The sequence below is a fragment of the Procambarus clarkii genome, chromosome 13, assembly GCF_040958095.1.
Source record: "Procambarus clarkii isolate CNS0578487 chromosome 13, FALCON_Pclarkii_2.0, whole genome shotgun sequence".
NCBI lineage: Eukaryota > Metazoa > Arthropoda > Malacostraca > Decapoda > Cambaridae > Procambarus > Procambarus clarkii.
In genome coordinates, this window is record NC_091162.1 from 25,681,726 (window position 1) to 25,825,904 (window position 144,179).

The 144,179-nt window shown below is 45.3% G+C and overlaps 5 protein-coding genes across 6 annotated transcripts in view; 1 reads left to right on the forward strand and 4 right to left on the reverse strand.

Annotated features, from left to right (window-relative positions):
- Window positions 1–7,799, reverse strand: part of LOC123761292 (leukocyte receptor cluster member 8 homolog) — a 20,295-nt gene extending 12,496 nt beyond the window's left edge. For both annotated transcript variants that reach the window (XM_045747220.2, XM_045747219.2), the window contains exons 1-4: window positions 7,670–7,799; window positions 3,033–3,264; window positions 724–1,757; window positions 431–548 (exon numbers count right to left, since the gene is read on the reverse strand). In XM_045747220.2, the coding sequence (XP_045603176.1) occupies window positions 431–548; window positions 724–1,757; window positions 3,033–3,242 (1,362 nt within the window). In that variant the 5' untranslated portion in view covers window positions 3,243–3,264; window positions 7,670–7,799. The remainder of the gene's footprint in view (window positions 1–430; window positions 549–723; window positions 1,758–3,032; window positions 3,265–7,669) is intronic.
- A 40,706-nt stretch (window positions 7,800–48,505) lies between these two features.
- LOC138364410 (uncharacterized) lies at window positions 48,506–84,523 on the reverse strand. The gene is made up of 4 exons (XM_069324034.1): window positions 84,422–84,523; window positions 63,125–63,693; window positions 48,662–48,779; window positions 48,506–48,523 (listed from the first exon to the last, which is right to left on the reverse strand). The coding sequence occupies exons 1-4, from the start codon at window positions 84,521–84,523 to the stop codon at window positions 48,506–48,508; spliced, it is 807 nt and encodes a 268-aa protein (XP_069180135.1).
- Window positions 84,524–94,538: 10,015 nt separating this feature from the next.
- On the reverse strand, window positions 94,539–97,470 carry LOC123757098 (adhesive plaque matrix protein-like). Its single transcript, XM_069324035.1, has 2 exons — window positions 96,303–97,470; window positions 94,539–96,211 (listed from the first exon to the last, which is right to left on the reverse strand). Exons 1-2 carry the CDS (start codon window positions 97,468–97,470, stop codon window positions 94,539–94,541), a joined length of 2,841 nt encoding a protein of 946 aa, XP_069180136.1.
- Window positions 97,471–100,279: 2,809 nt separating this feature from the next.
- On the forward strand, window positions 100,280–100,696 carry LOC138364411 (uncharacterized). The gene has a single exon (XM_069324036.1). The coding sequence runs from the start codon at window positions 100,280–100,282 to the stop codon at window positions 100,694–100,696; it is 417 nt and encodes a 138-aa protein (XP_069180137.1).
- Window positions 100,697–104,451: 3,755 nt separating this feature from the next.
- On the reverse strand, window positions 104,452–105,288 carry LOC138364412 (spore coat protein SP65-like). Its single transcript, XM_069324037.1, has one exon. The coding sequence runs from the start codon at window positions 105,286–105,288 to the stop codon at window positions 104,452–104,454; it is 837 nt and encodes a 278-aa protein (XP_069180138.1).
- Window positions 105,289–144,179: the final 38,891 nt, after the last annotated feature.

A 144,179-nucleotide genomic window follows, 5' to 3' on the forward strand; every position in this document is an offset into this window, starting at 1 on the left:
TATATTTCATATAAATTCAGTATAGCTATTGCATCATGTTTTTGCATTTTCAGACACTTCCCATTGAACAGATGGGAAACCCCTGCTTATATAAACATTTTTAGGCAAAATTAAATTTTTCTTTCAAGTATATTTTCCCAATATAAAAGTTGCTTTTCTACAATTATATTAATTTAAACACATTTAATTCTTCAGTAGTGCAGAAGACAAGCCTTTTTAATTTATATCCTAAGTGGTTAATGATGGATGCAATAGACAGTCACAGGTAACACCGTGTCACAACTATAGGTCTACGGTAAACAAACTGAAATGGAGTCCTTTCAAGGTAAATACTCTACCTAATATGAGAATAAGAATAGCCAATTACCAAAACAAAACAAATTTAAATTGTGTATAAATAGTTTTAAAACAATGATCAATGAAAACTTACTTTAGTCCACAGTGTTCCATTATTTGCTGCTTGTGTAAGCTTCCCCTTAAGACATATTTCAACTTGGTCTTTGTCCAATTCTGTGACACAGCGAGCAAAACACCGCCCAACGTAAGCCCTGTGAAGGTAGCATGTTATCTATACAGTAATGATCATAACTTCAAAAAAATCTTTGTTTATTTTTACTTAATGACCAATGATTTAGGATGTAAAATATTGGACACAAAGCAGGTGAAAATAGTATATGACTAAACGATAAATATTATCTAATGACTATACTAAAATTCACTTACTTCAGACTTTCAGGCCAATCCCCACTTGCAACTAATCCAGTCATTCCTTTTATATCTTTGACTGCTTTTGTTTCTTGTGTATTGTTTATTGCATTTTGGCTTTCATTAACTGAGGCGTTATTGGATGGAGGCTGCCCATCTGCATTTTCTTTTCCAGTTAATGAACTAATGGAAGGATGTTGCTGTTGCTGCTGCTGCTGCTGTTGCTGGTTATTCATAAACTGCATCTTGTTCCATGGGTTGTTGGACATGACTATATTAGTTTTATTCTTTTTATTCTTCTTACTCTTATGACTAGTATTATGTTGCTGATAATGCTGCTGTTGCTGATGTTCATGATGTTGTTGCTGCTGCTGCTGCTGCTGTTGTTGTTGTTGTTGCTGCTGCTGCTGCTGCTGCTGCTGCTGTTGTTGTTGTATTTGTTGTTGCTGCTGCTGCTGTTGTTGTATCTGCTGCTGCTGCTGTACTTGTTGTTGTGCCTGCTGTGCTTGCTGTTGTGTTTGCTGTGCCTGTTGTTGTTGCTGCAAGACATTATACCCAAGGCCTTTTTTACTTGGAAGATTAAATTTTACAGGACCACCAGAGGCAACTGGCGAGTTTGCTCGACCCACAGGTGGCTGATTGTAGTTTGATGGCGGCCCTCTTGGAGGCCCAGAGGGGCCATACCATCCACCAGTGTAGCCGCTATAATTATCGTAACTTGGACAATACGGCTGGTTATAGTTGTGATTATAACCCTGACTGTATTCCTGACTAGCATAATGTTGGGGTGGTGGAACATTAGCATTTTGTTGATTACTGCTATCTTGATGTTTTCCTGGAGAATTGTTGCTGGTTGTGTTTAAATTATTCATCTTATCCTGTCCATCACTTTCTGGATTCTGGCCAGCTGGTGGAGGACCAGGTGGAAGAGGAGGGTTATTGCTATTTCCAGAACTATTGTTGTTCTTATTATTGTTACCATTGTCAGATTGTGGTTGTTGTGGAGGTGGGCCAGATAGTCCAGGTGGTACACCATATCCCCAAGAGGCTTGCTGTTGGGGAAAAAATTATTAGGTTCAACTATACATACAAAATAACATCATGTGCACATAACCGTACCCATCCTCCAGTCTTAGCTTCTATATTCCTAGTTTTCCTTTATAATCAGAGGCACAATGGAGGGTAAAGGTTTTACCTTTAACTATTAGTTGAGCAATCTTATAAGATTTTCCTGCAAAAATTTCCACACAATGAATTTGCTAAAATTATAAGTATGAGTCAAGATACTCACAGGCCTCGTGCATATTATAAGATATCTTAAATGTATTAAATGGAAATTTTTTCTAAACATTGTACATTAGCACAAAATTATACTAATCTAGCAAAACTGTAGCTTCTAGCAATGAGTTACATCCTGTTAATATAATAAGATCCAAAATTCTCCCTACAGTACTATAAGCAAATATTTTTTTCAGCAGCTAACCCATGTGCAAAAACTTTTTTGTTTTTATTTTGTGATAGAAAATTATATGAAAAATATAGGAAACAAATTTAAAGGGATTCTCCTGACTACAGTACAGTATAATGCTCATCTGGCACATGCAAAAATTATGCTCAGATGATGAGTTTGCCATTGTGTCCTGGGGCCAGAGTCATGAAGCAGTTATGCAAGCACTTACGAACCTGTACACCTTTTCTCAATCTTTGGCAGCCTAGTTTACAATTATTAAACAGTTAATGACCTCCGAAGCACCAGGAGGCTGTTTATGACAATAACAGTTGATTGTGAAGTTTTCATGCTTGTAAACTGTTTAATAAATGTAACCAAAGCCGTCAAAGATTGAGGAGAGATGTACGTACACGTTCGTAAGTACGTACATACTTTTGCAATTACTTGCATAACTGTTTTGTGAATCTGGCCCCTGGAGTACATTTACTGTACAGTATACGTATGACGTGAAACTATTTACAGTACTGTACTCTCATTATTGCACAGAATTTAATGCATATTATCAATCGATATATATATTCTCAAATATTAGAATATATAGTATGTCCCACTCTACAAGTGAATAAATACTGTACTGCATTTCACTGCTAATCCATTTCTCTGGTCAATAAAATAATTAATTAAAAATTCATATAAATTATAAGACAACTACAGATCAAACAAAAATCATAGCTTCTATATTTATCTAATTCTAACACTTGAAAATATTGTACAGAACTACTATTGAACAGGGACATTACAGCACAACTACTGAACAGGACAATTACAATTTATACAAAATATGCCAAATACAACTACAGGAAAGTACAGTACTTACATATGCACCATATCCTCCATAATTGCCGCCACCATTGCCACCTCCACCAGGTCCGTAACCATTCCAGCCAGGTGGAGGGGGTCCTGGTGGACCATTATACGAGCCTCCGTAACCTCCATAGTGTCCAGGTGGACCAGCATACCACCCTCCCCCTTGTGCATGTCCACTGCCTCCATGCCATGGGGCCATCCCATGTGGACTGTTGTTCATATTGAAGCCAATCTTGTGCACACTGTTAAAAATAAATGAACTACATATTTTCTTATTTTCATCCAACGGAAGGTGGTAATCCCCCAGCCTCTTATCCAGGCATCCCTCACAATATAAACATATTATATCCCATACTTACTCTATATTTCTAATATTTCTATTACCCTGTGGAAGGAGGTTAAAACTTTCACAAAAATATAATTCACCATTACTGGTACTGCATTTACAACAATTACCACCACCACACTTCAGCAGTTACCCATTGGAATACCTCACCGCTACGTACTGGCAAGTCCTGGTATACAGTGCTTCTTATAAATTATCTGTACAGTACACACAATTATGTTTACTGCTTTCACCTAACTTGTCCCCCATACCATATTCTGTGTACTGTTCACGCTCAATTTCACTCAAATACAAACAATATAAATCTTAAAAATAGAAAATCCTAACCATCTCACACTAACGTGATGCATCAAATGAATATTGATGTGTAATGATGTAAGGCCGAAGAGGGAGAATGGCCTATTGACATAGCTTGGGTGAAGGGGAGGGGGGGGGTGGGTGTAAAATCCTGGTTTGTGCCTCGGAGAGGCTACGGGATCCATTAAGTTCAGTAGAACTTCGGTTTCAACCCTTTTAACCCTGTCGTAGCTCGGTCGATTCAGGCAGTGTCTGGGATGCTCCCGGACGCAGGTTCGAATCCTCGTCATGGCCCCTGTGGATTTGTTCCAAGCCATCTCATAATAAGCGCAACCCCCCCCCCTCCCCAATGTCTTGTGACATTGTCTGCATTCAGTGAATCATGTCATCCAGGACTATTGGAACAAAGACTGTTGCCCAATCACCTGTTCTGAGAATAGCAAAAACCAGAATACAGATGATAGACTGTGGAAGGTGAGGCAATGCCTCAGTGAACTGATTGGGAAGTTCAAAGATTTCTACACATACGTCAGGTCAGAAGCTGGTGACTGACAAATCACTTGTGCTTTTCAAAAGACATCTTGCCTTCAAGCAGTGTCCCCCCCTCTAAATGCCACAGTTTTGGACTTATATTCTTCATACTCTCTGACTGTGAAACAGGATGGTCACTGACATGGCATTATATTCTGGTACCAACGTAGACATTCTGAATAATGATCCTCATGCAATCCAACTACATGGATGGATGAGAAAATATCCATTTGCACATGGATGAGAAAATACTAAAGGCATTATTCTTGACCTTTGTAAGACCAAAGTTAGAATATGCAGCTGTAGCATGGGTGCCCATATCTCAAGAAGCTCATCAACAAACTGGAAAAAGTGCAAAGACATGCAACCAAATGGCTCCAGGAACTGAAAAACAAGACCTACAAGGAGAGATTTAGAGTTGTTAAATATACCAAATCTAGACGATAAAAGAAAAAGAGGTGATATGATCACTATGTACAAAATAGTAACAGGCATCAACAAAATTTACAAAGAATTTTTGAAAATTGCAACTTCAAAAGCAAGAGGACAAAAGGTTCACACTAAGGAAATAAAGCTGCCAAAAAAACATTAGAAAGTTCACTTTTGCAAACAGAGTGGAAGACAGTTGAACAACTTAAGCGAAAAGTCAAAACCATCAGTAGTTTCAAAACGTCCTATGACAAAGAGTACTGGGAACACAGGACACCACGAGCGTAGCTCTCGTCCTGTAACTACACTTAATTAATTATTGTATTTAAATTTTTTATATTATATTTATTATTTTTTTTATATTTATAAATATTTGTTATTTATTTAATTAATTTAGTTAATTACTAGCTGCAGGAGTGAGCATGAATTGATGACATCAGGAGATTTCTTTGCTTCAAGACAGCCATGGTAAGTCTTTTTTTTTTTCCTGTTATTAGGGAATATATTTTTTGTATTTTTTATTTATATACAATAGTTCTTACGTTCTTATACAGCCACTAGCACGCATAGCATTTTGGGCAAGTCCTTAATCCTAATTTTCCCCGGAATACGACATGCCAAATCGTTTAACAACCAGGTACCCATTCACTGCTGGGTGACCAGAGGCTACAGTTCAGGATTGGTGCCAAGTAAATCCTCCTCGGCCAGGATACGAACCCAGGCCAAAGCGCTTGCGAAGAATCAGGCGAGTGTGTTACCACTGCGCCACAGGGACTGGGCACAATTTTAACAAGGGTCACCTGTGTCTTTGCAAATACTGTACCAGCAAAATTTACTTGCATGCCACCCTGGGCACTAGTGTCTTATGTTCGCTACCCTGGTTGATACCTGGTTTACCTGCTTGATGGAGTTCTGGGAGTTCTTCTACTCCCCAAGTAGAGTGCCTTGGGGATTGATGGGGTTCTGGGAGTTCTTCAACTCCCCAAGCCCGGCCTGAGGCCAGGCTTGACTTGTGAGTTTGGTCCACTAGGCTGTTACTTGGAGTGGCCCCGCAGGCCCACATACCCACCACAGCCCGGTTGGTCTGGCACTCCTTGGTCTTGGGGGCCATGCCAGGTTTCCTGTACTTAACATAACAGGTTTCTCGTTTCCATAGAAACCCAAACTCTGTACAAGATATAGGATGTCATTTGTCATTGGCTTGCTTCTTTTTCCCCTTCTACTCTACCCTCCCGACATCCCTGGAGATATTTTGGGATACGACTCGAATTATAATTCTAATTGTTGAGGACATAAAGCCTGTACTTTGGCTTATCAAGGTCTCCCAAAGCCAACTACTGACCTTCCCCAGGTTGCAACCCACAACAGTTGCCTGACTCCCATGTATCTGTTTACCGCTAGGTGCACAGAGGCAACTGGTAAAAGGAAACGTACCTAACTGTTCCTGTCTTAACACTTTCGCTCGGTGATGATTCAGTATGGCATAAAAAATTTATTAAGACGACGGGAATGACGCAGTATGGCGTCATTGTGGGAATGACGCAGTATGGCGTCATTGTGGGAATGACGCAGTATGGCGTCATTGTGGAAATGACGCAGTATGGCGTCAAAAATTAAAAAATTTGACCCGTTTCTGGCTCGACTGCGGGTGGGGCGCGCTGCAGTTTTGGACATTATATGTATATACTCTTGTAGGGAATTTTATTGCGAACACATTGATATCAAAATGAAAGACCTAGGACAAGAATTGAGGTGACCAAAGTGAAAAGAGTATACACATTATACATATACTCGGCCCCACCTTGCGGTGGTCTGGCGCTCTCTCGCCCAAAGCGCGAAAGTTTTATCTAGAGATTGAACTCTGGCCCCTCGATTGTGTCAAGGACATAGACCTCACGTACGAAAGGAGAAAATAAGAGCCAGTGTAGAGGTGCCAAAAGCACAATCGGAGAGCACTATTTGTACATTATAAGAGGTCCAAGGCTGTTCAATATCCTCCCATCTAGCATAAGAAATACCGCCAGTTCCGGATCAGCCGGGCTGTGGTGGGTATGTGGCCCTGCAAGCCGCTCCAGGCAACAGCCTGGTGGACCAAGCTCTCACAAGTCAAGCCTGGCCTCGGGCCGGGTTTAGGGAGTAGAAGAACTCCTAGAACCCCATCAACCAGGTATCAAGCAGGCCAGAACAAAAGGAAACCAACAAAACATTTCAGTTTCCAGCAAGTGCTGGACCAACAGGGTTATAGTGGATATATGGACTTTGGGCCATTGCAAGCAACAGTCTGTTGCACAAAGTTATCACTAGTTAAAGTCTGGCCTCAGGCCGGGCTTGTAACGTAGGAACTCATAGAGCCCACTTCAGATACAATCTGATTTACCCAAGTGCCACTAACCTTAATGGCCTCGACAAGGACAGGAAGCCAACGGCTTGTCGAAGGCCCCCCCCCCCAGTAGCCTTGTGGCAAATCTAGGTGTACTTACCTATTAATGACTATGGGAGAGCGAGGTCTAGCGATTTATACCCTGCCTACTAGGCCTGGTGTACCCGTTGCGTTATTATTTATTCTGACGTTCGGGATTCTTTGTAACATTTGACCTTAAAGGTGCGCTACCTGGCCTGTCACAAGTGAACTCTTGCCCCCTTAAGATCCTCCAGGGGTCTAGACTGGACCAATCACGTCTACAGTAAGAGTGATAAAGATTACGCCACCCAAAAGGTGGCACGGGCATGAATAGCCCGTAAGTGGTGGCCCTTTTGAGCCATTACCAGTATCAATAGATGATACTGGAGATCTGTGGAGGTGCGACTGCACCCTGCGTGACGGGAGATGTCTCCCGTGTCGTCTACAGCACCCTACTTGGCACTAATATATCAGGACGAAGAAACAGATCTTGAGAGAATCTGAGCCCGTCTAATTTTAGAGACTATATAAAGTATTACTACTCAAGCCTCCCCCCTCACCACCGGCCGAATAGGTCAATAACACTCGCTACACAACCACACCATTCCGTATGGGCACATTATGCCTCGCTAGACCATATTACCTGAAAGGGTTTTGAAGTTAGGAGAAAAATATTGCCCCGAAATTTCTCCTGCGTCTGAACAACAAAAATGGCGACGGTGCTGGCCGACGGTCGCTGGAATAGGCAGCGCTCACAGTTCCCAAGTGTACACTCACCAATAAAAATGTATACTCCTTTGTTATATGCCTTTTTTGCAAATTATTGAACACAAAAATATAAATATTTATAAGTATTTTGTGAAAGTTCATAGTAGAAGTTACTTAATGCAAGGAAGAGGTTCTTGGGTATGATAGTATTTTCAAGTTGCATAATTTGTATACATAAATATACCGCAGGTGTTTACATTATTATTTGTTTACATGATGAACTTAGAGTAATTATCATAGTATATACTTTGTATGAGCACTATGTTTATAAAAATTAATTACAGAAAACCAACTATTTAGAACAATAACTGCAAACAATAATAAATTTTTAGTCTCATTAACCGGACCACTACCGCCCACAAGATGGGTATGGGGTGAATAATAAAAGAACTAATCTAAACTAAACGGTACAGTATATCATTCGTACGTGTACGAATGATATACTTGAGTACTGTAAGATCTCTTATTGATTATGCTGCACCTGTCATTTCTTGTTTTGGTAAAGGTAGGATGGACAAGTTGGAGAAGGTACAAAATTGAAGCCATGAGAATTATCTTAGGATGCCCAAGAAATGCTGTGATTGAGATTGAAATTGAAATAAGTTTATTGAGGTAAAATACACACAAAGGGATGAGGTAGCTCAAGCTATTCTCACCCCGTTCAGTACATCGTGTTAATACATACATATAAACACATCACAAACAATAAACATATTACCAAACATTCTGAGAGATAAACATCTACATTTCCTTTGATTGAGATAATGAGGATGGAGTTGAATCTGAAGAGTATTGGGGATAGAATTTCAGAGATAAATGTAGCCTTTGCCACTAGATTAATGAGAGGTGGGGAGCTAATGAATTAATCCTCTCGGTTCAAAAGGTGGGAAGTAATGAACGATGTATGATAAAGAAGAGAGCATATATGAGTACCTTATGTTCTAATGTTATAAAGTATGATGTTATTACAGAGTGTATTGCTGTGCCTAAGAGGCAATTCACACCACCAGGAGAGGATTGTAATGTAGATGTAGTAATTATTCCGTTGCAAAAGAAAAAAAGTATGTATGAAATAGGAGAGCAGAGGGCAACATATGATTGTATAATTAGAAAATAACCTACAGAAAACACTCTACATGTATATTGAGATGGGTCGGTAGCTAACGATGGGAAGGCAGGATGTGGAGTCTTGATCAGGGAGTACACTGACATCGGCACTGTAGATACTGTTATTGGACGCCGCTTAACTGACAATGTCTCTTCAACGCAGGCTGAACTCCAAGGTGTATTAGCAGAATTACAGGAAGCAGTCAAATGTGGTAAAAATGCCTGCTTCTTTATTTATAGTAAAGGTGCGTTAGAGTCTTTAAATATAATGTATGCCCAGTATACCAGAATATTTTGATAGAGTGTAGAAAGAATGTTAAGAAATTAGAAAAAACTGGGTATAAAGTAAGATTCATGTGGATCCCTTCGCATGTGGGAATACTGTTGAATGACGTAGTTGATGAGATAGCGAAGAGAGCCACGGGAAAAAACTCTTCAAATCAGTGTCTTGTTGATGTTGTATGTCAGATAACCTTGAAACAAATAAAAACAAGAATCAAGATGATCCAAGAGAGTGAAGAAATGGTAATGAGAATGGCAATGGTGGACAGTAGTAACACACTTAAGAATTATTCAATAATAAATACAAATTCGTCCTTCACCTATGGTAGAGGAAAGTCTACTTGGAAGGATTCAATTTACATGAGATTAAGATTAGGATACAAATATATCTGGCAATACGGTGTTGATGTCAATGAAAAAGGTGTAAATTATGTAGTATGCCGCACGCCCACACCTTAGAACATTATGTATTAGACTTAGAGTGTCAACTTATTGATAAATATAAGGAAATAAGTAGTGTACCACATCAAATTGCTTAGATGGGTGATAATGGTATGATAGACAGTATACTTAGGAGCAACAAGAATTTTGCCCCAAGAGTGTAACACTTATATGCTAAGCTTACTATATTAACCTGCAATGTTAAATGGGATTCTTGTATTGTGATTTGTGTAGTTGTACTCACTGGATTTGTGCGCCCCCTTGAGGGACTTGAAGTAGAAGGGGGTAGAAATAGCCTAAGCTACTCTATCTCTTTGAGATGTATTTCTTTCTTGTCTCAATAAACCTACTTGAACTTGAATTGAACGTTTACTGTACAACAATAACAATAATAATAATAATAATAATTTACCTAAGGGCCACTAACACTATTGTTAGTGACACATTCTGAGTGACAGTGATATTGCAGTAATGATGACCAGACCACACACTAGACGGTGAAGGGACGACGACGTTTCGGTCCGTTCTGGACCATTCTTAAGTCGATTGTGATGAGGAAGTAGAGACAGGCGATACATAGGCAAGAGAGAGCTGAGGAGCAAAGTAAGGTGTAGTAGAGGGGATAGTAGTAATAATAAGAACTGCAGAGGGTCTATTGGCCCATACGAGGTAGCTCCTATAGGAATAAGAAGAGGATAGCAAGGGAGCGTAGGAGAAGACAATGAACAGAAAAAGGGAGAAGAGAGAAAGAAAAGGAAAGAGAAAGAAAGATAAATGGAAGGGGTAAGCATATGTTAGGTCACGTTTGTTAGAGCATTTGAATATATACTGTGAAAGGGAAGAGCCCACAGCAACAAAGCCAGGACTCAAGTTCATGTTGGGTACATTGTATATTAGAGCCGATTCAACAATACGGCGTCTGTGTAGAGTAGAGACAGGAAAGATTATTTTGGAGGAAGACCAATTAATGGGATGATTAGAATCCCTCACGTGGCAGAAGAGAGCATTGTTAGTGTCTGCAGACTTAACACTTCTCTTGTGTTCTTTAAGTCTGTCATTCAGTGTACGGCCAGTTTCGCCAAAGTATTGGAGAGGACAAGACGAACAGGAAATTTCAATTTCAATTTCAACAGGAAATAGAGTAGACACCAGCAGCATTAGAAGCAGGAGGAGTCAATTTTAGCCAAATATCCACAGTTTGCTAACTGAAGGTAATAACCGAGTGATTGTAACCTATCCACCGCTGCCCACTGGATAGGGACGGTGTGCAGGACAAACATAGCAATTATGACACCAGCTCTTCACATATGTCAGTTGCTTAATTTGGAAACTGTACATGTGGTCGATCTCGAACCCAATGATGATGTGACGACTTATACTGAATTTTGTAACTAGCTCAACAAGGTTGTAACTTGCTTAGCTAAATGAATTGTAGGGTTCAGTCCCTGAGCCTATTATGTGCCTCTGTAACCCTTTCCACTACTGCCCACAAGATAGGTATGTGGTGCATAATAAATGAACTAAATTAACTAAATACTGCATTCAGGGTTCCTACCCGCCATCTGTAGAGCTGGAGGAACTTGACAACTCGTGACAATCATCTTTCTACCCTATATGTAACTCCTTTTTGTAACAACATTAAATATATATGTATGTATATATACAAAATAAATAGGGGTGGTAGGAGAAGAAAATATTAATGCTCAGTGAGGAAAATATTAGTGTTCAGTGAGGATCTACAAGATCTTCTCTGAGAACTCTTTATTTTCGTTCCTTTCTGTAACATCTTACGGTAGAGAATGAATCTATAAGGTATAACATTGGACTAAATACACATGAGAAAGGAATGAGAGAGTTTGAGGATATTCTTTCATATCTAATGATTGGTGATGGGGACCAATCAAACGCTGGATAGGTGTGATTGTAAACCTTCCAATGCCACCCACTGGATGTGAGCTAAATTATATCCAAATGTAAACTAGGCATAACACGTATTTTGTGATTTCATTGTGCATACACCAGATGCAAATAGCTCAACACAAAGGTAAATTGTTAGGCTAATCGAGATCTCTTTCCCCCTTTCCTATAGCCAACAATTGACTTTCTCCAAGATGAAACCCACAACAGTCAACTAACTCACCGGTATCTATATACTTCTATATGAACATCAAGTCTAATTATTACATTATTCTTGGATTTACGACTAAAATTTAAAATTATAACTGCTCACTTCTGTCCATTAAAATGATAGAAATCCCGTTATTTTGCTAATTTAACTGTTATTGATTTGCCCTCACGAATTAATTTACTAAATATATAGTTTTGATTACAATGGTATAGCGAATTGTTAAGTAAAAACTATAATGATGTGTTAAATTTAATGAACAGCCTAGGTATCAACATTTGAGGTTACACAGCTCTATGATTACTTGTATACGATGTTCCTTTGCAGAAAGTGTATTGAAAGTTTTTAAATTTATAAATGTCTGTTAAATGAATGTATTAAATTTATCAATATCTGTTATTCACTTCAAAACTGCGGCTTAAAGTTTGAGAATACCGTCTTGTTGAGATTGAAATTCGCTATTCCATTAAAAGCATCCTGTGAGTTAACACATAAATATTTTGAATCATGAATTATATCTAATTGCAATAAACACTCTTACAATATTACCATGCATAGCGTTCACATAATCTTAAAAATTTATTGTATAGAGAAAAAGAGAATCCGCGAGAGTATGGGAGGAGGAGGAGGAGGCCAGCCACGTGTCGCGCGTGAGACCACTGCGTGTTGGGGTGGACTTTTCGACCAGTAACTGGCGATGAAGGCCATACTGAGGTTCGTAGAGCTGGAGAACTTCAAGTCCTACAGTGGCTTCCATCGCATTGGGCCGCTGGAATCCTTCGCGGCTGTCATCGGCCCCAATGGCTCAGGTAAATGAGAACCTTTTGAGATTTTCCGGAGGAAGCCGCAGCAACCCACCGGAAATCTTTTTCTTTTCTAACTGGAGCCGTTAGGGAAATGTTAGCGCTCCAGACTAATTGTTTCAATTAGTTCTCCGGAGGTAATGCTATTAGCTCTATGTCATTGAAGCTTGAAAGTTACGCTAAGTGTTAATAAGCTGGCGTAATTAAGCAAGGAGCCGGAGAAGCCGTCATTAAGAAACTAACACTCACTGCGGCGTGAATTTTCCAGTCTGGTGGATTGATACCTAAATTATCAATTAGTGTAAAGATTCCTTGGTTGATTTTGAGCTAAGCCAAATTAAGGGCACCTACGTAAGTTGAAGATGAAGGAGACCCCATAAGTGTCTTCTGACGACCTCCAAGCCTCTTAAATCTCCACTGATGCCTATGTCCAGGGAGTCTATATGGAAGGTTTTCCACCCTGCCCATACGTGTAATACTGTAAAAAAATGTAATTAATATTTGATTAATATTATATATCTGACAAGATATCGGGTGATATGTGATTGTTATAAACATTAGGCTAGGCAGTACAATAAAAAAATAAAATATATATATTATATATATATGTTGTACCTAGTAGCCAGAACGCATTACTCTGCCTACTATGCAAGGCCCGAATTGCCTAATAAGCCATATTTTCCAGAATTTATATATTATTCTACTTTTTTTTTCTTATGAAATGATAGTTATCCATTTCATTATGTATGAGTTAATTTTTTTTTAATTTGAGTTAAAACTAACGTAGATATATGACCAAACCTAACCAACCCTACCTAACCTATCTTTACCTAACCTAACCAATCTTAACCTAACCTAAACTAACACAACTAAGTCAATAATTTATGTTCTTAATATAATAATAATAATTCAAATAAACTAATTGAAAACAATTTATTGAAAATATAAAAAATCACTCGGCCTATTAGGCAAATCGTGCCTTGCATAGTAGGCCGAGAAGTGCGTTCTGGCTACGACATATAATATATATATATATATATATATATATATATATATATATATATAATATATATATATATATATATATATATATATATATATATATATATATATATATGTCGTACCTAGTAGCCAGAACGCACTTATCAGCCTACAATGCAAGGCCCGATTTGCCTAATAAGCCAAGTTTTCATGAATTAATTGTTTTTCGACTACCTAACCTACCTAACCTAACCTAACTTTTTCTGCTACCTAACCTATAAAGATAGATTAGGTTAGGTTAGGGAGGGTTGGTTAGGTTTGGTCATATATCTACGTTAATTTTAACTCCAATAAAAAAAATTGATCTCATATATAATGAAATGGGTAGCTTTATCATTTCATAAGAAAAAAATTAGAGAAAATATATTAATTCAGGAAAACTTGGCTTATTAGGCAAATCGGGCCTTGCATAGTAGGCTGAGAAGTGCGTTCTGGCTACTAGGTACGACATATATATATATATACATATATATATATATATATATATATATGTCGTACCTAATAGCCAGAACGCACTTCTCAGCCTACTATGCAAGGCCCGATTTGCCTAATAAGCCAAGTTTTCATGAATTAATTGTTTTTTCGACTACCTAACCTACCTAACCTAACCTAACCTAACTTTTTCGGCTACCTAACCAAACCTAACCTATAAAGATAGGTTAGGTTAGGTTAGGTAGGGTTGGTTAGGTTCGGTCATATATCTACGTTAATTTTAACTCCAATAAAAAAAAAAATGACCTCATACATAATGAAATGGGTAGCTTTATCATTTCATAAGAAAAAAATTAGAAAAAATATATTAATTCAGGAAAACTTGGCTTATTAGGCAAATCGGGCCTTGAATAGTAGGCCAAAAAGTGAGTTCTGGCTACTAGGTACGACATATATATATATATATATATATATATATATATATATATATATATATATATATATATATATATATATATGCGAACAAGCCTGAATATATATTCATATATATATATATTCATATATATTCATATATATATTCATATATATTCATATATATATATTATATATATATATATATATATATATATATATATATGTCGTACCTAATAGCCAGAACGCACTTCTCAGCCTACTATTCAAGGCCCGATTTGCCTAATAAGCCAAGTTTTCATGAATTAATGTTTTTTTCGTCTACCTAACCTACCTAACCTAACCTAACCTAGCTTTTTTTGGCTACCTAACCTAACCTTACCTATAAATATAGGTTAGGTTAGGTTAGGTAGGGTTGGTTAGGTTCGGTCATATATCTACGTTAATTTTAACTCCAATAAAAAAAAATTGACCTCATACATAGAGAAAAGGGCTGCTTTATCATTTCATAAGAAAAAAATTATAGTAAATATATTAATTCAGGAAAACTTGGCTTATTAGGCAAATCGGGCCTTGAATAGTAGGCTGAGAAGTGAGTTATACTTTAGCCACGTTATTGTGACTCGTTGACCAGACCACACACTAGAAGTTGAAGGGACGAGGCTGTTTGTGTGGTCTTCTAGTGTGTGGTCTGGTCAACATACTTCAGCCACGTTATTGTGACTCATCGCCTGCACTAAACATTAGATTCTGTCTCTGCATTGGCTCGGGGTCTTGAAGTGGGCATGATGTAATTATGTGTTAACTGGCTGTTGATCGCAATCAACAGTCGTAGGCTGTTGATTGGAATCGTAGTTGTCTATAGTGTAGACAGCTACACTGTAGACAGCTACGATAGAGAAAACTACACTGTAGACAGCTACAGTGTAGACAGCTACGATAGAGAAAATTGCGTTCCTCTTAGTCAGTCTGGTGTTGACAAAGGCTTTAACAAAGCCGAAACGTTCACCTCATTTCATATTTCTCTGTGGATTTTCCGCATATATATATATATATATATATATATATATATATATATATATATATATATATATATATATATATATATATATATATATATATATATATATATATATATATATATATATATATATATATATATATATATATATATATATATATATATACATAAGAAGAGACGCAGGTGATCAAGAGTGTGAACTTACAACTTACAAGTGACGCAGGTGAGGAACCTTGAATACTTTATCAGCAGGTGAGTCAACTCTGAGGTTCCGATAACCTTAACAGCAGCTGTGAGCTGCGACTCAACCAACCCTGCCCAGATATGTCTAGTTATACACCACAGGGACATCACCTCCACCCCACCTGGCCAGATATGTCTAGTTATACACCACAGGGACATCACCTCCACCCCACCTGGCCAGATATGTCTAGTTATACACCACAGGGACATCACCTCCACCCCACCTGGCCAGATATGTCTAGTTATACACCACAGGGACATCACCTCCACCCCACCTGGCCAGATATGTCTAGTTATACACCACAGGGACACCACCTCCACCCCACCTGGCCAGATATGTCTAGGTATACACCACAGGGACATCACCTCCACCCCACCTGGCCAGATATGTCTAGTTATACACCACAGGGTCATCACCTCCACCCCACCTGGCCAGATATGTCTAGTTATACACCACAGGGTCATCACCTCCACCCCACCTGGCCAGATATGTCTAGTTATACACCACAGGGACACCACCTCCACCCCACCTGGCCAGATATGTCTAGGTATACACCACAGGGACATCACCTCCACCCCACCAGGCCAGATATGTCTAGTTATACACCACAGGGACATCACCTCCACCCCACCTGGCCAGATATGTCTAGTTATACACCACAGGGACATCACCTCCACCCCACCTGGCCAGATATGTCTAGTTATACACCACAGGGACATCACCTCCACCCCACCTGGCCAGATATGTCTAGTTATACACCACAGGGACATCACCTCCACCCCACATATGGACACACGTCTCCTCTACAGACTGTCTTCTAGATAGTACCACTTGAAGTAACGCTACGGCGCTGGTAACTGAGTGGACAGCGCGCGGGACTCGTAATCCTGTGGCCCGGGATCGAGTCCCGGCGCTGGCGAGGAACAATGGGCAAAGTTTCTTTCACCTTGATACCCCTGTTACCTTGCAGTAAGTAGCTACCTGAGAGTTAGACAGCTGTTAGGCTGCTTCCTCGGGGTGTGTGTGTGTGTTTTTTTTTGTGTGTGTGTGTGTGTGTGTGTGTGTGTGTGTGTGTGTGTGTGTGTTTACTAGTTGTGTTTTTACGGGGGTTGAGCTTTGCTCTTTCGGCCCGCCTCTCAACTGTCAATCAATCAACTGTTTACTAACTACTATTATTATTTTTTTTTCCCACACCACACACACACACACACACACACACACCAGGAAGTAGCCCGTGACAGTTGACTAACTCCCAGGTACCTATTTACTGCTAGGTAACAGGGGCATTCAGGGTGAAAGAAACTTTGCCCATTTGTTTCTGCCTCGTGCGGGAATCGAACCCGCGCCACAGAATTACGAATCCTGCGCGCTATCCACCAGGCTACGAGGCCCCTATCCACCAGGCTACGAGGCCCCTATCCACCAGGCTACGAGGCCCCTATCCACCAGGCTACGAGGCCCCTGGATATGTGTGTGGGTGTGTGTGTGCGCGGGTGTGTGTGTGTGTGTGTGTGTGTGTGTGTGTGTGTGTGTGTGTGTGTGTGTGTGTGTGTGTGTGTGTGTGTGTGTGTGTGTGTGTGTGTGTTTGTGTGTGTGTGTGTGTGTGTGCGTGAAAAAAATAGTAGTTAGTAACAGTTGATTGATTGACAGTTGAGAGGCGGGCCGCAAGAAGGGAGCACAACCCCTGCAAGAACAACTAGAGAATACAACTAGGTCAATACTTGCTTACTCGCCATGATGGTAGAAAGTGTTCCTTCACACTGTTGTGGCTTATAACGTGTCTGACTTTCCTGTCATATTACGTCTCCTTAAAGTGCTCCTCAACATCCTGTTTATATTTCATTGATAGTCATGAGTAATTTACATACCTTGGTCATGTCTCCTTCCAACCAGCGTCGTTAGATACAGTGCCCTCTGTCTCTCAGTACTAAGGTTGTCTTAAGGTTGTCCTAAGGTTGTCCTAAGGTTGTCTTAAGGTTGTCCTAAGGTTCTCTTAAGGTTGTCCTAAGGTTGTCTTAAGGTTGTCTTAAGGTTGTCCTAAGGTTGTCTTAAGGTTGTCCTAAGGTTGTCTTAAGTTTGTCCTAAGGTTGTCTTAAGGTTGTCCTAAGGTTGTCTTAAGGTTGTCCTAAGGTTGTCTTAAGGTTGTCCTAAGGTTGTCCTAAGGTTGTCTTAAGGTTGTCCTAAGGTTGTCCTAAGGTTGTCTTAAGGTTGTCCTAAGGTTGTCTTAAGGTTGACCTAAGGTTCTCTTAAGGTTGTCCTAAGGTTGTCTTAAGGTTGTCCTAAGGTTGTCTTAAGGTTGTCCTAAGATTCTCTTAAGGTTGTCCTAAGGTTGTCTTAAGGTTGTCCTAAGGTTGTCCTAAGGTTGTCTTAAGGTTGTCCTAAGGTTGTCTTAAGGTTGTCCTAAGGTTGTCTTAAGGTTGTCCTAAGGTTCTCTTAAGGTTGTCCTAAGGTTGTCTTAAGGTTGTCCTAAGGTTGTCTTAAGGTTGTCCTAAGGTTGTCTTAAGGTTGTCCTAAGGTTGTCTTAAGGTTATCCTAAGGTTGTCTTAAGGTTGTCCTAAGGTTCTCTTAAGGTTGTCCTAAGGATGTCTTAAGGTTGTCCTAAGGTTGTCTTAAGGTTGTCCTAAGGTGGTCTTAAGGTTGTCCTAAGGTTGTCTTAAGGTTGTCCTAAGGTTGTCTTAAGGTTGTCCTAAGGTTGTCTTAAGGTTGTCCTAAGGTTGTCTTAAGGTTGTCCTAAGGTTCTCTTAAGGTTGTCCTAAGGTTCTCTTAAGGTTGTCCTAAGGTTGTCTTAAGGTTGTCCTAAGGTTGTCTTAAGGTTGTCCTAAGGTTGTCTTAAGGTTGTCCTAAGGTTGTCTTAAGGTTGTCCTAAGGTTGTCTTAAGTTTGTCCTAAGGTTGTCTTAAGGTTGTCCTAAGGTTGTCTTAAGGTTGTCCTAAGGTTGTCCTAAGGTTGTACTAAGGTTGTCTTAAGGTTGTCCTAAGGTTCTCTTAAGGTTGTCCTAAGGTTCTCTTAAGGTTGTCCTAAGGTTGTCTTAAGGTTGTCCTAAGGTTGTCTTAAGGTTGTCCTAAGGTTGTCTTAAGGTTGTCCTAAGGTTGTCTTAAGGTTGTCCTAAGGTTGTCTTAAGGTTGTCCTAAGGTTGTCTTAAGGTTGTCCTAAGGTTCTCTTAAGGTTGTCCTAAGGTTGTCTTAAGGTTGTCCTAAGGTTGTCTTAAGATTGTCCTAAGGTTGTCTTAAGGTTGTCCTAAGGTTGTCTTAAGGTTGTCCTAAGGTTCTCTTAAGGTTGTCCTAAGTTTGTCTTAAGGTTGTCCTGAGGTTGTCTTAAGGTTGTCCTAAGGTTGTCTTAAGGTTGTCCTAAGGTTCTCTTAAGGTTGTCCTAAGTTTGTCTTAAGGTTGTCCTGAGGTTGTCTTAAGGTTGTCCTAAGGTTGTCTTAAGGTTGTCCTAAGGTTGTCCTAAGGTTGTTCTATGGTTGTCCTAAGGTTGTCCTAAGGTTGTCCTAAGGTTGTTCTAAGGTTGTCTTAAGGTTGTCCTAAGGTTGTCCTAAGGTTGTCCTAAGGTTGTACTAAGGTTGTGTTAAGGTTGTCCTAAGGTTGTTCTAAGGTTGTCCTAAGGTTGTCCTAAGGTTGTCCTAAGGTTGTACTAAGGTTGTGTTAAGGTTGTGTTAAGGTTGTGTTAAAGTTGTGTTAAGGTTGTGTTAAGGTTGTCCTAAGGTTGTCCTAAGGTTGTCTTAAGGTTGTCTTAAGGTTGTCTTAAGGTTGTCCTAAGGTTGTCCTAAGGTTGTCCTAAGGTTGTCTTAAAGTTATCCTAAGGTTGTCCTAAGGTTGTCTTAAGGTTGGCCAAGATATACTCCGGTTATTCTCCTATTGCGTTCTTCAGGAGAATCATTCACTGTTATGTCTACCTCCGCTTTCATTTCTGAAGATGATCCCTGGTCACTGTCTCCCTGTCTGTAATGATCCTCTCCCTTCCTTTTCATGACCCTATCTTACTTCTTTACCATACCCATACCCATACCCACGCCCATACCCATACCCATACCTATACCCATATCCACACCCATACCCATACCCATATCCACACCCATACCCATACCCATATCCACACCCATACCTATGCCCATGCCCACACCCATACCCATACCCATGCCCACACCCATACCCATACCTATATCCACACCCATACTCATACCCATATCCACACCCATACCCATACCCACACCCATACCCATGCCCACACCCATACCCATACCCACACCCATACCCATACCTATACCCATCCCCACACCCATACCCATGCCCACACCCATACCCATACCCATACCCATACCCACACCTCACTTTACCTTACTCATGACCATATCTTCATGACCCTGCATTTGCCAGGGTTAAATGAGAGAACAATTCGTCTGGTCTCACCTGCGACTCATCTAGATCTTCCAGAAGCCTCCTGCAGTTCTTGCAAGTTGTGATTCTTTTCATCAACTCAGTGTTGCTAGCCAACCGTGACTCAGAAGGCGCCTTGCGCATCAGCAACCTCACTTACAGCATTTGGCATTTGAGCGGAATTCTGTGTTGCGTTTCACTTACAAGATGGAGAAGGATGGGAAGCTGCCCTTTCTAGATGTAACAGTCATGGAAAGGAGCGGAGTTTTCCAAACTGCAGTCTACACTAAGGAAACAAACATAGGAATGTGCCTGAATGCCAACAGTGACTGCCCAGACAGGTACAAGAGGAGTGTTGTTAATGATTATGTCGACCGTGCTCTCAGCCACAGCTCAGAATGGAAGCAAGTCGACGAAGAACTCTGTAGGGTAAGGCAGGTCCTAGTCAACAACGGCTTCTCCAATGGTTTCGTGGAAGACATCATAAGAAGGAAGGTGAAACGCCATGCAACCTCTGAAGAGACAACTAACACAACACTATTAGACTATTTTACAGGAACTTCTTTTCCACAGCCCATAAAACGGAGGAAAGGGTCCTGAAAGATATTGTTAGTAGAAACGTTATCCCTACAGACAAAAATCAGAAGATACAACTGACAATTTACTTTAAAACCAAAAAAACGGCCAGCCTACTCATGAGAAACTCTCCAGACACAAAACAGAACGCTTTAAAAGAGACCAACGTCGTCTATGCCTTCAAATGCTCTCTTGGGGACTGTAAGCCTCAAAAAACTCAGTATATACGCAAGACAACAACATCTCTTTCCAGGCGTTTAACGATGCATAAGCAACAGGGCTCCATTAAGGAACATATAGTCTCTTCCCACAACCAAACCATCACCAGAGAAATCCTAGTAAACAACACAGAAATCATCGATAGATACAGCGATAGCAGGCGGCTTGACGTCTGCGAGGCACTACACATCAAGAAGTCAACACCAGCAATCAACAGCCAATTAAAGCACAACTATATTCTACCCACTTCAAGACTCCGCTCCAATATAGAAGCATCAAAAATATAGGCCAATAAAAATAGGCCTTCTGCAGTTACCTACCTTTAATACCCATTGTTTCGTGTCCTGTCTTGTGTTAAAAGTTTATTTTCACCTCATCCAAAACTATTGTAACATGTCACCTCACCCAAATGTAGGTATAAAAACTCGAAGATGTTTAAGCTCTATTCAGTTAAAGTTGTGTGTGTGTGTGTAAACTAAAGTCTTTGAAAATGTAATAAGTTTTACGAAACGCGCTCAAGTGTCGTGTCAGACTAGAAATAAAAATGAATTTTGGAGAATTGATTTTTGAATTACCATCAACAGTGAAAAGAAACGTAAGAAAGATCGAGAAAATTCGTGTTAGAATTATTAATCTTACTTTTTCGGTCATATTTAATAATATATGTCTACAGGAAAGACTGCTACCAAAATATACTAATATATATATATATATATATATATATATATATATATATATATATATATATATATATATATATATATATATATATATATATATATATATATATATATATATATGTCGTACCTAGTAGCCAGAACGCACTTCTCAGCCTACTATGCATGGCCCGATTTGCCTAATAAGCCAAGTTTTCCTGAATTAATATATTTTCTCTAAATTTTTTCTTGTGAAATGATAAAGCTTCACATTTCATTATGTATGAGGTCAATTTTTTTTTATTGGAGTTAAAATTAACGTAGATATATGACCGAACCTAACCAACCCTACCTAACCTAACCTAACCTATCTTTATAGGTTAGGTAGCAGAAAAAATTAGGTTAGGTTAGGTTAGGTAGGTTAGGTAGTCGAAAAACCATTATTTCATGAAAACTTGGCTTATTAGGCAAATCGGGCCTTGCATAGTAGGCTGAGAAGTGCGTTCTGGCTACTAGGTACGACATATATATATATATATATATATATATATATATATATATGTCGTACATATATATATATATATATATATATATATATATATATATATATATATATATATATATATATATATATATATATATATATATATATATATATATATATATATATATATATATATATGTCGTACCTAGTAGCCAGAACGCACGTCTCAGCCTACTATGCAAGGCCCGATTTGTCTAATAAGCCAAGTTTTACTGAATTAATATATTTTCTCTAATTTTTTTCTTATGAAATAATAAAGCTACCCATTTCATTATGTATGAGGTCATTTTTTTTTATTGGAGTTAAAATTAACGTAGATATATGACCGAACCTAACCAACCCTACCTAACCTAACCTAACCTATCTTTATAGGTTAGGTTAGGTTAAGTAGGCGAAAAAAGTTAGGTTAGGTTAGGTTAGGTAGGTTAGGTAGTCGAAAAAACATTAATTCATGAAAACTTGGCTTATTAGGCAAATCGCGCCTTGCATAGTAGGCTGAGAAGTGCGTTCTGGCTACTAGGTACGACATATATATATATATATATATATATATATATATATATATATATATATATATATATATATGTCGTACCTAATAGCCAGAACGCACTTCTCAGCCTACTATTCAAGGCCCGATTTGCCTAATAAGCCAAGTTTTCATGAATTAAAGTTTTTTCGTCTACCTAACCTACCTAACCTAACCTAACCTAGCTTTTTTTGGCTACCTAACCTAACCTTACCTATAAATATAGGTTAGGTTAGGTTAGGTAGGGTTGGTTAGGTTCGATCATATATCTACGTTAATTTTAACTCCAATAAAAAAAAATTGACCTCATACATAGAGAAAAGGGTTGCTCTATCATTTCATAAGAAAAAAATTATAGTAAATATATTAATTCAGGAAAACTTGGCTTATTAGGCAAATCGGGCCTTGAATAGTAGGCTGAGAAGTGAGTTCTGGCTACTAGGTACGACATATATATATATATATATATATATATATATATATATATATATATATATATATATATATATATATATATATATATATATATATAGACATATGTCGTACCTAATAGCCAGAACGCACTTCTATGCCTACTATTCAACGCCCGATTTGCCTAATAAGCCAAGTTTTCATGAATTAATATATTTTCTCTAATTTTTTTCTTATGAAATGATAAAGCTACCCATTTCATTATGTATGAGGTCAATTTTTTTTTATTGGAGTTAAAATAACGTAGATATATGACCGAACCTAACCAACCCTACCTAACCTAACCTAACCTATCTTTATAGGTTAGGTTAGGTTAGGTAGCCGAAAAAGTTAGGTTAGGTTAGGTTAGGTAGGTTAGGTAGTCGAAAAACAATTAATTCATGAAAACTTGGCTTATTAGGCAAATCGGGCCTTGAATAGTAGGCATAGAAGTGCGTTCTGGCTATTAGGTACGACATATATATATATATATATATATATATATATATATATATATATATATATATATATATGTCGTACCTAGTAGCCAGAACGCATTTCTCGGCCTACTATGCAAGGCCCGATTTGCCTAATAAGCCAAATTTTCCTGAATTAGTATATTTTCTCTAATTTTTTTCTTATGAAATGATAAAGCTAATCATTTCATTATGTATGAGGTCATTTTTTTTTATTGGAGTTAAAATTAACGTAGATATATGACCGAACCTAACCAACCCTACCTAACCTAACCTAACCTATCTTTATAGGTTAGGTTAGGTTAGGTAGCAGAAAAAGTTAGGTTAGGTTAGGTAGGTTAGGTTGTCGAAAAACAATTAATTCATGAAAACTTGGCTTATTTGGCAAATCGGGCCTTGCATAGTAGGCTGAGAAATGCGTTCTGGCTACTAGGTACGACATATATATATATATATATATATATATATATATATATATATATATATATATATATATATATATATATATATATATATATATATGTATTATATATATATATATATATATATATATATATATATATATATATATATATATATATATATATATATATATATATATATATATATATATATATAAAGCTTCATTGAAGGTTGTAACAGAACCCATGAGCACCACACCAGAAACAAATACAGTTTTGATATTCCAAGAGTACGACTTAATCAAACTAGAAATGCTTTACAAATCAAGGGACCCAGAATGTGGAATGACCTTCCCAACCATGTTAAAGACTGTACCTCTCTCAACCAGTTTAAGATAAAAACTAAAGTACTACCTTATTAACTCCCTGTAACCTACCTCACCCCTATAATGTCAACCCATGTCTGATATTTATTTAAACAATGCTGTTTGTTGACCAAATTGTATTTTTTGCTGTTTTTCTGCCATGTTCCCCCCTTTTTTATTTTTATGTTTTCTCAACACATTTTATACTTAAATCTCAATTAGTATTAAGTTTTAGTCTTTAGTGTTTATCCTGCCCGAAACGCTTTGCGTAATAGTGGCTTTAGGCATTGTATGTACTAGCTCTATCTATAAATCCATCAATATTTGTATCACACCTTGTATGTATGTACTTTACCTGAATAAACATTTGAATTTGAATTTGAATATAACCCAGCAAACACGGTTATACTTGTTACATTAGTTAGTCATGAAATGATTATAGAGAACGAGAAATCTGTGACATCATCAAAACATTCACTTAACACAACACTAATCCTTTCAATTAACAGTCTAGTGATTAAACTTGATAGAAAAGTGTTCTCTATGCTTGGATCTAATATAATTATCAATAAAACTAAAGTCTACCTCACTAAGTCAATAATGACGAAATTTAGATCTGGGCGGGACGCGTCCGCCCAGAGTTAGTACGGGAGGCAGGCTGAGGCTCAGACACTGTAAACAAGATGATATTGTGTGCATGGTCACACAGACATGAGAAGCCAGCTTCTCTCAGTCATGGCAGCATGATAAGAACATTGAAAGCCATCTCTAACATCCTAGGAACTAAACAACACTCATATAACCAGATAAAACTCTCCAAGGATGGTTATATACCTGCAACAGATTTAGAAACAACTGAATTTAATAGCTTCTTTTCATCGGTTGGTGCTAACCTTGCCAGTAAAATCCCTCAGACTTAGACACATGTTACCACATATCTCTCAGGCAGCTATCCAAACTCTCTTCACCTTTCACCAGTCAGCTCTACAGATGTTGTGTCCATCATTAACTCACTAAAATCCAAAGCTGGGAACATTAGTGAACTACCATCCATTGTATACAAGTGTGCCTCTTATGCCCTTGCGCCATCCATAGCTCTGATGTTCAACAAATCTCTAGAGTGTCATATCTTCCCTGATATCCTTAAAAAATCAAGAGTAACGCCAGTTCATAAAGGAGGCGATCCGGCAGAAAAAAACAATTACAGACCAATATCAAACCTACCCATGTTTTCAAAAATATTTGAAAAAATTGTTTACAAACAGCTCTATTCCTGCCTCGTAAAATTCGACATACTCAGCCCCTGTCAGTTTGGCTTCCGCTCCCAAAAAGAGTCCCAACGATGCAGTTATTAATCTGTTTGATATAATCTACTCAGCCCTTGACAAAAATGAGTTTCCGATTAAACTCTTCATTGACCTGAGAAAGACCTTTGATACTGTTAACCACAACTACCTCTTACTTAAACTCCACCACTATGGAATCCGAAGCCTTGCCCTGAACTATATCCGATCCTATCTTAGTGATTGACACCAATATGTAGCCATCAATGATATAACCTCTCCCATTCTACCATTAATCGTAGGAGTGCCATAGGGCAGCATCCTAGGATCTCTCCTATTTCTTGTATTTCTCAATGATCTGCCTAATTAATATCTCTAACATTCTTAAACCTATATTGTTTGCTGATGATACTACCCTCATCTACTCAGACCCCAACCCACACATATTAAATAATGTTAGGAATAATGAATTTAAAAAAGTTCACCTATGCATGTCTACCAACAAACTCACGCTAAAAATAAAAAAGACCTATATATATCTTATTTGGAAGCAAATCAACAAATGCAATTCAGCTTCAGATAAACAATGTAAACATTAGCAATAAAAGTGATGGAAAGGTTCTTGGCCTATTCCTAGACAAAAAACTCAACTTCAGCACCCACATACAATACATAACTAAGAAAGTCTCTAAAACAGTTGGTATACTCTCCAAAATCAGATATTACTAACTCTGCTCTTCTCTCACTATATTATGCACTAATCTATCCCTATCTTATGGTATCTGTGCATGGGGTTCAACCACTGCAAACTACCTCAAGTCCATCATCACCCACCAAAAATTTGCTATCAGAACAGTAACAAACTTTGCTTTCAAACAACACTCAGCCCCCTTGTTTAAATCCCTAAACATGCTAAATATAAACTCACTCCACGCATTCTCTTGTACCATCTGCATTTACAAAACCCTGTTCTTAAATGCAAACCATGCTCTAAAAACTCTCAGTGGACAGATGTAATAGGACCCATTATCACCACACCAGAAATAAATATATCTTTGATATCCCCAGAGTCAAACTTAATCTGTGTAAACACTCTATGCAAATAAAGGGACCTAGTCTATGGAACTCACTTCCTAATGAATTGAAATATTGTCCAACTGATGCCTTATTCAAAAACAAAAACAAAAATTACCTAATTTCATCTTCATAGTTTCTTACCTAGTGCTTTAAACTCACACTGTATCTAGTGCTACCCAATCCCCTAATATGTATGTACCAAAGCCATACAACTTTACCATTGTGATCATGGTTGTGCTATATAACTGTTATCATTTTTATAAATTTTGCAAGTATTTACCTACTTAGAATTTTCTTAGATTAAGGACCTGCCCGAAGCGCTGCACGTACTAGTGGCTTTACAAGAATGTAAATACTATGCTATGTATCCTCACAATCCCATTGTACCTTCTTGTATATATATATATAAATAAATAAATAAATAAAATAAAATAAATTTGTTCATTGCTGTCATCTTATATATGCTTTCAATTGGCTTTATTGTGCCTACTAATCTTTATCAAATTATAAATCAAGCTATCAATGTGCTTTAATATAATAATCTCTGTCAAATTTTTCCTACAATGTACCTGTTAACATTTTATAAATTTTGCAAGAATTTACCGTCTAAATATTATCTGTTAGATTAAGGACCTGCTCGAAACGCTGTGCGTAATAGTGGCTTTACAAGAATGTAAACACATCATGCTATGTACTCTCACAAACCCAATGTACCCTCTTGTATATATATAAATAAATAAATAAATGTCACCGATTTCCCATTCTCTATAATCCTTTTTTGACTATCTAATGTAACAAGTATAACCGTGTTAGCTGGGTTATAGTGGGTGTTAGTAAGCTAGTGTTGGAATTTCCGACATAATTCGGGGGGGGGGGAGAACACAGTCCAATAATTAGGACTACCGAACACTTCATTGCTCGTCGTGAGAATTATGACGTTGTCAGGAGCTACCCACTCCTGGAGTTGCAGGAGTGGGTAGTCTTCGGGCGAATTCATATCCTGCTAGCTGCAAAGGAACAAATTTATCTAGTGTCTTGAGACTAATGGTGCCTCTGCATTTTATTTCATTATTTTCAAGATGCCGCTGGCTGTCTGGATGGACAAAGACTATATGGCCTAGAGACCACGCTTAACGTGGTAACTGTATACTATTGTAGGGGTTATTTGCCCAGTAGTGATACTCCCTCAGCGCAGTTAGGTATTCTCGAGTCCATACCTCATTCCACCGACATATTACTCATGACAGATGTTTAAAGCACTGTACCAAGTCACTCCCTCTGACATATGAAGGATCTTCTGGTCCCTCGTCCGTGAGAGACGCTAGAGGGCTAAGAAGTCCCTCCATACATCAGATGAGATGGGCTCATGTTGTGAGCGATCGTCAGAGAGGTAGGTCAAAGGTCTGTTATTGACCCGAGATTCTATTTCAGTGACAACGGTTTGTAGCTCCGGTAAGTCAATCCTTTGATGGTGGAGGGCTTTTTTTTAGACAGCGTTTCAATGTACTTACCATTCGTTCATCGAAACCTCTGTGCCATGGCGCTGGGGGGGGTATAAACTTCCAGTGGCACTGTCGTTGATTCAAGATAGTGTGTACTGCTGGGTGGTTCCAGACTTCTTCCAGACATGCTTTCCCTGCCACCAAGTTGGACCCATTGTCTGAGATCATGAACTTGGGGCAGGATCTATGGGCAGCAAACCTGTGGAAAGGATGTATGAATGAATGTTTTGGCTTGCTTGACCCAGTACTTTAAGAGACTAAGGAATTGATATTTGATTCCTATTTTGTTTAAGAACTCAAACACCACTTGTGCGACACCTAGTAGTTTGTTCAGTTCAGAGTACCAATTAGGATCAATTACCAAAGTCCGAGGTGGTTCTGGTTCCTCAGTGGGAGCAGTGACATTGGTCACAATGACTTGTGACTTTTGTTCAGGCCACTGGTCACTGACTAGCCACTGATGTCTATTGAACCACATCTCTGCTTTAGATAATTGCTGTAAAGTCAGGCCTCGGGAGAGATAGTCAGCTGGATTTTTTTTGGTGGGTAAATATCTGAGTTTGTACCCTGCAGACAACTCTCTAATTTCCTTAACACGGTTACTCACGTAAGAAGTTTTACTGGTGTTATTTCTCACCTACTGTAGTACTGCCTCATTATCTGACCATACCACTGTTTCTTCAAAGTGGATGTTACTTAAGGTTTTGAGCAGATAATGAGCCAAATTTACTCCTAGCAGTAGAGCTGTTAATTCTAGCTGTGGCAATGACTGTTTATTCAATGACTGTTTCTGTTTCTTCATGAATTAATTGTTTTTCGACAACCTAACCTACCTAACCTAACCTAACCTAACTTTTTCTGCTACCTAACCTAACCTAACCTATAAAGATAGGTTAGGTTAGGTTAGGTAGGGTTGGTTAGGTTCGGTCATATATCTACGTTAATTTTAACTCCAATAAAAAAAATTGACCTCATACATAATGAAATGGTTAGCTTTATCATTTCATAAGAAAGAGAAAGATATATTTTATAAAGATATAAAAGATTCCATATTATAAAGATATATATAAAGAAAGAAAGATTATAAAGATATAAAGATAGAGAAAATATATTAATTCAGGAAAACTTGGCTTATTAGGCAAATCGGGCCTTGCATAGTAGGCCGAGAAATGCGTTCTGGCTACTAGGTACGACATATATATATATATATATATATATATATATATATATATATATATATATATATATATATATATATATATATATATATATATACAATACAATACAATACAATACAATACAATTTTATTTAGGTAAGGTACATACATACAATAAATATTTACAAGGATTGTTTAACTTATAGGTATAGCTAGTACATACAATGCCTAAAGCCACTATTACGCAAAGCGTTTCAGGCATATATATATATATATATATATGTCGTACCTAGTAGCCAGAACGCACTTCTCAGCCTACTATTCAAGGCCCGATTTGCCTAATAAGCCAAGTTTTCTTGAATTAATTTTTTTTCGACTACCTAACCTGACCTAACCTAACTTTTTCTGCTACCTAACCTAACCTAACCTATAAAGATAGGTTAGGTTAGGTTAGGTAGGGTTGGTTAGGTTCGGTGATATATCTACGTTAATTTTGACTCCAATAAAAAAAATTTGACCTCATACATAATGAAATGGGTAGCTTTATCATTTCATAAGAAAAAAATTTGAGAAAATATATTAATTCAGGAAAACTTGGCTTATTAGGCAAATCGGGCCTTGCGTAGTAGACTGAGAAGTGTGTTCTGGCTATTAGGTACGACATATATATATATATATATATATATATATATATATATATATATATATATATATATATATATGTATATATATATATATGTCGTACCTAGTAGCCAGAACGCACTTCTCAGCCTACTATGCAAGGCCCGATTTGCCTAATAAGCCAAGTTTTCCTGAATTAATATATTTTCTCTAATTTTTTTCTTATGAAATAATAAATCTACCCATTTCATTATGTATGAGGTCATTTTTTTTTTATTGGAGTTAAAATTTACGTAGATATATGACCGAACCTAATAAACCCTACCTAACCTAACCTAACCTATCTTTATAGGTTAGGTTAGGTATGGTAGCCGAAAAAGTTAGGTTAGGTTAGGTTAGGTAGGTTAGGTAGTCGAAAAACAATTAATTAATGAAAACTTGGCTTATTAGGCAAATCGGGCCTTGCATAGTAGGCCGAGAAGTGCGTTCTGGCTACTAGGTACGACATATATATATATATATATATATATATATATATATATATATATATATATATATATTAGTATATTTTGGTAGCAGTCTTTCCTGTAGACATATATTATTAAATATGACCGAAAAAGTAAGATTAATAATTCTAACACGAATTTTCTCAATCTTTCGTACATTTCTTTTCACTGTTGGAGGTAAATCAAAAATCAATTCTCCAAAATTCATTTTTATTTCTAGTCTGACGCGACACGAGCGCGTTTCGTAAAACTTATTACATTTTCAAAGACTTTAGTTCACAAATACACAACTGAATAGAACTTATGCATCTCCGATTTTATATCTACATTTGAGTGAGGTGGAAGGGGTGATGTGGCATTAACACAAGACAGAACAAGATGTGGCATTAATAGGGTATTAATTTCATCAACACAAGACAGAACAAGAGTATTAATAGGGTATTAATTTCATCAACACAAGACAGAACACGAAACAATGGATATTGAATAGAAGTGTTTGTAGAAAGCCTATTGGTCCATATTTCTTGATGCTTCTATATTGGAGCGGAGTCTTGAGGTGGGTAGAATATAGTTGTGCAATAATTGGCTGTTGATTGCTGGTGTTGACTTCTTGATGTGTAGTGCCTCGCAAACGTCAAGCCGCCTGCTATCGCTGTATCTATCGATGATTTCTGTGTTGTTTACTAGGATTTCTCTGGCGATGGTTTGGTTGTGGGAAGAGATTATATGTTCCTTAATGGAGCCCTGTTGCTTATGCATCGTTAAACGCCTAGAAAGAGATGTTGTTGTCTTGCCTATATACTGTTTTTTTTGGAGCTTACAGTCCCCAAGAGGGCATTTGAAGGCATAGACGACGTTAGTCTCTTTTAAAGCGTTCTGTTTTGTGTCTGGAGAGTTTCTCATGCAACCCGTTCTCGCAAATTCGTATAGTCAATATTGACTTATTAACTAAGTGCATAGGTGATATACTAAACATAATAGATACCCTTAAAAAGATTCATAGAAAACACCGACCTTACCTAACCTTGTTAGTATCTTAAGATAAGCATCTTATTGCTTCGTAATTACAATTAATACTTAACCTATACCTATTATAGGTTAGGTAATAATTGTAATTACGAAGCAATAAGATGCTTATCTTAACATACTAAGTAGGTTAGGTAAGGTCGGTGTTTTCTATGAATCTTTTTAAGGGTATCTATTATGTTAAGTATGTCACCTATGCACATATTTAATAAGTCAATATTGACTTATTAAATTTGCGAGGACGGGTTGTCTCATGAGTAGGCTGGCCGTTTTTCTGGTTTTATAGTAAATCGTCAGTTGTATCCTCAGATTTTTGTCTGTAGGGATAACGTTTCTATTAACAATATCTTTCAGGACCCTTTCCTCCGTTTTATGAGCTGTGGAAAAGAAGTTCCTGTAAAATAGTCTAATAGGGGGTATAGGTGTTGTGTTAGTTGTCTCTTCAGAGGTTGCATGGCTTTTCACTTTCCTTCTTATGATGTCTCCGACGAAACCATTGGAGAAGCCGTTATTGACTAGGACCTGCCTTACCCTACAGAGTTCTTCGTCGACTTGCTTCCATTCTGAGCTGTGGCTGAGAGCACGGTCGACATATGCGTTAACAATACTCCTCTTGTACCTGTCTGGGCAGTCGCTGTTGGCATTTAGGCACATTCCTATGTTTGTTTCCTTAGTGTAGACTGCAGTGTGGAAACCTCCGCCCTTTTCCATGACTGTTACATCTAGAAAGGGCAGCTTCCCATCCTTTTCCATCTCGTAAGTGAAACGCAGCACGGAACTCTGCTCAAATGCCTCCTTCAGCTCCTGCAGATGTCTGACATCAGGTACCTGTGTAAAAATGTTGTCAACATACCTGCAGTATATGGCCGGTTTCAAGTTCATGTCGACTAAGACTTTTTGCTCGATGGTACCCATGTAGAAGTTTGCAAACAGGACACCTAGGGGAGAACCCATGGCGTCCCCATCTACTTGCTTATACATGTGCCCATCCGGGCTCAAGAAGGGTGCCTCTTTAGTACAAGCTTGGAGTAGTTTCCTCAGAATATTTTCTGGTATGTCAAGAGGAGTACAGGCTGGATCACGATACACTCTGTCGGCTATCATTCCGATTGTCTCGTCCACAGGTACGTTGGTAAACAGCGATTCTACGTCCAACGAGGCTCTTATATCTGTGGCCCGTGTGCCCCGCAGTAAGTCAACAAATTCCTTTGGAGACTTCAGGCTGAAGGCGCAAGGAACATAAGGAGTCAGCAGGCCGTTGAGTCGCTTCGCCAGTCTGTACGTGGGTGTGGGTATCTGGCTAATGATTGGCCGAAGTGGGTTTCCAGGCTTGTGTGTCTTGACATTTCCATACGCATATCCAGGTTTATATTCCCCAATGATCTTTGGCAGGTGGAGTCCGGATTTCTTGGCGTTCACAGTTTCGATCAGTTTGTTGACCTTTGCTTTTAATTCGGCTGTAGTGTCCTTCGTTACCCTTTGGAACTTAGTTTGGTCAGAGAGTATGATGTTCATTTTCGCCAGATATTCGTCTTTTTTAAGAATGACATATATTGGCGACTTGTCACCTCTCCTGACAACTATGTCCTTGTTCTCACGAAGGCTTTTAGCTGCCGCTTTAAGCTCGGGGGACAGTATGGTGCTTCTGTAATTGCCTCGATTCTTTCCTCCTTCTGCAATAAGTTCTGCTTGTAAGGTATCTTTGGTAGTGACCTTCTTTTGTGTCTCGAGGTCGAATATGTCGTCCAACAGAATTTCCAACTCTACTTTCCGGGCCATCTCACTTGGTCTGGACATAACATGACAGTTTATGCCCAGATTTAGGAGAGTGAATTGGTCCTCAGTGAGGTTATTTCCTGCAAGGTTCAGGAAGCCATCTCTTGGTCGTGGAATTGCCATAGGTCCTCCATATAATGTTGTTAGTTTCTTGATAATCCTTGTTTCAGTGCTGAGGTGATGTTGGTCTGTGAGGATGTCGAGGTGTTGTTCAATGCGGGTACGGATACTATCGTCGAAATTCGTGTTAGAATTATTAATCTTACTTTTTCGGTCATATTTAATAATATATATATATATATATATATATATATATATATATATATATATATATATATATATATATACATATATACATATATATATATATATATATATATATATATATATATATATATATATATATATATATATATATATATATATATATATATATATATATATATATATATATATATATATATATATATATTAGTATATTTTGGTAGCAGTCTTTCCTGTAGACATATATTATTAAATATTATTAAATATGACCGAAAAAGTAAGATTAATAATTCTAACACGAATTTTCTCGATCTTTCTTACGTTTCTTTTCACTGTTGATGGTAATTCAAAAATCAATTCTCCAAAATTCATTTTTATTTCTAGTCTGACGCGACACTTCAGCGCGTTTCGTAAAACTTATTTCATTTTCAAAGACTTTAGTTTACACACACACACACAACTTTAAGTGAATAGAGCTTAAACATCTTCGAGTTTTTATACCTACATTTGGGTGAGGTGACATGTTACAATAGTTTTGGATGAGGTGAAAATAAACTTTTAACACAAGACAGGACACGAAACAATGGGTATTAAAGGTAGGAAACTGCAGAAGGCCTATTTTTATTGGCCTATATTTTTGATGCTTCTATATTGGAGCGGAGTCTTGAAGTGGGTAGAATATAGTTGTGCATTAATTGGCTGTTGATTGCTGGTGTTGACTTCTTGATGTGTAGTGCCTCGCAGACGTCAAGCCGCCTGCTATCGCTGTATCTATCGATGATTTCTGTGTTGTTTGCTAAGATTTCTCTGGTGATGGTTTGGTTGTGGGAAGAGACTATATGTTCCTTAATGGAGCCCTGTTGCTTATGCATCGTTAAACGCCTGGAAAGAGATGTTGTTGTCTTGCCTATATACTGAGTTTTTTGAGGCTTACAGTCCCCAAGAGAGCATTTGAAGGCATAGACGATGTTGGTCTCTTTTAAAGCGTTCTGTTTTGTGTCTGGAGAGTTTCTCATGAGTTGGCTGGCCGTTTTTTTGGTTTTATAGTAAATTGTCAGTTGTACCTTCTGATTTTTGTCTGTAGGGATAACGTTTCTACTAACAATATCTTTCAGGACCCTTTCCTCCGTTTTATGGGCTGTGGAAAAGAAGTTCCTGTAAAATAGTCTAATAGTGTTGTGTTAGTTGTCTCTTCAGAGGTTGCATGGCGTTTCACCTTCCTTCTTATGATGTCTTCCACGAAACCATTGGAGAAGCCGTTGTTGACTAGGACCTGCCTTACCCTACAGAGTTCTTCATCGACTTGCTTCCATTCTGAGCTGTGGCTGAGAGCACGGTCGACATAATCGTTAACAACACTCCTCTTGTACCTGTCTGGGCAGTCACTGTTGGCATTCAGGCACATTCCTATGTTTGTTTCCTTAGTGTAGACTGCAGTTTGGAAAACTCCGCTCCTTTTCATGACTGTTACATCTAGAAAGGGCAGCTTCCCATCCTTCTCCATCTCGTAAGTGAAACGCAACACAGAATTCCGCTCAAATGCCAAATGCTGTAAGTGAGGTTGCTGATGCGCAAGGCGCCTTCTGAGTCACGGTTGGCTAGCAACACTGAGTTGATGAAGAGAATCACAACTTGCAAGAACTGCAGGAGGCTTCTGGAAGATCTAGATGAGTCGCAGGTGAGACCAGACGAATTGTTCTCTCATTTAACCCTGGCAAATGCAGGGTCATGAAGATATGGTCATGAGTAAGGTAGAGTGAGGTGTGGGTATGGGTGTGGGTATGGGTATGGGTGTGGGCATGGGTATGGGTGTGGGGATGGGTATGGGTATGGGTGTGGGTGTGGGTATGGGTATGGGTGTGGGCATGGGTATGGGTGTGGGTGTGGATATGGGTATGGGTATGGGTGTGGATATGGGTATGGGTATGGGTGTGGGCATGGGTATGGGTGTGGGCATTGGTATAGGTATGGGTGTGGATATGGGTATGGGTATGGGTGTGGATATGGGTATGGGTATGGGTGTAGATATGGGTATAGGTATGGGTATGGGTATGGGTATGGGCGTGGGTATGGTAAAGAAGTAAGATAGGGTCATGAAAAGGAAGGGAGAGGATCATTACAGACAGGGAGACAGTGACCAGGGGTCATCTTCAGAAATGAAAGCGGAGGTAGACATAACAGTGAATGATTCTCCTGAAGAACGCAATAGGAGAATAACCGGAGTATATCTTGGCCAACCTTAAGACAACCTTAGGACAACCTTAGGATAACCTTAGGACTACCTTAGGACAACCTTAGGACAACCTTAGGACAACCTTAGGACAACCTTAGGACAACCTTAGGACAACCTTAAGACAACCTCAGGACACCCTTAGGATAACCTTAGGACAACCTTAGGACAACCTCAGGACAACCTTAGGACAACCTTAAGACAACCTTAAGACAACCTTAAGACAACCTTAGGACAACCTTAGGACAACCTTAAGACAACCTTAAGACAACCTTAACACAACCTTAACACAACCTTAACACAACCTTAGTACAACCTTAGGACAACCTTAGGACAACCTTAGAACAACCTTAGGACAACCTTAGGACAACCTTAGTACAACCTTAGGACAACCTTAGGACAACCTTAGGACAACCTTAGGACAACCTTAGGACAACCATAGAACAACCTTAGGACAACCTTAGGACAACCTTAAGACAACCTTAGGACAACCTTAAGACAACCTCAGGACAACCTTAAGACAAACTTAGGACAACCTTAAGAGAACCTTAGGACAACCTTAAGACAACCTTAGGACAACCTTAAGACAACCTCAGGACAACCTTAAGACAAACTTAGGACAACCTTAAGAGAACCTTAGGACAACCTTAAGACAACCTTAGGACAACCTTAAGACAATCTTAGGACAACCTTAAGACAACCTTAGGATAACCTTAAGACAACCTTAGGACAACCTTAAGAGAACCTTAGGACAACCTTAAAACAACCTTAGGACACCCTTAAGACAACCTTAGGACAACCTTAAGACAACCTTAGGACAACCTTAAGACAACCTTAGGACAACCTTAAGACAACCTTAGGACAACCTTAAGACAACCTTAGGACAACCTTAAGACAACCTTAGGACAACCTTAAGACAACCTTAGGACAACCTTAAGAGAACCTTAGGACAACCTTAAGACAACCTTAGGACAACCTTAAGACAACCTTAGGACAACCTTAAGACAACCTTAGGACAACCTTAAGACCACCTTAGGACAACCTTAAGACAACCTTAGGACAACCTTAAGACAACCTTAGGACAACCTTAAGACAACCTTAGGACAACCTTAAGACAACCTTAGGACAACCTTAAGACAACCTCAGGACAACCTTAAGACAAACTTAGGACACCCTTAAGAGAACCTTAGGACAACCTTAAGAGAACCTTAGGACAACCTTAAGAGAACCTTAGGACAACCTTAAGAGAACCTTAAGAGAACCTTAGGACAACCTTAAGAGAACCTTAGGACAACCTTAGGACAACCTTAAGACCACCTTAGGACAACCTTAAGACAACCTTAAGACAACCTTAGTACTGAGAGACAGAGGGCACTGTATCTAACGCCGCTGGTTGGAAGGAGACATGACCAAGGTATGTAAATTACTCATGACTATCAATGAAACATAAACAGGATGTTGAGGAGCACTTTAAGGAGACGTAATATGACAGGAAAGTCAGACACGTTATAAGCCACAACAGTGTGAAGGAACACTTTCTACCATCATGGCGAGTAAGCAAGTATTGACCTAGTTGTATTCACTAGTTGTTCTTGCAGGGGTTGTGCTCCCTTCCTTCGGCCCGCCTCTCAACTCTCAATCAATCAACTGTTACTAACTACTATTTTTTTCACACACACACACACACACAAACACACACACACACACACACACACGCACACACACACACACCCGCGCACACACACACACACACACACACACACACACACACACACACACACACACACACACACACACACCCGCGCACACACACACACACCCGCGCACACACACACACACACACACACACACACACACACACACACACACACACACACACATACACATACACACACACACACACACACACACACACACACACACACACACACACACACACACACACACACACACACACACACATACACATACACACACACACACACACACACACACACACACACACATCTTGTGTGTGTGTGTGTGTGTGTGTGTGTGTGTGTGTGTGTGTGTGTGTGTGTGTGTGTGTGTGTGTGTGTGTGTGTGTGTGTGTGTGTGTGTGTGTGTGTGTGTGTGTTTGTGTGTTAGTTAAGAGAACACTTGTGTGTGTGTGTTTAATTCCATCTACTCCATCCCAGCTTCCACTGCACCCCTCTTCCACTCACCCCCAAACCCCACCCAACCCTCACCCCTCCTATGCACCTCCAGCCCACATTTAACCCCCTCACCTTGTGACCCCCTAACACCTTCCCCCATCTCCCTCTTCCCCTCTTCTACCCCAAAACCCCCACCTACCCCCGATTCCCCCCTAACTAATATACCCTCTCTTCCACTCCCAGCACCCATGCTCCATTCTCATCTCAGCTCTCCGCCCTCAGTATCCCTCTCCCCCCCCAACCTCTCAACCTCTATCTGACTCTCAGTCTCACTCTATTTCTCAACCCCCCTATGCTATTCAGACCCCTAACTTTCAGACCCATTATGCCCTTCCTACCCCCCTAGATGCCTAGACCCCATTCGCCTACCAGGCACTCCCAGGCACCCCCCCACTCACCCCCACAGCCCCCCACTTGCCCCCCAGACACCCCCCAGTTCCCCCCAGACCCCTGGTGAAAGGGGGAACTCTGACACCCGAGTTTCCAAGAAGAGTCTCAAGGTTTGGTACACCAATGCTGATGGGGTAGCCAATAAAGCAGAAGAGATAAAAGAAAGAGTTAGTGAGGCAGACCCAGACATAGTGGCAATAGTGGAAACTAAAATAAATGGCATGATCTCGGATGCAATCTTTCCAGAGGGGTACCAGGTGATAAGAAAAGAAAGGACACAGAGACAGGGAGGAGGAGTGGCACTACTAATAAAGCGGAAATGGAAGTTTGATGAGCTGGAAAATTCGGGTACCAATGAAAGCACAAGCTTCATACATGGAACTCTGACAGTGGATGGGAAGAAGATTGTAATCTTGATACTCTACAATCCCCCACCAAACAGTAGAAGGCCAAGGCAGGAGTACGAGGACAGCAACAAGACATGTATGGATGAACTGCAGAGGGCAGCAACTTTAGCGCATAGAATGAGAGCGAAGCTGCTGGTCATGGGGGACCTAAATCACGGAGAGATAGATTGGGAAACGAGGAATCCCCATGGCGGGGAGGAGACCTGGGGAGCGAAGCTGGTAGACGTTATTGACAGGAATTTCCTAACACAGCATGTGAAAGAAGATACTAGGGCAAGAGGAGGGGATACGCCCAGCCTATTAGATCTCATTATCACTCAGAATGTAGAAGACATCGAGCAGTTGGAACATGAAATACCACTAGGAGCTAGTGACCATTGTGTCCTAGTCTTTGACTACATGATGGAGTTTAAAATTGTGACCAAAGGACAAGAGGTCCGGGAAAGGAGACTTGATTACAGAAAAGGGGACTACAGAAGGATAAGGGACTACCTGGGAGAAGTGCAGTGGGAGGAAGAACTTAGAGGAAAAACAGTGCAAGGTATGATGAACCAAGTCATATTGAAATGCAAGGAGGCTGAAGATAGATTTATTCCAACAATAAAGGAAAAAAGCAGGAGGGAATATAATAACCCATGGTTTAATAGACAGTGTCAGGAAGCAAAGGTGAGAAGCAGGAGGGAGTGGAGGAAGTACAGAAGACAAAGGACAGAGGACAACAGGATTAGATGTAACAGAGCTAGGAATGATTACATTAACATAAGACGAGTGTCGGAAAGAAATTATGAGAATGATATTGCAGTCAAAGCGAAAAAGCAACCAAAATTACTACATAGCCATATAAGAAGGAAGATGTCGGTAAATGACCAAGTGACAAGACTGAGGAAAACAGAAGGGCATATACAGAAAGCGACAAGGAAATCTGCGAGGTACTGAATGCAAAATTCCATGGAGTGTTCACAACCGAGCCTGAGCAGCTACCATTGTTAGAAGAGATTACCCAAGATGAAAGACTATCAGATATAGAGGTGACAGCAGAGGATGTAATGAAACAGTTGACAACACTGGATGCAAATAAAGCTGTTGGACCAGACAAAGTATCACCGTGGATACTTAAAGAGGCAGCGCAGGCTCTCAGCGTGCCTCTGGCAATGATCTTTAATGAGTCACTTATGTCGGGAGAATTGCCCAGTTGCTGGAAGGAGGCAAATGTCGTACCGATTTTCAAAAAGGTGATAGGGAGGAGGCACTTAACTACAGACCCGTATCACTGACAAGCATCCCCTGCAAAATACTTGAAAGAATAATTAGGCTAAGACTTGTTGAGCACCTGGAGAGCATTGGGTTTGTAAACAAGCACCAACATGGGTTCTGGACAGGGAAATCATGCCTAACAAACCTTTTAGAATTCTATGATAAAGTAACAAGGATAAGGCAGGACAGAGAAGGCTGGGCAGACTGCATATTTCTTGACTGCCAAAAGGCCTTTGATACAGTACCGCACATGAGACTGCTATACAAACTTGAGAGGCAGGCAGGAGTAAGCGGAAAGGCCCTAGTATGGGTGAAGAACTACCTAACAGGAAGGAGCCAGAGGGTAATGGTAAGGGGCGAAAAGTCGGACTGGCGAACAGTAACAAGTGGAGTACCTCAAGGATCGGTGCTGGGACCAATCCTCTTTCTAATTTACGTAAATGATATGTTTACAGGAGTGGAATCATACATGTCAATGTTGCAGATGACGCAAAATTAATGAGAAGAGTTGTGACAGAGGAGGATTGTAGGATCCTCCAAGAGGACTTAAACAGGCTGCAGAGATGGTCAGGGAAATGGCTACTGGAGTTTAACACCAGTAAATGTAAAGTATGGAAATGGGGTCAGGTGACAGGAGACCAAAGGGACAGTACACAATGAAGGGGAACAGCCTACCTGTAACGATTCGAGAAAGAGACCTGGGAGTGGATGTGACACCTAATCTAACTCCTGAGGCACATATAAATAGGATAACGACAGCAGCGTACTCTACACTGGCGAAAATTAGAACTTCATTCAGAAACCTAAATGAGGAAGCTTTTAGGGCGCTTTACACTGCCTACGTGAGACCCGTCTTAGAGTATGCCGCGCCATCATGGAGCCCCCACCTGAAGAAACACATAAAGAAACTGGAGAAGGTTCAGAGGTTTGCGACGAGGCTTGTCCCAGAGTTTACGAGGGATGGGATATGAAGAGCGGCTGAAGGAACTGAACCTTACGACACTAGAGAAAAGAAGGGAGAGAGGAGATATGATAGGGACATATAAAATACTCAGGGGAATTGACAAAGTGGAAATAGATGAAATGTTCACACGTAATAATAACAGAACGAGGGGACATGAGTGGAAACTGGAAACTCAGATGAGTCACAGAGATGTTAGGAAGTTTTCTTTTAGCGTGAGAGTAGTAGAAAATGGAATGCACTTGGGGAACAGGTTGTGGAAGCAAATACTATTCATACTTTTAAAACTAGGTATGATAGGGAAATGGGACAGGAGTCATTGCTGTAAACAACCGATAGCTAGAAAGGCGGGATCCAAGAGTCAATGCTCGAATCCTGCAAGCACATATAGGTGAGTACACACACACACACACACACACACACACACACACACACACACACACACACACACACACACACACACACACACACACCCCGCACACCCACAAACACACACCCGCACACCCACAAACACACACCCGCACACCCACTAAACACACACCCGCACACCCACAAACACACACCCGCACACCCACAAACACACACCCGCACACCCACAAACACACACCCGCACACCCCCCAAACACACACCCGCACACCCACAAACACACACCCGCACACCCACAAACACACACCCGCACACACACACACACACACACACCCGCACACCCACAAACACACACCCGCACACCCACAAACACACACCCGCACACCCACAAACACACACCCGCACACCCACAAACACACACCCGCACACACACACACACACACCCGCACACCCACAAACACACCCGCACACCCACAAACACACACCCGCACACCCACAAACACACACCCGCACACCCACAAACACACACCCCGAGAAAGCAGCCTAACAGCTGTCTAACTCTCAGGTAGCTATTTACTGCTAGGTAACAGGGGTATCAAGGTGAAAGAAACTTTGCCCATTGTTCCTCGCCAGCGCCGGGACTCGATCCCGGGCCAAAGGATTACGAGTCCCGCGCGCTGTCCACTCAGTTACCAGCGCCGTAGCGTTACTTCAAGTGGTACTATCTAGAAGACAGTCTGTAGAGGAGACGTGTGTCCATATGTATACACGATGTGTCCATATGTGGGGTGGAGGTGATGTCCCTGTGGTGTATAACTAGACATATCTGGCCAGGTGGGGTGGAGGTGATGACCCTGTGGTGTATAACTAGACATATCTGGCCAGGTGGGGTGGAGGTGATGTCCCTGTGGTGTATAACTAGACATATCTGGCCAGGTGGGGTGGAGGTGATGTCCCTGTGGTGTATAACTAGACATATCTGGCCAGGTGGGGTGGAGGTGATGTCCCTGTGGTGTATAACTAGACATATCTGGCCAGGTGGGGTGGAGGTGATGACCCTGTGGTGTATAAACTAGACATATCTGGCCAGGTGGGGTGGAGGTGATGTCCCTGTGGTGTATAACTAGACATATCTGGCCAGGTGGGGTGGAGGTGATGTCTCTGTGGTGTATAACTAGACATATCTGGCCAGGTGGGGTGTAGGTGATGTCCCTGTGGTGTATAACTAGATATATCTGGCCAGGTGGGGTGGAGGTGATGTCCCTGTGGTGTATAACTAGACATATCTGGCCAGGTGGGGTGGAGGTGATGTCCCTGTGGTGTATAACTAGACATATCTGGCCAGGTGGGGTGGAGGTGATGTCCCTGTGGTGTATAACTAGACATATCTGGCCAGGTGGGGTGGAGGTGATGTCCCTGTGGTGTATAACTAGATATATCTGGCCAGGTGGGGTGGAGGTGATGTCCCTGTGGTGTATAACTAGACATATCTGGCCAGGTGGGGTGGAGGTGATGTCCCTGTGGTGTATAACTAGACATATCTGGCCAGGTGGGGTGGAGGTGATGTCCCTGTGGTGTATAATGACTTTAAATAAAGGCCTGACTTTACAGCAATTATCTAAAGCAGAGATGTGGTTCAATAGACATCAGTGGCTAGTCAGTGACCAGTGGCCTGAACAAAAGTCACAAGTCATTGTGACCAATGTCACTGCTCCCACTGAGGAACCAGAACCACCTCGGACTTTGGTAATTGATCCTAATTGGTACTCTGAACTGAACAAACTACTAGGTGTCGCACAAGTGGTGTTTGAGTTCTTAAACAAAATAGGAATCAAATATCAATTCCTTAGTCTCTTAAAGTACTGGTCAAGCAAGCCAAAACATTCATTCATACATCCTTTCCACAGGTTTGCTGCCCATAGATCCTGCCCCAAGTTCATGATCTCAGACAATGGGTCCAACTTGGTGGCAGGGAAAGCATGTCTGGAAGAAGTCTGGAACCACCCAGCAGTACACCACTATCTTGAATCAACGACAGTGCCACTGGAAGTTTATACCCCCCCCAGCGCCATGGCACAGAGGTTTCGATGAACGAATGGTAAGTACATTGAAACGCTGTCTAAAAAAAAGCCCTCCACCATCAAAGGATTGACTTACCGGAGCTACAAACCGTTGTCACTGAAATAGAATCTCGGGTCAATAACAGACCTTTGACCTACTTCTCTGACGATCGCTCACAACATGAGCCCATCTCATCTGATGTATGGAGGGACTTCTTAGCCCTCTAGCGTCTCTCACGGACGAGGGGACCAGAAGATCCTTCATATGTCAGAGGGAGTGACTTGGTACAGTGCTTTAAACATCTGTCATGAGTAATATGTCGGTGGAATGAGGTATGGACTCGAGAATACCTAACTGCGCTGAGGGAGTATCACTACTGGGCAAACAACCCCTACAATAGTATACAGTTACCACGTTAAGCGTGGTCTCTAGGCCATATAGTCTTTGTCCATCCAGACAGCCAGCGGCATCTAGAAAATAATGAAATAAAATGCAGAGGCACCATTAGTCTCAAGACACTAGATAAATTTGTTCCTTTGCAGCTAGCAGGATATGAATTCGCCTAAAGACTACCCACTCCTGCAACTCCAGGAGTGGGTAGCTCCTGACAACGTCATAATTCTGACGACGAGCAATGAAGTGTTCGGTAGTCCTAATTATTGGACTGTGTTCTCCCCCCCCCCCCCCCCCCGAATTATGTCGGAAATTCCAACACTAGCTTACTAACACCCACTATAACCCAGCTAACACGGTTATACTTGTTACATTAGATAGTCAAAAAAGGATTATAGAGAATGGGAAAATCGGTGACATTTATTTATTTATTTATATATATACAAGAGGGTACATTGGGTTTGTGAGAGTACATAGCATGATGTGTTTACATTCTTGTAAAGCCACTATTACGCACAGCGTTTCGAGCAGGTCCTTAATCTAACAGATAATATTTAGACGGTAAATTCTTGCAAAATTTATAAAATGTTAACAGGTACAATGTAGGAAAAATTTGAGAGATTATTATCTACGGACAGAGAACACATCTATGGGTTATACTACCATGCAAGAGGAGCCACATATCTATGGGTTATATTACTGAGGTAAAGGAGAAGCATTGCCAGACATGTGGCTTTATTGAACAAATAACTATACTTATAAAGACTAACAGTGCTTAAGCTATATATAATAAAAAGCAAACTGCACATGACTAACGCTAGAACAAACAGAAAGTAAACTAGGAGTTAACATTCAACTAACCTGTACACAGGCACGACACAGCTGATCTGACAACAACAAAACAGTCAAGCGAGCATCCATCCGGGTACAATAATATAGTAACACTTTTACTACATTCACCCCATCTAGCTTTAAGTAACATAGTCCCGAAGATGAGTAGGGGTACTGCGCGTCCTTCCAGATCGTCGAAGGGACTCCTGCAAAGTTGAAGCCTCTAGTGTTCCAGTCGGTTCCTGCATACCACCTTCTCGAGGAAGTGTTACGTCAGAGAAAGGTTCCCAATTAGGTGTTTCTAGGTTAGGTGGTTCGGAACGAAGTAGTTCAGGATGAGGTAGTTCAGGATGAGGCAGGTTGGGGTTTACCTCAGCTTTCGCAATCGCTGGGTGTTGTTGTTGAATGATGAGATTGGGGTTCAAACTCTCGCAGCCCTCAGTGGTCATGGGTGCGAGGTGTCTTAATGATACAGTGGTAATCCTGCCATCCGGGAACTTGACATGGGCGTATTCCGGATTCACGTCTACGACCTCAACCTCATCAACTAGAGGATCATTTTTGCTTTGCCGCACCTGACGTTTTTAGGAGGACAGGGCCTCTGCAAGCAAGCCACGTAGGTAGTGTTCGCCCTGAAGTAGACCTTCTTGTATGCTGGAAGAATCGTTCATGTGGTGTACAATTTGTAGAGGTACACAACAGTGATCGAATAGTGGAGTGCATCAGGAAGCACAACTTCCCATTGGGATACATCTAAGCCTCTCGTCCTAAGAGCTAGCAACACTGTCTTCCAAATAATCCCATTGTACTTCTCAGCCTGGCCATTTCCTCTAGGGTTGTAAGGAGTCGTACGGCTAGTTGCTACCCCTTTTTTAGTAGAAAATCTTTCAACTCCTCAGACATAAAGGAAGTTCCCCTATCAGAGTGTATATATGCAGGCATACCAAAGACTGCAAACAACTGTACCAGGCACTGAATTACTGTACCAGTAGTCATATCTGAACAAGGAAATGCAAAAGGGAATCTAGAGAATTCATCTACAACAGTAAGGATATATTTATTCCTTAAATGTGATGGAAGTGGTCCTTTAAAATCTATGTTGAGTCTTTCAAATGGCTGAGTAGCTTTAATCAAATGCCCAGAGTCAAACTTGCAAAACCGAGGTTTAAGTTCAGAGCTCGCAGAGCAAGAATTAGTCATCTTCTTCACTTCTTCCACGGAATAAGGCAGACTTCGACATCGGACAAAATGAGCCATACGAGACACTCCAGGGTGACACAGATTGTCATGCAATTCCTTTACATCATCCACACTGGTGGCACCACATACACGTGAGAATGCATCAGCGGGTATGTTCTGTTTACCTGGGCGATATACAATGTCATAGTAGTAACAGGAGAGTTCGACTCGCCATCTACCAATTTTATCATTTTTAATCTTACCAGCTGACTTAGAGTTAAACATAAAAGCAACACTACGCTGGTCAGCCACAAGCCGAAAATGGCGTCCAATGAAATAGTGTCGCCACTTCCTTAGGGCTCCACAATGGCGTAAGCTTCCTTCTCCACCGATGAGTGCCTTTGTTCACTATTTGAAAGTGTTCGGGAGAAGAAAGCTACTGGCTGTTCATTCTGGGTTAGGGTAGCGGCAATAGCATGATCTGAAGCATCGGTTTCCACAGTGAAAGGAGCTGTTGGGTCGATTGCTCAGACCACTGCCTCAGCAATGTCTTGTTTCAATCCTTCAAAAGCTTTCGCAGCGGCAGCAGATAAAGGAAAATCATTGGCATGAGAGAGAGGACGGATCTTCTCAGAAAACCCCAGCACCAACGGGAGTAATGTGCAAGCATTCCCATTGTTCTGCGTAAAGAACCTGTGTTGCTTGGTAGTGGAAGTTTTAACAGTGGCTCGAGGCGTTCCGAGTCAGGTCTAATTTCTCCTTCTTGTATAAGATATCCCAACAGCTTTATAGACCTGAGTCGAAAACTACACTTTTCAAGATTCAGGGTCAGGTTATACCTTCTCGCAACGTCCATAAAATGTTTCAGATTTTTATCATTGTCTTCCTCAGAATCTCCACACACACAGACATCATCTACGTAAGCGAAGGTGCCCTCCACTCCTTCTTTCTCAAGGATGCCATCAATTACTCTTTGAAAACTGGCCACTCCATTAGTGACCCCAAAAGGGATACGATTAAATTCAAAAAGCTTCCCACAAGCTTCAAAGGCTGTAGAGAGCTTCTCTTCCTCTGTTAAACCCACTTGATGGTAAGCACTTCTCAAGACTAGCGTGCTGTATACTTTAAACCTAGCAACATTATTCACAATCTCATCTATATGCGGTAAGGGGTAGGCATCCAGCCCCGTGAATCGATTGATTGTTTGTGAATAATCTACAACCATTCTTTTCTTGTGATGTTCTCCTTTAGTTACTAATACCTGGGCTCTCCATGGAGAATGACTGGGTCTAATTATCTCTTCACGCAGCATCCGAGCGGTCTCAGATTCAATAAACAACTTGTCAGCCTCAGAATAGCGTCTGGATTTTACAGCAATCGGCTTGCAGTCTGGTGCTAATTACTGAAGAGAGATGGAGCCGGAACTTTGACGGCAGCTAATCCACATATTCTAAGGGGAGGTCCAAAGATCCCCTTTTGGAGGGGATCTCCTCCAAAAGCCATCTCGAGCACAGAATGATTTTGTAAAAAGTTATGGCCTAAAATCACATCAGCACACAAATCGGGTAACACTTTGAGATTCACACCATGGTAAGTTTCTCCTTGCAATTCTAAGTCTACAGAACACTGACCCAGGAATTTTGAAGAGAACGATACAGTAGCCATAGAAACTGCCCCATTATCAGGATAGACGTGTAAACCCACTCTGCTCGGCAATATTCTTATGAATAAAGTTCTCAGAGCTACCAGTGTCAATCAGTGCACTGACTGGAATACCATTGATCTTAGAGCTAAGCACTGATTTATTGAGGCATGAGGGCGAAGTCCCAGCTAAAGTAGCGAGCATAGCAGCGGAATGTTGGGTGTTTGAAGCACTGTTAGTCTGTTTCAGAGATCGGCAGACCTTAGCATAATGACCCTTTTACTTGCAATTCATACACAGAGCCTCTCTAGCTGGACATCGACTGCGAGGATGTCGAGTGTAACCACAAAAGAAGCACTTTAAACCACTAGTTGTAGCTGCAGAAACTGTGTCAACCTTTTCTTCTACATTTTCTTGTCCTCCTGAGTCCTCCAGGTCTAATGAGAGTGCCATGGCAGCGTTTGTAGCCCCTGGCTGAGCATAAGAGGCAGAAAGTTTCTGTGCCGTTTCTAGAGTGTGAGCCTGGTCAAAGGCTGACTGTAAGTCTAAAGTTTTATTTTCAAGTAAGCGCTGCCTTATTGTGACAGAACCTTGCCCATTAATGAAAGCATCTCTCACATAGTTATCACAGGCTTCTACAGCAGTCACTGCTTTGAACTGGCAATCTTTAGCTAATAACTTTAATGCCTGAAGAAACTAATCAAGCGACTCACCGGGTTCTTGGCGTCGTGTTGCAAGCACATACCTTGCGAATACTTCATTCTTGGGCTTCACAAACAGTTCTGTTAGGGATTTTTTCAGCCGCATCATACGTAGTGCAGTCAGCTATGTAGTCGAACACACGTGGAGCAACATAGTTTATTAAGAGACGCAGCTTGTCCACGGTGGGAGTATTTTCTTCTACTGCTAGAGTAAAGTTTTGGAACGTCTTGAGCCAGTGACGCCATTCCTGAGCGGCGTTGGTGGCGTTTGGGTCAGTAACAAACCGCTCGGGCCGTAGTAACCGCTCCATGTTCACTGGCTGTATTTATTTGATCAATAAATTGAGGTAAAGGAGAAGCATTGCCAGACATGTGACTTTATTGAACAAATAATTACAGTACAGATACATCCTGCAATAACACAAGCCATATAATATACTATACTTATAAAGACTAACAGTGCTTAAACTATATATAATAATAAGCAAACTGCACATGACTAACGCTAGAACAAATATAAATTAAACAAGGAGTTAACATTCAACTAACCTGTACACAGGCACGACACAGCTGATCTGACAACAACAAAACAGTCAAGCGAGCATCCAAACGAAAGTCAAGTGAGCATCCATCCGGGTACAATAATATAATAATACTTTTACTACAACTGCCATGCAAGAAGAGCCGCATATCTATGGGTTATACTATCATGCAAGAGTAGTCACATTAAAAGAACAAATCCACAAGGGCCGTGACGAGGGTTCGAACCTAAGTCCGAGAGAATCCCAGACGCGCCTTAATCGACTGAGCTACGCCATAGTCAAAAGAATTACAACCGGGAAATCAACTGACCTACCACGAATCCTGCAGTCTTTCCGAGACACAAACTAGGGTTTTACACAATTGCCCCATGCACCCGAGCTCAACTTAATATTCCGAGCATTGTTGATCGTGTTATTGAAATTAACTGTCAAATTGGATTAAAAATTCTTAGACTAACTCATCCTAACTCTTGCACAGAAGCCCTCCAGAATTTCTTTATTGAAGGTCAGCATTGTTCCAGATGGATAACAAAAACTGGAACTGAACTCAAAATGTATCAGGTTCATAATTTGTACCAAGAGAAACAACAACGGCACTTTCCTGCACCGTGGGAGGTTACACCCTTTCCAGTTTTAATCCCTCCCTTTCCACCCAAGAAACAAATTAGAGATCAGCCCAAGCTTCGTCTTGAGGCAAAGCTCAACGCCTTAAGCCATATTGATGCTCTGTCCACAGAGCATTCTCTCTCTAAATCATATACACTGATGGTTCCCTACACCGCACCACGGGTGCAGTTGTCCTGACAATGGGCGATGGCTTGTACTTTGAGTGGGGAGTCCGTATAAACAATTGGGCCTCTACCCTTCAGACCGAACTACTTGCCTTGCTTCTTGCACTGAAATGTGTACAAGTCTACAAACTTGATACATTAATTGTAAGTGACTCCTTATCATCCTTAAATGCTCTCAACTCTTTAAGGCATAACTGTAACATGCTCGTGTTCGAAGCTAGACACAAATGCAACAAAATTATTAATGATGGTAACAGAGTCCATTTCATGTGGTCTCCATCTCATGTTGGCCTCCGAATGCATGATAGAGCTGATACGTTAGTCAAAGAATCTGCCTTTAAAGGAAACGTTGATTGTAAATTTGGATTGTCCATGAGCAATCTGAGAGCAGCAGTACACCGAGAACATTAATAAAATCTTGTAGATCTGAAGCAAAGTGAAATCGACACCAGTAATTCCATGTATCATCATACTATCATGCAAGAGGAGCCACACATCTATGGTTCATCCAATAAAATCAACAGACTTCTAGATGTTACTACTGCTCGGCTTAGACTCGGTTACAAGTATCTCTGGGAATTCTCATTATCTGCTGATGTAGACCTGACCAAATGTAAACTGTGTCAACAAAATTATTCGCACACCCTCCGTCACTATGTGATGGAGTGCGAAAAGGTACGTGAATTCAGACACAATTCTATAACCAATGTTCCAGCGATGTGTCAATATTTCATTCAAAATGATCTGCTACCACAAGTCTTGGCCAAATATCCCCAGTTCACAAACTGTACGTAGTAACCGAGTGATTGTAACCTATCCACCGCTGCCCACTAGATGGGGGCGGTGTGCAGGACAAACATATCAATTGTGACACTAGCTCTCCACATATGTCAGTTGCTTAATTTAGAACCTGTACTTGTGGTCGATCTCGAACCCATTGATGATGTGACGATGTGTATTGAATTTTGTAACTAGCTCATCAAGATTGTAACTTGCTTAGCTAAATGAATTGTGGGGTTCAGTCCCTGAGCCCATTATGTGCCTCTGTAACCCTTTCCACTACCGCCCACAAGATGGGTATGGGGTGCATAATAAATGAACTAAACTAAAAAAAAAAAAAAAACTAACCCGAGCTCTGCCAATTAGCTATTCTACCTCTTCGCCCTTACTTCATTACACACAGAAATCACAATAGCGTGCCACATATCTATGGGTTATTCTACCATGTAAGAGGAGCCACATATCTATGGGTTATTCTACCATGTAAGAGGAGCCACATATCTATTGGTTATACTACCATGCAAGAGGAGCCACATATCTATTGGTTATACTACCATGCAAGAGGAGTGTTATGGAAAGGTATGCGATTAAACTGAGATTGCCAATGGTACAAGATAAAAGAGTTCCTAAAATAGTGAAAATAGGAAGGCCCCAGCCCCCAGGGAAGAATATTCCCAGTAAATACTAAGAGTTAGGTTAGGATATATATCTGCAGTCTAAGGTAATCCCCTATTCCACACTTAAGATATATATCTGCAGTCTAAGTTAATCCCCTATTCCACACTCATCAGGATTAAAGGACACCTCCTATCTTATACCTTATTTATTAAACCCTCTAATAACCCCCCCCCCCCCATATACATTAATGTCAACATAGGCAGGATGCAAGGTTTTACAATTACAAAACTAGGGTAAAGTCTACTTGGATAGGCCACTAGCAAAAGACCATAGGTAGCCTGGAACAACTTGAGCACACGTGGTTTCACTAACACAAATTAGAGTATTCTAGGAATATAAACACTAGCTCAGGCTACACAAACTACTACACACTTTTGCCAGAGACCGGTACACCTTATACAATACTTATCTTGTAGAACTGAGAATCAGGATACGGTAAGGAGAGAGAGAGAAAAGGTAAAGGAATACAGAACCCACGAAGGGGAGTGTGAACCCAACCACAGCCAGCACCAGAGAGCGTGATCCAGAGTCCTCCTGCCTCCTACTCTGATTGCTGTAGAAATCTACAGATATCTAAAGAAATCTACAAGTATCTAAAGAAAGATATCACACGTCTAAGATTACGACCTGTGTAAGTCTCTGGACCCACACTGTCTCCTCACACAGCGGACCACAGCACTGGTCACTCACTCTACTCATATGCTGCAACGACGTAGTAACTTCTCGAGTTAAATATATAATATTATAGGTGGCAACACTATATTAGTAATTAGACAACGTCTAATCACACAAAGCTACCCAAATCTACTCACAGGTAATCAAAGCTTCCCTAGCATTACATAAGTAATGAAAAACTCTCATATATTTACTCACTATAATGTTGGTGCTGAATGTTGAAGATGAAAAAAACATATTTTTGCTCTGAAATAATATAATTTTATAGCGAAATTGGGTCCATCTTCTTACCCAAAGCCGCAACATTGTGGCTTGGATCGTCGACTTCCTGTGGCGTCACCTACCACTTAGTTTCATCTAATTTCGTTATAAAATTATACTTTTTCAGTGTTAAAATATGTTTTTACATGTTCTACATTCAGCACCAACATTAAGTGAGTAAATTTATCATATTTGTTAACTACTTCCGTAATGCTAGGAAGCTTTGGGTATTTTAGAGCAGATTTGGGTAATTAGACGGACCATACATACACGGCACTTGACAAAAATGAGTTCCCAATTGGACTCTTCAGTGGCCTGAGAAAGGCCTCTGATGCTGTAAACCATAGCTTCATCTTACTTAAACTTCACCACTATGGTATCCAAGGCCATGCTCTGAACTATTTTCGTTCCTATCTTAGTGACAGACACCAATAACATAACATCCCCCACTCTACCATTAATAGTAGGAGTGCCACAGGGCAGCATCTTAGGACCACTCCTATTTCTTTTATACATCAATGGTTTGCCAATGTTTCTACCATTTATTAACCTATACTATTTGCTGACGATACTACATTCATCTATTCTGACCCCAACCCACACACACTAAATAATATTGTTAATAATGAATTAAAAAACGTCCACTCATGGATGTCAACAAACAAACTCGCACTCAACATAGGAAAAAAACCTACTACATTTTATTTGGTAGTAAATCATCAAGTCAAATTCAACTTGAGATAGATAATGTAGAGTGCACATCACTCTTTAATAAAACAGCAGCAATAAAAATGATGGAAAGTTCCTTAGTCAATACATAGACAAGAGACTCAACTTCAGCACCCACATACAACACATAGCCAAAAAAAAAGTCTCAAAAACAGTCGGTATACTCTCCAAAATCAGATATTATGTTCTTCATTCTGCTCTACTCTCATTATACTACGGAGTAATCTATCCCAATCTTACATACGGTATCTGTGCATGGGGCTCCAACACTGCAAATACCCACAACCTCATCACCACTCAGCAAAAATCTGCTATCAGAACTATAACAACCTGTTGTCTTCAGACAACACTCAGCCCCTCTGTTTAAGTCCCTTAAATTCTCTTGTGCCATTTCATGTACGAAACCTTGTTCCTAAATGCTAACCTTGGTCTGAAACGTTTCCTTGACAGGTGTAACAAAAATAAATATCTCTTTGATATCCCCAGAAACAAAATAATTCTCTGCAAACACTCCATGCAAGTTAAAGGACCCAGTCTATGGAACTCACTCCCTAAAGAATTAATAAATTGTCCAACCTATTTCTTACTCAAAAATAAAACCAAAAAGTACCTAATATCAGTTTCATCCACAAAGTTTCCTACCTTGTGCTTTAAACTCACACTGTATCTTGTGCTACTCACTTCCCCAATATTAGTACTTAAGACATATTTCTTCACCAGTGTGTGATCACCTCTCATTTTATGTTGTAGTTATTTGTTGATATAAAATCTTTGTACAATGTACCTTTTCGCCTGACGTGATATGTCAGACTAAGGACCTGCCCGGAACGTTACACGTGTCAGTGGCTTTACAAGAACGTTCAAATACCAATCTTATGTAATCTCACCAACCCATTGTACCTTCTTGTGAACAAAAAATATGAGTAATATTTCTGTGCCGCTCGGGATTCGAACCCGTAATTCTCCATTGAGTGTCGAGAAGGAAGCCGACAGTACTACTGGGACCCTGAACTACCTGGGACGGGACGTTTGCCAGCTGTTACGGGCTTACTGAGGTCCACCAAGAGCAACCCTGGGCTTCTGCAGGGTGCAACCCACAATAGTTGTCTAACTCCCAGTTACGCATTTATCCCTGGATGAATAAGCAATTAGGTGTAAGAAAACGTGTCCAAACGTCGCGACTGTCCTGCAGCGGGAATCGAACCCGTGAGCTCTCATTTGTAAACCAACTACTGCGCTGTTGTTGTTGTTGTTTAAGATTCGCTACCTGGAACAAAAAGTTCCAGTAGCACGGGCTATGGTGAGCCCGCAGTTACTGCGCAGACTACTACTAAACCGTTGGCAGCTGCGCTACAGAATGGAGTAGAATTAGTAACTTCTAGAAGTCTGCTGACGTTCGTGGGTGACCCATAGATATGTGACTCCTCTTGCATGGTAGAATAACCCATAGATATGTGGCTCCTCTTGCATGGTAGAATAACCCATAGATATGTGACTCCTCTTGCATGGTAGAATAACCCATAGATATGTGGCTCCTCTTGCATGGTAGAATAACCCATAGATATGTGGCTCCTCTTGCATGGTAGAATAACCCATAGATATGTGGCCCCTCTTGCATGGTAGAATAACCCATAGATATGTGGCTCCTCTTGCATGGTAGAATAACCCATAGATATGTGACTCCTCTTGCATGGTAGAATAACCCATAGATATGTGACTCCTCTTGCATGGTAGAATAACCCATAGATATATGGCTCCTCTTGCATGGTAGAATAACCCATAGATATGTGGCTCCTCTTGCATGGTAGAATAACCCATAGATATGTGACTCCTCTTGCATGGTAGAATAACCCATAGATATGTGGCCCCTCTTGCATGGTAGAATAACCCATAGATATGTGACTCCTCTTGCATGGTAGAATAACCCATAGATATGTGACTCCTCTTGCATGGTAGAATAACCCATAGATATGTGGCTCCTCTTGCATGGTAGAATAACCCATAGATATGTGGCTCCTCTTGCATGGTAGAATAACCCATAGATATGTGGCTCCTCTTGCACGGTAGAATAACCCATAGATATGTGGCCCCTCTTGCATGGTAGAATAACCCATAGATATGTGGCTCCTCTTGCATGGTAGAATAACCCATAGATATGTGGCTCCTCTTGCATGGTAGAATAACCCATAGATATGTGGCTCCTCTTGCATGGTAGAATAACCCATAGATATGTGGCTCCTCTTGCATGGTAGTATAACCCATAGATATGTGGCTCCTCTTGCATGGTAGAATAACCCATAGATATGTGGCTCCTCTTGCATGGTAGTATAACCCATAGATATGTGGCTCCTCTTGCATGGTAGAATAACCCATAGATATGTGGCTCCTCTTACATGGTAGAATAACCCATAGATATGTGGCTCCTCTTGCATGGTAGAATAACCCATAGATATGTGGCTCCTCTTACATGGTAGAATAACCCATAGATATGTGTGGAACGCTATTGTGATTTCTGTGTGTAATGAAGTAAGGGCGAAGAGGTAAAATAGCTAATTGGCAGAATTCGAATTAGTTTTTTTTTTAGTTTAGTTCATTTATTATGCACCCCATACCCATCTTGTGGGCCGTAGTGGAAAGGGTTACAGAGGCACATAATGGGCTCAGGGACTGAACCCCACAATTCATTTAGCTAAGCAAGTTACAGTTTTGATGAGCTAGTTACAAAATTCAGTATAAGTCGTCACATCAACAATGGGTTCGAGATCGACCACAAGTACAGATTCTAAATTAAGCAACTGACATATGATGAGAGATAGTGTCACAATTGATATGTTTGTCCTGCACACCGCCCCCCATCCAGTGGGCAGCGGTGGATAGGTTACAATCACTCAGTTACTACCTACAGTTAGCAAACTGGGGATATTTGGCTAAAATTTCTGGTAGCAGATAATTTTGAATGAAATATTTCACACATCGCTGGAACATTGGTTATAGAATTGTCTCTAAATTCACGTACCTTTTCGCACTCCATCACATAGTGACGGAGGGTGTGCGAATAATTTTGTTGACACAGTTTACATTTGGTCAGGTCTACATCAGCAGATAATGAGAATTCCCAGAGATACTTGTAACCGAGTCTAAGCCGAGCAGTAGTAACATCTAGAAGTCTGCTGATTTTATTTGATGTACCATAGATGTGTGGCTCCTCTTGCATGATAGTATGATGATAGATGGAATTACTGGAACCTAAATGATCTACAAACAGCTCTACTCCTACCTCGTAAAATTCGACATACTCAGCATCTGTCAGTTTGGCTTCCGGTCTCAAAAGAGTACCAACGATGTTGGTACTAGTCTCCTTGATATAATTTACTCAGCCCTTGACAAAAATGAGTTTCCGATTGGACTCTTCATTGACCTGAGAAAGGCCTTTGACACTGTTAATCACAACTACCTCTTACGTAAACTCCATCATTATGGAATCCAAGCCCATCCCCTGGACTATATCCAATCCTATCTTAGTGATAGCCACCAATGTGTAGCCATCAACGATATAAACTCCCCCATTCTATCAAATAACCGTTGGAGTGCCACAGGGCATCATCCTGGGACTTCTTTTATTTCTCATATACATCAATGATCTGCCTAATGTCTCTAACATTCTGAAACCTATATTGTTTGCTGATGATACTACCCTCATCTACTCAAACCCAAACAATCTAACACTTAACATAGAAAAGATCTACTGCATCTTATTTGGAAGCAAATCAACAAATGTAATTCACCTTCAGATAGACAATGTTAACATTAGTAATAGAACTGTTGGAAAGTTTCTCGGCCTATTCCTAGACAAGAGACTCAACTTCAGTATCCACATACAACACATAACTAAGAAAGTCTCTAAAACAGTTGGTATACTCTCCAAAATCAGATATTATGTACCTAACTCTGCTCTTATCTCACTATATAATGCACTAATCTATCCCTATCATAATTATAGTATCTGTGCATGGGGGTCTACCACTGCAAACCACCTCAAGTCCATCATCACCCAGCAAAAATCTGCTATCAGAATAATAACAAATTCTGCTTTCAGACAACATTCAGCTCCCTTGTTTAACTCCCTAAACATGCTAAACATAATCTCACTCCACAAATTCTCTTGTGTCAACTACATTTACAAAACCTTGTTCTTAAATGCAAATCCTGCTCTGAAACTCTCCCTGGACAGATGTAATAGGACCCATTATCACCACACCAGAAATAAATATCTCTTTGATATCCCCAGAGTCAAACTTAATTTGTGTAAACACTATGCAAATAAAGGGACCGAGTCTATGGAACTCACTTCCTATTGAATTGAAAAGCTGTCAAACTTTTGCGTCGTTCAAAAACAAAACTAAAAAATCCCTAATTTCATCTTCATAGTTTTCTATCTTGTTGCTTTAAAATTGCATTGTATTTAGTGCTGCCCAATCCTCCCAATCTTTATGTACCCAATCCAAAAAACTTTACTATTGTGATCATTGCTATCTTCTTATGTGGGCTATCAATTTGCTGTATGGTGCCTATTAATCTTTGTTTAAATTACCAATCAAGCTGTCAATGTAATCAATCAGAGCTTTACTATACCAATGTGCTTTAATATACTTACTAATCTCTCTCATCTCATTTTTTTCTTGCAATGTATCTGTTATCATTTTATTAATTCTGCTAGAATTTACTTACTTAAAATTATCTGGTAGAATAAGGACCTGCCCGAAACGCTGCTAAATAAATAAATAAATAAATAAATAAATAAATAAATAAATAAATACATAAATAAATAAATAAAAATAAATAAACTGGTGTCGATTTCACTCTGCCTTAGATCTACAAGATTTTATTAATGTTCTCGGTGTACTGCTGCTCTCAGATTGCTCATTGACAATCCAAGGTTACACTCAACGGCTCCTTTAAAGACAGATTCTTAGGCTAACTTATCAGCTCTATCATGCATTCGGAGGCCAACATGAGATGGAGACCACATGAAATGGACTCTGTTACCATCCTTAATAATTTTGTTGTATTTGTGTCTAGCTTCGGACACGAGCATGTTACAGTTATGTCTTAAAGAGTTGAGAGCATTTAAGGATGATAAGGAGTCACTTACAATTAATGTATCAAGTTTGTAGACTTGTACACATTTCAGTGCAAGTATCAAGGCAAATAGTTCAGTCTGAAGGGTAGAGGCCCAGTTGTTTATACGGACTCCCCACTCAAAGTACAAGCCATCGCCCATTGTCAGAACAACTGCACTTCCAGCTGCACCCGTGGTGCGGTGTAGGGAACCATCAGTGTATATGATTTGAGAGAGAGAATGCTCTGTGGACAGAGCATCAATATGGCTTAAGGCGTTGAGCTTTGTCTCAAGACGAAGCTTGGGCTGATCTCTAATTTGCTTCTTGGGTGGAAAGGGAGGGATTAAAATTGGAAAGGGTGTAACCTCCCACGGTGCAGGAAAGTGCCGTTGTTGTTTCTCTTGGTACAAATTATGAACCTGATACATTTTGAGTTGAGTTCCAGTTTTTGTTATCCATCTGGAACAATGCTGACCTTCAATAAAGAAATTCTGGAGGGCTTCTGTGCAAGGATTAGGATGAGTTAGCCTAAGCATTTTTATACCAACTTGACAGTTAATTTCAGTAACACGATCAGCGACGCTCGGAATATTAAGTTGAGCTCGGGTGCATGGGGCAATTGTGTACAACCCTAGCTCGGGTGCATGGGGCAATTGTGTACAACCCTAGCTCGGGTGCATGGGGCAAGTGTGTACAACCCTAGCTCGGGTGCATGGGGCAAGTGTGTACAACCCTAGCTCGGGTGCATGGGGCAAGTGTGTACAACCCTAGCTCGGGTGCACGGGGCAATTGTGTACAACCCTAGCTCGGGTGCATGGGGCAATTGTGTACAACCCTAGCTCGGGTGCATGGGGCAAGTGTGTACAACCCTAGCTCGGGTGCATGGGGCAAGTGTGTACAACCCTAGCTCGGGTGCATGGGGCAAGTGTGTACAACCCTAGCTCGGGTGCATGGGGCAAGTGTGTACAACCCTAGCTCGGGTGCATGGGGCAATTGTGTACAACCCTAGCTCGGGTGCATGGGGCAAGTGTGTACAACCCTAGCTCGGGTGCACGGGGCAAGTGTGTACAACCCTAGCTCGGGTGCATGGGGCAAGTGTGTACAACCCTAGCTCGGGTGCATGGGGCAAGTGTGTACAACCCTAGCTCGGGTGCATGGGGCAAGTGTGTACAACCCTAGCTCGGGTGCACGGGGCAAGTGTGTACAACCCTAGCTCGGGTGCATGGGGCAAGTGTGTACAACCCTAGCTCGGGTGCATGGGGCAATTGTGTACAACCCTAGCTCGGGTGCATGGGGCAAGTGTGTACAACCCTAGCTCGGGTGCACGGGGCAAGTGTGTACAACCCTAGCTCGGGTGCATGGGGCAAGTGTGTACAACCCTAGCTCGGGTGCATGGGGCAAGTGTGTACAACCCTAGCTCGGGTGCATGGGGCAATTGTGTACAACCCTAGCTCGGGTGCATGGGGCAAGTGTGTACAACCCTAGCTCGGGTGCACGGGGCAAGTGTGTACAACCCTAGCTCGGGTGCATGGGGCAAGTGTGTACAACCCTAGCTCGGGTGCATGGGGCAAGTGTGTACAACCCTAGCTCGGGTGCACGGGGCAAGTGTGTACAACCCTAGCTCGGGTGCACGGGGCAAGTGTGTACAACCCTAGCTCGGGTGCACGGGGCAAGTGTGTACAACCCTAGCTCGGGTGCATGGGGCAAGTGTGTACAACCCTAGCTCGGGTGCATGGGGCAATTGTGTACAACCCTAGCTCGGGTGCATGGGGCAAGTGTGTACAACCCTAGCTCGGGTGCACGGGGCAAGTGTGTACAACCCTAGCTCGGGTGCATGGGGCAAGTGTGTACAACCCTAGCTCGGGTGCATGGGGCAAGTGTGTACAACCCTAGCTCGGGTGCATGGGGCAATTGTGTACAACCCTAGCTCGGGTGCATGGGGCAAGTGTGTACAACCCTAGCTCGGGTGCATGGGGCAATTGTGTACAACCCTAGCTCGGGTGCACGGGGCAAGTGTGTACAACCCTAGCTCGGGTGCACGGGGCAAGTGTGTACAACCCTAGCTCGGGTGCACGGGGCAAGTGTGTACAACCCTAGCTCGGGTGCATGGGGCAAGTGTGTACAACCCTAGCTCGGGTGCACGGGGCAAGTGTGTACAACCCTAGCTCGGGTGCACGGGGCAAGTGTGTACAACCCTAGCTCGGGTGCATGGGGCAAGTGTGTACAACCCTAGCTCGGGTGCATGGGGCAAGTGTGTACAACCCTAGCTCGGGTGCATGGGGCAAGTGTGTACAACCCTAGCTCGGGTGCACGGGGCAAGTGTGTACAACCCTAGCTCGGGTGCACGGGGCAAGTGTGTACAACCCTAGCTCGGGTGCACGGGGCAAGTGTGTACAACCCTAGCTCGGGTGCACGGGGCAAGTGTGTACAACCCTAGCTCGGGTGCATGGGGCAATTGTGTACAACCCTAGCTCGGGTGCATGGGGCAAGTGTGTACAACCCTAGCTCGGGTGCATGGGGCAAGTGTGTACAACCCTAGCTCGGGTGCATGGGGCAAGTGTGTACAACCCTAGCTCGGGTGCATGGGGCAAGTGTGTACAACCCTAGCTCGGGTGCATGGGGCAAGTGTGTACAACCCTAGCTCGGGTGCACGGGGCAAGTGTGTACAACCCTAGCTCGGGTGCACGGGGCAAGTGTGTACAACCCTAGCTCGGGTGCACGGGGCAAGTGTGTACAACCCTAGCTCGGGTGCACGGGGCAAGTGTGTACAACCCTAGCTCGGGTGCATGGGGCAATTGTGTACAACCCTAGCTCGGGTGCATGGGGCAAGTGTGTACAACCCTAGCTCGGGTGCATGGGGCAATTGTGTACAACCCTAGCTCGGGTGCACGGGGCAAGTGTGTACAACCCTAGCTCGGGTGCACGGGGCAAGTGTGTACAACCCTAGCTCGGGTGCATGGGGCAAGTGTGTACAACCCTAGCTCGGGTGCATGGGGCAAGTGTGTACAACCCTAGCTCGGGTGCATGGGGCAATTGTGTACAACCCTAGCTCGGGTGCACGGGGCAAGTGTGTACAACCCTAGCTCGGGTGCATGGGGCAAGTGTGTACAACCCTAGCTCGGGTGCATGGGGCAAGTGTGTACAACCCTAGCTCGGGTGCATGGGGCAAGTGTGTACAACCCTAGCTCGGGTGCATGGGGCAAGTGTGTACAACCCTAGCTCGGGTGCATGGGGCAAGTGTGTACAACCCTAGCTCGGGTGCATGGGGCAATTGTGTACAACCCTAGCTCGGGTGCATGGGGCAAGTGTGTACAACCCTAGCTCGGGTGCATGGGGCAATTGTGTACAACCCTAGTTTGTGTCTCGGAGAGACTGCAGGATCCGTGGTACTCACCTAACTGCACTTACCTAATTGTGCTTGCGGGGGTTGAGCTTTGTCTCTTTGGTCCCGTCTCTCAACTGCCAATCAACTGGTGTACAGATTCCTGAGCCTACTGGGCTCTATCATATCTACATTTGAAACTGTGTATGGAGTCAGCCTCCACCACATCACTGCCTAATGCATTCCATTTATTAACTACTCTGACACTGAAAAAATTCTTTCTAACGTCTCTGTGGCTCATCTGGGTACTAAGTTTCCACCTGTGTCCCCTTGTTCGTGTCCCACCCGTGCTGAAGAGTTTGTCTTTGTCCACCCTGTCAATTCCCCTGAGAATTTTGTAGGTGGTTATCATGTCTCCCCTTACTCTTCTGTTTTCCAGGGACGTGAGGTTCAGCTCCTTTAGCCTTTCCTCGTAGCTCATACCTCTCAGTTCCGGGACGAGCCTGGTGGCATACCGCTGAATCTTCTCTAACATTGTCTTGTGTTTAACTAGGTATGGACTCCAGGCTGGAGCTGCATATTCCAGGATTGGTCTGACATAAGTGGTATACAGGGTCCTGAACGATTCCTTACACAAGTTTCTAAAGGCAGTTCTTATGTTGGCCAGTCTAGCATATGCCGCTGATGATATCATTTTGATGTGGGCCTCTGGGGTCAGGTTCGGTGTGATATCAACCCCCAGGTCTTTCTCTCTATTTGACTCTTGCAGGATTTCACCTCCCAGATGGTACCTAGTGTTCAGCCTCCTGCTCCCTTCGCCTAATTTCATTACTTTACACTTTCCTGAGTGGAACTTAAGCAGCTACTTTCTAAACCATTCCTCCAGTTTGTCCAGGTCATCCTGTAGTCTTTTCATCTGCCCCTCCATCTGATACCTTCCGTCCTCTGGTAGGTCAGTTGATTTCTCGGTTGCAATTCTTTTGACTATGTCGTATCTCAGTCGATTAAGGCGCGTCTGGGATCCTCTCGGACGTAGGTTGGAACCCTCGTCACGGCCCTTGTCGATTTGTTCTTTTAATGTGGTTCCTCTTGCATGGTAGTATAACCCATAGATATGTTGTTCCTCTTGCATGGTAGTATAACCCATAGATATGTTGTTCCTCTTGCATGGTAGTATAACCCATAGATATGTTGTTCCTCTTGCATGGTAGTATAACCCATAGATATGTTGTTCCTCTTGCATGGTAGTATAACCCATAGATATTCGGCTCTTCTTGCATGGTAGTATAACCCATAGATATGTTGTTCCTCTTGCATGGTAGTATAACCCATAGATATGTGGTTCCTCTTGCATGGTAGTATAACCCATAGATATGTTGTTCCTCTTGCATGGTAGCATAACCCATAGATATGCGGCTCCTCTTGCATGGTAGTATAACCCATAGATATGTTGTTCCTCTTGCATGGTAGTATAACCCATAGATATGTTGTTCCTCTTGCATGGTAGTATAACCCATAGATATTCGGCTCTTCTTGCATGGTAGTATAACCCATAGATATGCGGCTACTCTTGCATGGTAGTATATGATAACAGATGGAATTGTTATTGCAGATTGAACTTTCACCAAATATAATATATGTTTGTAAAGTCCCCACTAAACTACTGAAAGATAAAGAAAACATAAATGTCAGAAATAGTCATAGAAAATGTAATATCGATAATAATATTATAGGGTAGACTTCATCACCGAACATTTCAGCGTGAAATATTTGCACCTGAAATGTTGTAAATATTAAGATCTTGAAGTAATTAAAGATATAAAAAAATAATTATATTAATTAACTCTCTGAATAATAAAGTACAAATGTTACTCTAAAACCAGGAAAATATGCAAATTTTTTATGATATTGTTACGAAGGAATACAAACATTGGATATTTTTTTTTTTAATATGCATTAAAAGTTAACTTCAACTAGAGATCTGTAACAATGGCTTAGTGCCTCTTTTGGTGACCTACATCCAGCTCTCTTGATTGACATCCCCCGTGCCTCTATTGTATATATTCACGCCTCTATTGTATATATATTCCCTCCTCTAATGTATATCTTCCCACCTCTGTTGTATATCTTCCCGCCTCTGTTGTATATCTTCCCGCCTCTGTTGTATATCTTCCCGCCTCAGTTGTATATCTTCCCGCCTCTGTTGTATATCTTCCCGCCTCTGTTGTATATCTTCCCGCCTCTGTTGTATATCTTCCCACCTCAGTTGTATATCTTCCCGCCTCTGTTGTATATCTTCCCGCCTCAGTTGTATATCTTCCCGCCTCTGTTGTATATCTTCCCGCCTCTGTTGTATATCTTCCCGCCTCTGTTGTATATCTTCCCGCCTCTGTTGTATATCTTCCCGCCTCAGTTGTATATCTTCCCACCTCTGTTGTATATCTTCCCGCCTCTGTTGTATATGTTCCCGCCTCTGTTGTATATCTTTCCGCCTCTCTTGTATATATTCCCGCCTTGCTTGTATATCTTCCTGCCTCTGTTGTATATCTTCCCGCCTCTGTTGTATATCTTCCCACCTCTGTTGTATATCTTCCCGCCTCTGTTGTATATGTTCCCGCCTCTGTTGTATATCTTTCCGCCTCTGTTGTATATCTTCCCGCCACTCTTGTATATCTTCCCGCCTCTATAGGGAATATCTTCCCTAAATGTAACTAAATTTATTTATTTATTTACATACAAGAAGGTACAGTGGGTTCATGAGGTTACAGAGACCTGAAGCTCTACCTTCTCGTGCAGCCACCAACACACTCAGCTTTCGGGCAGATCCTTAATCTAACATATAATCTTAAGAAGGTATGTCTAGCAAAATTAAAAAAAAAATTACAGTTACATTGTAAGTACAAAAATACATTGTAAGAAAGTACAAAAACACATCGCAAGATGGTACAAAAAAGCATTGCAAGAAAGTACAAAAAAAATACATTGTATAAGAAATTTGGCAGTAAAAAAGTAGGTACATTAAAGTAAATTTAAGGGGACAATGTAATCCACAGGTACATTTTAGCATAATTTGAGTTTATTGCAAGATATAATGTAGCAAACTATGTGTATAATATGATGCAAGATAGCAGCAATGATTACAATGGTAAGTTGTATGGCATAGGTATACATATTGGGGCATTGGGTAGCACTAGGCAGGAAACTATGAAGATGAAATTAGGTACTTTTTGGTTTTATTTTTTAATAAGGCAAAAGTTGGACAGCTTTTCAAATCATTAGGGAGTGAGTTCCATAGACTGGGTCCCTTTATTTGCATAGAGTGTTTACACAGATTAAGTTTGACTCTGGCGATATCAAAGAGATATTTATGTTTGGTCTGGAAGAGGGTTTTGTAAATGTAATTGACACAAGAGAATGTGTGGAGTGAATTATGTTTAGTATGTTTAGGGATTTGAACAAGGGGGCTGTGTGTTGTCTGAAATCAGAGTTTGTTATTGTTCTGATAGCAGATTTTTGCTGGGTGATGATGGACTTGAGGTGGTTAGCAGTGGTTGAACCCCATGCACAGATACCATAAGTAAGATAGGGATAGATTAGTGCATAACATAGTGAGATGAGAGCAGAGTTAGAAACATAATATATGATCTTAGTGAATATACCAACTGTTTTAGAGACTTTCTTTGTTATGTGTTGTATGTGGGTGCTGAAGGTGAGTCTCTTGTCTAAGTATAGGCCAAGGAACTTTGTATCATTTTTATTGTTGATGATAACATTATCTATCTGAAGCTGAATTGTATTTGTGGATTTGCTTCCAAATAATGATGTAGTAGTCTCGACCGTAGTAAGCGGTAGGAGGACCTGAGTACTTTAGGCGTGACGGGACGGGGCCGCTTACTCTCCATGAGTAACTACGACGAAGCGCCGCCAACGTAACTAAAAAAAAATGACTATGAGAGAGGTGAAGCGACGCTGAGGTCACTAACAATGACGGAGACTGTGACGAAACGTCGTAACAAGCAAAATGCTTTGGTGTAGTCTCCGTTTATACTACTGATGAGTATAGGGTGCACAATAAACTACCACTCACAGGATGAGTATGGGGTGCACAATAAACTACCACTCACAGGATGAGTATGGGGTGCACAATAAACTACCACTCACAGGATGAGTATGGGGTGCACAATAAACTACCGCTCACAGGATGAGTATGGGGTGCACAATAAACTACCACTCACAGGATGAGTATGGGGGGCACAATAAACTACCGCTCACAGGATGAGTATGGGGTGCACAATAAACTACCGCTCACAGGATGAATATGGGGTGCACAATAAACTACCACTCACAGGATGAGTATGGGGGGCACAATAAACTACCGCTCACAGGATGAATATGGGGTGTACAATAAACTACCGCTCACAGGATGAGTATGGGGTGCACAATAAACTACCGCTCACAGGATGAATACGGGGTGTTCACTAAACTACCGCTCACAGGATGAGTATGGGGTGCACAATAAACTACCGCTCACAGGATGAGTATGGGGTGCACAATAAACTACCGCTCACAGGATGAGTATGGGGTGCACAATAAACTACCGCTCACAGGATGAGTATGGGGTGCACAATAAACTACCACTCACAGGATGAGTATGGGGTGCACAATAAACTACCGCTCACAGGATGAGTATGGGGTGCACAATAAACTACCACTCACAGGATGAGTATGGGGTGCACAATAAACTACCGCTCACAGGATGAGTATGGGGGGCACAATAAACTACCGCTCACAGGATGAGTATGGGGTGCACAATAAACTACCGCTCACAGGATGAGTATGGGGTGCACAATAAACTACCACTCACAGGATGAGTATGGGGTGCACAATAAACTACCGCTCACAGGATGAGTATGGGGTGCACAATAAACTACCACTCACAGGATGAGTATGGGGTGCACAATAAACTACCACTCACAGGATGAGTATGGGGTGCACAATAAACTACCACTCACAGGATGAGTATGGGGTGCACAATAAACTACCGCTCACAGGATGAATACGGGGTGTTCAATAAACTACCGCTCACGGGATGAGTATGGGGTGCACAATAAACTACCGCTCACAGGATGAGTATGGGGTGCACAATAAACTACTACTCACAGGATGAGTATGGGGGGCACAATAAACTACCGCTCACAGGATGAGTATGGGGGGCACAATAAACTACCGCTCACAGGATGAGTATGGGGTGCACAATAAACTACCGCTCACAGGATGAGTATGGGGTGCACAATAAACTACCACTCACAGGATGAGTATGGGGGGCACAATAAACTACCGCTCACAGGATGAGTATGGGGGGCACAATAAACTACCGCTCACAGGATGAGTATGGGGGGCACAATAAACTACCACTCACAGGATGAGTATGGGGTGCACAATAAACTACCGCTCACAGGATGAGTATGGGGGGCACAATAAACTACCGCTCACAGGATGAGTATGGGCGGCACAATAAACTACCACTCACAGGATGAGTATGGGGGGCACAATAAACTACCGCTCACAGGATGAGTATGGGGTGCACAATAAACTACCGCTCACAGGATGAGTATGGGGGGCACAATAAACTACCGCTCACAGGATGAGTATGGGCGGCACAATAAACTACCGCTCACAGGATGAGTATGGGGGGCACAATAAACTACCGCTCACAGGATGAGTATGGGGGGCACAATAAACTACCGCTCACAGGATGAGTATGGGGTGCACAATAAACTACCGCTCACAGGATGAGTATGGGGGGCACAATAAACTACCGCTCACAGGATGAGTATGGGCGGCACAATAAACTACCGCTCACAGGATGAGTATGGGGGGCACAATAAACTACCGCTCACAGGATGAGTATGGGGGGCACAATAAACTACCACTCACAGGATGAGTATGGGGTGCACAATAAACTACCGCTCACAGGATGAGTATGGGGTGCACAATAAACTACCGCTCACAGGATGAGTATGGGGGGCACAATAAACTACCGCTCACAGGATGAGTATGGGCGGCACAATAAACTACCACTCACAGGATGAGTATGGGGGGCACAATAAACTACCGCTCACAGGATGAGTATGGGGTGCACAATAAACTACCGCTCACAGGATGAGTATGGGGGGCACAATAAACTACCGCTCACAGGATGAGTATGGGCGGCACAATAAACTACCGCTCACAGGATGAGTATGGGGGGCACAATAAACTACCGCTCACAGGATGAGTATGGGGGGCACAATAAACTACCGCTCACAGGATGAGTATGGGGTGCACAATAAACTACCGCTCACAGGATGAGTATGGGGTGCACAATAAACTACCACTCACAGGATGAGTATGGGGGGCACAATAAACTACCGCTCACAGGATGAGTATGGGGTGCACAATAAACTACCGCTCACAGGATGAGTATGGGGTGCACAATAAACTACCACTCACAGGATGAGTATGGGGTGCACAATAAACTACCGCTCACAGGATGAGTATGGGGGGCACAATAAACTACCGCTCACAGGATGAATATGGGGTGTACAATAAACTACCGCTCACAGGATGAGTATGGGGGGCACAATAAACTACCGCTCACAGGATGAATATGGGGTGTACAATAAACTACCGCTCACAGGATGAGTATGGAGGGCACAATAAACTACCGCTCACAGGATGAGTATGGGGGGCACAATAAACTACCGCTCACAGGATGAGTATGGGGTGTACAATAAACTACCGCTCACAGGATGAGTATGGGGGGCACAATAAACTACCACTCACAGGATGAGTATGGAGGGCACAATAAACTACCGCTCACAGGATGAGTATGGGGGGCACAATAAACTACCGCTCACAGGATGAGTATGGGGGGCACAATAAACTACCGCTCACAGGATGAGTATGGGGGGCACAATAAACTACCGCTCACAGGATGAGTATGGGGGGCACAATAAACTACCGCTCACAGGATGAGTATGGGGGGCACAATAAACTACCGCTCACAGGATGAGTATGGGGGGCACAATAAACTACCACTCACAGGATGAGTATGGGGGGCACAATAAACTACCACTCACAGGATGAGTATGGGGGGCACAATAAACTACCGCTCACAGGATGAGTATGGGGGGCACAATAAACTACCGCTCACAGGATGAGTATGGGGGGCACAATAAACTACCGCTCACAGGATGAGTATGGGGGGCACAATAAACTACCGCTCACAGGATGAGTATGGGGGGCACAATAAACTACCACTCACAGGATGAGTATGGGGGGCACAATAAACTACCGCTCACAGGATGAGTATGGGGGGCACAATAAACTACCGCTCACAGGATGAGTATGGGGGGCACAATAAACTACCACTCACAGGATGAGTATGGGGGGCACAATAAACTACCGCTCACAGGATGAGTATGGGGGGCACAATAAACTACCACTCACAGGATGAGTATGGGGGGCACAATAAACTACCACTCACAGGATGAGTATGGGGGGCACAATAAACTACCACTCACAGGATGAGTATGGGGGGCACAATAAACTACCACTCACAGGATGAGTATGGGGGGCACAATAAACTACCACTCACAGGATGAGTATGGGGGGCACAATAAACTACCACTCACAGGATGAGTATGGGGTGTACAATAAACTACCGCTCACAGGATGAGTATGGGGTGCACAATAAACTACCACTCACAGGATGAGTATGGGGGGCACTGTGAGAGTCAACAACAACAACAAAGGAGGGGTTGACGATGAGAAAGCAGTTATCGAAGAGCAACAAAATAGCATAAAGTTCTGCAGTGAAGATGCTAGTCTCTGGAGGCAGGTGACACATATAGGTGTGGTCAGGAAAAATACCAGAGTAGTCTATCCTGTCTGCAGACTTAGACCCATCGGTGAAGACAGAAATGGAGCGAGAGAGTGAAGAAAAGTGTTCAAGGAAAAGACATTTCAGAACTGTAGGAGGGGTAAAAGAATTAGTCACGTGGATCAAAGTGTTACAAAACTCGGGGAAGGGGACCCTTCACGGGGGCAAGGACAGAACGACACGAGGAGAAGTATTGGAAATACGAACCAAAAGAGAATCTTGTATGCGAGACAACCATACAGAAAGAAGCAAGTGGTGAAGGGGAACAGGGACCACAGGAAGGGTAAAGGTCAAAGTACGACATAAGTAAGAGAGAGGGAGTTGTAACGACCGTACACGGTAGCGAAGACAGTAGTGATCACGGCGGTCCTGTAGAGACAGGACGCCAGTTTCAACATACAGGGTTACGGTAGGAGTTGAACGAAAAGCACTAGAGCTGAGGCACAACCTAGTATGGTGCAGAGCATCCAGACGGTGAAGAGTAGAAGCAGACGAGTAAGCAGGGCAACCATAATCGAGTTTAGACAGTACGAGAGAGGAATGTAAAGAAAGGAGCGCGAGCCTATCCACTCCCCAAGAAGTATGGGACAAGACCGTAAGTAAGTTAAGGGCCTTATAGAGCAGTCAACTCGGAAGTAAGAGATATGGGGCGACCAAGACAAATGGGTCTCAAAGATTAACTCCAAAAGCTTAGCACAATCTTTGTACACAAGGGGATGACCATAAAGCGACAAAGGGGGGCAAAGAACGACGTGTTCCGAGTAAAAGTCATAGCACAAGTTTTAGTTGTAGAGAACTTGAAGCCATGAATGGTGGCCCAAGATGACACGACATCAATCGCAAGTTGAAGCCGTCGTTGAAGGAGAGGTGAGTCATCACCTCGACAGCAGGGAGTACAATCGTCGACATAAAGCGCTGAGAATATTCCAGAGGGAAGGGAGGACAGAAGGCCATTGAAGGTAACCAGAAAAAGAGTAGTGCACAGAACACTACCTTGGGGCACACCTTTGTATTGCCGAAAAGAGGTAGAGAGAGCGATACCAAGCCTCAGTCTAAACAAACGACTAGAGAGGAAGCTTCGGAGGAAGAGAGGGAGATTACCACGAAGGCTAAAAGAAAGGAGTTGGGACAGAATATGGTATCTCCAGGTGGTGTCGAATGACTTTTCCAGGTCAAAATGGACAGCAACAACGGAGGTCTTTGCAGCAAAAGCAGTACGAATACACACCTATAAGTTCACCAAGACATCAGTCATACTGTGCCACTTGCCAAAGCCAAATTGAGAAGGGGAGAGGTGGTGATTGTGTTCTAATAACCACATCATACGGACATTGACCATACGTTCAAAGAGTTTGCAGACATAACTCGAGAAGGCAATGAGGCGGAAGTTTTTAGGGGATGACCCTAGAGACCCTGGGTTCTGAATAAGAAAAACAACCGCTTCGAGCCAGTCCTCAGGGACAGACGACGACTCCCAGATATGGTTATACAGATTCAGTAAATTCTGAAACCCGCATGGAGGGAAATGACGAAGCATCTCATAATGAATGTCATCTGAGCCCGCTGCCGTAGAACCTCAGAGGGCCAGGGCAGACTGAAGTTTGAAGAGAGAGAAGCGATCGTTATAGGGAAGCCGGAGATGAGTGCGAAAATCTAAGGAATAAGATTAAAAAATGGGCTTACGAATAGGGAAAGATGGAGGAAGATGAGAACCAGAGCTGACAGTCGAAAAGTGGGAACCCTGTTCGGTCGTGACCATCACTGGATCCGCCACAAGAGTACCGTGGAGGTGAAGGACTGGCGAGACATCTGGAATAAACTTACCTGTTATCTTGCGGATTTTCTTAAGATCTGGAGCAGAGGAGTATCAAACGTAATGGTGGATACATAAGAGTTCCGAAGAGGATATCAATACGAATCAAAAGAGCAGCAGAATTATGGGCCCCAGCCAAAGGTGGAGGGTGGGGGGGGGGGGAGAGAGAAAGAAATAACAGTGGAAGTGACCAGGACGAGCACCAAGCATCAGCTCCTGGAGACAGACACAAAGTGGTGAAAACTGTGTTATCAGAAGTTGGAGTTCATGGAAGTTGGCATAAAATCCACAAATATTCCATTGAAGAATAGACATTGTCAAAAATAGAGAGAACAGAAACAGAGAAAAGGAAGAAACAAAGGCAAAGAAGAACACAGTATACTACGTAGGATCAGGATCAGGATCAGTGAAATCGGGGTTAGGGGTCATAGGTAAATCTATCAAGGACGATGGCGTCCAGGGAGTGGGAGGACGGAGCAGAGGCAGACGGACAGTCCGGACCGTGGGGGGGGGGGGGGCATTAGAGAGAACATAAGAACATAAGAACAAAGGTAACTGCAGAAGGCCTATTGGCCCATACGAGGCAGCTCCTATTCTATAACCACCCAATCCCACTCATATACTTGTCCAACCCGTGCTTGAAACAATCGAGGGACCCCACCTCCACAATGTTACGCGGCAATTGGTTCCACAAATCAACAACCCTGTTACTGAACCAGTATTTACCCAAGTCTTTCCTAAATCTAAACTTATCCAATTTATATCCATTGTTTCGTGTTCTGTCCTGTGTTGATACTTTTAATACCCTATTAATATCCCCCTTGTTATGTCCATTCACCCACTTGTAAACCTCTATCATGTCACCCCTAACTCTTCGCCTTTCCAGTGAATGCAACTTAAGCTTTGTTAATCTTTCTTCATATGAAAGATTTCTAATTTGGGGAATTAACTTAGTCATCCTACGCTGGACACGTTCAAGTGAATTTATATCCATTCTATAATATGGCGACCAAAACTGGACTGCATAATCTAAATGGGGCCTAACTAGAGCAAGATATAGCTTGAGAACCACACCAGGTGTCTTGTTACTAACGCTGCGATTAATAAATCCAAGTGTCCGATTTGCCTTATTACGAACATTTATGCATTGATCCTTTTGTTTTAAATTCTTACTAATCATAACTCCCAGATCCCTTTCGCAATCCGACTTCGCAATCACAACACCATCTAGCTCGTATCTTGTAACTCTATCATCATTACCTAACCTCAGAACTTTACATTTATCAGCATTAAACTGCATCTGCCAATCCTTTGACCATTTCAAAACCCTATCTAGATCAACTTGAAGTGATAGTGAGTCCTCCTCCGAATTAATTTCCCTACCGATTTTCGTATCATCGGCAAATTTGCAAATGTTGCTACTCAAACCTGAATCTAAATCATTTATATATATTATAAACAACAGAGGTCCCAGGACAGAGCCTTGAGGCACTCCACTTACAACATTTTCCCACTCTGACTTGATTCCATTTATACTAACTCTCTGTTTCCTATGGTATAGCCATGCCCTAATCCAGCTTAATATAGCACCCCCAATACCATGAGACTCTATCTTTTTAATCAGTCTTTCATGTGGCACTGTATCAAAAGCTTTGCTAAAGTCAAGGTATACAACATCGCAATCCTTACCACTATCAACTGCCTCAACAATGCTAGAATAAAAAGATAACAAATTTGTTAAACATGAACGGCCATTTATAAAACCATGTTGCGACTCAATTATTAATTTATGTTTTTCAAGATGAAGACGAATTTTATTTGCTATTATAGATTCGAGTAACTTTCCCACAATAGACGTTAGGCTAATTGGTCGATAGTTAGACGCAAGTGATCTATCTCCTTTCTTAAAAACTGGTATCACATTAGCAACTTTCCAAAACTCTGGCACTCTGCCTGACTCTATTGATTTATTAAATATGGTAGACAGTGGGTCACAAAGCTCCTCTTTGCATTCTTTAAGCACCCTGGCAAACACTTCATCCGGCCCTGGGGATTTGTTTGGTTTGAGTTTTACTATTTGTTTAAGAACATCCTCCCAGGTAACTGCTAAACTCGTCAACCTGTCCTCGTCGCCACCCACATAGACTTGTTCGGCTGAAGGCATATTGTTAAGTTCCTCTTTAGTAAATACAGATACAAAATATTTATTAAAAATACTACTCATCTCTTCATCACTATCTGTTATTTGACCTGTCTCAGTTTTTAATGGACCTATCCTTTCCCTAGTCTTAGTACGATATAACTGAAAAAACCCTTTAGGATTTGTCTTTGCTTGCCCTGCTATGCGAACTTCATAGTTTCTTTTTGCTTTCCTTATCTCTTTTTTAACATTTCTAACCAGTTGTACGAATTCCTGTTCTAAAGTGACCTCCCCATTTTTAATCCTTTTGTACCAAGCTCTCTTTTTACCTATAAGGTTCTTCAAATTCTTTGTTATCCACTTTGGGTCATTAGTATTCGATCTATTCAATTTGTATGGTATACTACGTTCCTGTGCTTTGTTTAGAATATTCTTAAATAAGTTATATATTGAATCCACATCGAAATCCTCATTTAAGTCACCTATCGCTGGGTTCATGTCTCGCTCCAAGACCGGCCCACACCCCATACCCAAGACTTTCCAATCAATTTGACCCAATTACCAATCAATTTGACCCAAGAGGAGTGGTCAATTGTTTTTCTTTTTAATTATCAGGGGAAAACACCAAGCCATTACGACTTTATAGCACTTAGAAGGGGTCAGGATGAGGATTTTAGGATGGGATGGGGGTTGGGGGAAGGAATGGTGCCCAACCACTTGGACGGTTGGGAATTGAACGCCGACCTGCATTAAGCGAGACCATCACTCTACCATCCACCCGAAGTGGCTGGAGGGGGAGGCCAAGGGAATCAAAAGTGAGGGGGGGGGGCAGAAACAGGGGAGCACACCTCATCAAGGGCAATAACTGAGAGAGAATCAAGGACCAAGGGAACCCCCATAGCTGGGACAGGGAGCTCGACCACCGAAATGGGAGGGGATGCAGGGATAGAATCGTAGTCGGAAGGCGGGAAAAAAAGTGATGCCCTTCTCACCTGCTGGGGAGGAAGAAGGAGAGGAGTCAGACTTACGTTTCTTACTTAAAGAGAGAGGAGACAGCCTCCATAGTCTCAACAGGAGAAGGAGAACGAGAGCGAGCAACATGAAGATTGCTGGGAAGATGATGGACAACAGCCTGGACAGGTAGACGGCTTAGAGAGCCAAAAGTACAGAGGGGGAGAGCTGGGAAGAACGATCGGGGGGAGGGGGGGGGGTTGGAAGAGGACATAGGAGACGGGCAGACTGGGAAGAAAAGAGACACCAGACGAAGACCAGGAGGAGGACCTTCTGGTTCAGAACATAAAGAAGCAGGGGAGGAGTCGGTGGGTTTGTCCGGGGTCCAAGGTCAAGAAGAGGGGAGGGCGAGGAGAGGTAGAACGCAACACACGGGCATAAGACATGCCAGCGAAAGAGGAGAGATGGTGGACTGGGCATCTCCCCTCAGGAAAAGACAAACAATCGCGGTGCTTCAAATTGAGGACAGCTTCCTCAAATGTGTAGTGCTCACATGCGAGGGAGAAGGTAGGGTGGGCGTCACCGCAATTGATGCAGTGAACCTGGGAAGAAGAGCACTCCGTCTTAGAGTGACTCGAGTCTCCACACAAGGGGCATCGAGACACTGCACTTGTGCATTTGAGAGCACCATGCCCAAAGTTCCAGCACCTATTGCAAAGTCTAGGAGAGGGAATGTACTCCTGAACCAGCATCTGGAACCAGCAAGAATTATAGAAGGCGGAAGTGTCCTGCTATCAAAAGTGATCTTCACATCTCGAAGAGGCTGATGACGACGACCACGAAGGGGACGACCACGAAGGGGACGACCACGAAGGGGACGACCACGAAGGGGACGACCACGAAGGGATCGAGTGAACGTATCAACCTGGAGGACAGAATGACCTTTGGCTTCAAGGTTATGTTTAATATCTTCGTGACAGTCTTACAGATCCCTAACAAGAGTCGCAACCTGGTGCAGGAGGATAACAGTACCAATACTGGCATTTAACCGGGCATTTTTGGAGATCCTAACAGGAGGTCTCCTCAATGATGGGCAATGAGGCTAAGCGGGCAGCTGCTTTCTGAGAAGGATCAGCAACATGTGTACCAGTACGGGTGAGGTTAAAAGTAACAGAGGTGTCCACTGAATCAACGAGGTGTTTGTGGAGGAAGAAATCGTCGTCAGGCCATGTAGAATCCAGAGGGTTGGGATCAAAGTATTTAGTCCACGTGGCAGGACCAAACAAGGCGTGGAATGTATTAACACGGAAAGGAATCGTCCGAGTGCGTTCGTGGGGGCGGTCGGCGCCGAGCACCCCCAGTAAGAGGGGGGGGGGGTTAAAGGCGCAGTTGTCACAATGAAAGAAGGAACCACTCCAGGTGATGAGGCAACCCGTTCTCGCAAATTTAATAAGTCAATATTGACTTATTAAATATGTGCATAGGTGACATACTTAACATAATAGTTTAAATTTGCGAGAACGGGTTGAGTTGGAAGACCCCGGGCTCCGCTACACTGGGCCCAGACCAAGCTCCTCTTTTGATCCTCCCGACTCCTCCCCCCCCCCCCCCCGCCTCCTCCGCTCCCTCCCACCTCTGTGGTAGGCTTGAGCCCCAAGCCCCCAGTGATGACCACCTCATCCAACCCGTTCTCGCAAATTTAATAAGTCAGTATTGACTTATTAAATATGTGCATAGGTGACACCAACTCAGTCTGACTCCACCCACAAGTCTGGGAAGTTATAAAAGGATCATTCAGATCATAGATCATTCAGATCATTTGCAGTCTCCGTGGTGTAGTGGTAAGACACTCGCCTGGCGTTCCGCGAGCGCTATGTCATGGGTTCGTATCCTGGCCGGGGAGGATTTACTGGGCGCAATTCCTTAACTGTAGCCTCTGTTTAACGCAACAGTAAAATGTGTACTTGGATGAAAAAACGATTCTTCGCGGCAGGGGATCGTATTCCAGGGACCATAGGATTAAGGACTTGCCCGAAACGCTACGCGTACTAGTGGCTGTACAAGAATGTAACAACTCTTGTATATATCTCAAAAAAAAAAAAAAAAAATAGAAACGAGTCGGTAATAATTTAATTCACGAATAAGTCCCCATACCCACCATGAAGCCACAATTAGATAGGACACCCGACAAGACGGGGGCCTCCCCCCCCCCCGGAGTGCATCATGAATATACGCCCCCCAATCGCCACCTTAAGAACCTTCAGGCCGTCGAGATCAGGTTCAGCAACAAAGACAAAGATTGACAATAAAAGCGTCCCCCTTCGCTCGCAACGTCGGCACCACAGTTCTACGGGTGAGAGTGCGCCTCCCCAAACACCCGGGCATCAAAACAGAAGATGTCCAACAGAATAATAAAAAATTGCAAAAGGTCGGCAGGACATGACAATTAGAAAGGAAAAGAGGGAAGGGTGAGGGGGGGGGGGGAGAGGAAAAATGAAACATAAGGAATAGGAAATATCATCCAACATAATTAGTGAAGACGGCAGCAGGAGCATAAGACTTCAAGAGGACTGAGGACCGCCCCATGGAGCATCACACCCCGGCAGCCGCCCACCAGGCCCCCTAAAGACGACAATGGGCTGGAAAGGAAGGGGTCAATAAACATAAAACCCGCACACCCTCGGGACGGAAGTATTACGTCACGACGGGGAAGTGTTGACCTGTGTGACCGTCGGATCTTGCCTCTCTCTGACTGGTCAGTAATTACTGCAGGTGAGACCAGCGCCTGAGGCCTCCAGGCCGGCCCCTCCCTATTGTCCCTCCAGATTGTCATCCAACAGACAGCAGGATACACGCGGAGAGACCTATATCACGCTCCTCGGTCTACACACACTAACTGTACACACACTAACTGTTTACCTGCTGGTCGGTCTGCAAGTGACTGTGGTGGCCTTAGTAACCCTCCAGATGGGCTAAGTCTTAAGCCCAACACATCAGACTTCATTATTATACATATATAAAATGATGTGTGGTGACGATATGAGGAGTGTGTATACCCAGGACGCTATACCGTTGACGAGGTGAGGGAGACGTGACCGGAGAGAGACAGTGAATGGAGAGGGAGCAACTTTCTCCCGGACCTTGTGAACCTTGACTTATCTTACATGAGGCAGCCTCGCCACTCACTGTGACGTCACCTCTCCTCTCTCACTCTCACTCTCACTCTCACTCTCACTCTCTCTTTCACTCACTCTCACCTAACATACTCTTTTACTATCTCTCTCTCTCTCTCTCTCTCTATCTTAAAAATGTACTTAGATCATGCAGTAGTCAGGGAGAGTAAGCCTATACTTTCAGATTCAGATACTTTATTCAGGTAAAGGTACACACAAACACTGCAGACGAGTTACAAACATGTGTTGGATTTACAGATAGAGGCAGTACATACAATACCTAAAGTCACTAGTACGCATAGCGTTTCTGGCAGTACTTAGCTCATCCAAGCACCCCCGAGGTCAACCACAGATCTTCTCCCAGGATGCGGACCACAACAATTTCCTAACTCCAGAGTGTATTTTAATGCTTGCTGGATAGCGGCCTTAGGAGAAAGGAAACGTGCCCAACCGTTTCTGTCCAAAGCAAGGACAGAATCCGGGTACACTAGACTGTCAGCAAACGACGCACACCTCCTCCCTCATCCAAGATTTTCATAACAATTTTGGTGACTGCAGGTAACGGAATAATATTAATGGAGCGGGTGGCTGCAACGTAATCACTGTGAGCAATGTTTATATAAGTAAAACTAGAAGCTATCTATTATATCCGCCAGATAAGAGTGCGCTCGTAGCCTCCTCACTCGGCGCCCCCGCCACTCTCCGCGGGAGGACCTGCCTCTACTTGCTCCTGGAAATGACGCAATCGTAAAATAATTTACATCCTAAATACTCAGATATTTCCTCATACACCTGGGCTGGCAGACGCGCCCGGGAGGCCACTCCTGCCCCGGCCTCACCATCTGCGCTTTCTTCTCTTGCCTCACACACCCGTGGCCCGGCTACTGCGCTTCATGCTGCACACTGTGTAGGGCAGTGCTTCATGCTGCACACCTTGTAGGGCAGTGCTTCATGCTGCACACCTTGTAGGGCAGTGCTTCATGCTGCACACCTTGTAGGGCAGTGCTTCATGCTGCACACTGTGTAGGGCAGTGCTTCATGCTGCACACTGTGTAGGGCAGCGCTTCATGCTGCACACCTTGTAGGGCAGTGCTTCATACTGCACACCTTGTAGGGCAGTGCTTCATGCTGCACACCTTGTAGGGCAGTGCTTCATGCTGCACACCTTGTAGGGCAGTGCTTCATGCTGCACACCTTGTAGGGCAGTGCTTCATGCTGCACACCTTGTAGGGCAGTGCTTCATGCTGCACACCTTGTAGGGCAGTGCTTCATGCTGCACACCTTGTAGGGTAGTGCTTCATACTGCACATTGCATAGGGTAGTGCTTCATGCTGCACACTGTGTAGGGCAGTGCTTCATACTGCACACTGTGTAGGGCAGTGCATCATGCTGCACACCTTGTAGGGCAGTGCATCATGCTGCACACTGTGTAGGGTAGTGCTTCATACTGCACATTGTGTAGGGTAGTGCTTCATGCTGCACACTGTGTAGGGCAGTGCTTCATGCTGCACACCTTGTAGGGTAGTGCTTCATGCTGCACACCTTGTAGGGCAGTGCTTCATGCTGCACACCTTGTAGGGTAGTGCTTCATGCTGCACACTGTGTAGGGCAGTGCTTCATACTGCACATTGTGTAGGGCTGTGCTTCATGCTGCACACCTTGTAGGGCAGTGCTTCATGCTGCACACTGTGTAGGGTAGTGCTTCATACTGCACATTGTGTAGGGCAGTGCTTCATACTGCACACTGTGTAGGGCAGTGCTTCATGCTGCACCCTGTGTAGGGCAGTGCTTCATGCTGCACACTGTGTAGGGCAGTGCTTCATGCTGCACACTGTGTAGGGTAGTGCTTCATGCTGCACACTGTGTAGGGCAGTGCTTCATACTGCACACGTGTAGGGCAGTGCTTCATGCTGCACACTGTGTAGGGCAGTGCTTCATGCTGCACACTGTGTAGGGCAGTGCTTCATACTGCACACTGTGTAGGGCAGTGCTTCATGCTGCACACTGTGTAGGGCAGTGCTTCATGCTGCACACTGTGTAGGGCAGTGCTTCATACTGCACATTGTGTAGGGCTGTGCTTCATGCTGCACACCTTGTAGGGCAGTGCTTCATGCTGCACACTGTGTAGGGTAGTGCTTCACACTGCACATTGTGTAGGGCAGTGCTTCATACTGCACACTGTGTAGGGCAGTGCTTCATGCTGCACCCTGTGTAGGGCAGTGCTTCATGCTGCACACTGTGTAGGGCAGTGCTTCATGCTGCACACTGTGTAGGGTAGTGCTTCATGCTGCACACTGTGTAGGGCAGTGCTTCATACTGCACACGTGTAGGGCAGTGCTTCATGCTGCACACTGTGTAGGGCAGTGCTTCATGCTGCACACTGTGTAGGGCAGTGCTTCATACTGCACACTGTGTAGGGCAGTGCTTCATGCTGCACACTGTGTAGGGCAGTGCTTCATGCTGCACACTGTGTAGGGCAGTGCTTCATACTGCACACAGTGTAGGGCAGTGCTTCATGCTGCACACTGTGTAGGGCAGTGCTTCATACTGCACTCCTTGTAGGGTAGTGCTTCATGCTGCACACCTTATAGCACAGTGCTTCATGTTGCACATTGTGTAGGGTAGTGATTCATACTGCACACTGTGTAGGGCAGTGCTTCATACTGCACACTGTGTAGGGCAGTGCTTCATACTGCACACTGTGTAGGGTAGTGCTTCATGCTGCACATTGTGTAGGGTAGTGCTTCATGCTGCACACTGTGTAGGGTAGTGCTTCATACTGCACACTGTGTAGGGCAGTGCTTCATACTGCACACTGTGTAGGGTAGTGCTTCATACTGCACACTGTGTAGGGCAGTGCTTCATGCTGCACACTGTGTAGGGTAGTACTTCATGCTGCACACTGTGTAGGGCAGTGCTTCATACTGCACACTGTGTAGGGTAGTGCTTCATACTGCACACTGTGTAGGGCAGTGCTTCATGCTGCACACTGTGTAGGGCAGTGCTTCATGCTGCACACTGTGTAGGGCAGTGCTTCATGCTGCACACTGTGTAGGGCAGTGCTTCATACTGCACACTGTGTAGGGTAGTGCTTCATGCTGCACACCTTGTAGCACAGTGCTTCATGCTGCACACTGTATAGGGTAGTGCTTCATACTGCACACTGTGTAGGGCAGTGCTTCATGCTGCACACTGTGTAGGGCAGTGCTTCATGCTGCACACTGTGTAGGGCAGTGCTTCATACTGCACACTGTGTAGGGCAGTGCTTCATGCTGCACACCTTGTAGCACAGTGCTTCATGCTACACACCTAGTAGCACAGTGCTTCATGCTGCACACTGTGTAGGGTAGTGCTTCATGCTGCACACCTTGTAGCACAGTGCTTCATGCTGCACACCTTGTAGCACAGTGCTTCATGCTGCACACTGTGTAGGGCAGTGCTTCATACTGCACACCTAGTAGGGCAGTGCTTCATACTGCACACCTTGTAGGGCAGTGCTTCATACTGCACACCTTGTAGCACAGTGCTTCATAATGCACACTGTGTAGGGCAGTGCTTCATGCTGCACACTGTGTAGGGTAGTGCTCCATACTACACATTGTGTAGGGTAGTGCTTCATGCTGCACATTGTGTAGGACAGTGCTTCATACTGCACACTGTGTAGGGCAGTGCTTCATGCTGCACACTGTGTAGGGCAGTGCTTCATACTGCACACTGTGTAGGGCAGTGCTTCATGCTGCACACTGTGTAGGGTAGTGCTCCATACTACACATTGTGTAGGGTAGTGCTTCATGCTGCACATTGTGTAGGGCAGTGCTTCATACTGCACACTGTGTAGGGTAGTGCTTCAAACTGCACACTGTGTAGGGCAGTGCTCCATACTACACATTGTGTAGGGTAGTGCTTCATGCTGCACATTGTGTAGGGCAGTGCTTCATACTGCACACTGTGTAGGGCAGTGCTTCATGCTGCACACTGTGTAGGGCAGTGCTTCATACTGCACACTGTGTAGGGCAGTGCTTCATACTGCACACTGTGTAAGGCAGTGCTTCATACTGCACACTGTGTAGGGCAGTGCTTCATGCTGCACACTGTGTAGGGTAGTGCTTCAAGCTGCACACTGTGTAGGGCAGTGCTTCATACTGCACACTGTGTAGGGTAGTGCTTCATACTGCACACCTTGTAGCACAGTGCTTCATACTGCACACCTTGTAGGGCAGTGCTTCATACTGCACACCTTGTAGGGCACTGCTTCATGCTGCACACCTTGTAGCACAGTGCTTCATACTGCACACTGTGTAGGGCAGTGCTTCATACTGCACACTGCGTAGGGCAGTGCTTCATACTGCACACTGTGTAGGGCAGTGCTTCATACTGCACACCTTGAAGGGCAGTGCTTCATACTGCACACTGTGTAGGGTAGTGCTTTATAGTGCACACTGTGTAGGGCAATGCTCCATACTGCACACTGTGTAGGGTAGTGCTTCATGCTGCACACCTTGTAGCACAGTGCTTCATACTGCACACTGTGTAGGGTAGTGCTTCATGCTGCACACTGTGTAGGGTAGTGCTTCATGCTGCACACTGTGTAGGGCAGTGCTTCATGCTGCACACTGTGTAGGGTAGTGCTTCATGCTGCACACCTTGTAGCACAGTGCTTCATACTGCACACTGTGTATGGTAGTGCTTCATACTGCACACTGTGTAGGGTAGTGCTTCATGCTGCACACTGTGTAGGGTAGTGCTTCATGCTGCACACTGTGTAGGGCAGTGCTTCATACTGCACACTGTGTAGGGTAGTGCTTCATGCTGCACACTGTGTATGGTAGTGCTTCATACTGCACACTGTGTATGGTAGTGCTTCATACTGCACACTGTGTATGGTAGTGCTTCATACTGCACACTATGTAGGGTAGTGCTTCATGCTGCACACTGTGTAGGGTAGTGCTTCATGCTGCACACTGTGTAGGGCAGTGCTTCATACTGCACACTGTGTAGGGCAGTGCTTCATACTGCACACTGTGTAGGGCAGTGCTTCATACTGCACACTGTGTAGGGCAGTGCTTCATGCTGCACACTGTGTAGGGCAGTGCTTCATGCTGCACACTGTGTAGGGCAGTGCTTCATGCTGCACACTGTGTAGGGTAGTGCTTCATACTGCACACTGTGTAGGGCAGTGCTTCATACTGCACATTGTGTAGGGTAGTGCTTCATGCTGCACATTGTGTAGGGCAGTGCTTCATAGTGCACACTGTGTAGGGCAGTGCTTCATGCTGCACACTGTGTAGGGCAGTGCTTCATACTGCACACTGTGTAGGGCAGTGCTTCATACTGCACACTGTGTAGGGCAGTGCTTCATACTGCACACTGTGTAGGGCAGTGCTTCATGCTGCACACTGTGTAGGGTAGTGCTTCAAGCTGCACACTGTGTAGGGCAGTGCTTCATACTGCACACTGTGTAGGGTAGTGCTTCATACTGCACACCTTGTAGCACAGTGCTTCATACTGCCCACCTTGTAGGGCAGTGCTTCATACTGCACACCTTGTAGGGCAGTGCTTCATGCTGCACACCTTGTAGCACAGTGCTTCATACTGCACACTGTGTAGGGTAGTGCTTCATACTGCACACTGTGTAGGGCAGTGCTTCATACTGCACACTGTGTAGGGCAGTGCTTCATACTGCACACCTTGTAGGGCGGTGCTTCATACTGTACACTGTGTAGGGTAGTGCTTTATACTGCACACTGTGTAGGGCAATGCTCCATACTGCACACTGTGTAGGGTAGTGCTTCATGCTGCACACCTTGTAGCACAGTGCTTCATACTGCACACTGTGTAGGGTAGTGCTTCATGCTGCACACTGTGTAGGGTAGTGCTTCATGCTGCACACTGTGTAGGGCAATGCTTCATGCTGCACACTGTGTAGGGTAGTGCTTCATGCTGCACACCTTGTAGCACAGTGCTTCATACTGCACACTGTGTAGGGTAGTGCTTCATACTGCACACTGTGTAGGGTAGTGCTTCATGCTGCACACTGTGTAGGGTAGTGCTTCATGCTGCACACTGTGTAGGGCAGTGCTTCATACTGCACACTGTGTAGGGTAGTGCTTCATGCTGCACACCTTGTAGCACAGTGCTTCATACTGCACACTGTGTATGGTAGTGCTTCATTCTGCACACTGTGTAGGGTAGTGCTTCATGCTGCACACTGTGTAGGGTAGTGCTTCATGCTGCACACTGTGTAGGGCAGTGCTTCATACTGCACACTGTGTAGGGCAGTGCTTCATACTGCACACTGTGTAGGGCAGTGCTTCATACTGCACACTGTGTAGGGCAGTGCTTCATGCTGCACACTGTTTAGGGCAGTGCTTCATGCTGCACACTGTGTAGGGCAGTGCTTCATGCTGCACACTGTGTAGGGCAGTGCTTCATACTGCACACTGTGTAGGGCAGTGCTTCATACTGCACACTGTGTAGGGCAGTGCTTCATACTGCACACTGTGTAGGGCAGTGCTTCATACTGCACACTGTGTAGGACAGTGCTTCATGCTGCGCACTGTGTAGGGCAGTGCTTCATACTGCACACTGTGTAGGGCAGTGCTTCATACTGCACACTGTGTAGGGTAGTGCTTCATGCTGCACACTGTGTAGGGTAGTGCTTCATACTGCACACTGTGTAGGGCAGTGCTTCATGCTGCACACTGTGTAAGGCAGTGCTTCATACTGCACACTGTGTAAGGCAGTTCTTCATACTGCACACTGTGTAGGGCAGTGCTTCATGCTGCACACTGTGTAAGGCAGTTCTTCATACTACACACTGTGTAAGGCATCAATTGTCCAAAGAAGGCAGTAAACCGGGAGACTGTGTAGCACCAGCAGTGTCGCGGGATATTCCAAAGGTGCTCTACTGAGGATGCCAATATGAGAACAGACACACTCACAAGACAAGCGATATCAAAGGTATATTAGACTCACCAGGAAAATTGTCCAAGGATAAATGACCTCAAGGGACATTAGGAAAGCAAGATATACGAACGTCCTGAAAATCTCGACATTTCTCAAAGCGGTGCACAACTGTAAGTGGGACAATGCAGTTTGGACAGTAAGGAGCAGGGCGGCGTTCCATTAAGTATCCGTGACTTAAGCGTGTATGGCCAATACGTAACCTAGCCAAAGCTGTTTCCCACTGTCTATTACGGTGGTAGGAAGACCAAGGGGATATGTTACTTTTGAGAGTACTCAGTTTACCAGTAACCCCACACCAGAGACTGCCAACGGTTGCAGATTGAAGAATGAATGACTGGTTAATTAAAGTCTGAATAAGAAATGACTTTTTTAGAAATAGGCCAAGTGAGGACAGCCTTCTTAGCGGCCATGTTTATTTAAGGTAATACCAATATGGCTGCTAACCCGGTAAAACTCAACTGTCTTAAATCTGCTGGAGATAAGACATAGCCAATGATGAATTTCGACTACCACAAGACGCATAGAGTTAAAGGACTCTAGAGCCATGAGGGCACGGCGGGAATCAACCACAATGACAAAGGAACGTTGACGACGGGAAAATGTTGACGAAGTGCATACAAGATTGCATAAAGTTCTGCCGTGAAGATGCTAGTCTCCGGGGGCAGGTGGCACATAGTGGTGTGGTCAAGAAAGACAACGGAGTAGTCTACGCCGTCAGCAGACTTAGGCCCGTCTGTGAAGACGGCGATGGAGCCGGAGTGGGACGAAAAGTGCTCAAGGAAACGGTGTTTCATAACCATACGGGGACGGGCCGAAGACTTTACCATGTGGGTCAAGGTCTTGCAGAACTATGCAAGTGGGACCCTCCATGGGAGCAAAGATGGAACGAAAGGAAGTATATTGCTACCATGAACTGAGAGTGAATCTTGCAAGCGAGACATTCGTACAGAAAAAGGAAGGTGGTGAAAGGGAAGAGGACCTACGAGAGGAGTCACTGTCAGAGCACGAGTGAGGATGGTGCAGGGACCGCGCAAGGTAGCGAAGGCAGTAACGATCATATAGAGACAGAACTCCAGTTTCAGCATACAGGCTCAGGTTGGGGATGAATGAAAGGCACCAGAGCTGAGGCGTAACCCAGTATAATGCAGAGCATCAAGAAGATGAAGAGTCGCTGGAGAGATGGAGGAGTAGTCGGGGCAGCCATAATTGAGAGAGGAGTGCAGACAGAGGAGTGTGCGCCTATCAGCGTCCCTGGAAGTATGAGACAAGACTAAGTAAAGGCCTTAGAGCATTCACCTCGGAAATCAGATATACGATGTGACCAAGATTAACTAGAGTCAAAGATCAACCCCAAAAGTTTAGCACAATCTTTATACAGTAGGGGACTACCGCAGAGCGACAGTGGTGGACGAAGAACGACCTGCTACCGAGTAAAAGTCATACCACATGTCGTAGTTGTGGAGAACTTGAAGCCGTGATCGGTGGTCCTGGATGACACGTCTTCAATCACAAGTTAAAGCTGTTGCCGAAGAAAAGAAATCGCCTCGAAGTAGAGGTCAGAGGAAAGGTCATCGCCCCGAAGTAGAGCGAGGTCTTCAACACAGATGGTAGAACAAACACCAGTAGGAAGTGAGGAAGGAGGCCCATTTAGGGCAACTAGGAAAAAAGTACTGCTCCGAACACTACCTTGGGGAACACCGTCATAATCAGAGAGAGTGGTACCAAGGCTCACTTCAAATGAGCGGCTAGAAAGGAAGCTTTGAGGGAAAAAAAGCACAAAGGACAAAAAGAGTGTAGTTGGGACAAAATATTCCATCTCCAGGTGGAGTCATAAGCCTTTGTCAAAGTAAAAAAGAACAGCAACAACGGAGGTCTTCGCAGCACAGGTAGTACGAGTGTTGACCTCCAAGTCCACTCCACCATCAGTCGTGCTGCGACATTTGCGAAAACCGAATTGAGATCGGGGAAAGGTTATGATAGTGTTGTAAGAATCACATCAGACCTACATTGACCATACATTCGAAAAGTTTGCGAATGCAACTCCTCGGGACACTGAGGCAAAAATCCTAAGGTAAAGTCCCTTGAGTACCGGGTTTCCGAATAGGAAGAACAACTGACTGAAGCCAGCCCTCGAGGACTGACGACGTCCCACAAATACGGTTAAAGATATTCAGCAAATACTGAAAAGTGCACCCGGGGGATGCCGGAGCATCTCGCAATGCGTGCCGTCTGATCCAGCCACTGGAGACTTACAGAGGATCAGGGCAGACTGGAGTTGACAAAGAGAGAAAGGGTGGTTATAGGGGAGCTGTGTGTGGGTGATGAAGTCTAAGGGACGGGATTCGATAAGGGGTTTACGAGTAAACAGAGCAGGAGGAAGATGAGTACTAGAGCTAACTGTTGAAAAGTGCAGACCAGTTCCGTTACGAGCAACACTGGTGATGTTCAGCCCGTCCTCCCGTTTTGGTGGTACTTATGGTAACGATGAGAACCATGGTACATATAGCGGCCTACAACCCAATTAGAAAGTAGAAATCTGTACTATTGAATTTGGACAAACCGGAAAAGTTATTGTATTTCCGTTGCAAAGACAATCTAACCTTCTTAGGCCTAATACACACTATCTGACAACTAATATAGTACATATGGGTACTATACTAGGCCTATGAATATTTAAGTTTGTTTTTAGCTTCATTTTTACGGACTATAAACTGAAAGCACCAAATTCTACAAGCTAATTACTTAGTACGTCAATGTTTGTACTATGGAGCACATAGTTACAAAAACTGCTATATAAACATTAAGATGGGTTGAGATGTTACAGGGCTCACCATACCCATCCTGTGAGTGGTGGTGGTGTTACAGGGCTCACCATACCCATCCTGTGAGTGGTGGTGGTGTTACAGGGCTCACCATACCCATCCTGTGAGTGGTGGTGGTGTTACAGGGCTCACCATACCCATCCTGTGAGTGGTGGTGGTGTTACAGGGCTCACCATACCCATCCTGTGAGTGGTGGTGGTGTTACAGGGCTCACCATACCCATCCTGTGAGTGGTGGTGGTGTTACAGGGCTCACCATACCCATCCTGTGAGTGGTGGTGGTGTTACAGGGCTCACCATACCCATCCTGCGAGTGGTGGTGGTGTTACAGGGCTCACCATACCCATCCTGTGAGTGGTGGTGGTGTTACAGGGCTCACCATACCCATCCTGCGAGTGGTGGTGGTGTTACAGGGCTCACCATACCCATCCTGTGAGTGGTGGTGGTGTTACAGGGCTCACCATACCCGTCCTGTGAGTGGTGGTGGTGTTACAGGGCTCACCATACCCATCCTGTGAGTGGTGGTGGTGTTACAGGGCTCACCATACCCGTCCTGTGAGTGGTGGTGGTGTTACAGGGCTCACCATACCCGTCCTGTGAGTGGTGGTGGTGCTACAGAGGCACAATAATGGGCTCAGGAACTGATCCCCACAATATTGGTCTTGCAAAGCAAGTTATCAGATACGAATGAAACAAAGAGGAAGAGTGTCACTGTTTGGTGAAGATTAAGCCACCATAGAGGGTGACAGCACGGGCATGAGTAGCCCGTGAGAGTGGCACTGACCCAATGCAGGCACCTCAACACTCACACCTGAGTCAACTCACGGCTGTTATGTTACCTGGGAATTTGTTGCGTAACTCTGACACCCTAAACGGTGGTCACTCACATCTTTCCTGGATCACAATATATCAAATTTATATGTTTTGTTTTCTGTTAATATATTTAATGCGTTATTCATATTGGCCTTGTTATAGATATTGGCCTTGTTATAGATATTGGCCTTGTTATAGATATTGGCCTTGTTATAGATATTGGCCTTGTTATAGATATTGGCCTTGTTATAGATATTGGCCTTGTTATAGATATTGGCCTTGTTATAGATATTGGCCTTGTTATAGATATTTGGCCTTGCTATAGATATTGGCCTTGTTATTGATATTTGGCCTTGCTATAGATATTGGCCTTGCTATAGATATTGGTCTTGTTATAGATATTGGTCTTGTTATAGATATTGGCCTTGTTATAGATATTGGCCTTGTTATAGATATTGGCCTTGTTATAGATATTGGCCTTGTTATAGATATTGGCCTTGTTATAGATATTTGGCCTTGCTATAGATATTGGCCTTGTTATTGATATTTGGCCTTGCTATAGATATTGGCCTTGCTATAGATATTGGTCTTGTTATAGATATTGGTCTTGTTATAGATATTGGCCTTGTTATAGATATTGGTCTTGTTATAGATATTGGTCTTGTTATAGATATTGGCCTTGTTATAGATATTGGTCTTGTTATAGATATTGGCCTTGTTATAGATATTGGTCTTGTTATAGATATTGGCCTTGTTATAGATATTGGCCTGCCAGAGTTGGCAGCTTCCAGTGCCAACTGTGTTCAGCAGCCATACACCGTAAAGGTGCCAACATGACTAATAATGCCAGGTAAAGTTGGTCTCATCAGAGACCACTCTGAGTACTGGCTCTGCACGAAGGATAATATTACTTTCCTGAGGACGATCGTAATTCTGGATAAAACACCTGCGGAGAACAGGGGATCACTAATAAATACCTGCATAGAAATGTCAAATGTCTTCAAACAAATTGTCCAGGACACCCAAGCTCACTCAGACGCGGCGCAGAGCGCAGTGTTGGGGGCGGCACCACAGAGCACGGTGTCGGCGGCGGCACAGCAGATCTGTGTCGGCGGCGCCACGGCAGAGCACAGTGTCGGCGGCGCCACGGCAGAGCGCGGTGTCGGCGGCGGCACAGCAGAGCGCGGTGTCGGCGCCGCCACAGCAGAGCGCGGTGTCGGCGGCGGCACAGCAGAGCGCGGTGTCGGCGCCGCCACAGCAGAGCGCGGTGTCGGCGGCGCCACAGCAGAGTGCAGTCTCTGGCAAAGGGAAACAAACAAAACAAGGACCCAAAACCTGTCGATAACATAAATGGGGAACTTGTAAACATGGGATATCGGGAAGGACAAATGGAATATGTAAATACAATCACCCCAGAAAGTGCAAAAACCTTATTAGTACATGGTAAATGTACCAAAAGCTGTGATTTCTTTCACTCAAAACTGTGCAAGAACTCTTTAGATAGGAAAGAATGCTTCAACACGGAATGTCCAGCTTTACATATAAGAGGTACCAGGCGAATAAAACCGACAGACCACCACAACTCTATTGACCAGGATGATTTTTTAGCATGAAAAAGAGTAGAAGAATGGCTAAATGGCCAGACTCTACCACCATCTCGGTCAAATGCTATAGAGAGGACACAATCACAGTAGCTTCCCTACCAGAGCCTCAGATATTAACACCTATTAAAGCATCCAGCACTTCCACGAACACGATAACATCATTTTTATTTGCCAACATTCAGGGTAAAAAACACTCTAATCTGCTGGAGGACATCAATAAAGTTCACTTTATTGATGGCCTCCTACATGAGGCACATGCAGTGTTTGCAGCCCTAACGGAAACCCACACCAAGGACTACCATGGTGGTGAAATATGGATTTTGGAATACAATCTTTTCAGATGTGACAGGAAACACCGGCTACAGGGTGGGGTCAGCCTCTACATCAAAGACACACTCATCAGCACTGAGCTGCTAAACACCTCAAATGATATGGTGGAAGTGCTGATAATCAAAATAGAGATCCTAAATGTAGTTATTGTCCTTGTATATAAGTCACCAGAGGCAAATCATCAGCAGTTTAAAGATCAACTAATGAAAATAGAACACTGCTTGGAAAACCACACAAATCCAGCTCCGAACACCATCCTGCTTGGGGACTTCAACCTACGGCACCTGAAATGGAAGACCAAAGCTGATACAGTTATATCAGAGAGAATACCAGGAAGTAGTCTAAATGAACAGGCACATGCAAATGACCTGCTACGGATGTGCGACAGGTTTGCCTTAAACCAGCAAATAGTAGAACCAACCAGAAAAGAGAACACGTTGGACCTCATTTTCACTTATAATGATAAACTGATCAGGAACATAATGATTACAAATACCTGTTACTCAGATCACAATCTAATTGAAGATCGGACAAGCATGGGGATTAGACCTGCACAACCAGTCCCCAGCCCCAGTGGAGGAGAATTCAGCAAATTCAATTTCAATAATAAACAGATAAACTGGGAGCAAATAAATCAAGACCTCACAGAAATAAACTGGGAAGAACAACTAGAAAATGCAAACCTGAACCAGTGCCTGGAAAAAATAAGCTCAGAAGCACTAGAAATATGTTCAAACCGCATACCCCTAAGAAAAAAAGAGGAAGAGATGCAGATTGGAACGAAAACGTCGTTCCCTCTATAGGTGAAGAAAACGCCTCTACCCTTTACACCATCACCTGATGCAGGCAATGTGGGCCGGGTCACCATCACCTGGTGCAGGCAGTGTGGGCCGGGTCACCATCACCTGGTGTAGGCAGTGTTGGCCGGGTCACCATCACCTGGTGTAGGCAATGTGGGCCGGGTCACCATCACCTGGTGTAGACAGTGTTGGCCGGGTCACCATCACCTGGTGTAGGCAGTGTGGGCCGGGTCACCATCACCTGGTGTAGGCCGGGTCACCATCACCTGGTGTAGGCAGTGTGGGCCGGGTCACCATCACCTGGTGCAGGCAGTGTGGGCCGGGTCACCATCACCTGGTGTAGGCAGTGTGGGCCGGGTCACCATCACCTGGTGCAGGCAGTGTGGGCCGGGTCACCATCACCTGGTGTAGGCCGGGTCACCATCACCTGGTGTAGGCAGTGTGGGCCGGGTCACCATCACCTGGTGCAGGCAGTGTGGGCCGGGTCACCATCACCTGGTGTAGGCAGTGTGGGCCGGGTCACCATCACCTGGTGCAGGCAGTGTGGGCCGAGTCACCATCACCTGGTGTAGGCAGTGTGGGCCGGGTCACCATCACCTGGTGCAGGCAGTGTGGGCCGGGTCACCATCACCTGGTGTAGGCAGTGTGGGCCGGGTCACCATCACCTGGTGCAGGCAGTGTGGACCGGGTCACCATCACCTGGTGCAGGCAGTGTGGGCCGGGTCACCATCACCTGGTGCAGGCAGTGTGGGCCGGGTCACCATCACCTGGTGCAGGCAGTGTGGGCCGGGTCACCATCACCTGGTGTAGGCAGTGTGGGCCGGGTCACCATCACCTGGTGCAGGCAGTGTGGGCCGGGTCACCATCACCTGGTGCAGGCAGTGTGGGCCGGGTCACCATCACCTGGTGCAGGCAGTGTGGGCCGGGTCACCATCACCTGGTGCAGGCAGTGTGGGCCGGGTCACCATCACCTGGTGCAGGCAGTGTGGGCCGGGTCACCATCACCTGGTGTAGGCAGTGTGGGCCGGGTCACCATCACCTGGTGTGGGCAGTGTGGGCCGGGTCACCATCACCTGGTGTAGGCAGTGTGGGCCGGGTCACCATCACCTGGTGTAGGCAGTGTTGGCCGGGTCACCATCACCTGGTGTAGGCAGTGTGGGCCGGGTCACCATCACCTGGTGTAGGCAGTGTGGGCCGGGTCACCATCACCTGGTGTAGGCAGTGTGGGCCGGGTCACCATCACCTGGTGCAGGCAGTGTGGGCCGGGTCACCATCACCTGGTGTAGGCCGGGTCACCATCACCTGGTGTAGGCAGTGTGGGCCGGGTCACCATCACCTGGTGCAGGCAGTGTGGGCCGGGTCACCATCACCTGGTGTAGGCCGGGTCACCATCACCTGGTGTAGGCAGTGTGGGCCGGGTCACCATCACCTGGTGCAGGCAGTGTGGGCCGGGTCACCATCACCTGGTGTAGGCAGTGTGGGCCGGGTCACCATCACCTGGTGCAGGCAGTGTGGACCGGGTCACCATCACCTGGTGCAGGCAGTGTTGGCCGGGTCACCATCACCTGGTGTAGGCAGTGTGGGCCGGGTCACCATCACCTGGTGTAGGCAGTGTGGGCCGGGTCACCATCACCTGGTGTAGGCAGTGTGGGCCGGGTCACCATCACCTGGTGTAGGCAGTGTTGGCCGGGTCACCATCACCTGGTGTAGGCAGTGTGGGCCGGGTCACCATCACCTGGTGCAGGCAGTGTGGGCCGGGTCACCATCACCTGGTGTAGGCCGGGTCACCATCACCTGGTGTAGGCCGGGTCACCATCACCTGGTGTAGGCCGGGTCACCATCACCTGGTGTAGGCCGGGTCACCATCACCTGGTGTAGGCCGGGTCACCATCACCTGGTGTAGGCCGGGTCACCATCACCTGGTGTAGGCCGGGTCACCATCACCTGGTGTAGGCCGGGTCACCATCACCTGGTGTAGGCCGGGTCACCATCACCTGGTGTAGGCCGGGTCACCATCAACTGGTGTAGGCCGGGTCACCATCACCTGGTGTAGGCCGGGTCACCATCAACTGGTGTAGACCGGGTCACCATCACCTGGTGTAGGCCGGGTCACCATCACCTGGTGTAGGCCGGGTCACCATCACATGATGATGGAGCTCCTGTCATTATAACTATACAACATACAGCAGCCAGACAAAACTATTAACATGTACGAAATGGTAGAAATTACCCTCAACACGCACCTCAAATATTCCATGATGGAGTCTCCTCCTGACCACACCGGGGGGGCGGGCCACACCGGGGGGCGGGCCACACCGGGGGGCGGGCCACACCACGGGCGGGCCACACCACGGGCGGGCCACACCACGGGCGGGCCACACCACGGGCGGGCCACACCGGGGTGCGGGCCACACCACGGACGGGCCACACCATGGGCGGGCCACACTGGGGGGCCGGCCACACCGGGGGGCGGGCCACACCGGGGTGCGGGCCACACCACGGGCGGGCCACACCAGGGGCGGGCCACATCAGGGGCGGGCCACACTGAGGCGGGCCACAGCGGGGACGGGCCACACCGGGCGGGACACACCTGAGGCTCCAGGAAAATTTAGAAAGTGACATGTGCCATGGTTCGGTATGTGACCAGAATAATAATGACGTCCGGTGTTGACTGAGCACAGTGAGCATGGCTGCCCCATCACGGGAAGTTCTTTCCCCGCCCGGCTCTTTCCGGCGGCCCCTGGGCCAGCCTTGAGCAACATATCCGGGTCCAGGAAGCGAGCCTGCTCCCGTCCATGTGTGTTTGGTGTGGCAGGAGCCAGCTAGGCGTGCCTGGGCGCTCGTCCTTCACGACCTTCACGGTAAACTCCGACGCCTCAACCCGCCATTGTTGTCATTCAAGCGTTGGTGGAGAGGGGCGGCGGCCATGACTGTGACGTCACTCACTGCCTGGGATTCCCGCCGCTTCTCCAGATTCACGAAGGTACTTACGAAGGTTTTTCTTCTTAGCTACGAATGTTTTCCTTCTTAGCGCCTTCGTGGCGGCTACGTCGGTATTCAGGTAGCTACACTAAGTCGAAAAACCTTTGTAAGTTTGGTCCGTCATCTAAGTGTGGTGTTGACCACTCGTAGCTTTACGTAAACTGGATATAACTCAGTTTTTCTCTACTACATAACACTGGGATCGATTTTAAGATTTTGGAACATAAACAAAAGATTATAGCTGGTGAATCTCGTGAAGAGGAGTCCTTCGTGTTAGTTATATATGCATTCTCTGCTTGAAACTTTGAGTAAATATGTCTTTTATGATATTAGAATTAGTTTTATAATAGCAAGAAATTATACCAGTAGTTATTAAGTAAATAAACACTGGTGAACATGAAATATGAGAGAAGGTGATGAGCCCTGCCTGATGGGATCATTTACTATCACCAAATGCCCCTGTTCACCTAGTAGTAAGGGTGTACCTTAGCTATACATACCCATTTCTAATTTATTTAGTTTGGTTTTATTTTGAAATTAAATATGGGTGACATAAAATAAAAATATGCTGCACAAATGATGTTAGGTAAGGAGAAGGGTAAAAATGTCAAAAACTTTATTCATTGAATACTTAAAGCTATAATTATGACTATATGGACTATTAAAAAACATAGAGGGAAGTAGGGGTCCAAGACCTCTTCCTGTTATACAATTTGGGTGTGGATCAAGTAATTATCAAAAGAAGGCACCATGCCGGGAAGGCTATGTAGCAGTAAGGCAGTGAGGTGAGGCAGCTACTTATTTGAGAAATGCTTATTTTATTTACCTTATAAGCTGAGGCAACTTATTTTATTTGAGGAATGCTCAGCTAATTCTTCTACATTTAGCATGGAACAAATTTGTGTCCAAGACCTCTTCCTGTTACACAGTTTGGCTGTGTGTAACCAAACTAGAAGTGCTCTACAAATCAAGGGACCCAGAATGTGGAATGACCTCCCGAATCATGTCCTAGGCTGTACCTCTCTCAACCAGTTTAAGAGTAAAACCAAGTACTGCCTAATTAACTCCATGTAACTTACCTTACCTCCTAAATGTCAACCCATGTCTTGCTATTCTTTAAACAATGCTGTTTGTTCACCAACATGTACAATTGCTGATTTATGCTATGTTACCCCCCTTTTTTTTATTCCTTCTTTCAACACAATTTATACCTAATCCCGATTACTATTAAGTTTTAGTCTAAGTGTTTTTTCCCCCCAGTCTCCGCTGCCTTCACCTGTGTCTCTGCTGCCTTCACCAGTGTCTCTGCTGCCTTCACCTGTGTCTCTGCTGCCTTCACCAGTGTCTCTGCTGCCTTCACCAGTGTCTCCTGATGTTGGAGTAGATATACAGTAGATGACTACAAAGTAGATAATAAATGCTGCTGGAGTAGACATAGAAGAAGCATCTACAAATGTGAGGCTTGACAGGTTGACCGGGTGGGAACAGGCCGGGTGGGAGCAGGCCGGGTGGGAGCAGGCCGGGTGGGAGCAGGCCGGGTGGGAGCAGGCCGGGTGGACGCAGGCCGGGTGGGAGCAGGCGGGGTGGACGCAGGCCGGGTGGGAGCAGGCGGGGTGGACGCAGGCCGGGTGGATGCAGGCCGGGTGAGAGCAGGCCGGGTGGGAGCAGGCCGGGTGTGAGCAGGCCGAGTGGACGCAGGCCGGGTGAAAGCAGGCCGGGTGGACGCAGGCCGGGTTAGAGCAGGCCGGGTGGACGCAGGCTGGGTGGACGCAGGCTGGGTGGACGCAGGCCGGGTGGAAGCAGACCGGGTGGACGCAGGCTGGGTGGGAGCAGGCTGGGTGGACGCAGGCTGGGTGGAAGCAGGCCGGGTGGACGCAGGCTGGGTGGAAGCAGACCGGGTGGACGCAGGCTGGGTGGGAGCAGGCCGGGTGGAAGCAGGCCGGGTGGACGCAAGCTGGGTGGACGCAGGCTGGGTGGAAGCAGGCCGGGTGGACGCAGGCCGGGTGGACGCAGGCCGGGTGGATGCAGGCCGGGTGGACGCAGGCCGGGGGGACGCAGGCCGGGTGAGAGCAGGCCAGGTGGACGCAGGCCGGGTGGACGCAGGACGAGTGGACGCAGGCTGGGTGGAAGCAGGCCGGGTGGACGCAGGCCGGGTGGACGCAGGCCGGGTGGATGCAGGCCGGGTGGACGCAGGCCGGGTGGACGCAGGCCGGGTGAGAGCAGGCCAGGTGGACGCAGGCTGGGTGGGAGCAGGCCGGGTGGAAGCAGGCCAGGTGGACGCAGGCTGGGTGGAAGCAGGCCGGGTGGAAGCAGGCCGGGTGGACGCAGGCCGGGTGGACGCAGGCTGGGTGGAAGCAGGCCGGGTGGACGCAGGCCGGGTGGACGCAGGCCGGGTGGATGCAGGCCGGGTGGACGCAGGCCGGGTGGACGCAGGCCGGGTGAGAGCAGGCCAGGTGGACGCAGGCTGGGTGGGAGCAGGCCGGGTTGAAGCAGGCCAGGTGGACGCAGGCTGGGTGGGAGCAGGCCGGGTGGACGCAGGCTGGGTGGGAGCAGGCCGGGTGGACGCAGGCCGGGTGGACGCAGGCCGGGTGGACACAGGCCGAGTGAGAACAGGCCAGGTGGACACAGGCTGGGTGGGAGCAGGCCGGGTGGACGCAGGCTGGGTGGGAGCAGGCCAGGTGGATGCAGGCTGGGTGGGAGCAGGCCGGGTGGACGCAGGCCGGGTGGACGCAGGCCGGGTGGAAGCAGGCCGGGTGGACGCAGCCCGGATGGACGCAGGCCGGGTGGACGCAGGCCGGGTGGACGCAGGCCGGGGGGACGCAGGCCGGGTGAGAGCAGGCCAGGTGGACGCAGGCCGGGTGGACGCAGGACGAGTGGACGCAGGCTGGGTGGAAGCAGGCCGGGTGGAAGCAGGCCGGGTGGACGCAGGCCGGGTGGACGCAGGCCGGGTGGACGCAGGCCGGGTGAGAGCAGGCCAGGTGGACGCAGGCCGGGTGGACGCAGGGGGTGGACGCAGGCCGGGTGAGAGCAGGCCGGGTAGACGAAGGCCGGGTGGACGCAGGCCGGGTGGACGCAGGCCGGGTGGACGCAGGCCGGGTGGACGCAGGCCGGGTGGAGCAGGCAGGGTGGACGCAGCCCGGGTGGACGCAGGCCGGGTGGACGCAGGCCGGGTGGAAGCAGGCCGGGTGGGAGCATGCCGGGTGGAGCAGGCCGGGTGGGAGCAGGCCGGGTGGAGCAGGCCGGGTGGACGCAGGCCGAGTGGGAGCAGGCCGGGTGGACGCAGGCCGGGTGGAAGCAGGCCGGGTGGACGCAGGCCGGGTGGACGCAGGCCGGGTGGAAGCAGGCCGGGTGGACGCAGGCTGGGTGGACGCAGGCCGGGTGGAAGCAGGCCGGGTGGAAGCAGGCCGGGTAGACGCAGGCCGGGTGGACGCAGGCCGGGTGGGAGTAGGCCGGGTGGACGCAGGCCGAGTGGGAGCAGGCCGGGTGGACGCAGGCCGGGTGGAAGCAGGCCGGGTGGACGCAGGCCGGGTGGGAGCAGGCCGGGTGGAAGCAGGCCGGGTGGAAGCAGGCCGGGTAGACGCAGGCCGGGTGGACGCAGGCCGGGTGGGAGTAGGCCGGGTGGACGCAGGCCGAGTGGGAGCAGGCCGGGTGGACGCAGGCCGGGTGGAAGCAGGCCGGGTGGACGCAGGCCGGGTGGGAGCAGGCCGGGTGGAGCAGGCCGGGTGGGAGCAGGCCGGGTGGAGCAGGCCAGGTGGAGGCAGGTCGGGTGGACGCAGGCCGGGTGGACGCAGGCCGGGGGGACGCGGCCCGGGTGGAAGCAGGCCGGGTGGGAGCAGGCTGGGTGGACGCAGGCCGGGTGGACGCAGGTCGGGTGGACGCAGGCCGGGTGGAAGCAGGCCGGATGGACGCAGGCTTGGTGGAAGCAGGCCGGGTGGAAGCAGACCGGGTGGGAGCAGGCCGGGTGGGAGCAGGCCGGGTGGGAGCAGGCCGGGTGGACGCAGGCCGGGTGGACGCAGGTCGGGTGGACGCAGGCCGGGTGGACGCAGGCCGGGTGAGAGCAGGCCGGGTGGGAGCAGGAAGCCAGGAACGGGTTGACGGTGTCCCCGGAGCCAAGGGTAAGGTCGCCTCCGCGCGGTCACCCATCCGGTTAATGCCGCATCCAACGGTGCTTTAGCGGACTAACCGAGCATCTCCGTTACCATCCGTCCCTAACACAGCCGCGACAAGCAGACTATTGCTGCTGGCCAGGCGTGTAACATCACACTCCATCTTTCCAGGGACATTACCACAGTCTTGCCAGGGACACTACCGGAGTCTTGCTAGGGACACGATCACACAGTCTTGCCAGGGACACGATCACACAGCCATGCCAGGGACACGATCACACAGCCATGCCAGGGACACGATCACACAGTCTTGCCAGGGACACGATCACACAGTCTTGCCAGGGACACGATCACACAGCCATGCCAGGGACACGATCACACAGCCATGCCAGGGACACGATCACACAGCCATGCCAGGGACACGATCACACAGCCATGCCAGGGACACGATCACACAGCCATGCCAGGGACACGATCACACAGCCATGCCAGGGACACGATCACACAGCCATGCCAGGGACACGATCACACAGCCATGCCAGGGACACGATCACACAGCCATGCCAGGGGCCTACAGGTAAATTTCCCCTTTTTTCAGCAGGACTGCCAATCCTACCAGGTCTGAACCATTTGGCCTGACCCAAATAAATCTGGCGCCAGCAAGAACGTCAATGGCAGTATACACGCCTCTCCTAAGGCATCGCACACCAGGGAGATAGCGATAATTGAGTCAATTGTGGCCCAACTCTTCATGAAAGACTGGCACCAGAAAACAATAGGCACTGTCATATGGGAGGGTTTCTGGAGACGAATCCACCTGAAACATGGGAATGGAGAAATACCCTCTGATGGCCCTCTGATGAAGAAATCAGGCCAAACCTCCCACAGGTATGTTTTTTTGGCAAGAACTCACAGGAGGGAACATTTAACAGCACAATGAATACAGTGAACAGTGCTGAACAGAGGGTAACCGGAACAAACAACCCCAACCGGAGTAAAGGGCCCAGGTGGTACAGAGGGCGCCAAGGAACGTACTCCAACCAGAGGACGATGAAGACGTCAACCCCGACCCAAACCAAGGTATGAGACCCCCTCCCCCTCCACCACCTCCTCCCAAGAAAATTACCCAACAGGTTCAGATCAACTAGAGGAATGAGGAGGCAAACCTGAGGCAGCAGCACAACGGCCCTCACACCTCGACACAAGGCAGAGGCAGACAGGCTTTGAACAATAGGGACGGGTCCAGAAACGACTAGAGATCCTCCTCCAGAAATGGAGGTAACAGACTACAACAGAACAGGATTGATTGATTGATGAAGATTAAGCCACCCAAAAGGTGGCACGGGCATGAATAGCCCGTAAGTAGTGGCCCTTTTGAGCCACTACCAGTATCATTAGCTGATACAGTGGAGATCTGTGGAGGTGTGACTGCACCCTGCGTAATGAGAGATGTCTCCCCCGTGCAGAACAGGGGTAACAGCAACTACCTCCCGAGGAATAACAACTACAACGGGAATTATAGAGGTAACAACAGCAAAAATACCAACTACAGGGGTAACAATAATAGAGGCACTAACAACAACAGCAACAACAACTATAGGGGTAAGAATAACAACTACTACTACTACAGGGGTAAAGATAATAACATTTATAGGGGTAATGATAATAGGGGAGGGAACAATGACAATTTTTTGTTCAGAACAAGAGGAACGGCGTGGATCCAGACACCAACAAGATGGGACCGGGGACCTGAGGAACACCACCACCACCAAGCAACAAGAAAACCTCCGACAACGACAGAGAGTGGGAAGATGGAGGGCAGAAATGGATCGGTCGCAACGGGATACCAGACAGAAGGACGGGCGACTAAGACAGACAGTCGTCTCCAAGGTATCTCTCACAGAAAACGAACGGACCCTGCTGGAGAAGGTTCTTACATTAGTAGTAGGGCCGCCAGCCAGGAAGGTACGACAGGAGACAATAGGGGACTTCTGAGCAAATCTGGAGAATCGTATCAACTAGGAATGAGCAAACTCCGGCAAATGCAAGGAAAGTTACAACAGGCACCAAAAACTAAAAAGTCTCTCTCTCTTACAGACACCTGCACCCAAGAGGACTAGAACAACAATCAGTCTACAACCCGGTGGGGTTAACAGAAGTCATACAGCAGATGAAAACGGACCTCGAAAGGAGGACGGACACTAGGAGCATCTGTAACCTACCGAAAGAGGAGAGAGAAGCCGTAGCCGGACAGAAGCTGCACACGGATATCATCATCAAACCAGCGGACAAGGGAAAGAAGGAAGGAAGGAACTATCAGGGGGGAAAGCGCAAAGTCATTACGACCATATAGCACTGGTAAGGGATCTGGATAAGGATTTGGGATAGGACAGGGGGAAAGGAATGGCGCCCAACCACTTGGACTGTCGGAGATTGAAGGAACAGTAGTAGTAGTGTGGAATAAAGAGAAGTACATCCGTGAAATGGAACGTCATCTAACAGATGGAATCTCGTAACGTAACATTGAAAACCAGGGAGCTGCACCGAGGAATGCTCAAACTCGGAGTCGGCGCATAGTGCTCAAACTGTTTGAGAACTTTTACGAGGGTATGAGTGGAGGCCTCATACAAGCCTGATCAAGAGACTTTTACACAGCCTTTAAATCAATGATCCCCCATTTGTATCTCCTACCCAAGATTCATAAACCCCTAAATACAGACACCAGGACATGGCAGGGCAGACCGGTTCAGAGTGGCTGCGGGGCACCTACTAGACCAGTAGACTAGATTTGCACAGCACTCCTGAACCTCCTGCTACGCCTCCTCCCGGAAAGACTGAAAGACACAATGGACTTCTTAAATAAGATACAGGAAATTAGGGCCCCGATGCCGGAAGGCACTCAGCTGTTCTCGATGGATGTGGTATCGCTCTACCCAAACATACCACAGAGGGAAGCAGCGTTCTTCAACGTGAACAAACACAAGATAACAGAACTGAAGGAAGCAGGAATATGGAGGCCACCCAGGAGGGACTTGGTAGAGGAAGCGATCCTTCATGTCATGCGGGACACACTCCTCCAATCTGAAGGCCGAGTGTATAGACAGATTAAAGGTGTGGCAATTGGCGCACCCAGTAGCGTAGCCACTGCCGAAATCTTCATGCATGTTGCCTTCGACAAACTGAGAACCTGTAGACATGATGCTCCATTAATCTATTACAGATATATTGATGATATCTTTGGGATAATGACGGAGGGAGACTAGACCCTGCAGGATTTCTTCACATGGGCGAATACAGTTCATACTAATCTGAAGTTTACGCTGGAACACGACGACTCGGCAATTAATTTTCTGGATATTATGGTCTACATAGATCGGACCAGTAGGTGCCTTCAGACGAAGGCATACTACAAACAAACAAATATACATACCTACCTAAGGCTTGACTCGAGTCACCCTCGAGCATTGAAGAAATCTTTACCATACTCGCTTGTCCTACGCTTAAAGAGGATAAATAGCACCCTGGATCCCCAGCTAAAACAAACATGGGAAATGTTCAGGGATATGGATTACCCAAATGAGATCCTGCACACCGCCCAGGCAGAATTGCGAGGGAAGACAAGGAACCAACTCATGGAACCACCTAGGCCGAGGACTAAGGACAAGAGATGGAGTATCCCACTCTGTTTTTTTCCAGGCCTAGCGATACAACTCAAGGAGAAGATGGTGGTAGTCTGGTCCTGGTTAAGAGAGATCTACGAGGAACACCCTTCGTGCCCAGATTTTCCTAAGGATCCACCCATGATCGCATGGAAAAAGAGGTAAATCCTTCAGAGATCATCTAGTTAGGGCAGGCCCCCGCCCGTTGGCCTAGCCAAGGTGAACAAGAAAAGAAGTGGAGGTACAACTACAACCAAACTAAACTAACCAGATACAGAAGGGCAACATCCTTTTCCTGAGTTTTAGAGAGTCCGAGGAGTGGTTAGAAGGGCACAATATAACACACACCATTACCTGCTAGACAAGGGTAGCTCTAGGGGTTACAGCAGTAGGGAAGAGCAAAGGGAATAATAATAATAATTGCCTTTCCATTGGAAATTTTCGGCGCCGTGGAGAGGGGGGACCTGCTGCATGGGTAACAGCTTTTCCCCCCATATCAATCTACAATGGCTTTGCGCCCTGGAGAAGCCTCTCCAGACCCACAACCAGAGCGCAACTCCATAGTCTCCTGAGACTGATGGATGACTGCTACTACTAATACTAATTAAATTCGTCGGGGGACAGCCAGCGCGTATATTAATAATTCTAACACGAATTTTCTCAATATTTCTTATGTTTCTTTTCACTGTCGATGGTAATTGAAAAATCAATTCTCCAAAGTTCATTTTTATTTCTAGTCTGACGCGACACTTGAACGCGTTTCGTAATAACGTATTACATTTTCAAAGACTTTAGTTTACACACACAACTATAACCTGCAAACACTAAACAGAGTTCTACCATGCTATAATTTAAACGGCTTTCATCTTATATACCTGCATTTGGGAGAGGTAATATGTTACAAGAGTTTTGGATGAAGTGAAAACAAACTTTCAAAACAAGACAGAACACGAAACAATGGGTATAATACTGGGTAAATTAAAGGGAAGAATGGAAGTAACTGCAAAGGGCCTATTGGCCCATATTTCTTGATGCTTCTATATTGGTGCGGAGTCTTGAAGTGGGTATATCTTGAGGTTATCTTGAGATGATTTCGGGGCTTTTTAGTGTCCCCGCGGCCCGGTCCTCGACCAGGCCTCCACCCCCAGGAAGCAGCCCCTGACAGGTGACTAACACCCAGGTACCTATTTTACTGCTAGGTAACAGGGGCATAGGGTGAAAGAAACTCTGCCCAATGTAGCTCGCCGGCGCCTGGGATCGAACCCAGGACCACAGGATCACAAGTCCAGCGTGCTGTCCGCTCGGCCGACCGGCTCCTTTAGAATATAATTGGTAGAATATAGTTGTGCATTAATTGGCTGTTGATTGCTGGTGTTGACTTCTTGATGTGTAGTGCCTCGCAGATATCAAGCCGCCTGCTATCGCTGTATCTATCGATGATTTCTGTGTTTTTTGTTACGACTTCTCTGGTGATGGTCTGGTTGTGGGAAGAGATTATATGTTCCTTAATGGAGCCCTGTTGCTTATGCATCGTTAATCGCGTGGAAAGAGATGTTGTTGTCTTGCCTATATACTGAGTTCTTTGAGGCTTACAGTCCCCAAGTGGGTATTTGAAGGCATAGACGACATTGGTTTCTTTTAAAGCGTTCTGCTTTGTGTCTGGAGAGTTTCTCATGAGTAGGTTGGCCGTTTTTTCGGTTTTAAAGTAAATCGAGAATTGTATCTACTGATTTTTGTCTGTAGGGATAACGTTCCTATTAACAATATCTTTCAGGACCCTTTCCTCCGTTTTATGAGCTGTGGAAAAGAAAGATGTGGTCCTGAAAGATTTGTTAATAGGAACATTATCCTATTAACGAACGTCAGACTAGAAATAAAACTGAATTTTGGAAAATTGATTTTTCAATTACCATCAACAGTGAAAAGAAACATAAGAAATATTGAGAAAAATCGTGTTAGAATTATTAATCTTACTTTTTCGGTAATATTTAATAATATATGTTTACAAGAAAGACTGCTACCAAAATATACTAATATATAGTATATATATATAGTATATATAGTATATATATATATATATATATATATATATATATATATATATATATATATATATATATATATATATATATATATATAAATATATATATATATATATATATATATATATATATATTTATATATATATATATATATATATATATATATATATATATATATATATATATATATAAATATATATATATATATATATATATATATATATATATATATATATATATATATATATATATATATATATATATATATATATATATATATATATATATATACCCATTGCCTCAGAGACGCTTGGTGCCTGGGGTAAAAGTGCTGCTAGCTTTTTAAAGGAGTTGGGGTCTAAGCTAATCGAAACAACTAGAGACCCCAGAGCTGCCAGTTTTCTTTTTCAGCGCCTTAGTGTGGCAATCCAGAGAGGAAATGCTCACTGCATCCATGGTTCGTGCCCGCCATCTGAGGAGCTGGAGGAGCTATTCAACTTATGACAAGCAGCCTTGTACCCTGTATGTAATCAATATTGTAACTTTTTTTGTGTAATGACATTTTCAAATAAAGTTAGATAAATATACACACTTAACAAAAGAATAGGGGTGGTAGGAGAAGAAAATATCAAAGTGTTCAGTGAGGATCCAAAAGGTCTTCTCTGAGTACTCTTTATTTTCTTCTCTGAGGCTATGGGTCCCTACATTTGCACCAGAGGTGGTACCCATATATATATATATATATATATATATATATATATATATATGTATATATATATATATGTTATTATTACGTGTGTAAATTTTATGTAGATGTGAAGGGAAGACGACGAGGTATAAAAAAAGGAGATTGGTTCACATCACTAGAAGAGCTGAGCACGTGTTGATCTATGGAGCACGTGTTGATCTATGGTGCACGTGTTGATCTATGGAGCACGTGGTGATCTATGGTGCACGTGTTGATCTATGGAGCACGTGGTGATCTATGGAGCACGTGGTGATCTATGGAGCACGTGGTGATCTATGGAGCACGTGGTGATCTATGGAGCACGTGTTGATCTATGGTGCTCGTGTTGATCTATGGAGCACGTGGTGATCTATGGAGCACGTGGTGATCTATGAAGCACGTGGTGATCTATGGAGCACGTGGTGATCTATGGAGCACGTGGTGACCTATGGAGCGCGTCATCAGATGACGTAACAGACGGGGTGGAAGGAGTGGGGGGGGGGGAGGCGCTGGTGTGTTTCAAGCGTAGGCTAGACGTGTATATTGGTGGTGGCAGGAGGGTATAGTAAGGGGGCAGCCCGCAAGAGCTGTCACAAGGTGTTGGTTCTCGACTGGTTACTCTCCCAGTCCTCTATGTTAACCTCTCCCACGGTCACCACTCCCACGGTCACCACTCCCACGGTCACCACTCCCACGGTCACCACTCCCATGGTCACCACTCCCACGGTCACCACTCCCACGGTCACCACTCCAACGGTCACCACTCCCATGGTCACCACTCCCACGGTCACCACTCCCACGGTCACCACTCCCACAGTCACCACTCCCATGGTCACCACTCCCACGGTCACCACTTCCACGGTCACCACTCCCACGGTCACCACTCCCACGGTCACCACTCCCATGGTCACCACTCCCACGGTCACCACTCCCACGGTCACCACTCCCACGGTCACCACTCCCACGGTCACCACTCCCACGGTCACCACTCCCACGGTCACCACTCCCACGGTCACCACTCCCACGATCACCACTCCCACGGTCACCACTCCCATGGTCACCACTCCCACGGTCACTACTCCCACGGTCACCACTCCCACGGTCACCACTCCCACGGTCACCACTCCCACGATCACCACTCCCACGGTCACCACTCCCACGATCACCACTCGCATGGTCACCACTCCCACGGTCACCACTCCCATGGTCACCACTCCCACGGTCACCACTCTCACGGTCACCACTCCCACGGTCACCACTCCCATGGTCACCACTCCCACGGTCACCACTCCCACGGTCACCACTCCCATGGTCACGACTCCCACGGTCACCACTCCCACGGTCACCACTCCCACGGTCACCACTCCCATGGTCACTCCCACGGTCACCACTCCCACGGTCACCACTCCCACGGTCACCACTCCCATGGTCACCACTGGGCAGCGTCACTCATCCTGTGAGTGAACATACCTCCAAAGTGACAGTATTGGGCAGCGTCACTCATCCTGTGAGTGAACATACCTCCAAAGTGACAGTATTGGGCAGTGTCACTCATCCTGTGAGTGACCTTACCTCCAAAGTGACAGTAATGGAGTAACATTAACCAGGACGGAAGAGTGCTGTTTTCATTGTTTTCGACAGCACCCTTCCGTCCTCAATATATTTTGTCCGCAGGACTGGACAGGACCCTTCCGTCCTCCCCAAATTCTCGATGATCTTCAGCGTCAACACCTTCTGATGTACAGTGTTTGTCCTCGAGGAGATAACACACAGAGTCTGGGCCGTCGCGTGTCGCACATGTTTGGCCTTAACATCTCCAAACCTCCGCAAGATCATGACACAATACCGCGTTGAAGTCTCCAAGCCAGCAGTAGACAAGTATATATTTTAAAAATATACAATTCTCCATAACAGCCCGTCCTGTACCACCGCTTTGGGGTTACATTTAATCCTCACTTTCTAGTAATTTCCTCCACACCTCATAAATTCCCCCCAAACCTCCCCACAAACCACATATGAACACCAATTATAATGTCGTTGTTTAATCTTACAATTATCTTTATCATGCCCATGTAGTGTTTACTTCATTTATGCGAGGCAAGATATACACCTTGTAGTTCTTAAAGGACAGTAACGGTAAACGGCTAGTATGTCACAGCCTTCCAGTGTGGGCTAGACAAAGGTGCCAACTGTCACAGCCTTCTACTGTGGGCTAGACAAAGGTGCCAACTGTCACAGCCTTCTACTGTGGGCTAGACAAAGGTGCCAACTGTCACAGCCTTCTACTGTGGGCTAGACAAAGGTTCCAACTGTCACAGCCTTCCATTGTCGGCTAGACAAAGGTGCCAACTGTCACAGCCTTCTACTGTGGGCTAGACAAAGGTGCCAACTGTCACAGCCTTCTACTGTGGGCTAGACAAATGTGCCAACTGTCACAGCCTTCTACTGTGGGCTAGACAAAGGTGCCGACTGTCACAGCCTTCTACTGTGGGCTAGATAAATGTGCCAACTGTCACAGCCTTCTACTGTGGGCTAGACAAAGGTGCCGACTGTCACAGCCTTCCACTGTGGGCTAGAAAAAGGTGCCAACTGTCACAGCCTTCAGCTGTGGGCTTGACAAAGGTGCCAACTGTCACAGCCTTCCACTGTGGGCTAGACAAAGGTGCCAACTGTCACAGCCCTCCACTGTGGGCTAGACAAAGGTGCCAACTGTCACAGCCTTCCACTGTGGGCTAGACAAAGGTGCCAACTGTCACAGCTTTCTACTGTGGGCTAGACAAAGGTGCCAACTGTCACAGCCCTCCACTGTGGGCTAGACAAAGGTGCCAACTGCCACAGCCTTCTACTGTGGGCTAGACAAAGGTGCCAACTGTCACAGCCTTCCACTGTGGGCTAGACAAAGGTGCCAATTGTCACAGCCTTCTACTGTGGGCTAGACAAAGGTGCCAACTGTCACAGCCTTCCACTGTGGGCTAGACAAAGGTGCCAACTGTCACAGCCTTCTACTGTGGGCTAGACAAATGTGCCAACTGTCACAGCCTTCCACTGTGGGCTAGACAAAGGTGCCAACTGTCACAGCCTTCCACTGTGGGCTAGACAAAGGTGCCAACTGTCACAGCCTTCCACTGTGGACTAGACAAAGGTGCCAACTCTCACAGCTGTGTGCCTCCAGCGGTGTGGGACGTCACAGGCGGCCCCAGTGAGGTCTTGTTTCCTTGCTAAGACTATTAATTCTACCTCACCTAACAAAACCAACATACACTAACCTAACACACACGAACGAGCACACACACACACACACTCACACACACACACACACACACACACACACACACACACACACACACACACACACACACACACACACACACACACACACACACACACACACACACACACACAAACACACACACAAACACACACACACACACACACACACACACACACACACACACACACACACACACACACACACACACACACACACACACACACACACACACACACACACACTCACACACACACATTCACACACACACACACTCACACACTCACACTCACACACACACACTCACTCACACACACTCTCCCAGCACCCATGCTCCATTCTCATCTCAGCCCTCTGCCCTCAGTATCCCTCTCCCCCCAACCTCTCAACCTCTATCTGACTCTCAGTCTCACTCTATTTCTCAGCCCCCCTATGCTATTCAGACCCCTAACTTTCAGACCCATTATGCCCTTCCTACCCCCCTAGATGCCCAGACCCCATTCGCCTACCAGGCACTCCCAGGCACCCCCCTAGCACCCCCCATTCACCCCCACAGCCCCCACTTGCCCCCCAGACACCCCCCAGTTCCCCCCAGACCCCTGGTGAAAGGGGGAACTCTGACACCCGAGTTTCCAAGAAGAGTCTCAAGGTTTGGTACACCAATGCTGATGGGGTAGCCAATAAAGCAGAAGAGATAAAAGAAAGAGTTAGTGAGGCAGACCCAGACATAGTGGCAATAGTGGAAACTAAAATAAATGGCATGATCTCGGATGCAATCTTTCCAGAGGGGTACCAGGTGATAAGAAAAGAAAGGACACAGAGACAGGGAGGAGGAGTGGCACTACTAATAAAGCGGAAATGGAAGTTTGATGAGCTGGAAAATCCGGGTACCAATGAAAGCACAAGCTTCATACATGGAACTCTGACAGTGGATGGGAAGAAGATTGTAATCTTGATACTCTACAATCCCCCACCAAACAGTAGAAGGCCCAGGCAGGAGTATGAGGACAGCAACAAGACATGTATAGATGAACTGCAGAGGGCAGCAACTTTAGCGCATAGAATGAGAGCGAAGCTGCTGGTCATGGGGGACCTAAATCACGGAGAGATAGATTGGGAAACGAGGAATCCCCATGGCGGGGAGGAGACCTGGGGAGCGAAGCTGGTAGACGTTATTGACAGGAATTTCCTAACACAGCATGTGAAAGAAGATACTAGGGAAAGAGGAGGGGATACGCCCAGCCTATTAGATCTCATTTTCACCCAGAATGTAGAAGACATCGAGCAGTTGGAACATGAAATACCACTAGGAACCAGTGACCATTGTGTCCTAGTCTTTGACTACATGATGGAGCTTACAATTGTGACCAAAGGACAAGAGGTCCGGGAAAGGAGACTTGATTACAGAAAAGGGGACTACAGAAGGATAAGGGACTACCTGGGAGAAGTGCAGTGGGAGGAAGAACTTAGAGGAAAAACAGTGCAAGGTATGATGAACCAAGTCATATTGCAATGCAAGGAGGCTGAAGAGAGATTTATTCCAACAATAAAGGAAAAAAGCAGGAGGGAATATAATAACCCATGGTTTAATAGACAGTGTCAGGAAGCAAAGGTGAGAAGCAGGAGGGAGTGGAGGAAGTACAGAAGACAAAGGACAGAGGACAACAGGATTAGATGTAACAGAGCTAGGAATGATTACATTAACATAAGACGAGTGTCGGAAAGAAATTATGAGAATGATATTGCAGTCAAAGCGAAAAAGCAACCTAAATTACTACATAGCCATTTAAGAAGGAAGATGTCGGTAAATGACCAAGTGACAAGACTGAGGAAAACAGAAGGGGCATATACAGAAAGCGACAAGGAAATCTGCGAGGTACTGAATGCAAAATTCCATGGAGTGTTCACAACCGAGCCTGAGCAGCTCCCATTGTTAGAAGAGATTACCCAAGATGAAAGACTCTCAGATATAGAGGTGACAGCAGAAGATGTAATGAAACAGTTGACAACACTGGATGCAAATAAAGCTGTTGGACCAGACAAAGTATCACCGTGGATACTTAAAGAGGCAGCGCAGGCTCTCAGCGTGCCTCTGGCAATGATCTTTAATGAGCCACTTATGTCGGGAGAATTGCCCAGTTGCTGGAAGGAGGCAAATGTCGTACCGATTTTCAAAAAAGGTGATAGGGAGGAGGCACTTAACTACAGACCCGAATCACTGACAAGCATCCCCTGCAAAATACTTGAAAGAATAATTAGGCTAAGACTTGTTGAGCACCTGGAGAGCATTGGGTTTGTAAACAAGCACCAACATGGGTTCTGGACAGGGAAATCATGCCTAACAAACCTTTTAGAATTCTATGATAAAGTAACAAGGATAAGGCAGGACAGAGAAGGCTGGGCAGACTGCATATTTCTTGACTGCCAAAAGGCCTTTGATACAGTACCGCACATGAGACTGCTATACAAACTTGAGAGGCAGGCAGGAGTAACCGGAAAGGCCCTAGTATGGGTGAAGAACTACCTAACAGGAAGGAGCCAGAGGGTAATGGTAAGGGGCGAGAAGTCGGACTGGCGAACAGTAACAAGTGGAGTACCTCAAGGATCGGTGCTGGGACCAATCCTCTTTCTAATTTACGTAAATGATATGTTTACAGGAGTGGAATCATACATGTCAATGTTTGCGGATGACGCAAAATTAATGAGAAGAGTTGTGACAGACGACGATTGTAGGATCCTCCAAGAGGACTTAAACAGGTTGCAGAGATGGTCAGGGAAATGGCTACTGGAGTTTAACACCAGTAAATGTAAAGTTATGGAAATGGGATCAGGTGACAGGAGACCAAAGGGACAGTACACAATGAAGGGGAACAGCCTACCTGTAACGATTCGAGAAAGAGACCTGGGAGTGGATGTGACACCTAATCTAACTCCTGAGGCACATATAAATAGGATAACGACAGCAGCGTACTCTACACTGGCGAAAATTAGAACTTCATTCAGAAACCTAAATGAGGAGGCTTTTAGGGCGCTTTACACTGCCTACGTGAGACCCGTCTTAGAGTATGCCGCGCCATCATGGAGCCCCCACCTGAAGAAACACATAAAGAAACTGGAGAAGGTTCAGAGGTTTGCGACGAGGCTTGTCCCAGAGTTACGAGGGATGGGATATGAAGAGCGTCTGAAGGAAGTGAACCATACGACACTAGAGAAAAGAAGGGAGAGAGGAGATATGATAGGGACATATAAAATACTCAGGGGAATTGACAAAGTGGAAATAGATGAAATGTTCACACGCAATAATAACAGAACGAGGGGACATGGGTGGAAACTGGAAACTCAGATGAGTCACAGAGATGTTAGGAAGTTTTCTTTTAGCGTGAGAGTAGTGGAAAAATGGAATGCACTTGGGGAACAGGTTGTGGAAGCAAATACTATCCATACTTTTAAAACTAGGTATGATAGGGAAATGGGACAGGAGTCATTGCTGTAAACAACCGATAACTGGAAAGGCGGGATCCAAGAGTCAATGCTCGATCCTGCAAGCACAAATAGGTGAGTACAAATAGGTGAGTACACACACACACACACACACACACACACACTCACTCACACACACACACACACACACACACACACACACACACACACACACACACACACACACACACACACACACACACACACACACACACACACACACTCACACACGCACACACTCACAGTGTGTATTCACCTAGTTCTCACCTAGTTGTGCTTGCGGGGGTTGAGCTTTAGCTCCTTGGTCCCGCCTCTCAACCGTCAATCAACAGGTGTACAGGTTCCTGAGCCTATTGGGCTCTATCATATCTACACTTGAAACTGTGTATGGAGTCAGCCTCCACCACATCACTTCTTAATGCATTCCATTTGTCAACCACTCTGACACTAAAAAAGTTCTTTCTAATATCTCTGTGGCTCATTTGGGCACTCAGTTTCCACCTGTGTCCCCTAGTGCGTGTGTCCCTTGTGTTAAATAACCTGTCTTTATCTACCCTATCAATTCCCTTGAGAATCTTGAATGGTGATCATGTCACCCCTAACTCTTCTGTCTTCCAGCGAAGTGAGGTTTAATTCCCGTAGTCTCTCCTCGTAGCTCATACCCACACACACACACAAACATGTGTGTGTGTGTGTGTGTGTGTGTGTGTGTGTGTGTGTGTGTGTGTGTGTGTGTGTGTGTGTGTGTGTGTGTGTGTGTGTGTGTGTGTGTGTGTGTGTGTGTGTGTGTGTGTGTGTGTGTGTGTGTGTGTGTGTGTGTGTGTGTGTGTGTGTGTGAGAGAGAGTGAGTGAAGGAACTAAGCCTTACGACACTAGAAAAGAGAAGGGAGAGGAGAGATATGATAGGAACGTACAAGATACTCAGGGGGAATTGATAGAGTGAACATAGACGAAATGTTCACACAGAAACACGGAATCGTAACAGAACAAGGGGACATGGGTGGAAGCTGGAAACTCAGATGAGTCACAGAGATGTTAGGAAGTTTTCTTTTAGCGTGAGAGTAGTGGAAAAATGAAATGCACTTAAGGAACAGGTTGTGGAAGCAAATTCTATTCATGATTTTAAAACTAGGTATGATAGTGAATTAGGACCGGAGTCATTGCTGTAAACAACCGATGGCTCGAAAGGCGGGATCCAAGAGTCAAGGCTCGATCCTGCAGACACAAATAGGTGAGTACAAACACCTGTCGATCTCATCTGCTCATCATGGGGGACTTCAATCACGGAAGGATAGACTGGAAGAACAAGGAACCTCATTGAGAAGAGGAAACATGGAGAGCTAAACTACTGGAGGTGGCAACAAAAAACTTTCTAAGCCAACATGTCAGGGAACCCACAAGAATGAGGGGAAACGATGAACCAGCGAGACTCGACCTAGTTTTCACTCTGAACAACTCCGACATAAGGGAAATTGACTTCGAGACCCCAGTAGGAATGAGCGATCACAGTGTACTGACGTTTGAGTATCTGGTCGAAGAAGGGTTAAAGTACTCGAGAAAGGGAATTGAAAGCAAAAGCCCGGCATTCCGTAAGGAAAACTATGAGGAGATGAGAAAATTCCAAACAGATATAACTTGGGAAACAGAGCACAGGGGAAAGATGGCTCCATCTATCCACATGATGGAATACATCATGCAGAAGTGTAAGGAGGCAGCAGAGAAGTTTATCCCGGCCCAAAAGGAAAAAAATGAAATACAGATGAGAAACCCATGGTTTAATCAGAGATGTAGGCTAGCTACGCAGCAAAGTAAAAGTGCATGGAGAAACTACAGAAATAACAGCACACGGAAGCAGAGAAGGTTACCAGAGAAGGTTACCAGGTTATCTTGAGGTTATCTTGAGATGATTTCGGGGCTTTAGTGTCCCCGCGGCCCGGTCCTCGACCAGGCCTCCACCCCCAGGAAGCAGCCCGTGACAGCTGACTAACTCCCAGGTACCTATTTACTGCTAGGTAACAGGGGCATTCAGGGTGAAAGAAACTTTGCCCATTTGTTTCTGCCTCGTGCGGGAATCGAACCCGCGCCACAGAATTACGAGTCCTGCGCGCTATCCACCAGGCTACGAGGCCCTAGAACCAGAGAGCCAGGAATGAATACGTCAGGGTGAGAAGAGAGGCAGAAGGACAATACGAAAACGACACAGCAAACAAGGCTAAGACTCAACATAAATTGCTGCTCAAACACACCAGGAGAAAGACAACAGTGAAGGATCAGGTAATGAAACTGAGGATAGAGGCAGAGAGGTTTACTACAAACGACAAAGAAGTGTGCGAGGAACTCGATAAGAAATTCCAGGAGGTCTTCACATTAGAGCAAGGAGAAGTTCCAGAGATAAGATTAATACTTAACCGGGCACCACAAGGGGAATTTGAGATGACCAGTGGGGATGTAAGGAGCTTTTGCTAGAGTCGGATGTGACAAAGGCTATAGGCCAGGATGGAATATTGTCATGGATACTAAAGGAAGGAGCAGAAGCACTGTGCCTACCATTCTCAATGATGTATAACAAATTACTGGTAACAGGTGAACTACCAAAAATTTGGAAGACGACAACGTAGTCCCGATATACAAGAAGGGGGATAGACAGGAGGCACTGAACTACAGACCAGTGTCCCTAACTTGCATACCATGCAAGTTATCGGAGAAAATTATGCGAAAAAAGCTAGTGGCACATCTGGAGCAAAAGAACTTTGTGATACAACACCAACATGGTTTCAGGGATGGCAAGTCATGCCTCACAGGATTAATTGAGTTCTACTATCAGGCAACATGAATAAGGCAAAAAAGAGAGGGGTGGCAGACTGCATAATTTTGAATTGCCAAAAAGCCTTTGACACAGTGCCACACCAGAGACTAGTGCGAAAGCTGGAGATGCAGGCAGGAGTGAAAGGGAAGGTACTCCATTGGATAAGGGAGTACCTAATTAACAGAAACAGTGAGTCACAGTGCTGGGTGAGGCCTCAGATTGGCGAGGCGTCAGTGGAGTCCCGCAGGGTTCAGTCCTTGAGCCCATACTGTTTCTGATATATGTAAATGATCTACCAGAGGGAATAGAATCATTCCTCTCATTGTTTGCTGATGATGCAAAAATTATGATGAGGATTAAGAGGAAGGAAGATAGTATGAGGCTACAAGATGACCTAGACAGACTGAATGAATGGTCCAATAAATGGCTACTAAAGTTCAGCCCGAGTAAGGTAATGAAACTAGGCAATGGAAACAGGAGGCCAGACACAGGATACAGAATGGGAGATCAAGTCCTTCATGAAACGGACAGAGAGAAAGATCTAGGAGTTGTTATCACACCAAATCTGTCTCCTGAAGCCCACATCAAAAGAATAACATCTGCAGCGTATGCGAGGCTGGCTAACATCAGAACTGTCTTCAGGAACTTGTGTAAGGAATCATTCAGAACCTTGTAGACCACATATGTTAGACCAATCCTGGAGTATGCGGCCCCAGCATGGAGCCCGTATCTTGTCAAGCACAAAGCGAAGCATGAAAAAGTTCAGAAGTATGCCACTAGGATTGCCCCAGAACTAAGAGGCATGAGTTACGAGGAAAGGCTGTGTGAAATGCACCTCACGACACTGGAAGACAGAAGAGTAAGGGGAGACATGATCACTACCTACAAAATTCTCAGGAATTGAAAAGGTAAATAAAGATAAACTGTTTAACACGGGTGATACGCGAACAAGGGGACACAGGTGGAAACTGAGTACCCAAATGAACCACAGGGACGTCAGAAAAAAACTTTTTCAGTGTCAGAGTAGTTAACAGTTGGAATGCATTAGGCAGTGATGTGGTGGAGGCTGACTCCATATACAGTTTCAAATGTAGATATGATAGAGCCCAGTAGGCTCAGGAATCTGTACACCAGTTGATTGACAGCTGAGAGGCGGGACCAAAGAGCCAGAGCTCAACCCCCGCAAGCACAACTAGGTGAGTACAACTAGGTGAGTACACACACGCAAACATAAACACACAACAATGAATGGTCCAACAAATGGCTGTTGAAGTTCAACCCGAGTAAATGCAAAGTAATGAAACTAGGCGGTGGAAACAGGAGGCCAGACACAGGATACAAAATAAGAGATGAAGTACTTAATGAAACGGACAGAGAGAAAGATCTAGGAGTTGATATCACACCAAACCTGTCTCCTGAAGCCCACATCAAAAAAATAACGTCTGTGGCATATGCGAGGCTGGCTAACATCAGAACAGCCTTCAGGAACCTGTGTAAGGAATCATTCAGAATCTTGTACACCACATATGTAAGACCAATCCTGGAGTATGCGGCCCAGCGTGGAGCCCGTACCTTGTCAAGCACAAGACGAAGCTGGAAAAAGTTCAAAGGAATGCCACTAGACTAGTCCCAGAACTAAGAGGCATGAGTTACGAGGAAAGGCTGCGGGAAATGCACCTTACGACACTGGAAGACAGAAGAGTAAGGGGAGACATGGTCACAACTTACAAAATCCTCAAGGGAATCGACCGGGTAAACAAGGATAAACTATTCAACACTGGTGGGACGCGAACAAGGGGACACAGGTGGAAACTGAGTACCCACATGAGCCACAGGGACGTTGGAAGGAACTTTTTCAGTGTCAGAGCAGTTAACGGATGGAATGCATTAGGCAGTGATGTGGTGGAGGCTGACTCCATACACAGTTTCATATGTCGATATGACACAGCCCAGTAGGCTCAGGAATCTGTACACCAGTTGATTGACAGTTGAAAGGCGGGACCAAAGAGCCAAAGCTCAACCCCCGCAAGCACAATTAGGTGAGTACACACACACACACACTTAAAGTATACACTGGCACCATTACTCATTGCACTTCAATCTCCTCCTAGTAAAGTGACACTACCAAAGAGTTACTTTACTATCAATTACGACCAAAGTAACAGTATTGGGCAGCGTCACTCCTGTGAGCAGCCATAGCAGTGTGTCCTCCCCCTTCCCCCCACCACTAGGAAGAACGCCCGCTTGGGTGTCGATCGTGTCACGTGTTCAGACACAGCCGGACTGACCCAAGTCCGAACAGGTGAACAGACGGACACACACACTACCGAGCTCCTCCTGCAACACACACACTACCGAGCTCCTCCTGCAACACACACACACTACCGAGCTCCTCCTGCAACACACACACACACTACCGAGCTCCTCCTGCAACACACACACACTACCGAGCTCCTCCTGCAACACACACACACACTACCGAGCTCCTCCTGCAACACACACACACTACCGAGCTCCTCCTGCAACACACACACACACTACCGAGCTCCTCCTGCAACACACACACACACTACCGAGCTCCTCCTGCAACACACACACACTACCGAGCTCCTCCTGCAACACACACACACTACCGAGCTCCTCCTGCAACACACACACACTACCGAGCTCCTCCTGCAACACACACACACACTACCGAGCTCCTCCTGCAACACACACACACACTACCGAGCTCCTCCTGCAACACACACACACTACCGAGCTCCTCCTGCAACACACACACACTACCGAGCTCCTCCTGCAACACACACACACTACCGAGCTCCTCCTGCAACACACACTCACACTACCGAGCTCCTCCTGCAACACACACACACTACCGAGCTCCTCCTGCAACACACACACACACTACCGAGCTCCTCCTGCAACACACACACACACTACCGAGCTCCTCCTGCAACACACTCACACTACCGAGCTCCTCCTGCAACACACACTCACACTACCGAGCTCCTCCTGCAACACACACACACTACCGAGCTCCTCCTGCAACACACACACACACTACCGAGCTCCTCCTGCAACACACACACACTACCGAGCTCCTCCTGCAACACACACACACACTACCGAGCTCCTCCTGCAACACACACACACACTACCGAGCTCCTCCTGCAACACACACACACACTACCGAGCTCCACCTGCAACACACACACACTACCGAGCTCCTCCTGCAACACACACACACACTACCGAGCTCCTCCTGCAACACACACACACTACCGAGCTCCTCCTGCAACACACACACACACTACCGAGCTCCACCTGCAACACACACACACTACCGAGCTCCTCCTGCAACACACACACACACTACCGAGCTCCTCCTGCAACACACACACACTTGTATTGTTCCAGCTAACAAAACACTGATGACTTAGAGCGGTAAACGTGAAGTCATCTCCCCGCATTGCCCTCTATTGCGGTCACAGCGATCTGAAGGTGATCTGTAGGTGGAACATTATACTGTGGCCGCTTTCTCTGTGGCTCGTCCCACGGAGCTGATGACTGATGAAGATTAAGCCACCCGGGAGGTGGCACGGGCATGAATAGCCCGTAAGTGGTAGATTTTTGGGAGTGAATATATTCTGTGGGCTGAGGTCGCATTGATACCGTCAGCCCTTACTATGTGGCTGCTATCATGGGGGAGGATACTGATTGACAGTGTTTATGAGGGTCTCCAGCTGCTGGACACCTGTTTTGACCAGGAGAGTGGCAGTGTTGACGGCTTCAGGCTGGTTACTGCAAGAGTCAGGGACTCTTAAAGCTCTTGTAAGGTCGTTGGTTGTGTCACATTCCAGGAGATAGTGAAGTAGTGGCTTTTCTGTGAGTGTTTGGCAGCAGATACATTCCCTCTGTCGGGGTTCACCAGTCTCCCAGTTGCGTCTGTAACCTTGACGTGGTCTGTGTAACCCAACTGCTATTTCCCTGTGGAGTCCTTTTGGGATGTTTAGCCTGTCTAACTTGGTGGCCTGAAGATACCATACTGTAGAGGGCGAACCTTGAGCTACTCTCTGGTGTAAATGGTCTTTGTTGAGGTGTGAGAGTTTTTTGGTGATGATCTTGTTGATGGCTGGTTTGATTGTTTTGATGGCTGGTTTGATTGTTTTGATGGCTGGTTTGATTGTTTTGATGGCTGGTTTGACTGTTTTATGTAACACTGGATGACGAGTTGCCAATTTAGCAATTTCGTCGACTTTCTCATTTAATGGGATTGCAACATGGGATGGGATCCAGTTTAAGGTTATGTTGAGTCCTTTGTCTTCAGCGACTGCTCCAAGATACAAACCAACCACTTGGGCTGGACGGTAGAGCGACGGTCTCGCTTTATGCAGGTTGGCGTTCAATCCTCGACCGTCCAAGTGGTTGGGCACCATCCCCACCCCCTCGTCCCATCCCAAGTCTTTATCCTGACCTTAATCGGGGGTCAATCCTAGTGCTGGCTTGGCGCTTTCCCCCTGATAGTCCCCCCTAGTCCAAGATACAAAATGGTGGTAATTATTTCCACGTTGTCTTTTCACTGCTTTTTTCAAAATATTTGAAGTGCAGCTTTTGAGTCTGTGTATGTTGAGTGTTTTGTGCAATCATATTTGCGAATACCTGTTGTATGGCAAACAGCTCAGTTTGGGTTGATGATACTGGTCCTCCCAGTCTCCAATATGGCTGTTCGCAGTCCGTGCCAAGAGCAGCGCCGCCAGCACTCTCATATTCCGTGTCCCAGGGTTCGTGCCTCAGGTTCCTGCTGATGTAGTAAGTCATCTGGGAGCTTCTGGCCCCACAGGAGCGGTGGTGAGGGAGGGAGGCCCGGGTGTTGTCGGGGCCGGCCGCCTCAAGTTATAGTAAAGGTCTGGTGGAGTCAGGGTGTATGGGAGTTGGTTTGTTTAGTGTTATGAATTGATTGTTGCCACCGGAGGCGGCTAGTTTATTGTGCACCCCATACCCATCCTGTGAACGGTAGTTTATTGTGCACCCCATACCCATCCTGTGAACGGTAGTTTATTGTGCACCCCATACCCATCCTGTGAGCGGTAGTTTATTGTGCACCCCATACCCATCCTGTGAACGGTAGTTTATTGTGCACCCCATACCCATCCTGTGAGCGGTAGTTTATTGTGCACCCCATACCCATCCTGTGAGCGGTAGTTTATTGTGCACCCCATACCCATCCTGTGAGCGGTAGTTTATTGTGCACCCCATACCCATCCTGTGAACAGTAGTTTATTGTGAACCCCATACCCATCCTGTGAACAGTAGTTTATTGTGAACCCCATACCCATCCTGTGAGCGGTAGTTTATTGTGCACCCCATACCCATCCTGTGAGCGGTAGTTTATTGTGAACCCCATACCCATCCTGTGAGCGGTAGTTTATTGTGCACCCCATACCCATCCTGTGAGCGGTAGTTTATTGTGCACCCCATACCCATCCTGTGAGCGGTAGTTTATTGTGCACCCCATACCCATCCTGTGAACAGTAGTTTATTGTGAACCCCATACCCATCCTGTTAGCGGTAGTTTATTGTGCACCCCATACCCATCCTGTGAGCGGTAGTTTATTGTGAACCCCATACCCATCCTGTGAGCGGTAGTTTATTGTGAACCCCATACCCATCCTGTTAGCGGTAGTTTATTGTGCACCCCATACCCATCCTGTGAGCGGTAGTTTATTGTGAACCCCATACCCATCCTGTGAGCGGTAGTTTATTGTGAACCCCATACCCATCCTGTAAGCGGTAGCGCAAAAAGCATTACAGAGGGCACAAAAGGTCTTTATCAGACCTCATCTTAGATTATTACATAAACAATTTCATCTATCCTTCACACCTTATAGTTACAATGTCAGCTAGTTACAGAGAAAGTGCTATTTCAAGAGCTATATATTTACAGTAAGTCATTATACATTAATGATAGGTGTTATCGCTAATACATAATAGTTTGACCAATGTAGATATTTCAGAGTCATAGGGTAGCTTCTGTTTATTATTAGTCTTCACAATACACTACTTGTTTCTTAATCTCATACGTCGTATATCTACTGGAAGCGAAATATGGATACAGTGCAAAGATTTCAGGTAATTTATCCATGGTAATAAGATAGGTTGCCATATCATACAGCGTGAGCTTAGATTTATCTCTAAATGGCTCAATTTTACTACAATCCAAGATATAGTGTTCGAGTGTGTGTGTCCCTGTCTTTGTCCACACACTTTACACTTTACTTCATCTAGATTCCTATACAAGCCGAACTGCCAGAGATACTTGTAGCCAAGTCTTATACGAGCTGTGACAACACACACTCAGTAGTGTGTTGTAGTAAAATCAGTAGACTAACATCTGTTAGTCTACTGATTTTGTTACTTGCCCCATACACATGTTTTACTTCACACATTTCATTGTGATGAACAATGGACCTGCTAGTTCCAGTTTGCACTGTTCTACTTTCTTCAAATCCATCCAGAAGTTCTCGTCTAATGACACTTTTAAGGGACCTATTTGATAACTCAAGATTCCGTTCAATACTGTCTTTATATACTGCAGCCTTAGCAAGGGCGTCAACTTTGTCATGTTCCTGCATGCCAATGTGAGAAGGAATCCACAACATTTTTACATTTACCCTCTTGCTAGGTATTCTTATATATCTACGTCTAGCTTCCAAGACAAGCACGTTATTGCTTGATTGCAAACTGTTTATTGCTCAAAGTGAGGAAAGGGAATCGGAAATAATTAAGCTGTCTACTTCAGTGTTGTCAATAATTTCGAGTGCTACCAGTATTGCTACCAACTCAGCTTGCATTGTGGATGCCCAGTTACTAATTCGTATATTCCTTTGAACTGTGCTGCCATCGGGCTGATGAGCAATAACAGCACTTCCTGCCCTCCCTGTAGCTGTCTTGAGTGATCCGTCAGTGTATATGGTCTGTGTTATGTTGTTTTCAGCTTGTATATTGTGGATGTGTTATATGGTGCTTAATTTAGCAGCAAGCTGAGCATGAGGATTGTTTGTGATTAGTTTCTTGGTGGGGTATGCAGGGGTCAGGATGTCAAAAGGTATTATCTGCCAGGGTGGAAGGAAGTGCTGTACTCTTTCATCTGTATATACATTGTGCAGTCCCATCATTTTAATATGAGTGGCTGTTCTTTGAACCCATTTAGACTCGCTGGTTCCATTTCGTATATGTTCTAACAGTTCAACTGACACAATGTTGTTTTTGTTATCACGCAGAAGCTTTAGTCCCATCATAAGATTAATTTCAAATATTCTGTCTAGAATGCTAAGTATATTTAATTCTTTCAGCATGTTGAGAACTTTGGTAGTTATAGGACAGCCAAGTATAATTCTGAGTGCTTCATTTTGCATTTTTTCCAGTCTATCAATACTTTTGCCATTTTGCAGGACCAAAGCTGGTGCATGATAGTCTATCAGAGACCTTATATATGCTAAATACATCATTCTTGCTATTCTAATATTAACACCATATTTCGGGCTGTACCCCACTACAGTTCTGAGAGCCTTGAGTCTGTCTACATTGTTGATGTAACTTATTGACTGCAGTTGAGGTACAAGGGACAGAGACACCAAGATATTTGAAAGAAGAGACATAGTCTATTGGTATGTTATCTATCTTAAGTTTTCGTGGTCCACTTTTGCGGTTGCCAATTTGTCTATTAATACCTTAGTTTCAGCAGCGTTGATTACAAGACCAAGGGTCTCACAAGCTGTATGTATACAATTTAAGATTGCTTGCATTTCGCGGTGGGTTTTAGTATGTACAAGGATGTCATCTGCATAGCTGATAGTGATGTTTGCCGGACTAGTTGAGATTGATTTTAGTAAAGCATTAATTAGAACATTAAACAAGGTAGGACTGAGTACTCCTCCTTGTGGGGTGCCTAGTTGCATTAATTTAGTTTCACTTTTGTAGCCTTTGAACAGTGCAGAGGACTTCCGGTTGGTAAGATTGCCTCGTATCCATTGTAATAATTGTCCACCTATATCCATTCTCGCAAATTCATACATAATCACTTCCCTATTAGCAATATCAAAGTCATTTTTTAAATCAAGAAATGTTGTGTACTTGTGCCTTTTATCTCCATGAACAGTGAGAAAGGTTGTGATACAGTTGTGTACACTTTTACCATGTGTGAAACCATTGATATCAGGTGACATGTGCTCTTTAACTCTATACAATAATCTATTAAGCACCATTCTCTCAAAGGTTTTGCACATGCAACTGGTCAGTGAGATGGGACGGAAAGCATCAGGTTGGCCAGGCTTTGGTACAGGTACCGTAAGACTGTTATGTACCGTAATACCGTTATGTCACTGGGCAGCTGCCCAGTGACATAACTGGCATTAAACAATTCTAATAATGGGTTACCGGGTACACGATGTAGGAGTCTTAGAATATCATAGGTGACACCGTCCTCACCAGGAGCAGTGCTACTGCCCCTGGAGAGGGCTGCATCCAATTCATAATCTGTATATGGAACATCACATTCATCATGTTGCTTGCTCAACATGAAATTTATGAGAGAATTTCCGTTTGTGGACCTCGCCTGCAATTTCTCCCCAGTGCTAGCTGGCAACATTCCAAGGCTGGAAACCTGAGCCCATTTTGTAATTAAATGATTGACTTTCTGTAGCGGGTTTGGGAGTGAAACTTGTCTATTTTTTTACCAATAATTTTATTTATGCCTTTCCAGGCTTTGCCCAGGGGAGTATGCAGGTTAAGTCCATTAACAAAACCCTCCCATTCATTTTGTCTCAGTTCAGTCATTCTCTCCCTTGCCGCAGTAGCGCGGCCTGAAACAGAATTAACATTTGAGGAGTTCTAAGGCTCTTATATGCTTTACCTGTCTGTCTAGCAATTGATTTAAGTTCTTTCAGTTTAGCATCATCATAGTACTAGTTGTGTCTGACCTGCTTACCGGTACGTCTTTTTGTTTGGTGTGACTCACTATTGTTGATAGCCTGCCTCCAGGTCTCCTGGTCAGTAAGGAAGAAGGCAGCGGGGTCGTCTACACAGGAGTGAGGCTCGCCCTCCTGCCTCCTCGTCTCCCGGGGCCAGATTCACGAAGGTACTTACGAATGTTTTTCTTCTTAGCACCTTAATAGCGGCTACGTCGGTATTCAGGTACGCATTGAAGAAGGAAAATCTTCGTAAGTATACTCCGTCGTGCTAAGAGTGCTGTCGATCACTCGGAGCTTTACATAAACTGGATATAACTCAATTTTTCTCTACTACACAACACGGAGGATAAATTTTATTACAAACACTAGCTGGAGAGTTTCATCAAGGAGTAGTCCTTCGTGTTAACTATATATGCATTCTCTTCATGAAACTTGTAGTAAATATGTCTTTTATGATATTTGAATTAATTTCATAATAGCAAGATATTATGCCAGTAGTTATTAAGTAAATAAACACTGGTGAACATGAAATATGAGAGGTGATGAACCTGGGCTGATGGAAGCATTTACTACCACGAATTGCCCCTGTTCACCTGGCAATAAGTATAGGTAAGGGTGTACCTTAGCTATACATACCCAATTTTAATTTATTTTGTTTGGTTTCATTTTTAAATTAAATCTGTGTTAGACATAAAATAAAAATATGCTGCACAAATGATGTTAGGTTAGGGTAAAAACTTCAAAAAGCCCTCTTGGTGGAAAAAAAACATCTGTTTTCAGTCCTACTTGAGAGAACATACTCTCCAACACTATATCTGTGATTGCCCTGTTATCAGTGACTTCATACCAAATGGTATGAGGTATTTTGAGCTCTGTAATTACTTCATACACTCAGGAATATTGGAAGATATTCTTGTGCTGCACCCAGATTTTGCCAGTGGAGGCTAATAGATCAGCATTAAGTATTTTGTTCTCTCCTGATTCCATATATGACTGGCCGTCCTGTGAGGTGAGGATGTTGGATGAGCTTGTAGCTGGTTTTTGATCTACACTGTGTGGTCCTTTATACAGAATAGGGAAGCAGCACTTTGCTGTGTATACCTAAACATGTTTAAAAATACATTGTTTGAGAGGAGTCTTGTAGAAACTGGTAAGAGTAATTATAATATGTTTCCATGATTCAGTGCTTACCTCTTGTGAAAATCGCGAAGAGTTGTTTAGTCAGAATTCATTTGTTTTTTGTATTGAGGCTGGTATTTTCTAAATTGATTCCATGTACAGTATGTCTAACCATCCTGTGAGATGGGAGTATTAGATAAACGTAAAGCTAGTTTTTTATCTACACTGTGTAATATTCCATATAGAATAGGGTAGCAGCACATTGCTGTGTATACCTAATCTTCTTAACAAAAAAAATCAGTAATAAAGATTTTAAATTACAGTTTGTATTATTACAAATACAGTACTGTATTATCCTTATTAAATCATGTTGACCATGGATCATTAAGATCTCATGTTGATATGTAATAGTCATATTTCTTTTGAACTGCTAATCCATGCTAATCATTCATTAAATTGTGCATTATGTCTCAATTCTTCACTTCCTTGGATATACTGTACAGTACAAAAAGATAGGATAAAAATAAACCAGTAATATTTCTTTCATTATATTTTTCATTTAAATAACTGCATCAATATTTTTACAGCTGACAGGATTTGTTTTACCATACAGGTGCATTATTTGTTAAAAAAAATTTGGTTTATTGTTACATACAATGGTGCTACATAGCCTTCCCAGCTTGGTGCCTTCTTTTAACACTTACTGATTAATAAATATATAATAAATACATTTTATTCAAGGAAAAGTACATACAGTTGATTTACAAACATAATGTTGGATTTATAGACAGAGCTAGTACATACAATACCTAAAGCCACTAATACTCATAGCATTTCGGGCAAGGTGTGGGGGAAAAAACACAGACTAAAACTTAATAGTAATCGGGATTAGGTATAAATTGTGTTGAAAGAAGGAATAAAAAATACAAAAACGGGGGGTTAACATAGCATAAATCAGCAATTGCACATGTTGGTGAACAGCGTTGTTTAAAAAATAGCAAGACATGGGTTGACATTTAGGAGGTAAGTTAGGTTACATGGAGTTAATTAGGCAGTACTTGGTTTAACTCTTAAACTGGTTGAGAGAGGTACAGCCTTTGACATGATTCGGGAGGTCATTCCACATTCTGGGTCCCTTGATTTGTAGAGCACTTCTAGTTTGGTTACACACAACCAAATTGTGTAACAGGAAGAGGTCTTGGACACAAATGTGTTCCATGCTAAATGTAGAGGAATCAGCTGAGTATTCCTCAAATAAAATAAGTTGCCTCAGCTTATAAGGTAAATAAAATAAGCATTTCTTAAATAAGTAGCTGCCTCATCTCACTGCCTTACTGCTACATAGCCTTCCCGGCATGGTGCCTTCTTTTGATAATTACTTGTTCCACACCCAAATTGTATAACAGGAAGAGATCTTGGACCCCTACTTCCTTCTCTCTTTTTTAATAGTCTATATAGTCATAATTATAGCTTTAAGTATTCAATGAATAAAGTTTTTGACATTTTTACCCTTCTCCTTACCTAACATCATTTGTGCAGCATATTTTTATTTTATGTCTCACTCAGATTTAATTTCAAAATAAAACCAAACTAAATAAATTAGAAATGGGTATGTATAGCTAAGGTACACCCTTACTACTAGGTGAACAGGGGCATTTGGTGATAGTAAATGATCCCATCAGGCAGGGCTCATCACCTTCTCTCATATTTCATGTTCACCAGTGTTTATTTACTTAATAACTACGGGTATAATATCTTGCTATTATAAAACTAATTCTACTATCATAAAAGACATATTTACTTTAAGTTTCAAGCAGAGAATGCATATATAACTAACACGAAGGACTCCTCTTCACTAGATTCAATTTTTATAATCTTTTGTTTATGTTCCAAAATCTTAAAATCTATCCCAGTGTTATGTAGTAGAGAAAAATTGAGTTATATCCAGTTTACGTAAAGCTACGAGTGGTCGAAACCACACTTAGATCCCGGACCAAACTTATGAAGGTTTTTCCACTTAGTGTAGCTACCCGAATACCGCCGTATCCGCCAAGAAGGCGCCAAGAAGGAAAACATTCGTAGCTAAGAAGAAAAGCCTTCGTAAGTACCTTCCTGAATCCGGCCCAAGGTCTCCCGGGGCGTGACTCTCTGCCTGGTGGGGGCGGCGGCGGGCACCTCCTCCATCACATGGTTGCTAACTACATTTAATGTGAAATGAATTAATTCCATTGATATAACCCTTACCACGATACTATTTTTAAATCTGTGAATTGAAGAAATGTTTCTTCATTAATAAATGTTAAAATTGCGATGCCTCACATTGAGTAAAAGCGCACTGAGGTAAAGGAGAAGCATTGCCAGACATCTGGTTTTATTGAACAAATAATTACAGTGCAGTTACATCCTGCAATAACACAAGCCATATAATATACTATACTTATAAAGACTAACAGTGCTTAAACTATATATAATAATAAGCAAACTGCACATGACTAATGCTAGAAGAAATATAAATTAAACAAGGAGTTAACATTCAACTAACCTGTACACAGGCACGACACAGCTGATCTGACAACAAAACAGTCAAGCGAGCATCCAAACGAAACAGTCAAGCGAGCATCCATCCGGGTACAATAATATAATAACACTTTTATTACACGCACTTTCAATAAATATGAAATTCCTCTAACAGCCTAGTCAATGGCGGGGGATGCCGTGAGTGGCTGGCTTCAATTAACCTGAATTATATGAAGAAGTCTATTTAACAATAATTTTTCTTATTGTTTCCAGTACAAAACGCAGCAGGCAACGTTTATGGTGTTAAATATCGTTAAGTCGATACATAAATGTATTTTTTCAAGGGTTTAATGGCGAATATTTATTAATTAGACAATTGTCTAACACGTAACCATATATGGGCTCCGGGGTGGGCTTCGTCCCCCCCCCCCCTGCCACCTGGGCAATGTTTACCTTCAATTAGTCAGTGGATAAAGATTAATTATTAAACATGAACATTAGTTTTTTTAATAAACAATGGAATTGATTTTCACAACACAATTTTCTTCATAATATACAATTTACAACTGTATATACATAATTGTCTAAATAATATACACCTGTAGATACATAATTGTCTACATAATGTATACTTGTAGAAATATAACTATCTACATAATGTACACCTGTAGTGTGACGATGTCAACGCCATCTGTTGAGCGCACCCGACCCAATTTTCCGTTCTCCGGTGGAAGGCTGTGGTCATAATGACACCTGTGTAGTTTCCTTCTTACTATACACTTTTGACTCCTCAGAAGTGAAGTGGAGGGAACTTTGGTCGTATAGGGATGGTCTGTCTCTCCCTCCGTCCCTCTTCTTTGATCCTCTTCCTTATCCTTCCGTCTTTACCCATCTTAACCCTTTCCCCTCCCCCCTTCTCTCCTCCTCTGGCCCGTCTGGCTTCCAGCCACAAACAGACAGACATTATTCCCATTCAGTATATACTGCAGGGGGGGGGGGGTACCTGTCGTTGGTCGAGTCTGTCTGTCTGCCTTTCCCTCGCTGAATATTTATGTTAATTTGACAGAGCTAATTTCATCACTAATCATCTCAATTTGCCACTTTCATCACTAGCACAAATGAATTGAGTCGTTGTCGAGTAAGCAGTAAACTCTACGCAATAAACAAGCAATAAACTCTCTATAACTCAATAAACTAAACTTTCTGTCACATCTGCGATTTCATTTCTGTTTTTTTTTGAGCAATTTTATGAAAATCATACGTGGGAGTTGGGTTTCAGGCTTATATTTCTCTATAGGTCACTCGGATTTTGTTTTATATTTGTAAGCACTGAAAACTTCTTAGGAAGCAAACCAAATATTTTACACGTGAGGCAAAAACTCCAAGGCCATACAAATGCTAATATTTCTTAAAGCATTAAACTTAGGCCGACCCCGAACTGCCTATTTCCATCCCGTACCTCAGACCAATCTCTCTGAAAAGTTAGGTGAGACTAGCACTAAGCGTCTGGCCTTCATCCTTGGACAAACAAACATTATCACATATTGATACAGATAAATAGAATATCTGTCTGTCCTCCGATGTAGGGAGCCAGACGCTTGCAGTTAGTCTCACTCAACTTTCTACAATGACACCTAGGGAGTATGGGAGTGTCATAGACCAGTTGGGTCTAAGTGCCACCAAGTAAGAAATATCGGCATCAATTTCGACCCCCCCCCCCATCCCTGCAATTTTCTTGGTCTTAAGTCTGGGATTTACTTTTAGTAGAGATTTTAGCAGTTTTCAGTTCTTGGTAATATATAATCATATGAGAAACAGAGAGGAGGAGGAAAGGGAGGTAAAGGGAAAGGGAGGAAGAAAATATGAATGTTGGGGGAGAGGGAGGTGGGGAGTGGGTAGAGAAAAGTGGGTAAGGTGGAAGAGGGAAGAGGTAGCAGTGAGGTAAAAGGGTGCTGGGTATTAGGGGAGAGCGTGAAGAGGGAAGGAGAAGGGGAAGAAAGGTGGAGAGGGTGAGAAAGTAGGGGTGAGGGGGAGACTGAGAGAAAGGAAGACTGCAACTCACCAGTTGAAGGACGATAGACTACACACTACACGTCACCGCCGCTGAAGGAGCAACTCTTCCCTGCTACACAGGACACATTCTGCCCCAGACTATTGTCTCCGGGGGACCAGTCATCACGCCAGGAAATACACAATTATTTACACGATATTTGGTTAGTGTCGCTTTTGTTGGTATTAAATACTTCAGGGCCGTACTGAGGACGACCTGTAGTGTGGACGACCTGTAGAGTGGACGACCTGTACTGTAGACGACGTGTAGCGTGCTCGACGTGTAGTGTGGACGACCTGTACTGTGGTCGACCTGTAGTGTGGACGACCTGTACTGTGGTCGACCTGTAGTGTGGACGACCTGTAGCGTGGACGACCTGTAGCGTGGACGACCTGTACTGTGGTCGACCTGTAGTGTGGACGACCTGTAGCGTGGACGACCTGTAGCGTGGACGACCTGTACTGTGGTCGACCTGTAGTGTGGACGACCTGTAGCGTGGACGACCTGTAGCGTGGACGACCTGTACTGTGGTCGACCTGTAGTGTGGACGACCTGTAGCGTGGACGACCTGTAGCGTGGACGACCTGTAGAGTGGACGACCTGTAGAGTGGACGACCTGTAGCGTGGACGACCTGTAGCGTGGACGACCTGTAGTGTGGACGACCTGTAGCGTGGACGACCTGTAGCGTGGACGACCTGTAGAGTGGACGACCTGTACTGTGGACGACCTGTACTGTGGACGACCTGTACTGTGGACGACCTGTAGTGTGGACGACCTGTAGTGTGGACGACCTGTACTGTGGACGACCTGTAGCGTGGACGACCTGTAGTGTGGACGACCTGTACTGTGGACGACCTGTAGCGTGGACGACCTGTACTGTTGACGACGTGTAGCGTGGACGACCTGTACTGTAGACGACGTGTAGCGTGCACGACGTGTAGTTTGGACGACCTGTAGTTTGGACGACCTGTAGTGTGGACGACCTGTACTGTGGACGACCTGTAGTGTGGACGACGTGTAGTGTGGACGACCTGTACTGTGGACGACGTGTAGTGTGGATGACGTGTAGTGTGGACGACCTGTACTGTGGACGACCTGTAGTGTGGACGACCTGTAGTGTGGACGACCTGTAGTGTGGACGACCTGTAGCGTGGACGACCTGTAGTGTGGACGACCTGCAGTGTGGACCTGTAGCGTGGACGACCTATACTGTGGACGACCTGTACTGAGGACGACCTGTAGTGTGGACGACCTGTACTGTGGTCGACCTGTAGTGTGGACGACCTGTAGCGTGGACGACCTGTAGCGTGGACGACCTGTAGAGTGGACGACCTGTAGCGTGGACGACCTGTACTGTGGACGACCTGTAGAGTGGACGACCTGTAGTGTGGACGACCTGTAGAGTGGACGACCTGTAGCGTGGACGACCTGTATTGTGGACGACCTGTAGAGTGGACGACCTGTAGTGTGGACGACCTGTAGAGTGGACGACCTGTACTGTGGACGACCTGTACTGTGGACGACCTGTACTGTGGACGACCTGTAGCGTGGACGACCTGTAGTGTGGACGACCTGTACTGTGGACGACCTGTAGCGTGGACGACCTGTAGCGTGGACGACCTGTACTGTAGACGACGTGTAGCGTGCACGACGTGTAGTTTGGACGACCTGTAGTGTGGACGACCTGTACTGTGGACGACCTGTAGTGTGGACGACGTGTAGTGTGGACGACCTGTACTGTGGACGACGTGTAGTGTGGACGACGTGTAGTGTGGACGACGTGTAGTGTGGACGACCTGTACTGTGGAAGACCTGTAGTGTGGACGACCTGTAGTGTGGACGACCTGTAGTGTGGACGACCTGTAGCGTGGACGACCTGTAGTGTGGACGGCCTGCAGTGTGGACCTGTAGCGTGGACGACCTATACTGTGGACGACCTGTACTGTGGACGACCTGTAGTGTGGACGACCTGTACTGTGGACGACCTGTACTGTGGACGACCTGTAGTGTGGACGACCTGTACTGTGGACGACCTGTAGTGTGGACGACCTGTAGTGTGGACGACCTGTAGTGTGGACGACCTGCAGTGTGGACGACCTGTAGAGTGGACGACCTGTAGTGTGGACGACCTGTACTGTGGACGACCTGTACTGTAGACGACGTGTAGCGTGCTCGACGTGTAGTGTGGACGACCTGTAGTGTGGACGACCTGTACTGTGGACGACCTGTAGTGAGGACGACGTGTAGTGTGGACGACCTGTAGTGTGGACGACGTGTAGTGTGGACGACCTGTAGTGTGGACGACGTGTACTGTGGACGACCTGTAGTGTGGACGACCTGTACTGTGGACGACGTGTAGTGTGGACGACCTGAACTCTGGACGACCTGTAATGTGGACGACCTGTAGTGTGGACGACCTGTAGTGTGGACGACCTGTAGCGTGGACGACCTGTAGTGTGGACGACCTGTAGCGTGGACGACCTGTACTGTGGACGACCTGTACTGTGGACGACCTGTAGTGTGGACGACCTGTACTGTGGACGACCTGTACTGTGGACAACCTGTACTGTGGACGACCTGTAGTGTGGACGACCTGTAGTGTGGACGACCTGTAGTGTGGACGACCTGTAGCGTGGACGACCTGTACTGTGGACGACCTGTAGTGTGGACGACCTGTACTGTGGACGACCTGTACTGTGGACGACCTGTAGTGAGCACGACCTGTACTGTGGACGACCTGTACTGAGGACGACCTGTAGTGTGGACGACCTGTAGTGTGGACGACCTGTACTGAGGACGACTTGTAGTGTGGACGACCTGTAGTGTGGACGACCTGTAGTGTGGACGACCTGTAGTGTGGACGACCTGTAGCGTGGACGACCTGTAGTGTGGACGACCTGCAGTGTGGACGACCTGTAGTGTGGACGACCTGTAATGTGGACGACCTGCAGTGTGGACGACCTGTACTGTGGACGACCTGTACTGTGGACGACCTGTAGTGTGGACGACCTGTAGTGTGGACGACCTGTACTGTGGACGACCTGTAGCGTGGACGACCTGTAGTGTGGACGACCTGTACTGTGGACGACCTGTAGCGTGGACGACCTGTAGCGTGGACGACCTGTACTGTAGACGACGTGTAGCGTGCATGACGTGTAGTTTGGACGACCTGTAGTGTGGACGACCTGTACTGTGGACGACCTGTAGTGTGGACGACGTGTAGTGTGGACGACCTGTACTGTGGACGACGTGTAGTGTGGACGACGTGTAGTGTGGACGACCTGTACTGTGGACGACCTGTAGTGTGGACGACCTGTAGTGTGGACGACCTGTAGTGTGGACGACCTGTAGCGTGGACGACCTGTAGTGTGGACGACCTGCAGTGTGGACCTGTAGCGTGGACGACCTATACTGTGGACGACCTGTACTGAGGACGACCTGTAGTGTGGACGACCTGTACTGTGGTCGACCTGTAGTGTGGACGACCTGTAGCGTGGACGACCTGTAGCGTGGACGACCTGTAGAGTGGACGACCTGTAGCGTGGACGACCTGTACTGTGGACGACCTGTAGAGTGGACGACCTGTAGTGTGGACGACCTGTAGAGTGGACGACCTGTAGCGTGGACGACCTGTACTGTGGACGACCTGTAGAGTGGACGACCTGTAGTGTGGACGACCTGTAGAGTAGACGACCTGTACTGTGGACGACCTGTACTGTGGACGACCTGTAGTGTGGACGACCTGTACTGTGGACGACCTGTAGCGTGGACGACCTGTAGCGTGGACGACCTGTAGCGTGGACGACCTGTACTGTAGACGACGTGTAGCGTGCACGACGTGTAGTTTGGACGACCTGTAGTGTGGACGACCTGTACTGTGGACGACCTGTAGTGTGGACGACGTGTAGTGTGGACGACCTGTACTGTGGACGACGTGTAGTGTGGACGACGTGTAGTGTGGACGACCTGTACTGTGGAAGACCTGTAGTGTGGACGACCTGTAGTGTGGACGACCTGTAGTGTGGACGACCTGTAGCGTGGACGACCTGTAGTGTGGACGACCTGCAGTGTGGACCTGTAGCGTGGACGACCTATACTGTGGACGACCTGTACTGTGGACGACCTGTAGTGTGGACGACCTGTACTGTGGACGACCTGTACTGTGGACGACCTGTAGTGTGGACGACCTGTACTGTGGACAACCTGTACTGTGGACGACCTGTAGTGTGGACGACCTGTAGCGTGGACGACCTGTAGTGTGGACGACCTGCAGTGTGGACCTGTAGCGTGGACGACCTATACTGTGGACGACCTGTACTGTGGACGACCTGTAGTGTGGACGACCTGTACTGTGGACGACCTGTACTGTGGACGACCTGTAGTGTGGACGACCTGTACTGTGGACAACCTGTACTGTGGACGACCTGTAGTGTGGACGACCTGTAGTGTGGACGACCTGTAGTGTGGACGACCTGCAGTGTGGACGACCTGTAGAGTGGACGACCTGTAGTGTGGACGACCTGTACTGTGGACGACCTGTACTGTAGACGACGTGTAGCGTGCTCGACGTGTAGTGTGGACGACCTGTAGTGTGGACGACCTGTACTGTGGACGACCTGTAGTGAGGACGACGTGTAGTGTGGACGACCTGTAGTGTGGACGACGTGTAGTGTGGACGACCTGTAGTGTGGACGACCTGTACTGTGGATGACCTGTAGTGTGGACGACCTGTACTGTGGACAACCTGTACTGTGGACGACCTGTAGTGTGGACGACCTGTAGTGTGGACGACCTGTACTGTGGACGACCTGTAGTGAGGACGACGTGTAGTGTGGACGACCTGTAGTGTGGACGACGTGTAGTGTGGACGACCTGTAGTGTGGACGACCTGTACTGTGGACGACCTGTAGTGTGGACGACCTGTACTGTGGACAACCTGTACTGTGGACGACCTGTAGTGTGGACGACCTGTAGTGTGGACGACCTGCAGTGTGGACGACCTGTAGAGTGGACGACCTGTACTGTGGACGACCTGTACTGTAGACGACGTGTAGCGTGCTCGACGTGTAGTGTGGACGACCTGTAGTGTGGACGACCTGTACTGTGGACGACCTGTAGTGAGGACGACGTGTAGTGTGGACGACCTGTAGTGTGGACGACGTGTAGTGTGGACGACCTGTAGTGTGGACGACCTGTACTGTGGATGACCTGTAGTGTGGACGACCTGTACTGTGGACGACCTGTAGTGTGGACGACCTGTACTGTGGACGACCTGTACTGTGGACGACCTGTAGTGTGGACGACCTGTAGTGAGCACGACCTGTACTGTGGACAACCTGTACTGTGGACGACCTGTAGTGTGGACGACCTGTAGTGTGGACTACCTGTAGTGTGGACGACCTGTAGCGTGGACGACCTGTACTGTGGACGACCTGTACTGTGGACGACCTGTAGTGTGGACGACCTGTACTGTGGACGACCTGTACTGTGGACGACCTGTAGTGAGCACGACCTGTACTGTGGACGACCTGTACTGAGGACGACCTGTAGTGTGGACGACCTGTAGTGTGGACGACCTGTACTGAGGACGACTTGTAGTGTGGACGACCTGTAGTGTGGACGACCTGTAGTGTGGACGACCTGTAGTGTGGACGACCTGTAGCGTGGACGACCTGTAGTGTGGACGACCTGCAGTGTGGACGACCTGTAGTGTGGACGACCTGTAATGTGGACGACCTGCAGTGTGGACGACCTGTACTGAGGACGACCTGTAGTGTGGACGACCTGTAGAGTGGACGACCTGTACTGAGGACGACGTGTAGTGTGGACGACCTGTAGTGTGGACGACCTGTACTGTGGACGACCTGTAGTGTGGACGACCTGTACTGTGGACAACCTGTACTGTGGACGACCTGTAGTGTGGACGACCTGTAGTGTGGACGACCTGTAGTGTGGACGACCTGCAGTGTGGACGACCTGTAGAGTGGACGACCTGTACTGTGGACGACCTGTACTGTAGACGACGTGTAGCGTGCTCGACGTGTAGTGTGGACGACCTGTAGTGTGGACGACCTGTACTGTGGACGACCTGTAGTGAGGACGACGTGTAGTGTGGACGACCTGTAGTGTGGACGACGTGTAGTGTGGACGACCTGTAGTGTGGACGACCTGTAGTGTGGACGACCTGCAGTGTGGACGACCTGTAGTGTGGACGACCTGTAATGTGGACGACCTGCAGTGTGGACGACCTGTACTGAGGACGACCTGTAGTGTGGACGACCTGTAGAGTGGACGACCTGTACTGAGGACGACGTGTAGTGTGGACGACCTGTAGTGTGGACGACCTGTACTGTGGACGACCTGTAGTGTGGACGACCTGTACTGTGGACAACCTGTACTGTGGACGACCTGTAGTGTGGACGACCTGTAGTGTGGACGACCTGTAGTGTGGACGACCTGCAGTGTGGACGACCTGTAGAGTGGACGACCTGTACTGTGGACGACCTGTACTGTAGACGACGTGTAGCGTGCTCGACGTGTAGTGTGGACGACCTGTAGTGTGGACGACCTGTACTGTGGACGACCTGTAGTGAGGACGACGTGTAGTGTGGACGACCTGTAGTGTGGACGACGTGTAGTGTGGACGACCTGTAGTGTGGACGACCTGTACTGTGGATGACCTGTAGTGTGGACGACCTGTACTGTGGACGACCTGTAGTGTGGACGACCTGTACTGTGGACGACCTGTACTGTGGACGACCTGTAGTGTGGACGACCTGTAGTGAGCACGACCTGTACTGTGGACAACCTGTACTGTGGACGACCTGTAGTGTGGACGACCTGTAGTGTGGACTACCTGTAGTGTGGACGACCTGTAGCGTGGACGACCTGTACTGTGGACGACCTGTACTGTGGACGACCTGTAGTGTGGACGACCTGTACTGTGGACGACCTGTACTGTGGACGACCTGTAGTGAGCACGACCTGTACTGTGGACGACCTGTACTGAGGACGACCTGTAGTGTGGACGACCTGTAGTGTGGACGACCTGTACTGAGGACGACTTGTAGTGTGGACGACCTGTAGTGTGGACGACCTGTAGTGTGGACGACCTGTAGTGTGGACGACCTGTAGCGTGGACGACCTGTAGTGTGGACGACCTGCAGTGTGGACGACCTGTAGTGTGGACGACCTGTAATGTGGACGACCTGCAGTGTGGACGACCTGTACTGAGGACGACCTGTAGTGTGGACGACCTGTAGAGTGGACGACCTGTACTGAGGACGACCTGTAGTGTGGACGACCTGTAGTGTGGACGACCTGTAGTGTGGACGACGAGACACAAGGATTATCTTTCTTCATAACTACTTCAGGTCGTCCTCTTTGTCCTATAATTATGTGACGGTGGTTGAGGATGTCTCTTTCAGGGGTCAGTGTATGGCCTACCCTTCAGAGGTCAGTGTATGGCCTAACCTTCAGAGGTCAGTGTAGGCCTAACCTACAGAGGTCAGTGTATGGCCTAACCTTCAGAGGTCAGTGAAGGCCTAACCTTCAGAGGTCAGTGTATGGTCTACATTTCGTCGTATCTGGCATTTAGTTCCTAAAAAAAATGTCGTTATCATTGCTTGTCGCGACCTCCCCTCCGCCCCCCTGCCGCTTTTGCAGTATGTAGTCACTCGGTCATTTACTGTTATATGTTGTGTATCACGCTGTACTTAGTTGTGTCTTTGTTTTGGCTACAGTGTCACTTTCACACCGTGTTGTTTCAGTGAGAAAACTTATGTGTATGTATTGGTTCCAAACTGTGTTGCATCTCTGCCAGTGTTCTTCTGCCCTCATTCCTGTGTGTGTGTTGGTCACTCCCTCCTGCGTGTCCTTGTAGCGTGTTGACCTTGTGTGTTGACCCGCGGGGTGTTGTGTCCTCTCATTGGTGATCTTACTGTTGGTATATCTCTCTCGTCTGCCTCTGAGCATCTGGGCTTGACTTGATGCATCATTGCTTGCAACTGTATCACCCCTAAGAGAAAATGTGCGTGTACTCACCTAGTTGTGCTTGCTTTGGTTGAACTTCGGCTCTTTGGTCCCGTCTTCTAACCTTCAATCAACTGGTGTACAGTTTACTGAGGCTATTAGGCTCTATCACATCTAAATTTGAAACTGTGTATGGAGTCTGCCTCCACCTCATCACTCCCTAAAGCTTTCCATTTTTATCTACTCTGATACTAAAAAAGTCCTATATAATGTCTTTGTGGCTCATTTGGACACTCAGTTCAATCCGTCCTCTTAAAATTACGTCGCTTTTCGCCCGTATGCGCGCTATGGCCAAAATGGACGTTATTTGAAATGAAATCGGCTCATGAAAGTGACGTATTGTTCCGATTTCTGGTTTGGGTCCTCCGACTTACTCGGTTAGGTTAGGAGAGGAAACTCTCAATTGACAGTTTTCATGACGTTTTGAAACCTTAGGAGAACTTCCTGCCCTCCTAACCTACCAGAAGACCTTTAACTTACTGTTTTGGAAAAAATATAAAATTAAAAATTTATTTCAGTTATTTTTCATTTTCAAATTACGTCCATTTTCGGCCATACGTGCAAACGAAAAGATTCAGACGTAATTTGTAAGAGGACAGGTTGTTCCACCTGTGTCTCATAGTGCGATGATTGATAAAGATTAAGACACACAAAGGTGATACGGACATGAATAGCCCGTAAATGGAGGCTGTTTGGAGCCATTACAAATAGCTGATACTGGAGATCTGTAAATGGATGTTTTGTTTTTGAGGGGGGGGGGGGGATGTGGGGGTGGGTGGTCAAGGAGGGCAAGCTATACCAACTACAGAACTGGTGAGTTAGTGAAGGCCTCTAGGTCTTCCGTTTTTTCTTAGTGTGAGTCTTGGTAGGAGTTGACATGGCTGTGTTGTGACTGGAGTTGGGTGATGTGGCCGCCATGAGGAGATCTTGTACGGAGTAGGGCAAGTGTCGCGGCGATGGAGCTCTTACTGAGTGTTCCTCGTCTGAGGAGTCCGTGGCGTAGTCCGTTGTTGATGGTGTTGGTCTCACAGCCTGAGGTTGAGGTTGGCTCTGGAGTCGATGAGTTGTGGTAGAAGCGGGTTCGGTCACGTCGGTGGTGGTGGTGGTGGTCGGAGAGAGCACAAGCGCCTCCGATGAGACGGTGATGGTGGTAGCCTATGGGGCTGTATTGGAGGATGCTGCTGTTTGTGCAGCTTGGGTGTTTGGCGGAGTTGTCGTCTCAGTCGAGATCGATCTAGTGGTCGATCTTGTGGAAGTCCCCTGTGTGGTAGGGGAGGTAGTGCGACTTGCTAGGTACAGCACATTCAGTTCCCTGAAGAATCGGTGGTTGTCTGGTCCGGCAAGCCTGTCCGCTAGTCGTATAAGACCAGGGATAATGCCGGCACGTGATGCAAGGGGCGGGGGGGGGGGGGGGTGGTGGTTGGGCCTTGGGTCCCCAGTGTGAAGGGTGGGTCGACTGGTGGGAGGAACCACTGTTTGGTAAGACTGGCAAGTCTTCTGGTTGGTTGGTAGGAGCTGAGAAGGTGGGTATAGCGTCAGGGGCTCTGGTGGCGGGGTTAGGAGGGTTGGCTTTCTTGGTTTCCACCTGGGCCTTGATTTTTTCTTGTCAGCGGGGCCAGCTGGGTGAAATTGAAGGGTGATCGCCGTTGCAGAGCAGGCAGCGATGGGTTGTTGATTTACATATGGTGTAATGATGGTCCAGGGCGCAGAGGCTGCACTTCTAGACGGGGTGCTGACACCTGTTGGTGGGGTGGGAGAGTTCGTAGCACTTGAAGCACTGTTGGAGCTCGTGATATCGTGCCTTCTTCATTTGGTGAGGCGGTATCTTGATGCTGAAGCAGTAGATGCCTTGTGTGGCAGCCTGAGTGGCCATAGCTGCTGTGGTGAAAATTATCTTCTTTTTTGCTTTATCGTCACTGCAGAACACAATGACGAACACGTCCATGTTCTGGTGTTCATACTCAATATTCGTAGTTATCACACTTTCTGTGCGGTCAGTTATCCATGGGCGGGTCCTGCTGATTAAAACCTGATCTTTCGGCTAGAAACTGAGGTGGGTAGTTGAGACAGAGGTGGTACTCCTGGCCAAGTGGGAAATCGTAGGCCAAGAGTTTCTCCAGGTCCTCCGCACTTGTGAAGAAGAGCGCGATATCATCACCTTCCTGACTAATGCTTTGGGTGTGATGCCGGCCCCGTCCTTGTGGAGCCTTAGAATGTCGCTTTTTCCAAAAGCCTGACCGTTTAGGGGGGGGGGGGGGAATTGTCTTAACTTTTACACGTTTGGGTCGCATTGTGTTCTCTCAGCGACTCGACGGGTCGCAGTGGATGTTTTCAGTGAATGGTTTCAGGCTCTCTGCTATGACTGATGTATGTGGTGGATGAATGGTGTGTCTCCACCATTAGTGAGTAATTGGAAAGAGTAGCCCCATAGTGCGAGTTAAACTGCCTTTATCTACTCCTATCAATTCCTCTGAGAATCTTGCATCTGATGATCATGTCTCCCCTAACTCTTCTTTCTTCCAGCGACGTGTGTTTCAGTTCCCGTTGTCTTCTGAAGATGTATTGATTAATACGGAAGTACCTAGGGAAAGTTTCCTTCCTTCCTTCATGGTCAGACATTGTCACAATATATAACAACATGTGCAGGTTGCACACTTTCTATTCCTTTTAATAATAGGCAAATTGCATATTCAAATAAGACCAATTTAAACAGTAAAATTATGAAAAGCTTTGCATCCACCCCCTTCATGGGAGTCACAACTGACCTGCCACAGCTGACCTGCCACAGCTGACCTGCCACCGCTGACCTGCCACAGCTGACCTGCCACAGTTGACCTGCCACAGCTGACCTGCCACAGCTGACCTGCCACCGCTGACCTGCCACAGTTGACCTGCCACAGCTGACCTGCCACAGCTGACCTGCCACAACTGACCTGCCACAGTTGACCTGCCACCGCTGACCTGCCACAGTTGACCTGCCACAGCTGACCTGCCACAGCTGACCTGCCACAGCTGACCTGCCACAACTGACCTGCTACAGTTGACCTACCACAGCTGACCTGCCACAGCTGACCTGCCACAACTGACCTACCACAGCTGACCTACCACAGCTGACCTGCCACAGCTGACCTGCTACAGTTGACCTGCCACAGCTGACCTGCCACAGCTGACCTGCCACCGCTGACCTGCCACAGCAGACCTGCCACAGCTGACCTGCCACAGCTGACCTGCCACAGCTGACCTGCCACAGTTGACCTGCCACAGCTGACCTGCCACCGCTGACCTGCCACAGCAGACCTGCCACAGCAGACCTGCCACAGCTGACCTGCCACAGCTGACCTGCCACAGCTGACCTGCCACAGCTGACCTGCCACCGCTGACCTGCCACAGCTGACCTGCCACAGTTGACCTGCCACAGCTGACCTGCCACAGCTGACCTGCCACAGCTGACCTGCCACAGCTGACCTGCCACAGTTGACCTGCCACAGCTGACCTGCCACAGCTGACCTGCCACAGCTGACCTACCACAGCTGACCTACCACAGCTGACCTGCCACAGCTGACCTGCTACAGTTGACCTGCCACAGCTGACCTGCCACAGCTGACCTGCCACCGCTGACCTGCCACAGCAGACCTGCCACAGCTGACCTGCCACAGCTGACCTGCCACAGCTGACCTGCCACAGTTGACCTGCCACAGCTGACCTGCCACAGTTGACCTGCCACAGCTGACCTGCCACAGTTGACCTGCCACCGCTGACCTGCCACAGTTGACCTGCCACCGCTGACCTGCCACAGCTGACCTGCCACAGTTGACCTGCCACAGCTGACCTGCCACAGCTGACCTGCCACCGCTGACCTGCCACAGTTGACCTGCCACAGCTGACCTGCCACAGCTGACCTGCCACAGCTGACCTGCCACAACTGACCTGCCACAGTTGACCTGCCACAGCTGACCTGCCACAGCTGACCTACCACAGCTGACCTGCCACAGCTGACCTGCTACAGTTGACCTGCCACAGCTGACCTGCCACAGCTGACCTGCCACCGCTGACCTGCCACAGCTGACCTGCCACAGCTGACCTGCCACAGCTGACCTGCCACAGTTGACCTGCCACTGCTGACCTGCCACAGTTGACCTGCCACAGCTGACCTGCCACAGCTGACCTGCCACAGCTGACCTGCCACAGTTGACCTGCCACAGCTGACCTGCCACAACTGACCTGCCACAGTTGACCTGCCACAGCTGACCTGCCACAGCTGACCTGCCACCGCTGACCTGCCACAGTTGACCTGCCACAGCTGACCTGCCACAGCTGACCTGCCACAGCTGACCTGCCACAGCTGACCTGCCACAGCTGACCTGCCACAACTGACCTGCCACAGTTGACGTGCCACATCTGACCTGCCACAGTTGACCTGCCACAGCTGACCTGCCACAGCTGACCTGCCACAGCTGACCTGCCACAGCTGACCTGCCACAGCTGACCTGCCACAACTGACCTGCCACAGTTGACCTGCCACAGCTGACCTGCCACAGTTGACCTGCCACAGCTGACCTGCCACAGCTGACCTGCCACAGCTGACCTGCCACAGTTAACCTGCCACAGCTGACCTGCCACAGCTGACCTGCCACAGTTAACCTGCCACAGTTATCCTGCCACAGTTGACCTGCCACAGTTGACCTGCCACCGCTCACCTGCCACAGTTGACCTGCCACAGTTGACCTGCCACAGCTGACCTACCAAAGCTGACCTGCCACAGTTGACCTGCCACAGCTGACCTGCCACAGCTGACCTGCCACAGCTGACCTGCCACAGCTGACCTGCCACAGCTGACCTGCCACAGCTGACCTGCCACAGCTGACCTGCCACAGCTGACCTGCCACAGCTGACCTGCCACAGCAGACCTGCCACAGCTGACCTGCCACCGCTGACCTGCCACCGCTCACCTGCCACAGCTGACCTGCCACAGCTGACCTGCCACAGCTGACCTGCCACCGCTCACCTGCCACAGTTGACCTGCCACAGTTGACCTGCCACCGCTCACCTGCCACAGTTGACCTGCCACAGTTGACCTGCCACAGCTGACCTACCAAAGCTGACCTGCCACAGTTGACCTGCCACAGCTGACCTGCCACAGCTGACCTGCCACAGCTGACCTGCCACAGCTGACCTGCCACAGCTGACCTGCCACAGCTGACCTGCCACAGCTGACCTGCCACAGTTGACCTGCCACAGCTGACCTGCCACAGCTGACCTGCCACCGCTCACCTGCCACAGCTGACCTGCCACAGCTGACCTGCCACAGCTGACCTGCCACCGCTCACCTGCCACAGCTGACCTGCCGAAGATCACTCATTTAAGGAAGTAAAGCAGTCAAATGGACGTTCCAAAATAGACACACATATACAATAGGGAGATACAATAGACACACATATACAATAGGGAGATACAATAGACACACATATACAATAGGGAGATACAATAGACACATATGCAATAGGGAGATACAATAGACACACATATACAATAGGGAGATACAATAGACACACATATACAATAGGGAGATACAATAGACACACATATACAATAGGGAGATACAATAGACACACATATGCAATAGGGAGATACAATAGACACACATATGCAATAGGGAGATACAATAGACACACATATACAATAGGGAGATACAATAGACACACATATACAATAGGGAGATACAATAGACACACATATACAATAGGGAGATACAATAGACACACATATACAATAGGGAGATACAATAGACACACATATACAATAGGGAGATACAATAGACACACATATACAATAGGGAGATACAATAGACACACATATACAATAGGGAGATACAATAGACACACATATACAATAGGGAGATACAATAGACACACATATACAATAGGGAGATACAATAGACACACATATACAATAGGGAGATACAATAGACACACATATACAATAGGGAGATACAATAGACACACATATACAATAGGGAGATACAATAGACACACATATACAATAGGGAGATACAATAGACACACATATACAATAGGGAGATACAATAGACACACATATACAATAGGGAGATACAATAGACACACATATACAATAGGGAGATACAATAGACACACATATACAATAGGGAGATACAATAGACACACATATACAATAGGGAGATACAATAGACACACATATACAATAGGGAGATACAATAGACACACATATACAATAGGGAGATACAATAGACACACATATACAATAGGGAGATACAATAGACACATATACAATAGGGAGATACAATAGACACATATACAATAGGGAGATACAATAGACACACATATACAATAGGGAGATACAATAGACACAACATTACACAGGAGGAGTATTACGAGTTGTAGGCACCAGGATCCTCTACCCCGTGCTGGTGCCATCAAGGACACACCGCGTCTGTCGTCATAGAGAAGATCGGCGCCCGTCAACACTTTGTTGTATGGCAACGTAACCGAACAGAAGGCACTGCAACCCAACACTTTGGGAAGTGTAAGTGCGGCCGCTGGTGGCATGAAGCGCTGCCTTGCTACAAGAGGCAAAAAATATTATTTCAATAAAATCATTTTTCTTATCTTTATTAATATTTAATCTTTTCCTCTGAAAGTGGACTTGTTTTCCCCAGCGGCAACTCACCGCACAAGACAAAGTTGTCAGTAAGTAGTTCCCCAACAACCCGCGCCTCCCCCGTAACCCCCTGAGAGTACAGGCGAGGTGAAGCCGTCCTCCCCTGGTGTGAGTCGGTCCAGTGTTGCCCCCAGGAGACAGGTGTGTGGATGGTCTAGTGGAAACTGTGACCACTTGACCCCATTAGCATTAATACTCTCCCAGTGAACTTGTGGGCCGAGCACTAAGGTCACCAATCACCAGTGAAGGGTTAGTATAAATGATCCGGGTAGATAGTGAGCGTTGAAGCAGTTCCTGGATACATACAAATTAACTACAATAAATTCTTTTAAGAACATTTATATATATATATATATATATATATATATATATATATATATATATATATATATATATATATATATATATATATATATATATATATATATATATGTCGTACCTAGTAGCCAGAACTCACTTTTTGGCCTACTATTCAAGGCCCGATTTGCCTAATAAGCCAAGTTTTCATGAATTAATTGTTTTTCGACTACCTAACCTACCTAACCTAACCTAACCTAACTTTTTCGGCTACCTAACCAAACCTAACCTATAAAGATAGGTTAGGTTAGGTTAGGTAGGGTTGGTTAGGTTCGGTCATATATCTACGTTAATTTTAACTCCAATAAAAAAAAATTGACCTCATACATAATGAAATGGGTAGCTTTATCATTTCATAAGAAAAAAAATTAGAAAAAATATATTAATTCAGGAAAACTTGGCTTATTAGGCAAATCAGGCCTTGAATAGTAGGCCAAAAAGTGAGTTCTGGCTACTAGGTACGACATATATATATATATATATATATATATATACATATATATATATATATATATATATATATATATATATATATATATATATATATATATATATATATATATATATATATACAAGAAGGTGCATTGGGATTGTGAGGATACATAGTATAGTAATTACAATCTTGTAAAGCCACTAGTACGCGCAGCGTTTCGGGCAGAAGTAAAAATGAAGGTAACCGCAAAAGGCCTACTGGCACATACGAGGCAGCTCCTATTTATATCCACATGTCTCATTCATGAATATGTCTAACCTACCCTTGAAACGATCAAGGGATCCAACTTCTATTATGTTACGCGGTAATTACTTCCACAAACCAACAACTCTATTACCGAACCAGTATTTACCAAGGTCTTTCATCAATCTAAACTTATGCAATTTATTCCCATTGTTTCGTGTGTTATTTTGTGTTGATACTTTTAATACCCTTTTAATAATTACAGAAGCAAAGTATTTATTTAAAATACTACTTATTTCAATGTCTTTATCAGTCATCTGACCTGTCTCAGTTTTTAACGGCCAT

Bases quoted from the DNA above. Each gene is read 5' to 3' on its own strand.
- LOC138364412 (XM_069324037.1), bottom strand. From the start codon at position 105,288: ATGGGAGTGGTGACCGTGGGAGTGGTGACCGTGGGAGTGGTGACCGTG.
- LOC138364410 (XM_069324034.1), bottom strand. From the start codon at position 84,523: ATGGCTCTAGAGTCCTTTAACTCTATGCGTCTTGTGGTAGTCGAAATT. The intron at 63,694-84,421 runs GTTAGCAGCCAT...TATTCCCTATAG, and splicing joins AGACAGTTGAGTTTTACCGG to AGGCGGGAAGATATACAAGA. The intron at 48,780-63,124 runs GTGGGAAGATAT...CTTGCATGGCAG, and splicing joins CGGGAAGATATACAACAGAG to TTGTAGTAAAAGTATTATTA.
- LOC138364411 (XM_069324036.1), top strand. From the start codon at position 100,280: ATGGACTTCTTAAATAAGATACAGGAAATTAGGGCCCCGATGCCGGAA.
- LOC123757098 (XM_069324035.1), bottom strand. From the start codon at position 97,470: ATGGGTGACCGCGCGGAGGCGACCTTACCCTTGGCTCCGGGGACACCG. The intron at 96,212-96,302 runs GCCTGCTCTCAC...GCTTCCACCCAG, and splicing joins ACCCGGCCTGCGTCCACCTG to CCTGCGTCCACTCGTCCTGC.